We start from the raw sequence: 144179 nt of genomic DNA on the forward strand, positions 1-144179 counted from the left end.
ATCTATTTCCTGGGCTTGGTCCTCTCAGGAGCCTCACAATTTGGCTGTATTTCAACAAACCACTGACTGTCTCCAGCTTGCTGCCCATGAGCAAAGCCATTCAGCTTCTGAGGTCAAAAATAGATGAGAGCTGCCAATAGGTCAAGGCATGGAGAGGAAATGGGGTTCAGACAACAAGGCTGGGGCACCATGGGCTCAGGCAAACTGAGTCTTGTGGGTCATTCTGGGAAAAGTAACTCGGTAGGACACAAATGACTGAAAGAAAAAATAACCAAGCACCAAAATCTTGCAATGAGTTGCGTCACTTGTACTGACCCAGGCTGAGGCTTGAATTTTTGCCATTCCCCCCCAGCAAGAGCCTTCTCAACACGCACATGGTGTGCACCGACTTGCAGGAATGTTTGCCAAGTAATAAGCAGCGTGAAGGCAGCCAAACTGCATTCAGGAACAGGCAGACAGTCTGGAACAGTATTCACTCCATCTTCTTTGTGGCCAGAGGGAAAAACTGCCACAGGCAGCATTTTATTAAAAACATACTGCCAAAAAAAAAAAAAAAAAAAAAAAAAAAAGCGCAAAAAAAACCCCCAAAGCAAGCAGGAGAGAGAGAGAAAGAACTAAGGATTGGGAAATAAATTAATCAATGTTCCTGTGGAAGCAAAGGAAGCCCTTGGGCCCCAGTACAGCTGGCTTGACAAGAGGACAGTATTGCCTGTGCTTTACATGTAGCCTCGTTTGTTTCCAGGTGCATTTGGAATAATGATGTCTTAATACCTCTATATTTCTTTTTTTTCTCCTCAGGAGCTGGGTCATGATTTTTCCATCTTTTATCATTCTTGTCTATTTCAGGAGCAGTTGGGAATATCCTAGAAGGGGATGAAATCCCCACTGTGCTGGAAATGACATGAACTGGTGACACAGAGGCAGGCTGCGCTGGGAAACTTCCCTAACCAGTACAGACCACTGCATGGTTCAGCAGTAAACCCAAGGGCTGCCTTCTGCACTGCACAGCTGGAGCCTCCTTGCTGTGTACCCTGGTGATAAAATCCTGACTGACACACTAATGAAGAGCTGCTCACAGTAGGATGTAGAATACGATATTTAGGATGAGAAAGGTGGGCAAAAGCCTTAACTGAAAAAAAGTTATTAAAAGTATACAGGGTACTTTATTTCAAGGTTATAGTGTACTTCAAGACTGAAAGATCTGTGGAATTTGCCTGCTACATTTTAAAAATGCATTTGCAATGCTTGCTGTGTTACGCCAAAAGGACTCAGATTTGAGCCAGCATAAACAGGATGTCGGGGCCTGAAGATCTTTGCCAATACGTGGCCAGTGGTGGGGACTGCTGAGGGGTGGCCACTGCCACCAGTGCACTGGCACATGCTGGGGCCGGCCACAAGGATGCTTGGCTTGCCAAGGCTCAGCAGGGCTGGAAACCAGAGAGGTGTGGGCAGTGAGCCTTTGCATGCCTGTTGGGAAGCTGAGAGCTGTTCTATACTTGGCAGAGGGTAGCTGGCTTGAAGGAAGAGCTGGTCACCTGTGGCTGTCTGCTTGAGGGGCACCTAGGTAGGGCCTCCTTCCCAAAGCCCTCATTTTGCTGATTGTAGACTAGATGTGGCCACTATGCTTTGCACACCTGACATTGGCTGTGTGTGTTGCTCTGTTCAGAGCACTGGGTGCCAGAGAGACTGAAATCTCTGACATGCTGTGAAATCCTTGACATGCTCAAAATTCCACGAGGCCTTGAGCAACCTGATTTAAGGTGCCTCTTTTGAACTTGACCCTGGACCAGACGATGAGCAAGCACAGCAATGGACCCGGATGCCCCTGCCATTGACTTATGAATGAGGACATGTGGGTGCTTCTTTGAGGTATCCACACTTGAAGGTTCAAAAGGAGATATTCAGTGCAGCCAAGTATGAGGGCCAGTGGAGGTTCTGGCACGAAAATTCAATCATTGAAAAAATGGTGATGTCTGGAGCATCTCAGATGCCAATATCAGGCACTGGTGGACTGCACCCTGTGCAAAGGCTTAGATTCAACCCAAGTGACATTCAAGGCAACTCAAAGAGGGCAGAGGGAAGTATCTTGCTCTTTGTTTATTTGGTGCCTCTGTTCTGCTTGTCTTCCACGGGAGGGGTATCAGCTTAAAAAGGTAGAGAGCAGTAACTGTAAGGCACAAGCACATTAATCATGCACTTCTCAGTGACACAGATCTAGTGGGTTGCCTTCTGGTTCACTTAAATAACAGCACCAAAATGACTGGGGTCTAACTACGGCCTTATCATAGAACCATAGAATCCATTAGGTTGGAAAGAAGTTTAAGATCATGGAGTCCAACAGCTAACCCAAAACTGCCAAGTCCGTGACTAAACCATTTCCGTAAGAGTCACATCCACATTGAGACCTGAGCAAACCAGAAGCAGGAAAGCATCAGCTGTAAACCCTTTCTCCATCCCTTCCTTTGAGACTAGTGAAGGTGTAACAGTGCAGGAGCTAAGGGGCCAGCAAGTTTGGCTATCTGCTAGTGCTGCTCTGCTGAAGGGCAGGGCAGAGACTGGGGGAAGGAGTCATTAGCAAAGCAGGACACATGCACATTGGACACACTGAGCATGACATTCAGGACCCTGGTGGGAAGGAACGGGCTTGAATCATTTTAGGATAGGGTTCATTTTAGGAAGAGCCCTCTCCCTATCCTGGATGCTCCAGAGACGAGAGACTAAATTGAGTTGGTGTTATTTTATTTGCTCCAATAAACATTTGATTTATACAAAACAAGACAAAAACCCCCTCAAAACAGTTTACAAAGCAAGTTAAGTGTTTGAAACTTTTGATATACAAGAGTATATATTGCTCACATTCCTATTTCATACATGATGTACAGGTGAAGTATTCCTTAAAAGAATAAAAATTTTCCTTTACATGTAGTGTTAAAAAACCCCATAAAAACGTCAGTACTGTCAGGAACTATTCATCACCATTCCCTGACCTTCTGTGTGGATGGAGGAAGAGAAATGGGCCGTGACCTTCCACCTGCCTGGATGCACTCCCCACCCACATCTCCTACCTCTGCCTATGGCCCTACGAGTTTACAACATTGCATCCCTACAAAATTGCCATAGTATCCTCTGACCTCCACTGAAGTTGTGGAGATTTTGCCCAACTCTGTTTAAATATTTCTGAGCAGTTTGGTTAAAATGCGAAAAAAAAAAAAAAAAAAAAAAAGCACTTACAAACCCATTTCAAATAAAGTATTTGCCATCATAAATCATCATAAATCTTAACTCCTATTTGAATAAGCATGATTCCTATTGACTTGCATGGCAACATCTTTGAGAGGAATATTGATATTTATCTGTCAAAGGTGTTTAATAAATCACACCAGATATATCTGTCCAGGATTGGTTTCTGCTGGTTGAATTTCTAACTTGCAAGGCCTGCTGACATGCTATGAGGAAGAGACAAGTGAATAAATCACTGTAAAACACCTGAAGACAAAATTTTTAGCACTTATTAAACACATTGCTGTCATGTATATAGGCCCAATGTGATGTCAACTGTCTTAAGCATTTTGGGGAACTGAAAGAATGTAAGCAATGAGGGATCCTGTTGAAAAACTCTTTGTTTTTGTTTTTTTTTTTATTCTGTGAATTGCTGACTTGCTGAGGCAGCCCTAAATGCAGGCAATGCTGAGGGCAGGATATGCCATTAACCTATTGCTATGAAGCTTTCCGTCACCTCCAAGGTCTTTTTGCAAAAATAAAGGCACCAGCTGTTGTCTCTTACTTTGGAAAGCACAGAACAGAGTCAGACTGTGGTTTGTCCAGCAATCAGACACACATACAGGGGAAAAAAAAAGTTTGTTCTTACAGCAACACAATCAAGGTAAAATAAAGGGAAAAAAAATAGTATTGCCTGCACTCAGAATGCACAGCAAATATAAAACATCTGCTTGGATTGTTGCTGGCCCTGTCCTGTTCTGTATGGTTTGGGGGTGGGAATGGGAGGAAGGGAAAACTCATCCTGCTGGTATTTTGCAACCTGCTTACAAGCAGCACGAATTCAAAGCAATAAACATACAACATTAATGAACTCTATAACAAAACACACATGTGAGAAGGACCAAAACTCCTCACATGCCTGCTCTGGGACACTTTGAGGACTTGAGTTAAGATGAGAGGGAAAAGACATTCCTGAACCTTCCACAATGTGCTGCAGACAGGACCATGTAAGTACAACTGCAAAGTCAAATTGGCCTGTCTGCTGTGAGCCTGCTCCTGCAACTATGAACAGCAGGACCACAGCCAGGTGGTCACAGCATGTGCTTTGAAAGTCATCTTCTTATTGCATTTTATTTCTATTTTTTGGCAGAATGCTTAGTGCACAATTGCTGGTGTGGTGCTATACCAGTCTCCCCAGGCTCCTTCCCTAAGGAGTGGAATTTCTAACGCACTGGTCATTTCCTGGAAGCACTTTTTTTAACAACTTTTTTCCCCCCAGGACATAGCTGTTTATAGATATATAGATAGATATATATATATACATACACACACATTTTATAGCTATATATGTATATATATATATATATATATATAAAAATAGCAATTTCATAGTTATATACAGGCATTAATAAAGTGCATAATGTTATTGGCTATTTTCAAATCTCATTTCCTGAGGAAGTGCTACCATACATAGCTCCTCCTACGACATGGTGCCGGCTGCCAGTGCTAGGGTATGACGGCTACTCCCCCAGCTTTTATTTCCCCGGATACATCTCCCTGTCCAGAGCTGGAACCTAAAGGGAGTAGTGACAGCCTCAGTCCTCCAGGAAGCAAGTCAAGGCACTGATCAAGACTTCTTCCTTTGCCAAGGTGAACACGTCTAGGAGCGACTTCCCTCCGTTCCGGAGCTCTCGGGCACACGCTACTTCGCAGTGGTCACGGAACCGTCCTCGGGAATCTTCTCCTCCGAGCAGCTCCTTCCTGAGAGCCTGTCGTGGTGCTTGAGCTCGCTGAAGCGCTCGGCCACGCACTGCGCCGTCAGCCGGGCCTCGGGGTCGTGGTCCCAGCACTCGATAAGGGTTTCACACACCATCTGGATGCCCTGCAGGGAGCACAGCGAGAGCAGCCGTGAGTGGCCCAGCCACCGACAGAGCTGCTCTCTGAGAGCTGCTTTAGTGTCCTCAGAAGTTTGGGGGTTATTTCACTTGTGTCCCGAAGGTTCTTTATGGGATCTGCTGCTTCTGCCATGGGGGCATTGATACCTTTTTGGTTTTTTTTAAAGAAACCCTACTACAATATTTTCATCACTTTAGTTGGTACCGTCATTTCTGGGCATGTGTTCTGATACCTTATAACAAGAACAACGGTGCTTTGGACTAGTGCTATAGAATCAGGCAGGGTTTTTTTGTTTATTAAATATGATAAGAATTCTAGGACAACATGACTTCTTGCTCAACCCATGCCTTTGCGTGCCTGAATTCTGTTTGAGTTTTTCAAACAAAATTCTGATTGCCAGCAACATTGGGCTGTACATCAGCTCTTTATGAATTCCTTGTGGACTACCTAAATCTATGTGCAAATATGGGCCACAATCCCACAAACACTTAAACACATCACTCACAGTTGGAACTGTTTAACCTTCATTTCAATTCTGATGCAAATGTTTACAGGAGCAAAAACCCAGTTGCATCTCTGTAATGCATTTTATAAACATGAGGTATTTTCCAGGAAACTGTGTTTTGCTTTATGACACTAAAAGCCCATTAAGTAGGATTTATCTTAAACTTATTTGAAAAATAACATTTCACAACACTGCATTAATTGTATAATTTACCTAATTGGTGATGTTGACTGATGTCAGTGCTAATAGCAGAGTGTTACTGTCTGTATAAAAATAACATTATTTTTCTGCTGGCATTGAAATTACAAGCAGTAAATTAAATTAAATATTAAACATTAACTTGAAATCAATAGTGCAACAAATTTCATTAAGGGGGGGTGTGGGGGTAATTGTAATATGTAAATCCATTCCAGAATTTTATCACGATGAATAATGAGTTCATTACAAAAACACGACTGCAGAGGAAGGAAATGAATATGGAAGAGCCATTACAGTAAGAACAACTTTTATGGAGTTCAAAGCAGATCCTCAGCTGCTGCAAACTGTCACAGCCCTGCGGAAACTGATGCATCACTGCATTTTAGATAGCACAATGTGAAACACTGAAGGGATTCAGGTGAAGGGAATTAAATCCACCTTCATTAAATGTTATCTGAGTGTGTTATCAAGCATCCATTTCCTTCCTTAGACTCCTAGCTGAACCCTGTTGGAGCCAGCTGTGCCCATTCTGGTGACACACAAGCACAAGTGCATGGCCCTCCTGGTTGGTGGGGTGCCCTGTGAGGGGGGCAGATTGAGATGTGGGTTTTACATATGGAAGAAATCTCTGAAATCAAATGCAGGACACCTAGGTCCAAATCCATGATAATTTTACTTGCCAGATCATTACCAGAGGTGATGAAATCCACAGTGTATCCCACAGCTCTTACCCCAGTACCTCAAGCTGCAGCTCTCCACACACTCAGCCTTGCTGTCAAGGGCTTTTAGTGCTGCTAGTATCAGATACCCAGGTGTCCCTCAAAATTCAGCATTCTTCCCTTGTTAAAAGCCCCTTCTCAATAACCCTACTCTTCACAGCTGAGTACATAAGGAGCAAGTCCCTGCAGTCCAGGAAGGAGCTGCACTCTGCCATAGTCATCAGGTGGCAGGTGTTCTCGGTTGGAAAGATGATTGATTTTGGCCAGTCACTTGGTCTTTTTTAAGTAGATGTCAGACTGATTTTAACTTCCCAAATGGAATGAAAAAGGGAGTGTTACATTGCTCCTGATGGAAACAGTAGATGATATTCTTGGTTGTGTGGGCTTTTATAAATGGTTGTGATAGTTTCCTTTTGTCGGTAAAGACCACTTAGCATATTTCATTGAGAAGTGGAATGACCAAACCTCACTTCTCTGAGTCACATTTTATCTCTACTGATAAAACTAGTGAGAGCAAAGGTGAAGAGATGCATGCCTTTGGCTTGTTTTCATTCAGTTTCATGTACTAAAAAAATCTACTATTGCCTAGGAAGTGCAACTGTAGTGCTCGTGAATGGAGGAAGCTGACAAAGTGCTTTGTGATATGCAGGGGAAATGGACTGCTAATGCACAACCTGAATAAAACCAGACTGGCTTGCTGAAGACTAATTTCATATTTCCTTAAACCTGTCAACAGCTAGGATACAACTATGACTGGTCTCCATGACAAAGTATGAGATTTGCTTTCTCTGCTTAAGAACCTCTGTAGCAGGATGGTCTGGAAATGGGGTAAAACAAGTTGAACAGTGCCCGATTTGCAAAGCTACCAATGGTGAATGGAGAAGGGGGTCATGCTGCTTTAGGTGTTAAATAATGCTGAAATCAGACTGACTCAAACATCTTGATGGTGAGGTGAAGATGTGGTAGACCTGGTAAACTGCCTTACAATAGAACGAGTGATACTACTAATAACTTATCTAAAGCTGCTGAGCTAACAGAGCTGGCCTGGAGACATCTGACTGACAGCTCCTATACCGTGTAGTACATAATTCTGATTAAGATATTTTTGTCTAGTCATTATCATAGTAAATAATTTATATTTATATTTATATAAATATATCTGGTTTGCCATCCTTAATCGTTTGAGACAAAGTTGTATAATGGTTCAATTGCGCCTATATAATCGTTAAAACGTAAACTGTTGACAAAATCTGGGGCTAAGACCGGATCCAGCCACACCTAGACTCCTCTCTGAGAAGGTGTTTAGAAAGCAAGGAGATCCTTTCTGTACCTCATGACTCAACAGGAGGGCTTCTCTAATAAATTTTGTCTGAAGCTCCCATTCTGGCTGCAACAGAGGCCCACATGAGAAGTTGTTGTCTTTGCCCCTTCAGAACCTACACAAAGTGTGCTTTAAGGGCCTAATTATTCTGTGGCTCTCTGGATGATTGTTGGATCTCAGGTTTCCAGTGTTTCTGTTTTAATTGCTTTTAGATTACACTGGTGTGCAGCAGGAAACGCAGGGCTTTGGGGCAGGCACGGTACAGAGAACTGTGGTATCTGAACCACATCAGCACCAGTGTCACTGTGCAAAGAGAGGTCCAGCCTGTTGGGCAGGGCACTGAGTTAAGGCTCAGGCTTCAGGCAGCAGCTAAATCTACAGCGCAGCTCCCACCGCTCACAGCTGGTGCTCTTACCTGATGGTTAAGCCAGGAGCTGGGGATCTCGGGTCGCCCTCTGTCTCTTAGGACATTGTCCTTCATGCTTTCCACACAAGGGTGTTCTCGCACTTTGGAGCCAAATGGGGGCTCGTACTCTTTCACTTCTGACAAGAGAAGAAGCAAACACAGGGTATTTAGCTGGGCTGTGCTGGCTCCAAGAGTGAAGGGAGCTGGCTGTTCTCTGAGGAGCAAGAGCTACTGATTAGCTGCTCACTGCCACTGTTCTGCTTGACCAGCTCCAAACAAAGCAAAGTCAGTTGGCATTTTCAAAAATGTTTCAAATGTGTTTCTCCCACACACTCCCTCCCTCCCCTTTTGTTTCCTAGCCAACAAAAAAATTCTCATTTAAACCCTTCAGTACATAATAATATTTGCAACAGTCCAAGAAGCAGAGTAATCTATAATGGTTTGTGAGCCTTTCAATCTCTGCTGAGGTAAAGAACACAGGAGCTTTAAGGTGAGTTTTGCCTGAGCCAAGCTTTTGAAGAGCTAGTCACCCTTAGCTCTCCTGGAGCCCACACACACTTGCTAGGTGAAATATAAACTGAAATCTATCTAGGTCATGAGATGTGAATGTACAGATTGCTAGGATGAAACAGTTGCTTGAAAAGGACAAAGGTACAGTTAAGGAGCAATGCTGGAAGCTGCCATACTGCCCTTGTTTACTCACTCCTAAGCTGCATTCTTTTCTAGAAAGTAGTAGTCTGCTCTTATTTTAGACTTCCTTCCCAAAATGGATCAGTTTTGGCCTATTATACAGGGGCACAGCTTTCTGAAGGGACCGCTGCCACTCTAGTTTTTGTTCGCATGCTGCATATTTTATTTGCTTTTCTTTAGAGAGAGAAAGGAAGAGGCAGACATATGGGACCTTTGGAGAAAACTCAAGAAATCTCTGAGAGCGGAAATATTATAGTAGATGCTGACACAGTGTAGAAAATGCTGTGGTTTCTTTGGGAACAGATGGAGCCTTTACTCACAGGCCTAATGACTTGCTGGTATCAGATAAAGATTTATGAAGTTGGCCTGTTCTTCTGCCTCTTATTTCTTTCTAGGAATTAATTGAGGGCAAGAAAAACTGAAGTGTAATCTACAAAGCAGTCTGGAGAATGCATGCGAGTGCCCAGACGATGTGTGAAGAGAGACAAAGGAGTGGAGAGACAAACCACTGTTGCCTAACGTTACAACCAAAGTTCAGCTGCACTCAGTTGCTCACTCCTCTCAAGGTGTAAAAAGCTCCAAGAAAGGTGGTAAGGATTAAAGGCCCAGAAGAAATGGGAAGAACCTCTAAAACTTGGCTTTGTTTACTTTGGAGAGCAAGGTAAGGATGGAGTCATATGACATGCTACTGAAAATAACTAATGATCAAGATAACACGTCAGATCCGTCATGTCTCACAATAAAAACAAGGCAGTACTGAAGACAACTAACTTTGGACTTTTCTCCTTGAAGTCAAGCTGTAGATCTCACCTGTATGTGATGGCCATGAGACAAAGACTTTAAAAGGCTAATGCTTAAAAAGAATGGCCAAGTTACAATAACAAACATTTTGGAAGGGATATTAAACCTTGTGCTTCAAATGTTCAGCGTTTAGACATTCAGCTGCAAACAACTGTGTGCAGTGCAGTGGATCACCCCATAGACGCCTCCTACAGAGCTCTCCTTCCTTCTCCCTAGCCATCTGGTGCTGGCCACTGTCCACACAATGCTCTGGAGAATGGCTATAGTCCAGAAACAGAACTCCTATATTTTAAAACCCAAGTGCCAAAGACTGCTTCGCCTTCTTTCCTGTACAAGAAGGCATACCAGTTTCACCCACATTAATCTGAGTTGGAGATTACTCAGCCAAAGTAAATTTACAAGACTTCAGCCCTAGAAATGAATTGGGAAGTTGCCATCTTGCTAGTCAGACCTGCGTTACCATGCAGCGGATGCACAGTGATTACATTGCACATACCTGTATGTTCAAAGCTAACAAAAATATTAAAGTTCGCTGGGAAAATTTAAATCGCGTGACCTAGATGGCCATTTCCTGCACCATCTCCACCAGTCATGGTTTAGTTGTGGTAGTGGTCATGGACACCAGCCAAGGCTCTGAGATCTTGCAGTGTGAGGAGTCGGAGGAGTCTGAATGACCAACAGAGGAAAGTTGGTGCTGTGGTACCGACTTGTTCCCTCTCACTGATTTAATCTGAAGGTTGCTCAGGTTCATGAGGTGGTTCAAGCAGGAGAAAGGAAAGCCTTTCCTGGGACCTGATAGATTCATAATACATTTTCCCTGTTTGAGAAATTGTTTATAAGTTATGAGCATTCCTCTTCCAAAGATAAAGATTGGATAGGTTTTTCACATTTGGATTTTTTGTTGCTGCTTTGTTTTTGTTTATGGTAAAGAAAGAGAAATTGAGGCCAGGTGCCAAGTCACTGTAATGACTTTCTACTAATACAGTCATGCCTTCCCTCAGTTTGAAAAGCATGCGGCATCTTCTTGCTATTTATTATCATGTTTCTCTTTCCCTTGGAAAGAAAAAAAAAAGCCCACTAAATCCTCATGCAGTAAGTTATCCTAATGCTGTGGAATCTCAACTGTCAGACACATTTTGCAGTAAGAGCTGGTGTTATTCATGGATCATGTTTACCTGCTATAGTAGATGTAATAGATGTCAATTTGAGGTAGGTTAAGATGTTTGTGCCTAGCTGCCTGTACATGGCTGTATCCAGATGCTGATTCTATTTCTCATGTCTTATATGTTTCTTTTGATCGATTTTAGGCCGGTTGGGCACTAAATATGACAACTGGATGAAGTACCATAAATACGTCAGGAACCATGAACTACAGAACCTTTAGCATTCAATAATGGCAGACTTCCTTCAACTTTAACCTCCAGCATTTAATCTTCATGGTTGAGAGCTGACTTGCACTACTAACTGCTGTACCTCTAGTTTCTTTTGACATTGGCCTAGCCATAACTCTCAGAAAGGCTGGGATTGGATTTTTAGCCCCAAACAGAGACATTACTGAAAATCTATTTGTTGCATGTGATGAAAGCTTGGAAAATTTGGCTCACTTGTGGTCTTTTTCTACTCTAAGCTTTTTGCAGTGAAATTTTCTTTGGGTCAGAAGAGCATACACACAAACCCTGTTGACACTCCCTCGTGATCTGTCTTACTGATTTCTGTGGGACAGCTTCTCATGCTGGATGATGAAGACCTATTTGCAGAATCAAAGCAGGAGTGAGGTGAAAGGCCAGCAGAAATCAACTGTGAGGCACAGTCCACAGCAGTGAGCTTGTGTTTGGGAACTTCTAGGTCCCTTTGAAATGCCCCTTTATTTAGAGCTTATGAGGGGGCAGAAGGGATAAATCAGTTGATAGCGGAGCTACTGTGACAACTCATGCAAACACAGTAGTGTCCTTCAGATAGTGTCTTTCTTCATGCTAGGGGAACTTGGGGAGTGAATCTGCCAGCTTGCGCTGTTGCACAAAGGGAAAATAAGGCCCAAAGCAGAGGCTCAAAAGCTATTTCACGGCCAAGTTTAAGGAGCTGTCAAATGCTTACTTCATAAATTTCCCTAGGTTTCCCTGCTAAGGGGAAGGGTGCACTGGGATGGGTGAACTCACTGAGCACAGATATCTCTTAAGTGACTTCACATCTGATGATCAAAGACACAGTCACTCTTCCATAGGTTTGGGAGTGCACGAGCCCTGCCATCAGTGTAGGCTTAGGGGATGCTCAGTCAATGCACACTGAATCCTGAGGTAGGAAAGTAGCAAACACAGAGCACATCAGTGCTTGACATGGGGCGTGGTGCAGTGACCTTATCCACTGCCACATGGCTTGTTGAAGGACATGCTACCTTACATCTAGCACTGTGGTGACACTTGGAGAATTTCTAGGACATGGATGCCTGTCATGGGGTGATGCTGCACTGTGTGGATCTACCAGCCAGGGCTGTATGCCACTACAAGCCAGCTGCAGACATGCCCTAACTGGTCTCTGCTCCACAAAAGGAGAAATTTAAATCAGGCCCCAGCTGGAGCCACCTCAGGGCCCAGTGCACAGGCACAGCCCCGCTCTACAGGCCATCTAATTGCTCCCTACTGCCAGAAATGTCACCGCTCCACGTCAGTGTGATGAAAGCTGAGCATTTCATGAGGTACCGGATGCACAAATGTTTATCTGCCAAACTGTGGCTCTTGGCTGAGTCTTTCCAAGTAAGCATAAGATTAATCCTGATTTTATTCACATGAAACACAGCTCCAGTAAAGCAAGGCTGCCATTTTAAACAAAGCCCTGTTACTACTATACCAAAGCCAGTCACCACACCACTGCTTGAGCAACATCGCCATTTTCTGAGGGGTTTCTCTTCTCCCTCTTCACCAAACCCATGTATCCAGAAGTTCGCTTTCCTCTCCTTCTCCTCTGCCACCCCCAACAGTCCCTCACCCACACCAGTTGCAATACAAACCAGATGGTTTTCTTTTCTTTCTAGGAGGCTGTCAGAGAAATTACACTTGTCTCAGTCACCAAAGCTGTGTCACTCTGAAAGCAAGTGGTTGAGATGAAAATTGTATTTCTTGCAACGTGCAGCATCTGGTGCACAGCTGTTGTGCTGAATGAAATACCAAGTTAACAGCAGTGTGGTACAGTTGAAGTTCTCCCCAAAGTAGTATTGCTGAGTTTCTAAATATGCCTCTTAAATTATACTCTGGTGAAAAATCAGTCAACCTCGATCTTTGCCTCTGTCTCCCTTTCCCTCGTGCCCCATTTCTGCTGCTCCATATTTAGCACAACAAAGTAACAACGAACAGCATGGCCTTTCTCAAAAGCCGATCCCCACCTGCTTATTTACTACAGCAGCTTCACAGTACGGATTGTGCTGCTGGGTATTTTTGTTTAAATGTCTGCTGACTGAAGAGGCCTGGCATAGCGTGGAGGCTGTGTTTCACAAAGCTGCTGTAGTGAAAGGACCTGCCTGCATCACCTCCCACACTCACTGAACACCTGCATGCTGACAAATGAATCCCGAGAGCTCCCTTTGAAAAAGAAATCAGTCCCTGTACCTCCATGTGGCTGAATGGCAATTAGCCCCCCTTCCTCACATGCTTCCCTCCCTAAATAAAGTTGTTAATGCTGTTGCCTCGGCTTAGACTCCCATTCTTGCCCTCAAAACTGCCCCGAGCTGACACCTCAGCCAAGCCTGCCCTGCAAAGACACAGCCTAGATCTTCCAGGCTCCTTTGAAAAGGCTGTCTGCAATCAGGTCAGCCTACTCCGCCTTACATGCAAAGACATTTCTCTCACTGCCAAACAGTCTAGGAGTAAAAGAGGGGTTTGCGTGAGCAGAGGCAGCTCCTCAGGAAGGCTGTGAGGAGAGAAGGGAGTCTCACAAGTGACAGATGGAGAAAGAAAGCAGAGAGGGAGCTGTAGTCATGAATCACTGTAAGGGTATTTCACCAGCTGGCTGCAAAGATAACCAGACTGCATGAACCAGGGAAAAGTCTAAGAAGGAAATTAGAGTAATGGTGCAATGCTCTTGTAGTGCAGTACCAGTGACAAGTTAAGGGATCTGCATCCTGGGAGTTGTGTTTAACTGCTTTAGACAGAGATGCTAAGTTCCAACCCCTATGGATCTGCCTGAGTGCTCCTGGGGTTCTTCTGGGGACCTCACCTCAGGAAAGATGACTGAAGTAGGGAAACAAAATTCAAGAAATGTGTTTCTGGAGATGAGAATGACTGAGGGATGAAATGAATAGGGAAAATCAGGATGTAGGTGGGGGTTAAGCATCACTTGAAAGGGGATGCTGGGCCAGAGAAATATTTCCCTTTACTGAAATGACTTCAGCTCTTCTTCTCAAGGTTATAATGGTTCAACCTCTTCCAGCTAAACATGCTGGTGATTTTCCTTCCTTATGAAACTCCCTTTATATCCTCTTTTAGCAGTTGCCTTCTGAGAACAGCAGCAATAAGATTTGCTTTTGCTACAATCTTCATTTTGCCCTACTCAGCAAATATGAACAGGAAGGGACTCAGGCATCATCAAAGACTCCACAGAAAACAGCTCATATTTATATGAATCAGGTGAGTTCCTAAATGCAAGAAACAGAGAGAGATCAAGAGACAGGGCAAAGTTCTCTTTTCTCAGGTTTTAAATCTCTTCTGCCACATTCAAAAAGTGCTAATGAAAGGCTGGGGTTGTGCCAATGCACTTAGAAACAGGCATGACCACAAGCCTTTAAATATGGATAGGTTTGCCTTGGAATATGTCAGACTGAAGTTCAGTTCCTGAAGCACCAAATGTTTTACCCTTAAATGTTTGACTAGAAAAGACTTAGGTGGTTTCTTCATGCTTTTAAGCTAGCACTTTTGGCACACATACTCGCTTTGTAGCTTTCCTGGCAGGGTGCACACAGGGGTGAATTTGTTGCCCATGATACAGCCCACCCAGCAAGACCAAATGCTGGTCAGACAGAGCAGGAGACTGGGATGGAGGCAATTCCTCCCTCCTGCACATGCACATCATGGTGCAGCCACACAGTCACTGTGCAGAGTGGCTTCAGAGACCTCGCTTGTGGTATCCCACAGATGCTGGTAGAGAAACAAGGAGCAGCTATGCACATCTTCCCCTGGGACATTGGTTTCCCTCCTGTACACTATGTTCCTCACAGCACAGTGCTCTAGCCTGCAAGACTGTCCTGTCTCTGCATCTATGGCAGCCTTCAAGGTGGAACCGTGCCAAGTCTGATGAAAAGGGAGCCTTTGTGGTTTTGGAAGAAGGATAACAAATCAAATCACAGTTGCATATCTACTGTAATATGCACATTAGTGTTACCTTTTACAGCCCCTCTCCTTTGACTGCCCGTGGGAGCCCTGAACTATGCAGCAATATTTTTTAGAATGACTGTTAGACGATTCCAGGAGGCTGAAGAATTTTATACGCAATTTTGTCTTTAGTTCCTGAAGTAAGGTGAAAAACTTCAAACATGGCAATATGTATTGCAGATATCCCAACAGCAGCTTTTCTGTTTCTAGCACATACCAGTGTTGCACACTGGGAACTCTGGGTCAGCTTTAGGCAAAGCAGAAATGGAGAGTTTTGTTTCAGAAGAAACTCTGAATATGAACAAGCATAGCAGCTTTTCCTGGAGCTGTTCTGATAGTCAGTTCCAATCATTTTTATTTTGTTGCTACACTTTATACAGCAAACATCCCTTGATTTCTCCTATGGGTGATCTCTAGCAAAATCACAAAGCATGATGTGCAGCAGCTGGTGATTTTGGGCAAACAGGAAACTTTCCATATGACTATGATGCCTCTTACTAAAATTATCAGTTAGTAAATGGGACACTTAACTGGCCCTTATTAGCTCTGAGGAATAACATTCCATGAAAGAAAATGGGAAGCAGTTATCACTTCTTGGGTTTCCCATTTACTTATGTTTCCAATTATTTTGTATGAGGTCAACCAGACTGAGTCAATCCATGGCTACACAAGATGTCATAGGAAAACCAGACTTTAATAATCTTTAAAACTGATCTACCTAACAGTAAATTTATCCTTACACCAGTTGAGGATCAATTTATTCATGCATTCAGTTGCTTGGCTTTCAAGCCTGCTCATGTACATGTGCATCTCATACTACTGAAGGACTGTTAATTTACAGCATCCAGATACACTAGAAAACATAGAGATAGTTAAAAAGAATCACCCTCTCCCCAGACAACCACGAGAGCACGTCTGTCTCAATACTTTTAGAGAGAAGAAAACAGACGGCACTTACCTCCGACAGCGTTACAGCGAGATGTCATTTCCCAGAGGACCAAAGCCATGGAGTACACATCTGTTTGTTTGAAGGACTCCATGTTCTCCAAGTTCATCCTGGACTCCAAAACCTCAGGGGCCATATATCTTGCTGTGCCAACCTACAGGAGAAGAGATTGGGGAGAGCTCATGAGTTGAAATTGCAATTCATGTTTTGGATTCCGCTGTGATTTAACTTCAGCTTTCACAGAAACAGTGCCATTTGACATGTATCCAAAAATTCAGGCTATACTTGGCACAGGCCATATTTTCTGCTGCCAGGGGAATCTGGCATTGTCCTGACTACCAACTTACTTGCACCTCTCTTGGTGAGGAAAAAAAAAATAGCCCTTTTTAGTTCCTTAAGCAAATAATTTTGACACTGACAAGTTTTTTCCCTCTTTGGCTATTGGCAGATAAACTCTGACCTTTGGGCCTGAAGCAATTGCTGCTGACCAAGTGTCTTTCAGATGAGCAAGAACCACACTGTATTATTTTGCACAGTGTATTACAGTGTTAGCTGTTTCTTTTCATGATAGGCTTAAAAGGAGAGTAAATGCAGACCTGGGAGAAGAAAGCAAACACACAAATACTGAATGCAGAACCACACATTTGAATCAAAACCAAAAATCTGCCCCTTTGAAAGAACATTCTCATAAACTTTATTCATACTGAGCCATTTTCAGCAATGACTTTAGCAGCTTTGCTGAGATCTAGATTATGATTTTGCATTACAGAAGGTGAAGTTTAAAAGCCTGGTTTTATCACAAGAAAGGATTTAAGAAGAATTTTTGGATCACTCAACAGTTGCTCTCAAACAACAAACTCTTCACAGGGTAGGTAAAAAAATGTATCCCCCTTGAAAAACTGCAAACAGAAGTCTTTCATCAGGCAAAGACAGCTTCAAGTTGGAGACTAGTTAAGCACAGAGATGAACAAACGCAAGTGGGTGATGCAGTAGGACACATGACTTAAACGAGCTGTTTACGCTACAGCAATCACTCCAGAGCCCAGAGGCAAGCAGGGCTTCGAAGGAACATTTCAATTACTGGGTCTGTAATTGCAGACAGCCACATAGTAAAGGCACAGTCTTGAGAGAGCCCTACGACACCCATTTTATAAGTTTCTGTAAACATGTCTTATCACCTCAGGCTCAGGGCAAATGGCAAAAAGGGGAAAGTATAATAAGAAGGAGGAAAGATCAGGAACATAGCTTTGTCATAGGACCTTGCAACAGCAGAAAACCTGTGTCAAAAGTATCCGAACGGTTGTAGGATCAAAGCCTTTATAAAAAGCGGAAAAGGAAGAAGTTCAGAGTGAGCAGTCTCAAAGTTAAGTTCCCTGCTACACTGACACTGATGAATTTAAGGCCAAGCATGTAAATAGCAGCTATGCACTAAAGAGGTACTTGGGACAGTCATGTCTCAGCAGCACCGAGGTAAGCACCAACTCCCTTCCCAACACGAGACGTACATATGGAAACTCTGAAGCAGAGGTTGTTGCTACCATTAACTCCCTAGCACATGATTTCTTCCCCAAGCAGATCCCATCCAAAGCTTAAGAAGGTTACCAGTGCACATGGCCCACCCCCCACAAACCTTGCTGATTTTAACAAGAGTTAATGATGCCTAAATACAGTTCCTTCACACTGCCACAAAGTCCAATTCTGGTCTGGCATTTCACACTCCCTTCACAGCAATGAAAACGATTTTTCAGTTTTGCAGGACAATGAAGGATGATACCCTGTAACTAAAATGCACAGAAAAAAATTGATTTGAAGAATGCTATCAAATCCATCCTGCTTAGAATTTATCACAGATTCCAGTCTGCTTATGTCCTTTTATCTGCATTTATATTATTAGGTCGTTCGGTCAGAGACACTTTTTCTGTATCTTGAAAACACGTGACTCCTGAGTCTCAAAGGCATTTTTAGGTACCTAACCTCTGGAAATTTGGAGCTGGTTGCCTCTCTAGGGTCTGGATATGCTTCTTCTTTGCAAATACCTGTCTGCTTTCAGTTCTTGGTTTTCCAACTTCTAGTGAGGGATCATCTCTCTTCCTGCACTGCATTATCATTTTTTGTGACATTTGAATCTTTTTTTACTGAAGATCTTACATTTCTTTCAAGCTGTTGAGAGATGTTTCATGCCCTGAGGTGTATCAGTCAGAGAGGCAGTAGACATTTCTCTTTACCTGATATGGGAAACCATCTATTACAAGGATGCTGATGCTGCTGAAGTACAGAACTGCTGGCCTTGCAGGCACCTACCAGCCCTTTGAACACAGTGGGAAGAAGGTCCAGACTTACACGGTCACATTAAGTAATGTCTACAAATATTAACCACCATAGACGGCCAAACCCAAAAGCCTGCAAAGGTTCTAATGGGGAAAAAGGTGGTTTCCAGCCTAAGGCCTTTGCCTAAGGGCACTGGCATTGTAGTCAATAATGGCTGTATCTGCATGATATGGAAGGTAGTTGGGTAGATTGGAAAGAAGATGGCTTTGTAATGCCAACAATTTGCCTTCAATATTAGTGTCTAAGGATGACCAGAAAAACAGTTAAATACTTACACTCTTACTTATTTCATAGAAAGTTCCAGGTTTTCTTGAATTAAAAATTGGGTCAGCTCCATTATACATGTTATAAAATTGAATCTCCTGGTGGCAAGGGTTTGAGTCAAAGGGTAAATTTTCGAAATTATGCATAAGGCAAATCCTGGAGCAAGACCTCTTTAATAAAAGCTACAGCACTGAAGCTGGCATGTTGGGGAATTTAAGTGGGTTGCTCTTGTGCGCCCAAAAAGAGTAAGGCAGAGGTTGAAGTGGAGTCAAATCAATTGACTCATACTCCTTGTCACAGAGAAGAATGACCAGCTGGGTCACCCCCAAACAGATTCACTCAAGCTAAACAAAATAAAACAATGGGCTTCAACACCAGTGTCCAAGGACACCAACTCCAAAGCCATAACCCGTTCTGGGCAGCCCTGTACTTTGTCATCAGTGTTGGTGTGGACTGTGGAAGCGGCAGTATCAACACTATCCTCCTACTTCCACGTGTCTCTGAGCAATGCCAGAGAAATCAGCTTGCAACTTCAACCAAATATCTGTGGGTGATGACTTTCAGAGTCCTTGTCTTGCTTCAAATGGGATCAGTCTTCTGACTGACAATATGGTGTGACTTCACTGAACTCTAAAAAGATCTGGCATGCTGGAGAGAAATGATATGTAGCGGACTGGTATTTGTAGCATTTTAAATATGGCTCAACTGATTAGCAGTCACTCCTGGCTCTGGTTAATAGATCTTCTAAAAATGAGATCAGGACAGTTGCTTTTCAATAATGAGACTTTCAAAGGCAGATCTTCATTTGATAAACAACAGTAAAGCTCCTGTGAACTCAACAGAGCACCACAGACTGAAGATCTGTCCCTGAAAATGTTCTAAGCTAAAATATTAGTTCCATGTGAGGTAAAAGTCAGTTTAAATGTACAGGCATTGAGTGACCTATGTATAAAAATATAAATATAAAAATACACATATAAATGTATGTATAATTAAACTATTAGGAATTAATTAAATTAACAAATGGTCTGAATTTATACTATGGGAGTTTTCATTAGAAGAGACAATATTTAGAGATCTACGTAGTCTTAAAAGCATTCATATACATCCCCCTGGCATCCCTGTCAAGTAAATGCGTATTATCCACGCTCCTTAGTTGAAAAAAAACACAACAGGGCAATTATTTCTATTTGACATCCTTGTATTTGCTTGCATGTGGAGAATTTACCATAATGTTAAAGAGGATTCTTCTTTTGAATTTTAAAATTATTATCTATCAGCAGTTATGTGCTTACACCTTTTGAGGGCACAAGACTGACTTCACATATACTGGGATACACCAGGATGGGGTCTAGTCACACAAAAGGGTAACGGCATCAGGCATGAAAACTGTGTCAAAACCTCACAACATGAAGCAGATCCTTATTGTATTTGTGTGTGTGTGCATTGCAGCAGCACCACGAACAGCTGCTAACAAGCTCACACATGCTCAGTGTAAGCGAGAGGATGGCTGCATCATATACACATGCAGCTCTCCCATCATAACAAAACCTACATTGCACTTTTCCCATTGTTGCTTTAGTGTTTAGTGCCTCTTTGTTTATAAACACATTCACATTAATTTTTAATGATTTTAAGTCAAAGCTGCCACAGCAGCTTAATTTTTTTTTATCTTTTAAGGTTTTTTCATCTTTTCAGTTTTTTCATCTTTTCAGAACTGGCAGACCAACTGGTACATTACCCTCCCACCCCTTCAATCTTCTAACTTACCTGCCCACTGTTAGCCAAGTCATCCACAGACAGGGAAGGGTCCAGCCTCAGGGATAACCCAAAGTCACAGAGACAGCAGGTTAAATCATTTTTCACCAGGATGTTGGAACTCTTTAGGTCTCTGTGTACAATAGGTGTTTTGGGACGACCACAGGGTGTGTGATCACTGTGCAGATGGGCAATCCCTCGGGCCAAGGACCCACCCAGTTTCCAGAGGTCCTCCCAGCTGATAATGTGCCGTGTGAGATATTCCTGCAAGTTTCCTTTAGCGTGGAAGGCAGTGATCAACCAATACTGTTTACCAAGATCTGTCTTACGCTCCTCTGCTGTCAAGAACTGGAGGATGTTCTCGTGCTTGAGGTTTACGTCTGAAAAAATGTCTTTCTCAGTTTTCCAGGAAGCATATTCTTCATAGGGGAAAATCTTGACTGCCACAGTTTCATACTGTTCTGACGTGTTTTGCTTCAATTTGGCTTTATACACTTCAGCAAATCTTCCTTTGCCAACAACTATGTCCAACTCAATGGGCAGCAGCTCTGTGTTGTGGTTGATGTTGTTGGCACAGGTGGAGCTGATGTCTGAGCGGTCATCGTCTAACATAATAGCACAGACATCACTGCAGTCCTTATGCTTCTTGGGCTTAACATTCTTCTCCCATGCCTTGTTGAGTTTCCTCTTCTTGTGAGTGCGGTAGGCATAAAAGATAACAATCACAGCAACAGAAATCACCAGTAATGGGACAAGACTTATGATTGTGACCTTGGAAATTTCATCTTTCTCCTCTGGCTTATGAGGGTCATCTGTAAAGAACAGAAGGAAGGCATGCGTGAAGTCATATCATAGTTTCATATGTACAGAGTTATAATTTTTATGCAGAATGCAATACATTATCTTCACCACAAACAGCAAATAATAAAAATTGTTACTGCTTTCTTGCCTCAAAATGTTGTTTTGTATGTAGGCCTCTGCTTACCAGGACTTCCCTGTCTGCTTATTTTATAAAAAGCCAGAACTGAACGAGCAAAAACCTAATGTAATTTAGTAGCTTTGTTCTTTTCTCAGGCTTTTAATACATAATGGATGAAACCTTCACTTTCCTGAATACAATAGCCAAAGTCTCCTGTACTTATTCTGTCAATGTATTCTTGGCAGAACTGCTCCTTTAACCACTAATTACTAGAACACATTAATTTTTCTATAAATAAATAGACAACGAATCCTGTAAACTCCCACTCGCCCAGTTATTACTCCAGATCCAGTATATTTTAGTAGGACCCCTGCAAAGCCATCTTCAGGAAGCCTGTTCACACACTGTATGAAAATATTCAGGCACAATATGTATGCTTGCATACAGACCTGAAAAACAAAACTCATTCTCATGCTTTGATGTAAGTGAAAGAGTGTTGCTAAAACAAATTCAAACACCTGCTCAGAATTGTCACCAGCACCACCCTCCAGGTACTTTTGCATGGATTTATGTATTGGAAAACTTCCTCTGTGTGTTTCTTGCTGGCTGTACACTGGTTTTCTGCTGTAAAGAAGATGTTCACTCCAAACTCCATACCTGGTGCAGAGCACACACCAACATATTCTTAGGTGGAACATGTAGGGAATAGAAGAACAACAGGGACCTATTCTAGAATAGGGATGTGTTCTGGGAAGAGTACAGATTATTATCCTAGAGGTGAGAGCTGCCCTGTCACCTCTAAAAACTACCTCCTAGTTCAGTATTTCTTAGGGAAGATAACCAGTTTAAAAGGGAACAGTTTTGTTCCGAGATTACCAGAGGGCCAGAGTTTATCTGAACCTGATTTGATTGAACACATGGAAATTTACTCTCTCAGTCTCCTTCTTCCTGTGAGTCAGATAAAACGTACTGTATCATCCTTGCATGAGGGAGGGGATTGTTTGGAAGAAATCCTGGGAGCCTAACCTGAATGGACTAAAACAACTGAAGCTGCAATCACAGTTAAGCAAGTTGCTTGTCTTGGCAGCACGATGCTCTGGTGGATGCTTCCAGCCATGTCATTGACTCAGGCTCTGTGCCTCAGGCCAAATAAGTCAATATGAAAAGGAAAAGTTTAATAAGCTCTGAAGGGAAGCTGTCACAAATTACATTAGCCCCAAGCCTCTGTTTTCCCTACTCTGTGTCTCTCAAAACAAAGGTGAGCAATGCTAAAAGGAATAAGGGTAAAAAGTTTACAATTAGAACAAAGCAGTACCTCTGACCCTCCAATTTCACTTGTAATCACTTTTCCTTTGTAAACCCAGGTGGCAAGCAGCAGGAGCCATCAGCTATTCAAAGGCAGGTGATAGGACATCTGAAAAGTATATTCTTTTTATTTGGAAAAAGGCTTGAATCCTGAACCAGGACGTGCTTCCTCTGCTTGGAAGGTCCATCAACCAGATGTAAGCAAGTAATTAAATCCTAGCCTCTCTCATAGGGTTTCAAGGAAGATGAAGTGCCTTTCTAGCACTGTCATTCCCAGCCAAGCACATGTCAATGACATGGACTAGCACTACCTACAAAGAATGTATTTCCTTCATTTATGCAAAAGAACATTCATGCAAAAGGAGGCAATCCCTCCTTCCAGACCTATGCAAACCACAAATCCTTATTCTCCAGTGATTTCTCTTGACAACAAAATGTTAGTAAATTTCAAACTTATTAAATTTTAAATCAAAACAATACCTAAAAGTTCATCACAGATTAAAGGCAACTCTTTTGCTTTCCGACATACTGAAGAGGGAAAAAAGCCTGCTGTGTTTGTATGGCCGTTACGGAAGGAATATATTTAGAAAGTCAAATGTCACTGCCAGTAAATAGATTTGCATTGCTTATTCCCATGTGCATTCTTTGCTTTTAGAATATCTGCTCTATTAAGAACTCGGGAAACACCCTGGTAGACGAGAACTGACTGCATTGTGGGATGGCTGTTTTGGAGTTTTGGCTGCAAGCAGGTCACAACTATGTGACACAACTGTGACCTGTAACAATCAGAGAAAATAATTTTATTGCACATTTGGGGTTCTGTTTTGCTGGTTTTGGTTTGTTTTTGTTTTTTCTTGACCACAGAAAAACAGGCTTGAAGTTTGGACTTTGCTCTAGGAAATGAGAAACATGACATCTGTATCATAGGATACACTTGCTCACAAAGATGAAAACTTTCTTTAGGGCCTTTAAAGTCCTTTTTCTTTGCCACAGAGCTGCAATATGTAGACCAGATATTTGAAATAACAGACGTATTTCAAAATGAGCAACAAAAGCCCCAAGATGTCTGTCTATTAGTTGTCTTTCAAACAGCTCCCCGAGTCCAAGCAGTTGGAGGTAGCTGGGTGCATGTTCAGCTCTGGGAAGAAACTCACCCAAAGTCCCTGCTCCTTTACCGTTATGGCTACCTGTGTGAGGATCTCCAATCACTCCTACAGTGTCCTAGACCAGGCTGTATTATTTTGCCCTACAGCTGAGAACTCTCCAGCAGAGTTCACAGCTCCTTCAGCTCTTCCTCTTTTTGCACAAGAGAAAACTCTGCTTGTGGTGCAGGGGAATTTCTGGGTAGAAGGGAAAAACTGTCGATGTTGCAAATGTTACTTGAAAAAGAATGCAAAAAAAAATTAATCAAAGCAGAAGCTGAGCAGTTTGGCCACTTCCCCCTGAGCACTGTATCACCCTGCAGCCCTGCTGCAAAGTGACACATCCGCTTTGGCACGGTCGCTTGGAGAAAGCAGAGAAGCAGGGGTGAAAAGCACACAGCTGCACAACCCCACCTAAAGCAGCAGGGACAAAGGCTGTGCTAATTCTCAGTATTTAAAATACTAGACAAATCCCACTCAACGTTTGGGAAGTGCAAGAACGAGCACACATCTGGGAAAACTAGTGTCAGGACTGATAAGGCTGAACTCTTAAGCTTAGGAGGGGACCAAGCTGCCAGACAGGAGAGTTAAAGGGGATAGCAAGAGCAAAGAGCTGGTGGCACTGACATGTGTCCTGAGCAAGACACTTCTGGAACTGCCTTTAATTTTGACTGATGGTATGAGCAGAATCAAATCAGCCATTCCAGCACAAACTAAGAATGGGGTACTTCTCTGCAAAATCTGTGTACAAAATCAGGACAGGATCAAAATTCAGAGCACAGCTGTATGTTTGCATAGTGGCTAGCCAACATTTTATGGCTTGACTACAGGAATCTAAGAATAAATATGTTCACTTATAAATAAATACCTATGACTGAAGCCTCATAATTTAAAAAACGGGAGTGCAGCTTCCTCTTTCTGAGCAGTGGAATGAGCAAAACCTGGCTGCACAGGCAGGCAAGGAAATGGTTAAATGAAACAGCCTTTTATGTTTTGCAAACGTGCTTCTAAATAACTTTACCCACCCAGAACTATTATTTGGGTGGATCAGCCCTTTCTTAAGCTTCAAAAGAGCCTATTAATATAGCATAACAATAGAGAAGTTGAGCTAAAAGAAAGCTTCCTGTATGCGGTTTAAACTAAGCACAAACCATCTGCATAACCCTTAACACTACCTAAGCCTTGAGGGAATAAGGCTCAGGTGCCAAGGAAAATGGAAACACTGGTTTTTTTTCTGTGTTGACCCTGCAAATTTTTTAGGTTGGTCTGCATGCCTTTGATACAACTTTAGGGTCACTGAACTTTGGAAAGAGCAAGTAAAACAATGGCAATGAAATGAGGACACACACTTGAATGGCAGGGCAGCAGAATGCCCAGCCAGTACTGACAGAACTACTTCCTTGCTGTCTGCTGCTCCTGTGAGCTCTAAAGCTGCTGCCTATTCAACTGCTAGTCAAAGCCACACAGCAGGGAAAGAATACATCTGATATTAGCAGAACTCAAGTTAAATATATCGACACTGATGTATTGCAAACTTGTGCAGTGTCTTAAAAATTCCCAGAAACACGAAGTCACAAACCATGGTCCCAGCCACAGAACTGTGATCTAGTTATTTTGCAAGATCCCAAGACACAAAGCAGCCCTTTGAGCTGACTGGAGGAAAACTCCATTTTGTAGAAATTCTGAGGTTTCAAAGTTTGATTTGAATTCCACACTGGAATGAAAACCAACACTTTTTGAATGCTTTTGCTTGAACAGAATTTCTGTTCAAATGTTGCAATTTGGCAGGAGATGTATATGAGTGCTGAATCCCAGCAGTGAGCGGACTAGTATGGGTGGGGTACGGGAGCTTCAAGTTCAAGACCTGCTCTGTTTGAATCAAGAGAGAGCTTTTCACAAAATGGGAGTTTGAACCTTGCACGTGTAGTGATTTCTGAGCAAGACACTAGGAAACAAAATATGGAAAAGCCTGCCCATCTCTTTAGTACTTTCTGGATGAAAACTAGCTCCATAAAATGCTTAACTTCCAGTGAAATGAAATTTACTCTGAGCAGCTGTTTGGGGTAATTTAGTTTATCTCTACTGAAGAATCCTCAAGTGGAAATGAAATTCTGTAGCTCAATGTCTCATATACCTTCCTGATTTTGGCCTTTTTAGAATTAAAATGGCTTGGAAATCTCCAGCAGAACATTGTTTGGTGGGAAATGTTGATTTTCAAAACAGAAACTCTGCTTCTGACACTCCTATACTTTTCCCTGAAACAACCTTGAGGACAAAACTGGTCTGAAAGTGTATCCAACTTTTTAAAACTCCTGCTAGTTTTACAGGCATTGTTTTGGGGGCTTTACAGATGTGAGGTGGGAAGCTTTTTTACTGGGGGTGGAGGGTGTTTCCTTAGGAAAACAGTTGATCCTGACACAAAATACTTGGTACTGAACAAATTCAAATGCCGCACCTCAAACTAACCTGCATTTTTTTATCATGATAGTTTCTTGGAAACATTTTAATTTTTCATACTTGCTGGAGATGATTTTTTTTTTTTCCATTTAATAGCTTTGTTGTACAGGAGATCAGTTCCACCTCTCCCTGAGCTCTATGCTGAACCAACTCATAGCAGAAGAGAGAGATTACTAGATTTTAAAACCAGAGTGGGCTCTATCTTACTATCCAGTGGAAAATAAACCTGGAATTTCTTGCAGACTTTCCTGAAGGTTGAATTCCTTCAACAAGTTCCTGTATTTGACAAGAGCTTTTTTGGACTAGGTAAACCAAAGCTGTCAAGGCCAGTAAGTTGTGCTTGAGCTGTATGTTTTCATCTTTTAGTCTGAAAAGGAGATACCAGAGTATCTCTCTCCTGGAGAGGCACTACCTCCAGTAGCTGGCAGGTCTGCCAGACCTGCTGTAGAATCATGGAATTGTTTAGGTTGGAGAAGACCTCTAAGATCATCAAGTCCAACTGTAAACCCAGCACTGCCAAGTCCATCATTAAACCATGTCTCTAAGTGCCACATCTACAGGTCTTTTAAATACCTCCAGGGATGGTCATTCATCCACTTTCTTGGGCAGTCTGTTCCAATGCTTAACAACCCTTTTGGTGAAGAAATTTTCCCAGCTATCCAATCTAAACTTCCCTTGTACAACTTGAGGCCATTTCCTCTTGTTTCATTGCCTCTTACTTGGGGGAAGAGGCTGACCCCCACCTTGCTACGACCTCCTTTCAGGCAGTTGTAGAAAGCAAAAAAGGGTCCCCCTTAACCTCCTTTTCTCCTGGCTAGACAACCCCAACTCCCTCAGACACTCTTCATAGGACTTGTGCTCCAGACCCCTCCCCAGCTTTGCTGCCCTTCTCTGGACACAATCTAGCACCTCAAGGTCCTTCTTGTAGCGAGAGGCCCACAGGATTGGATGTGCTCTCACCAGTGCCAAGTTCAGGGGGATGATCACTGCACTGGTCATACTGGCTCCACTCTTTCTGAAACAGGTCAGGATGCCATGGGCCTTCTTGGCCATATGCTCTCACTACTGGCTTATGTTGAGCTGCTGTTGACCATCACTCCTAGGTCCTTTTCCTCCAGGCAGTTTCTGGCCACTCTTCCTTCAGCCTGCAGCATTGCATGGGGTTGCTGTGACCCAGGTGCAGGTTCCAGCACTTTGTGCCCTAAGGGTTCACTTAAAGGTGTGGGAACTCATTCACTTGCTCTTTTGAGTATTTGGCTGCCTAAATGTAGCTCTCCAGTCAACAAATGGCTGACAAACCAGACCCAGCCCACAGAGCACTTAATGAATGTCATTGTCCAGTGCCACCACTTATCTCTTCTCCTGAAAGGTAGTAAGGCAAAAGTATGAGCAATTTTGAAGACCTGTGGCTGCTCTCCCCTGTAGACCAGCAGCTTTGCCCTTGGCAAATGACCGCCCAGGGGATCAGGACTCAAGACTTCTCTGTAAGGCCCAGGGAAAATCCCCAGTTACATGACCCAGTTACATGTGTTACATGCTGGAAGAGTCATGCATGTGCATCTGTCACCTGATGGGAATGGCTACATCTTAGTCACAGGGGTGGGAGGCAGGCAACTTGATTGCCTCTGGGTGGCTTCCTTCAGCAAAAAGGCTGGGCAGCAATGACCTAATGGATATTTCATCTATTATAAGCAGAATTTCATTTTTAAACTGATTGCCAAGTATGCAATTCAGCACCCAGGAGGTTTAAGAAACTCTTAAGCTCTAAGACAGAACAAATAGTTTGTTGCTGTTTTTATTCCCTCACTGCTGGCTAGAAGTGTAATTCCTTGGTTTGCTGGCACAGCACCCATTTGCTTAAAATCTTCCACCCCCTAATGCACTCCCTTCCTATCTCTCCCATTCTAATAGGTCCCTTCACTGTGTGTACATGGCATCTCTCACACACTTTGACTTTTGTAGCTGAGCTTTCCTACTCAGCAATACGAAAGCCAACATATTTTAACTTTACATGATGTGACTAAGTTTCTGTGATACATGGCTCAGTTACAGAGCTTGGGTGTCTGCTGCTGTTTGCTGGTGGTTTTCTGGAACAAATCAATCTCTCCAGTTTCAATATGTTCCAACAGATGCCACACATTAACCATTATTTTTATTCTCAGCCTGAGTTTCACCCCTCCAACCTTTCCCAAAATATTATGTTGCCAGTGTTAGTTACAGTTTGTTTCTGTCTGTAATTATTAAAGTCTCTTCCATGACAACCTGATAAAAGGTTGGACAAATTCCCATACTTATTAAGCTCTCAAGTGATGCAAATTGTAACAAATATGCCAACCAGACTGGAAGAGCACTGCCTAGTTTGTTTTTACACAAATCTGTAACTGAGCATGGTTATTTTCCTAAGAAGAAAACAATATCAATAATACAGAGCAAAACAAAATTTTGGCTTCTTTAGCTTCTTTTCATCCTATTTCCTTTCTATCCCATTAAGTGAATCAGATGTTCAGCATTAGACAGCCTCTCCTTTGGTTACACACAGCTGCAGGCACTGGGTGGGACTCTAGTGCCTGCAAATACCTAGGAGGAAACATAGAGAACAAAGCCAATATACAAGCAGTGAGAGGCTCTGTGCAATGTTATGTAATGTTACTGACCTCTTTTATGGGGCAGCTGGAAGACAGTTACGTTCTGAACATGTTAGTTGGATAACAGAAAAAGGGATTAATGAAAGCCTTTGTTTAAATTCACTTGGAAGCAGTCCAGCTGTAATCATCTCCCTTCTGGTGTTCCTTGAGCACCGGACAACTCACCACATAAGTATTTATGGACTGGTGACTGTTTGTGCACAGATTTTAAGTCTGCTCTTAAGTCTGAGATCCTCCTATGCAGTCAAGTAAAATCATTAATGCTTTGACTCTAGTAAGAAGAGGAAGAGGAGAGAAAGAAAGGAAAAGACAGGGACAACGTGTTAGAGACAAATGAGAGACATGAAGTTAAGGACACTCTGAAACATTATCCATATCTCCTGCAGTCTGGGCACGGGACAAGGCATCACACAGGCATGCTTGTGGTGGTTCAGGCAGCAGAGCAACAGCTGCTCTCCCAGTTAACCGTACACAGCGAGCAAACACGGCCCTTGATGCACTGCAAATCCATAGGGTGTAATTCGTTCAGGCAAATGACTCAGTCACAATTGATTAATCAAATAGGTATGTCTCTTACACTCTCAATTAGCCAACTCTGTAAAACCATGATCAATGTGAAGTTTCTTAGGCAGCACAACACCATCCCTCCCTTGACACACTTCCCCCCCCGGTTAGCTTCATTATTCTCATAAACTTTTGTTGACCTTGTCTTGCTGACCTCTTGTTGTCAGTCATCTCTATCACTGAGATTTTGGTATTCCAAGGCAACTGTGTGGATGATTCAGAGTTGCTGCTAAAGATTTCCCCCATATTTGGGTGTGGTGAGAGTGCCCAAAAGAATGACTTCATCTTGCAGTAGGTGAGCAATAAACAGTCTACCTGAACAATCCCACAGACACCTCGGTTGCAAGCTGCATGGAGATCTGCATAGCAGGGCAAGAGACAGGTGAGGATAAAAAAACTATCGTCATGTAAGTTATTAGAATGAAACAACTATAAACCAAACAGAGCTGCGTTAAAATCCTGGCTCCAATTTTTGAGTTCTCTGCAATGTTGCTTGGGTTTGAATTTGATGCCCAGGATAACAACTGAATATATACTGACAACAGTACTTAAATGATTTGTTTTCTTCTTTGCAGTTTCCACTGCTCATTTGCACATTGCTGAATGACTGTGTCTGAATGAGCTGCATAAGAGAAAGGGGTTGCATGGCACAGCAGGTAGGTAGGTCATGCACTAAGTAACATGCAGGAATCCCATTTTCTTGTCTACAATGAGTACCTGGTCATCTTGGTCCACAGAGAACGGGTCAGATGTGGGGCTGGAAAGGGCACAGTCCTGCTTGGTCCCTTAGGGTAAATAAGGCTTGACTTCAGTCAAAGAATTGTTTACAGGGATTGTTAATAAAACCCAGCTTTGTTAAGCAGTTGTCATGCTTGCACTGGCTAATGGCTGAGAGATGTTGTGGTGAAGGGAATGCTGAGGAACAAAGCTGCACAAGCATCAAGGGAGAACTGGGACTGTGCAAACAACTACAGACAGACCTAGTTCATCACAGCAGATCAAAGCAGAAGAAGGTAAAGATGCAGAAGATCCAGCAGACACAACCAGACATCAGGGAGCAAAAAACCCTGGTAGTCTAATCCTGCGCTCATTTTTTCCGTGACAGAAGGACCAGGCCTCTGTCTGCCACCTAGGCAACTTCTAGCCACCCAAGGCCTTTTACCTCTGATTCTGGCTAATCTTTTCCAGTGGTTTTGCTCCCTGGCTTTGCCTTCTGGTAACACCGACATTAGACTTTCGAATAAATAATAATTACAACACACTGGCATTGAGTTTTGCTGTGAGAAGCATTTTTCCACCACAGGGGTGTAAGCCGCTTGCCAGTCACCCACAATTTTGTCTGGCACAAAAAGAGAGGGATTAAAAAATAAACACAGAGTAGTCGGATTTACAATGGTTACCTGTATCCTGCATATTATTCCTCCAAGAACTACAGAACATTGTTTGGAGCAATTCTGCACTCAGTATTTTCCACCAGGTGCCTGTGGCCTGAAATGCCAGAGATCTGAATCAGGGTCAGCCCCCTGACACAGCAGAACTACAGGCATGTTCAGGCACATGTTTCTGACTGTGTCCTGCAGATTGGCAATTTAAATGAAAATCCATACAATAAACAGGCATTTGATTTTGATGTAAGTACTTCAAACACTTCTGAAGTCACCCTTGGGTGAGTCACAACACCTCCAATATGCAAAACCTTTAGATGCTTGTGTCTAAAAATGGAGTCAGGAGGTTTGCCCTTCACAGTCAAGAACTATGCAAGCCAACAGTGCTATAAACCAATTCTTCCATAAGCAATAACAGCTCAGCTGTGAATCACTGGAATTTGGTGACTAACCTTTGGTGGAAATTAGAACTTGTTGCCTTACCCATTTTCTTTCTTACCCCAGAAACACTAGAAACGAACTAAATCTGGTCTGTCTTAAGTGTGCATACAGGAAGAAGAGGTATAACAGTAGTCGTTTATAGCAGCAGCTTGAAAGGAAATTCTGCAATTCACGGGTGAAAAATTGCAATCTTTTTTATCTCAGTTTCTGCTAGTAAATGACTAAAATCACTGTTTGATCAGGCTTTTTTAGAGTAGCTCTTGTCTTGCTCTCTAAAACTACAGAATGTGCAAAACCACTGCAAAAATTCTTGCTCTGGTGTACAAGAAACGTAGCGAAAAAAACCCTGCAAGAACAATGTACAGAATAGATCTGGATGACAGTCATTCCAAAGGCAAAATTATTACAGGCTATTATCTAGTTGTCTGGAGGAGCCATGGACCAGCTGGCTGTGATGTTCTGCTCAAAGTTAAACACAGACAGGAAACCGCATGTCTGATACTGTAAAAATCGTTTGTCTTCCTGCCATGGCTAACCAGGCAAGCAACCCAAAGGGGCTGTTTTCATTTAAAAGAAACACTAATCCACAACAATATAAAAGGAATGACAAAGCCTCAATTCTCCCTGCTCCCGACTGGAGTTAATGCCTGTGTTTGTGAATGAACTGGAAATGTTATAAAGTGAAGTTTTACATTACTTTAATTTTTATCTGTAGTTATTCACTTAATACATATAAAAGTAGCACATGGTTTTCATGAGTCACCTAGAGTGCTTACAGCACATGACATAGAAGGAAAAGTTCCACTTGGAAGAGTGAAAGGAATTAGGGTAAAAAGACTGGGTTTAAATTTCTACTACTCCTTTTAGGTTGATCTGGAAGTGTGAGTGGGCTGCAGAGTTGATAGGAATGAAGGCACTTGTGTTGAATTTCTAGAACGGTTTTCCTAACCATACGCACCAAAGACACATTTATCAGTGACTGCGTTCAGCTACACAGCTCCAGGAAAAACAGCTATAACGTAGCTAACTCACAACAAAGTAGCCAAAATCCACAAGGGTGTGGTTCATGTTGTACAAAATCACTAGACAGCTGACACAGAGTAAGATCTCTTCTCTGGGAACACATTCTCTTCAATAAAATCAAGGCAATCAGTTAGAATTAGGTCCTGGGTCTACCATCTGTGCTCATATCAATACCAGTATATACTCAAAATCCTTTAAAGAACACCCAAGTAAGGGTTGGTCACACAACCATGGATCAGCAGTCAGGTTGTCGGGCTTCGAATCAACCTTGGGGAGGGGATGAGGAAGATGGGGATGAGGGGTGGCACCAGATATGGATAGCCTGGGCTCAGGGAAGCAAAGACTTGCTAGCTTGCTCTTGGCTAATTTGGTGTGGTTTTGTGACCTAAACTAGTTAGCCTTCGTGGAAGCTAGGAAGTGACAGCTACAAGTCACTCACATAGCTGTCCCCCTCAGCGCAGTCACACACCATGTTTCCCAGGAGTGGAAACAACAGCCCAACCTGTCGTTATCTCAGGTAACAAGGACTTAATTATATCTGAGGAACTTAGGGGTGATGAGGATGGGTGTGGTGGGCCACACTCCTTCAGACGTGTGTGTACACAGAGTTCTGCATAGGAGGCCTCACACTTGCCTCAGAGACCTGACTTGGTCGCAGTGAAAGAATCACAGCTGGTAGGAGAAAATAAAGCATGAGGGGTGCCTGCACCATGCACATCTGTGTGTGCAGCATGAGGTCCACCAGCACTGCACACATCCGTACTGCCTTCACTGTGTCTGCAGTGGCCTATATTAGCGTTCATGAAGTAGAATGGGGATGGGTTATGCACTTGTGGTTTGGTCTGTACTCACATTTCCCTGGTTTGTGAACTCACATACGCTTCCTTGTGCCGTAGTAGGTGTGAGGGAACAAATGTCCCAGAGAACGAACCTAGCTACTTCACACCCGCCACAAGAGAGGTACAGATGGTCACTTACACCAGGGAAGCTGACTTAAAATTTACATCCTATCACATTACCAGTAACATCTGTATATGTAGATAACATGCTGTGGCAATACAGCCTTTTAGAGGAGGTAGGACCTTAAATATGGCATTTGCCTTTAGTTTAGATTTTGTAATGTAATTAACATGTGTTGCATTTTGGTGTATCAACAGAACAACTGTGAGCATCTTGCTTTCATCTTCCATCAGCTTTTAAGTGCAGTGTCTTGAGCTGAATATTAGACTTACTTCAAAATGAGGACAGCCTGGCAGGAAGAAGTACCCTCAGACACAGAAAAGAAAGGTTGAGACTTTGCAAGATTCATAAAAGACCAAAAGAGCACCTGCCACTAGTTCTCCCCCACAAAATGCAGTTCCAAAGTACATTGGTATAATACAGTTAATATTATATGCAAGGAATGTAGGAATTCAAGGTAAATTATTAAACCTACCTGATGTAAAAATGAGCATATCATTGCATTCTTCACCTGTGCAGGAACACATGAACATCAATCCCCCATCATCCTTCTTTTCTCTCATCAAACACTGCTCCGATTTATAGTCATCCAAAATGTGACCATATAGTGTTTTCTGGGGATCATGGCATATTGTTTCTAATGTCATATTTTCATCATTCTGTCTCCTAAAAATGAAAAGGAGAAAATTGAAATCAAAAAGGGAATATTTTACAAAGGGAGCAGACAGGACTGCGCCTGCCCAAAATCTGCCTCTTTTGAGAATATAAATGGTATTTAAAGAGCATCGTATTTTCTTCTCTGTCTTTCCTGAATGGGGTAAATTTGGCAGTATCTGGGCTCCTCACATCTGTACAATGGCACAGCTATTCCTATATCACATTACTGCTAAGCTCAGAAGAGTGCCTCTGAAATCTCACTTAGAATTATTAAAGCTAATGCTCAATGAACTGCTGTGAACTTCAGAACATACTTTTGGTTTTTGCGGTCACTGAGCAGACAGTAAAAATCTGTGGGAAATTATGACAAAAACGGAATTGTTTCCTCAAAATCTGAGGAATTTCTAGTGAGTTGGCCTTTTCATTTTGCTTTTGAAGCCTACAATCAGCACAGTTTGTGCACTGAAGGAGTTATATATATAAAAAACCTCAACCAACCAAAAAATCCTCCACCAAAACACCAATCATAAAAACTGATGCAAGCTAGAGATGCCTCACAGTCAGGGAAATATTTACAGCGGATAATCTGGACCATATTCCTGTGTTTTGTCCTGGTCCACAGATTTAATTTCATTGACAAAAGTCTTGAAGGCAAAAAGCACTTTACAGTTTTCTTGCCTTTTAGATAAACGGTCATGAAAAATCCAAAATGTATCTTAAGTTGTACAACAGCCCCTTTTTATGGCGATAATAGACACTGATGACTTACTAAAGAAGCGCAGGACAAATATGGAACAGCACACTGGACTGATCCTGAATTAAAGTGCCTACTTCCAACTACACTGAACGTCCCAAGTCAATGGACACAATTAATCCCTTAGCACACAAATAAGTTATGTCCCTCTGTAAATCAGCAGCAATGCTGCAAGGACTCAGTTCTGTTCCTTTAGTCCAGTTATTAACTCATTAACAGTGTTTCTGGCTTTCTTTGGTAGGATTGGATTCCCATTTATGAAAGCGCAAACCCTCAGTTTTTAGACTGGAACACAAGCTTAAAGCCAATAAATCCTAAAGAAGCATTACAACTAATTTTCATAACCTCTTGATTTCTTTGAACCTAGACATAGGCTATACAAAAGGCATCGTTCCTATATCAAAGTCTCTACCTACACAGAAGTTTTTTCCCCTTAAGAGGAAGTATTTCTACCTATACATGGCAATAAGCCTCTTGTGATAAATCCACATAATCTAGTTCACTTGAAACCTGAGAGAGAATTGTCTTTGTTCAGCAACTGTCACCACAATCCTCTCGAGCCTCAAATCTGTTTCTACTCTTGAGTGCTGTGGGTGGATACAGTTTAATGGTTTGCCCAAGACCATGCCTCTTTTCCAATAACAGCTTAAGCTGGAACAGAACTGTTTTAGAAGAAAAAAAAAAGTCCCCAGAACATTTCATATCAGAATTGTTAACCTCAAGCAACTCTTGGTATGCTGTGCACAGATATGAGTTGGGAGTGAGAGAGCAAAGTGTGGTGAGGTAGCAGGGACATTCTGAGTATCAGAGCAATCAAGGAAAGTACTAAGCCATGATGAATGAGGGTGTGCTCCTGTCCCCAGCTGCAAGAAGAAATAACTTACCATATGGCAACACAGACTTCACTACTCTTCTCGCAGATAGAAGTGATGTTGCAGTTGCTCTTGCACTGATGTTGGTTTGAGCAGGTTGTTACTTTAATATCACAAAATTTGCATAGGTTTGGCATTTTCAATCCACTTTCCTTATTTCTCTCTACAGGTGATGTAAATTCAGCTTAAGGAAAAAAAAAGAAAAGGAAATTCAGTAATGGTAGATTATCAGATTGTAGTACTGCTTATTATGAAGATAAGGTTTTCATCAGAAGCAAACATTTCCTCCTACCTTAAATTAGAAAATCTTTGATCTTTCACAGCTACCAATTTTCTTTACAACAAGGTAAGTGCCACGGTGTCAAGACCACGTTAATCAAAGTGAATTTGAAAAGCAAAATGAACTTCTATTGACTTCAGAGGGAGCAAGTTGCTTTGTAGTTTGCAGAATCAAACATTTTCCAAAACCAGTTTGCACTGAAATAACTCCTCTGCACTCACCCGTTGGCATTACTCACAGGCAGCGTATCTGTCCCCCATGCATAACAATTGCATCATGGTCTGTGTGCCAAAGTAGCTGTGGGTTCCATAGTGAGAATGCACAATTAGCTGTGTGACATTATTATGACAGGGATCAGGACGAATTTTGCAATTTTGTCTTTACTAACCTGAGGCCTAACCTAGGTGTCATCCCTAATCTGATTACTGTTCACACATAACACAGAGCTGGAACAGACTTTCAGCTTAAGGTAGATGGTCTGCCAGAGGTTGTGGGTGAAACTTGAGCTAGAAATGCAACAGGGCATCTGTGCAGCTCATGTGATCTACTACAGGAGTGTTACTGGGTTAATTCCAGGGGACTTGAACTAAAACTAACTTGCAATGACAGCCTGTCTTGTAGATGTCTGCTTTGACCCAACAGCTACTTTTCTGCACCCAGAAATTGAATCATTACATGCTTACTGGTTCAGAGTCTTAGTACTCACCGTCTGCTTCAGTGTGGCAGTAGTAAGGAAAAAGATATTTTTTGTGCTAGTGTTTGAACTTCAGGAAACATACTTTTAGCTCAAATACTTTTGAAAAGCCAGTGCAACTACAAGGAACAGAAAACGCTGACACAAACTTCTTTCTAAAGCTGAAACGAACATGCAACTATCTGAAGTGGAGCAGACAATCAACAATGGTTTCAGTCTGACTCACTTTGCAATGTAATTGGAAAAGTAGGTCGAACCGCTTTGAGGAGATACTGGGCTTACATGTGTCTTGGTTTTTGATACAAAACTTTAGGAGGAAACACTCTGGAATGAGTGTTCCTCCCCTTTTCCTCCATCAATGAGACAAATGGGTCACAAGGAGTGAAAGTGGGAAAAAGAAACCAAACTGTTTATTAACACACGAACAAAACAGGGCAGAACAGGATAGAAAACCCCCCTCAAAATACAACAAATTCCCAGAGAGGGGCTAGCTGGGGCCACCCTGCGGGCCCACTGGGGCCGCCCCTGCAGGCTCCCTGGACCGGCGAGGAGGGAAGGGAGGCAGTGAGGCAAGGGGAAGGAAGGGGAAAAAAGAACAAGAAAAGAAACCAACTGAACTTTTTCCAGCTAGCCAGAACACAAAGGAAACCAAAAAGCAGCACAGCGCTCCCGGCGCGCTCCCTCCCGAGCTCCACCGAGCCCCTGGAGCTGTTGGGCTGAACCGTTCAACTGCCCCCTCCAGCCCCTGGCTCCAGCCCCGGCCCCGGGTCCGTCTTAGAGGCACAGCGTCCTTGGGCACTGAGCGGATGGTTAAGGAATAAAGCGGCTTCATAACGTCACCCCAGGACAACATGCAGCACAGCCCTTCTCTTGTAGCCACCTGTGTGTTAAAACTGTGTTCATATTGCTTTCTGTGGCCAAATGTTGCTAGTCAACCCGTAACAGGCAACCAGGGATTTGTAATTTCCCCCTCTCTACTCAATTAGCTGAGAAATCAATTTTTTCCTTCTAGAACTTCACTCTTTACTACCATTAGCTTATTTTATTATGGGAAATAAATATACATGATTTTTCCAGGAGGAAATAAAAGGGCCTCTTGCTAACATTTTCAATGGATTTCTGAACCATTGTGAGGGACTGAGAGAAAAGTCTTCCCTCTTCATCCAAACCACACATCCTTCTCACCACTAGCATGCTCTGGTACTGACCACTGTAATCAGTGGCAAAACTTCCAGCAGTTTTACGGTATAGAAGAAGATGCTACACAGAGGGGCTAGTTAGGATGAGCTCACTGGGTGTGGCAGTGTGCTCCCCCCTGCTTTTGGCTTAAACAAGAGCCAACAGTGCTGGTTGTGAGGGCTGCACCTGGCTTAAAACTGGACTCTGGGAAGACAGATAACAACACAATAGCTGAGGACCATAAAACTTACTCAACAGCTGAGGGTTAGTTGAGCATGCGCCAACCAAAATACAGCTGGCATGCAAATATTACTGCAAGTCAATCATCTTACTCCATGAACAGAGAACAGCCCAGGGTCTGCTAAGCTCTCCTGCACGGTAGTGGGCTGCATGCCAGGATCTCCCCTTGAACAGGAATGCCTCTTGAGGTTGCTCCTCAAGGCTGAGAGAATCCTTATTGCATCAAATACTCAGTAAGTGAACTGGGAAGAAGCATGCTGAAACTTTGAAATCTTAGCTAAGTGAGATAAAGGAATGATTGTGCACATATAATCCTTTAGACCTAAGTTCCTAGCCTGGAACTAGGTGTGGATCCAGACACAGCTGGAAACCCCCTGAAAAAGGGGTTTAGAATGCGAGGGGGTCCTTTCTGAACCCCATGACTCAACATGAGGGTGTCTCTGACTTTTATCCCACCTTGTCCTCTATGCAGTAAATAATCAAGTGTACCTTGCCATCAAAGCTTGTTAAAGCACTGTCGCTTTTACTGTCAAACTTTGTTAAAATAAACATTGCCCTTCTCTCTTCCAAGGGAAGTGTGTCACTCCATTTACAACACTGGGAGCACTTAAATGGGTGGAGAATGCTGGCAGAATTTTAAGTCCCAGGTAAACATTTCTTGTTCTTAATTATATGTGTTGCAACAACTCGCAGCAGCCATGCAGAGGAACAGTCTCATTGAGGCAGGTGTAGTAGGAACTCAAAAGGTCTTGAATGTAGTGTTCTATGAAATATGTGTTAACATAATCTTCATTATAGTAAACTGTACATCTCTTCTGGAAAAGAAACTAATAGCTATAACAACTTATCTAGGTTGCAGTAATGAACAAAACCTGATAGTGAGGGACTGTCCCTCTACCCAGAAAGAAACAATCTATGGTCCTAAAAGCCTGGAAGAAAAACAGAGACAAATACTATGGGAGAGGTGAGTGACTCACCCAAATTTACACAGGAAACCTGAGGCAGGGTGCCAAACATCTCACAACTGAGCACAGAGGAAAGACATCTGCTGCTCAATCTGCAAAGACTTCAGCTGCATCTCTGCTGCTTTCAGCTCTGAGCTCACATGGCAGCTGTGGCACAACGGATGCCTCTGCCATAAACATGACGCAGTTCCCTCCAGTGCCTACAGCACTGGAGCCCAAAGCCACGTGAAGGTGGGTCCTTAGGTAAACTGTTTCAAGCACAATGTATTTGTTGAGAGAAAGGGTTTGGTTCCATCGCTGGCTGTGCCAGGTTCTGCCAAGGCTCACCCACTGGAACAAATGGATGACAATATGTTTGGACCTCTTCCAAGGAGGGATCATCAAACCAAACTACTTGGGGAAAAAAAAAAAAAAAAAAAAAAAAAAAAAAAAAAAAAAACAAACCCAACAACAAACCCATCTGGAAAGCAGCAATCCCCTGTAAGGTCACGAACCTTAAGTTTCTAAGGTAGGCATTAGTTTAATCACTAACAACACTACCAAAAGGTTGGGCAGCTAGGGTCAGGTAATTTCTTATCAGATTTAATTACTGTCAAAAGCTAATGGGGTTCTCGGACTTCCAGAACTGACTACACTTGTATTTTCCCCCCGAAATTCTTCTAACAGAGGCTCACAGATCAGTGGCCCTCTATTCATGCCTCTGGCAGTTCAAAGTACTGTATAAACTGCCCAGGTGGACAAATTTTATTCCATGCTTCAATATTTGATTTAAAGTGAGACTGCAGCTTACTTTCCCTAAGACTGTCATAATGTTCCAGCAGGTGTTGGTGTGTTGTTTGTTATTCCTCATTGGCCTTGACCACTGTGATAACCCATCTAGTTCCAAAATGAAGCCAGTGTGACTTTTTCTATCTGATGCTGAAACCACACTCTGCAAATGGCCTGAGAGGAAATCTGGAGTTAGAGATGACCTTCGACATCACCCTTTGATCACAGCCTGCTACTAAACTCTGAGGACTTAGAAATCCTGAAAAGATGGGTCTTCTTCCAGGTCACATGAACTCCCAACTAACTTTAATCAACAAAGTCCTACCTGGAGAATGACAAATTGGTAGGATTCTTCCCCAGGAATGTGTATTCACTCATTACCTGAGGGACCTACAACCCGCAAGTGGTTCTGGACCAGCAAGATTGCTACTCTTCTTGTAGTTACTTAAATGTTCATGTCTAGAAATATTTGACTATTCTGCTGCACAGTTCATACCACAGTAGCCAACTGCTCAAGATTTTCTCCTGTTAAGACAGCTAAAGTCACTTGAACATTGTGGACAGAAGCAACTTCTGATTTTGCATAAAAAAAAAAAAAGTGGATATAATGAAAAAGTAATGAAAAAGTCAACAGAGAAATCAAAGATTTGCACAGGTTAATGAAGCCATCCATAAATGTGTGCTTGTCTCCTAAAATTTGAATTTGCCATCCACTCTCTAATGTTAGTTTTCTTATTTTGACTTCTACAGGAAGCCTAATTCTAGCTTTCCTTGCTTCTTTGTCCATGGAGAGGGCTCCAAATAAAAGACTGCGGTTTCTTGGCTATAAAGCTGTCAGCCAACCAGTTCAGCAGAGATCAGCCACCGTGTTTAAAATGCATGGAACGTGCAAGCCAACACGTGGGCTGGACACTATGGAAGAGACACTAGAGCAGTCACATTAGAAATGTCCACTCCATGGATTCTGGTGGAACCAGGCTTACAGGACAATGCTTCTCTTCTATGGTTCACATCTTTATTTATGATTTCTTGGGACACCATAAACAGGTCACCTCACCCAAATTATATTGACTTGCCTTGAAGTTTGCTTTGCACCTGTTTTTTGTAGATATGTAACTTCTATTGAGGCCTAAGGTTGTAGTTTACTTTTCCCTTATTTTTTAATATCATTACAGAATTCTCACAAGCTAACAACATTAAATAAAGCCCAAATCAACATGCTGTCTTTTTTGGAAATATCTACACTGGAAAACTTTTTATGCCTTACGATGCATTTCAGAAACAGCAGCCAGTTTCTCTTACTCCTATCTTGTAAAATCCTGTCATGCACTTCTATTCTCTCATCCAGTGTCTCTGGCACATGTATACTTATAAAATAGCAGGCAGATCCACCCCCGAAAACAAAAATGCTGAGAGAGACATTGGGATGAGAACTCAACTACTACTCAGCTGATGTGAAATAATTCCACCTGATGAGAGAGACTTTAAGATTTCACTCCCCTGTATCACGAAAATCTGCCAGGAGGACAATGCCTTTATCAGAGAGCCTTGAAGCAGATTGTCCTTGTTCTCCCACAAAGCATAGCTCCACGACATCATATATCTGTGTTTGGAAAGCACAGTAGCAGCTATGAAGAACATCCAAACTGTATTACCTTCTCATCCAACAGAAAGAAAGCAAGTTTTGCCAGGAACAGTACTAAACACAGCATGATTTCTGTTTTGACTACCATCCCCAGTCCATGATCTGTAACCCCAGCAGAACTTTGACAGTCATGGAGACACTGCCAGCTTCATTAAAGCGGAGAGGTGATGGCTCAAAAGCACATTCAATGCCTTACAAATATTGATGAATTAATTGCAGGACTGAAGGAGTCAAGGAAAATGCATGATCTGAGCTTTTCTTTAAAGATCTGGATGAATATCCTGATGGCTATTCTTAATTATAACGATTACATTCAGTGTGGTAATACAAGGAAGTGAAGGAATACAAGGAAGTGAAGATGGAAACATAATCAATCCTAAAGATAAAAAAAAATCATGAGTTACAAAATCACAAGACTAGCCAGACAGATCATGGAAATAAAGGAAGGGAAAAAACACAACCAACAAAAAAGCCCCAAGCAACCAAAAAAACAACTTCTGGGTTCTCTGTTACTTGCCATTGCTGGCTGTACTCTTAAGACTGCTTTTTGAGACATGTTTTGAAACTTTGGCCATGAGCAGGAGGTTTGGAATTATTGTCTAACTAAAAAAAATGAGAAGATAAAAAGAAAATAAATCACTGGGATCCAGGAGGTGGATCTTCAAGAAAAATAGCTGTATTGTATTACTCATCTTTAAATCACAGGAGCTGGCAACACTGCAGATCACCTAGTTACTCCCATCATAACACCTTTGGGGTAACCCTATGAAACATGTATTTTCAATTTTTCAGTTGCAGCTGCCATTTCTAAGTTTAATGCCATCTGAGCTGAAATGGAGTGTCACTCTGGTACATGCACCTATATTTGCCATGTGAGTATGAGCTCACAATATTCACATTGTCTTGGACACTGCATTGGGTGCAGTGCTTTATCTGAACTATGAGTTGCCCCAGCAGGAATTCCGTGGGTACGGAACTTTTATGATTTTGTGACTGTTTCTATTAAGATTAACAACAATGATTATCCAGAGTGCTGAGACAGCCTCTGTAAAGCCAAACATGAGCTATCTTTTACGTACAACTAAAATATGTCAGAGGAAAACAGGTTCCTGTTTAAGTATCCCTCTGGCAGGACTCCAGGAAACCACATTCCTATGGATTGTTTTGCAGAATCTCTCAGCCATGATCTTTATCATACATAGTCACAGATCACTGACTACCATGGAGCACAACAGCTGCCTTAGTTAGTACTTAAGGTCATGCCTTTAAGTGTACTGATTGCACTTCTCCAAATTTCAGGGGCTCAGCAAAGGATAAAAGCCAAAATAACTTGTTTGAACACAGTACTTTATGAACCATTTGGAGGAGATGTATGTCATGGTTTCCTCCTGTCATGTAAAGGCTTTTGCCCATCATATGAAAAAAATGCAACTCACACCTACCACACCAAAGAACGATTTGGTGGGCCCCACAGGCTTTTTTCATGTTTGTGTGACCTACAACCTGCTCCTCAGCCATGACTGAGAAGTGTGCTAGAAAGAAGAGAGCAGACTAGGTAAGCCATGCTGACCAGCTAGACCTAGCCAGGAGTAGATTTGCCACCCCTAGATGAGGGAAGGCCAAAGTAGAACAAATGGTTCATAGCAGGAAAGCCACTGATGAACTGCACTGAATTTGGGAAACCACCATTTCCTACCTACCAGCAGGCAAGATATAGGGGAAGGTACATGCAGAGGGAGAAGACAAAAGGAAAAGGAGCAGGAGTTGGCAAACTTCGTTTAACTTGCCTCTGCAGTAGAAGTGCCTGGCTTTTAACAGCAAGTGGAACTGGCAAAACTTTGCTTTAGGGATTGCTGCAGGCACTGACACAGACACAGAATCAAATCTGGCAGGAGCGGGGGGAAGAGACACAACCAGAGAAAATAAGAGAGAGAACAGCACACTAAGCTGGAGATCCTGAAGAAGAAAATAATTTTTGTATTTAAAGAATTAAAATATCACTATTTTTATCCACTATTCCCAAAATGAGTGATCATTAGCAGTCTTAATCATGGGCTGGGCTCTTCTCTCTGGTATACAGGGCACAGCAGTGCCTCAAACATGCCTAATGACAGAGCTCACTGTTGTGACTGCTGACTGACAGCAGTGCAGGTGAGAGGAGACTCCAGCTCAGCACTTACAATAGAAGTGTGGAAGCATTCTGAAAACATTATTGTGATGCCTCAAATAATGAGATGGATTTTCACCTGCAGCTTTTTAACTTGCAGCTCTCTCCCACATTTTCTGGGCACTATTAAGCACTCCATGGTTGGAAGAACAAAAGAATACTGTCTCCAGGCAAGGAGGCCGAAAAAAATATAAATGATGGCTTCCCATAGGGCACTTAAATGGACATTTCATCTTCTCCTGACTTTAACCCACAGCCTCCCTAACACAGCCAGTAACAGCACACAGCACTGGAGAACCATATGTGATATAACACAAAGTTCAATTTATTCAATTATGACTACAGGGTCTAGGTCTTTTTCTGCATAATGCATTACATTTGGAATTTACTGGAAGTTGTCTTTGGTGGTTAACCCCTCCTGGGACTCCAGATATACAGTGGACATTAAGTACAACAATGCTCATCTGGTTCTCAAGATTAGCAAAAACAGCTTTCCTGCCTTGTTGGAATAAGCATGATTCATAGTTCAGAACTGACATTTGCATAACTAATTCTGACCTGTGCACTAAGAAGCATATCCTGCATTTAAATCTCCCTTTTTATTCTCGTCTGCTCAGTGAAAGCTGCCATTACTTCACTTGAAACAGAGATGAAACAGTATAAACACTTCAGCTTTGTACAAATGTTATTTTTCCAACTCATATGGTCTGAAAATAGACAGCAGTCATTCAAGAATAATACAGTTATTCTGTGATATTTTTTCATAACAGATGAGTCTCTGTGGAAGACCCCCTAACAATTTAGAATATACATAATTAGGAACAATTCTGACTCAGAAAAACACAAATGTAGCTCCACTCCGTGCTACAGAACCTCACCAGCACAAACCCATGAAACTGTATCTTCTACATAGCTGGAATGGAGTTTCATTCATATCTCTTCCTTCAGCCAGTTAATAAAACCTGTTTATAGTAACATGCTTCTCTCCACTCTTGTTCCCTCAACAGTCACACCACCACCACCAACCTACTTCAAAATATGAAAGGGCTCTTAATTCTTCATAATGGCAATGGGGAAGGTGAATCATTTGTACTGATGGGCACACATATTCCCTCCAAAAGCTTAATTTACATTTCTTCCCTTTATGTCTCTTACTACAAAAGTAATGAGGAACATCCACCTTAAAGAGTAATTTACCCTGTTTTCAAGGGTCTATTTATTAAACTCCCAGTTTCCAACAGGGAAATTCAGAAGTCCACCCAGTACAGGTGGAACAAAAACTTAAATTTGCTAAAAATGTTATATGGCTAAGCTATTTCTGTGAGCTGTGAAGTATTCCATAGAAACACATCCTGGCACCTCAGTTTATCTGCAAGGCTACTGAATGTGCTCAATGCCACATGCAAACTGAAAAGCCCATGGGATCACAAAAGAAATTGATCATATTCTTAAGGTACCAGAGCTGCTTATTGGGAGGCATCACTTTCTTACTTACAAGCAGTCCTAAATGTTTGTCTTGGGATACCTGCTTAATGCAAAGGCAATCTTGTCTGCCTTTTTAGGTGCATCCTCACTGGACAGGCTACAGGTGGGAGGAAAGCAGAGAAGTTTTTAACTTTATGTCTCAGGTCAAGGGAGTGCATCTTCTGCTAAACTTCTGGGCAACAGAACACATTAGGATCTGTGGTACAGGCAAAGAGGCAAATTTCAAAAGTGTTAGGAGCTTCCTGCTAAACTGTATTGCCAAACCCTGCCATCCTTCCCATGGGGAATTGCAGTTGTGGTACTTGTGATGGACAGAGTCGGTGGGCATATGGGTACAACAGTTCCTATTTTTCCCTTACAATGACAACTGTGGTGCTGGCTCTTTGCTGTGACACCAGAGCATGCTGTGCAGATGGAGCCCTGCCCTCAGCTCCCACAGACCACTGCACCACCAAAGACACACAGAAATCTAAAATAGTAACATATTTGCTTAGCCAAACACTCACAAATGACACTCCTACAGGGCTTTACTCTTATTTAGTATAGGGCCTCATCATGCCTAACTTTCTGAATGGCTTCAAGTAACCAAATGCTGGCCCGGCATACACACAGCATCACATGAACTTATTGCATTAAATTAAAAGGATGGAGGTTTTAAAATTTTCATGTGGATCATCAAATCCTGTTAAAGCTGATTTACTTCAATACAGGTTTTATTAGGAACAAGTCTAGTCAGACTCAAAATTGAGAATTACTGCACATATAAGTTGTTGTGGTTTATTCAATTACTTTTAAATCAACTGTAAGCTCAAGAGTTCTGAATTCTGTACATGGAAAAAGCTTTCGTGTTACTTGATTATCTACCTGCAGCATTTTCAGCAGTAATAAGGAAGGCTAGATAGACAGCAGAAAATCATCTCTTCCAAACGCAAGGTGGAAATTATTTAAAGACTGCTCTCTACACTGGCAGCATACAGAAACTCAGGTGGCAAAATGCCAAATCTTTCTCCTGAAACTACAGCTAACTCGCACTAAAGTTAACCCTTGCTACAGCTAAATTCTTGCCAAATGTGTATCCTCTACTGTATTCAAAAGAGCGCACTAAGAAAATTAAAACATAGAGGAAACTGTGTAAGTAACACTTAGAAGCTGCTGTGGCTTGCCAAGAGTTAATACAGGTAGGCAGATGTTTATTAATACTGTTTATTCACTCAGCAGACTGGCAGGCACTTGCAAACCCTCTCTGGTCTCAGAGACAAACCTCCAGGAAACGTTATGAAATATGTTACTTTGGGGGAAGACTTTTGCTTGCTTTTTAAAGTAGTGAAAATGAAGCATAGACATAAAGACTGTGACAAGTCACACAAAACAGGAAATTCAAAGTTACGTCTGACTCCCACAGGTTCCCTTTGATACAGCCAGGTTGCTTGGTGAATCAGAAAAAGTGTCACCCCTGTATTTGCCATTTTATGCTTTTAACTCTCATTTTTATTTGCTTTACTAGTATGCCCTAAAAACTGGCGATACACACTCTCCTGACAGGTTTAGAAGTCAGAAGGCCAAACCCATGTTCCCTTCTGAAAGGCTCCTGCCACATGCAGCTTTACAGAGCCCTCATCAGATCCCTCCTTTGGGGATGCCACTGCAAAGGCCCACTCACACACACACCTCTTCTGACATCTTATTTTTAATGTTCCTTTTTGATGCAAGGAAACAACATACTTTGTGAGCAGCAATTGTCTGCCACATGGAGAAATCCTCAGACCATTTTCAAAAAAATAACAAATTTGTTTCTAAAGCATTGTGAACACAAAAGATCTTCCCTTTTCCCCCTTCTCTCTAGTGAGGCCATAGAGAAATATCTGCACAAAGAATTTTGCAAAAAACATCAATCATTCTCCCCTGCTCATTATTTGTTCACATCCCTCACTGCACTTTCTCCTTCCTCCCACAGGAATCAGACCGCACCTCACCACACCTCCCTCCCCCTCCAAAGGCCAGCCTGACCCAGAAGAGTTCTCCAATCTATACATCTATCTGACAACACAAACACAATGAAGAATGTGGTATGAGGAGCAGCAACCCACAGCTGGGGTAAGGCAAAACTGCATACTTCAGCTGCAGTAGCACTGTCAGGGGCTGAGAAAAGTCTCTGTGGATATACGGCTGGAGTTACTTCTGGGAAAAGGTCAGGCTGCCCGACATGCCAGGGATGTGGGGGACCTGCTGTCTGCTGCTGTCTCCAACCCACATCCTGCTTTCAGATGTTAGGAGATGTCACAGCCCTTCCAGGAGAGGAAACAGGGGCTCTGCAGTTGGTCTTTTTGCCAGGCATCATCACTGCAAGGGCAGATGGGATTTGCTTAGGACTCATCTGCATGGGTTATGACACTTTGGGGAGAACTCCAAGGATTGATGTTTCTTCCCAGACATGTCAGCAGAAGCACATCAGGCCTCAGAGTTGTTTAAATCCACTGTAAAAGTAGGTTGGAGGTTATTTTGATTCTGAAGTATAGAAAAAGAACTTTTGGTGTCTCAAGTTAACATTTATGGGAGACATCTAAGAAGACAGGGACTACCCTCTGTGACTGTTTCTTCAGCAGTACAGAGACCTATCAGATGCCTCCTCTTCACAGGATGCTGAAAGAGTCAGAGCAGGCTTGTTTTTAGAATATAATTTTTTCAAGAGGAAGGATATAAAAGGGACAGAGAGTATGTGAAGCACATATATCTTCTGTCTGATGTGAAACATCTGATTTTGCTGCAGTTCTGTAATGTGAACACAAAAAACAAAATTCAACCAATCACCCTAATTCTGCTTTGTTTCAGGGAAAAAGTGTGATGAACATTTACCTGAAACTGCTTCTAGTCTGGGAAAATACTCTGTAAACCCAGACAAAAGTTCTACCTTTTGTTCTGAAACTTTTGCTGAACTGCAACTCATATCTCTGATTTCAAAGATCCTGATTCAGACTACAATTCCTTTCTCTGAACTGGAATCAAGACCCTGTGGACCAAAGAACAAAACTTTAGTCAAACAAAGCCAAACCTAAAATAATGGATTTGGGATTAAAAAAAAAAAGTAAATCAAAAGCAATCTTAAAATGTAACACGGTAACTGGAATGGGCTGCATCTGTTCAAATATCAGTTTAAGTGTCACAGTTACAAGCAGGAAATACTTCAGAATTATGAAGCACAAGGGGCAGAAATAGCATGAGTAAGACATAAAAAGATTTTATGTACAATAGCATAGTTTGGAGCACACACATTGCAGGCCTGCCATTCAGTGTTTTAATTTCACCTAGGCAGAGGTATTTGAACAGAAGTTCCCCACTCTTTTTCCATGCACTGGCACTTCACAAGTGCACCTTTTGTGTCAGCTGCTGGAGCGTGTTCGAGCCCTGAGTTAGGGGGTGCTTTGTGCCTCGAACCAGAACCCGCATTCTTTGAGCATGATCTCAGCAACCTACACAGCCAGGATTGGAGCTGACAGAGCAAATGGGCTTTGGCCACAGCTCCTAAGGCCATCTTAAACAAGAATGAGGTCTGCATGGCAAGAGTCTCTATCCTGTACAACAGAAAACTGCATGTGTGTACACCAGTTGCTGCTGAACCAAACCAGAATTTCCGTGGTATTTTATAACACTCCAGTAAGTGTGGGGAGAAGCTGCATGCACACAAAGACTCACAGCTGCCCAATCAAAATAAGCATTTAAATGGATTAACCAGACAACTGTGCTTTCAAACTTGCAATCGTTACACAGCTACATAAATCAGAGGGATTTATAAATATTTGTTTTTCCAGATAAAAGGAGGATATTAGCGGGATTTTTTAAAGTATGTTCACTGCCACTATCTGTCCCTCCCAGCCATAAACAAACAAACAAGGAAACAAAACAAAAACAAGGATGTTATGTGTGCAAAAACTGTAGTCACAATTTTAGACTGGAGGATTTTGGTTTAAGCTTAATATAAAAAGACAACTCACTAATGTAAGTAGCATGAAAGACCTCATTTTGTTTAGCTTTTTGAAGACCTCTGAACTTGAGGAATATTCGAGAGATGCGGAATTTTAGTTAAGGCACACCCTCTGACTAGAGGATGCTATTATGGTACTAGTTGACAATATAATCTACAGATTCTGGTAAGACAGAATTCTATGCAATTTCTTCCTCTAGACCTGAATATAATCCATCCTTCCTAGCCTATTTGAAAAACTGTTTCCAAATAAGAAGACTCATTTAACAAGTCCACATCCTTAACACACACAGAGGCTCCTCTGTCAGCTACTGATGGGCAAACATGTTTATGCGGAAGCTCTGTTCAGAGCTCCTTTTTACTGAGAGAAGCCATTTTCCTTCAGGAAAATGGTGTTTATGAACCATTCTGTCCCCACACAGCAAGTTTTGAATGACAGATCCAGGAAAACAGTATTAAAAATAAATTACTCTCTTTCATCATCCATCAGCTCAGCTAAAAGAGTAAATCAGAGGAAAGTCAGACACAAATGTAATCTCTTAGGAGTAGAATCACTTTGAATAGATTTGAAGAAAAATACATATCCTTCTCAAATTCAGTAGCTTGGGTGGTTATATTTGTCTCTGTCAAGTTACATGCAAAGAAGCAGAATAAGAGAATTCAATGCCCTGGGGTTATGCTATCTTGATAGATGCATCTAACTTCCACAACTATTAATGGGAATTATATACTGAATATTGAGGGAAGGGCATGTGCATAAAACTACACACTTCTAACGATATTCAACCTTAGGAAAACTTTCTTTTTCTGACTTCTGTTGCAAAGACCCTACTGCTGTGGCACACTGTTAGTGAGTGACCAGACTGAAGTATCTCTCTCAACAAAGCAGCATCTCCTTTGTCTCCCAAAGGTAAATTTGCTAGCATATCCCCTGGGTATTAGCTGTTCCTTTTAATGCATTTGCAAAGGACTCCTTCCAGTTACCTTTGAGACTGTGAATCACTAGCTGGCAATACCACCCTGCTGAAATAAGGGCAGGAATAATCAGCTCCTTCATTTCTATTTGAGGCTGAAATTTTACTGGGCTTAAAGGAAAATAAAAGCCATGAGTGCAACCAGTCCATTCTGAAATAAATAGGTGCTTCACCCTTAAATACCTCTCTTGAAACTCCACTGAAAGGTCGTTATCTTTACCATTATTTCTAAATCACGTGCAAAGAATTCATTCACTATGCTATAAAACTGAGTATTTTAAGGACACTTACATCTATGTGAGTGCATGGTCCACCCACATTAAAAAAAATTAACCGTGGACACAAAAAGCCTGCATGTAGGAATACAACACTTCTCATTCCCTACAACAATACATTACTCACTGCTTGCAGCAGCCAGCCCCGACCAGGGCTTGCATTACAATGTAAGTGGAGGACATTTCCACATTAGGTGCTGCTCAGCACGAAAAGACCTGCCAGTCTAAAATGTTTAGTCTACCTGCCTGAAGATGTGTGAGGGACTGCAGGCTCTTACACTTCATTTATGATGAGGTAGAATATAACTGTAAATTTGAAATGTACACATCCAGTTGGATTTCCAGGGTTCTCCCCTCTCAGTTGCTTTATGTAATAGTTGTCACTCTAATCCACTATTTCAGTCCTCCAGCTCTATCTTCAGTCATTCTTAAGACCATAATCTTTCACCAGGACTCCAATAGAGCATATACACTTGCAAGCGTGTTTAAAAGAAACATAGCAAAGGAATTTAAGTCTCTACGAAACAATTCCTTCTATTGAAGAGAAAGGCTGGGAAGAGATAAGACAGAAGCACAAGTGCAAGCGTATCAAGCAGCAGCTCAGAACCTACCACTGCCTCTCAATTTTCATCTGAATACCTCAAACTTCATCCAATTATTTCAACCATTTTTTTTTTCTAACAACTGAGAACTGTGAAAAGCAAAATATGATGACACTTCACAAATTTTCAAATGGTGCAGTTGATTTCTGGCACAGCATAATGTTCCTCTGCTACTACATAATGTTCCTGCTACTGCAGGACAGAATATGTTTACTGTCATATATATTAGTTAAATTTAATAGGATTAGGTCTTCAGCAGATGCTGTGATTTCTGAATGTTGCTATGTCAAATTATACTCATTGATGTTTAATATTTTAGAATCATCAAATGTTTCTGGATATTGGCCATCATCATCATCCTTCATCTGGAGGGCACTTATTAAACTGTAGAAATCAGTAAGAGTCTGCAATGCCTTGAACTTTTTAATCAAATGCCAAGTGAACTAGTAACTACATCATGAAAATACTATTTCAACAACTGTCATTGAGGAAGCTGTCCATAACATGGTCACAGCAGCCGAACCACTCAGCATTCCTTTAAACACCACGAGCCAGTTACATGCTTTGTTATGATGTCTGGTGGAACTGTTCAGTGACACGGGCAGCTCATTCTCTAAAGCTGTCACTTTGGCATTTCTCACAAATACTGCACTCATGTAGAACACAGCATGTTTTTAAGTGTTCTCATAAGGCAAAACAATTCCAAGCTTTCCAAACACAGTAATAACTTAGACTATACCAGAGGAAAGGGTTCCACAGCAATAGAGACATTTTTTAAATTCCTTGGACGTAAAATTTTATAACTCATGCATATTTGAAATATCCCTGTACAATAGTTAGCAGAGTAGTTTAACTGTTTTGTTACTTCTGGAGATGCTAGTCCTAATTCAGAGAGGGATGTGAGTGATACCAGCCTGGTGGTAACCTGCTGCATCACAGATTCAAAGGTTGCGACAGCTCTATGACTCTGGATGGTGTTCCCAGTCTGACCTTCTGAAAGTGACGCCACTCCACTCAGCTAGTCTTGCAAAGCCCTAACTTATCTGGGTATGCATTTAACAAGCCAAACCCTATCTTAATTTAGAGATTCACACTGGAAAGCCATCACATCCCTTGGCCGTACTCTAATAATAAAGTATCCTGTTTGTTAAAAATGCACACCTTGTGTCTGGGGTGGTTTCATTCACCTACAGCTTTGATTTGTCAGAACGGATGCTTTTTCACCTTTCATAATATCCTCCCCCACAGAGTCTAAAATATCAAGTTAGCACAGCTTAACACCGTATTTTCCACCAACTAACTGTGGCGAACTTCCACGTGAGCTCTCCTACCTACAGCTAAGCATTCTGGCAGAGCAGATTAAGCTAGGTTGCACTACCTTACCTTTGCCTTGAGGCAAATGATCCCAGTTAGTGGTGTTTATGTTATGTGTGGTATCTTAATAAGGCATGGCAAAGTGCCTGCATATCTGACCAAAACCATATCCAGCCAGAAAACAGCAGCTGTAGGTACAATTCCTAATTCTTTTGTTTTTCTTGTGCTCAAAACCACAACAGTCCATAATTTTGAAAAAGCAGGAAATCATTAACATTAAAACTCTTACCTGAAAATGCAAAAAAGATAGCATGGTTCCCAAAACAAACAAAACCTCCTCCTTCCTTACCCACTGCAGGCCTAAGGACAGAGTGGAAATTAATGCCCTGGTAAAAGCAAACTGTATCATGTTTTCAAAAGCACAAAATGGAAACTTAAAATCAAAATCCACTTTTTTAAGGGAAAAGTGATGATTGTATGGGTAGTCTAAGTACTCATGCTCAGCAACAGCTTGGAAAAGCAGGTGTCAGTGTTTTCTATTTCTAGGTATGTGGTTATGATAGTGGTAAACGTGCCTTGTCATTTGTTTTCATGGATAAGATACTTCAAATAATTAGTGGTTTGCTTCTAGCATTTGCTACCCACCTTCACCCATGAGGCCAGTAAGTTTCTGACTTCAAACCACCAGTAGGTACATGTCTGATAATCATACTATAAGTCACCAGAGCAAAAAAGCCTAGTTAGGCAATGTGCAAATTGGCTGAACCATGAATAATACACATGTGGACAACTGAGGGAAAAGTTAGGCCTTCAGTAGTCAAACGGAAGTAAGTTACCAATGCTTCCATGTGCCTCAGCAAGCTCCTGGCACACAGCCTCTTAACCTGACAAAAATAGAGGAGAAAAAGAGTGCTAATATCTTACTGAACTTGACTGGGTGTTTGAGACTGTTGAGAATTTCTGGATGCTCTTAAGGCTTTAATCCAGAATTTCTGTAGAGAAAGAACAGTGGTTATGACTCTCTTTGAACCTCAGTTTCCCAGTCACAATAGACAAGTGTTGAAACAATCTCTGTTCATTTCCCACAAGTTCTATAATTGTCTATAGACAAACTATAATTAACACAACATTGCATTATTTTTTGCCACATGTTAAGCAACACAAGTTGAAACTGTGGAAATACTAAAATAAATGACTGCACTGAAGTTTAATGGTGGCATCAAAAATACAGTGGATGAAATCGTGGGAAGCTGGAGATCTGTGCTTGGGTCTCCAAAGACTAAGAGGCTTCTCATTTCCTAGCTCACTGCTTTAACCATAGGCCAAGATGCTAAAGTTGTTCTTAGTTATAAGTCACCAACAAATCTTGTCTCCTCTCATGTAATAGAAGGAGCCTCTCATCACTTCCAGTCTGTATAGGAGGAGCTTTTGTGCCTAATACAGATATTTTGAAATCTTCTTTTTAGGGTCAAGTGCATATTTTTTTAAATAACTCAACAGGATATGGCCGAGTCTTCATTCTGAACCCCAGTTCCTGAATATTGGTGATTTAGCTGGATCACATTTCTGTTTTTCTTCATACACATTAAAATCATAAACATATACGTACAAGAATCCTGAGGCTGCTTCTTGCACTAATAAATATTCATCATACCATTGTGGCCTCAGGGAAAAGTGAGGACAGCGAAGCCCCCAGCCAGACAGAAACCTTAAGGTGAAAGCATAAAATGTGAGAAGTAAGTAGTGTGTGAGCAAGAAGCTGATGGAGAAAGAAAAACAAAAATAAAGAAACACGTTTTGGTTGTATTTTCTTTTCCAGAATAGTTTACCAATCTCTTCCTGTGGAATGTCTTCCTGTATCTATTATCCAGAGTAAAGAGAGAGCAGATATGGATTTAGTTACAACCAGACAGTGTGGTATTCCTGTTTACATGTAAACTTGGGTTAAGATAGCTCTGAAAGCCTCATGGCCTGGCACTGTACTTACCAGATGAGAATACTACAAAGGCAATAAAAGGATCAGCTTCCCAGATTTTTGACTTAAGGCATTCCCTTGTGGTAAAGTTGGGTGAGGAAATGGAAGAATAGACTGAGGGGAAGAAGGGAAATTCAATAGCCTAGAAGCATGTATTGCTGACCTAGTTGCTTTGTGAAGGATTAAATAAAGAAGCTTACGAAGTCATGACTATTACATGGTCCCCTCTGATCTTTTCATGAGGATGAGAAACGGTTGTTTTCAGTTTAGAAAGGAAAAAAGATTCTGTATGTAAAGTGTCTCTTTGTTGTGCTGTGAACTCCCTGGAGAGAGTATCAGTCACCCTGCAGGGGCTGGAATAATGAATGAATCCATCAGGGAACAGGCTTTCTTCTCCTGTGACATGCTTTGGAGGACCACCCACACACATGTCAACCCTTTCCCTGCAAAGTGCTGCCTCTAAAGCTTTCCCCTGTCTCAGCCAGCAAGGATCCTTCATCCCAGAGCCCTTCATTGATGGAGTTCAGATACTCTCAGACTGAGGAGTGACATGACCATGGGTCTCCCACTTTCAGGGCAAAAGCTCTAACCACTGCAGGAAAAGGAGGCAAGGCAACCGTGAAAATTGTTAACAGGAGCTGTGGGGAGGTAGAAGGTACACAGCAGGGCAGCTGGCCTACTGCCACAGCACAGTCACTGCAGAATCATAGATCTCCTTGTATGCCAGAGACAAATGAGAAGGGTAATGGCTGCATGCTGGCGGGCAGAACTGGTGAAAGGGAATAAAAGATCAACTACCACCTGCAAATGACAGCTCTTCTCTTAAAGTCTCCGTTGGTTCCTGACTGCAGATTGATGAATTTGTTCAAAATTTTGAAAAATCTCATTAAATGCTTCCCATTAGTGAAACACACAAAAACTTACTTCTTTACTTCCTGCACCGTTTCTTTAAGTTTCTCAAGAAGAATGGAACGCTCTGAAATCACTACCCAGTCATGTTAAAGGACAGCCTAAGATAGCTACAGGGCTGAGAATGGAGCATCCCAAGTGGAGCCTGAATTTGCACAGTGGATACTAACTGCATAATGAAAGAATATTTTAAGAGACTAGACAGTTGGAGGAAAAAACTGGGAAAGGAAAAAGACATAGTTACATCTATCATATTTCCGCAAGCCCACATTTCAGTGGCCAGAAGCTATTCACATATACTGCTGGCTGCAGTACTTGAAGGTAGTCTGAGTCCTGATGTAACTATGGCTCCACATTCGCTCCAGCCACAGAGCTCCCAAAGCATATGGGAGTTGGTCAGGACAGCCTGGTAACACTAAAATCAGGAGGGCAGCCAAAATGGTAAGACGTTTAATCTTCCTTTGAGCACTAAGACCTTTCCTAAATTTCTTGAAGCTGTGCTATCCAAACCACTGATGTACTGCAACTTTATACAACAAGTTTTCAGCAGTATCTAAGCTATTAATTAGGCTCAGGGATCAGACCAGATCAGTATCTCAAGACACACAAGAATCCTGGATAGGTGCTTCTGCTTTCTTCCCCAAAAATAACCAGAAGAGATAACCCATTACTAATCATCTGTGGTCTGCTTCAAAGTTTGGCCCCTTGTACAGCAACATTAAAGATGTGCTTATATTAGTTAGTGAGATGCAATCTACAAAATTGCCACATTATCATCCAAAAGCCCCAGGCACCATCAAACCATGCCAACAGGTGATGTATAGGCATGATGAACTTAATCCCATGCTGGGCTGCAGAATCCATAGCAGGATAAAAACTGGAGGGAGATGGCTCACCTGCATCTCACAACTAAAATATTTAGACCCAGGAGAATAACAGGTCAACACTTGATAAATCTAACTGAACCCCCTTTTCTTTGTAAGTCAATAAAATGACTACCAGCCCACTTATGATCCTTCTGAGTAAAATGTTAAACAAAATTAAAAACCACATCCACACTCTGAGGAGGCCTTTGTCCTTTAGTCCTCATTTCTCATTCTCTACTTTTCTTCCTTACTAACTACACCAGCACTAGAAGCTTATCAGCGATGAGGGAGCTTCAGTTTTCATACATCTTAGGAAATGTGCACAAATCTTTGCAAAAGAAAGGCCTGGTCTTGATGAGAAATCATCCTTCTTAGATATTTATCCTTTTTTGGGACTACTTATCCCAAGTCAATTCATCTGCATTTTCCCAAATTCCCCTACCACGACTCTTCCTGGGCAAAAATCCTTAATGATACCTTACAAGAAGTTTGGAAGTATTCTCTTTCCCCTGACTGCCTGAAATCTCCTGTTCCTAATGTTCTGAGGACTTCAAAAAACTGCAGTCAAATTACTCTTTAGCTCCAAGAAAGAGAACCAGATCACTCTGGCTCCTGTAAGACTGATACCACAAAAGCCCCCTCAAGGGAATTACAGCCTCATAACATACAGTTGCCTATTATTTATTCTGTGGCCAGATTCTGCCAGCTGGTATAAATCAGGGCAGGTTCCTTGCCTTCAACAGAGGAAGCTGATTTATGCCAGCTGACAGTCTGGCTGCACGTGTTCCACTTGCACAATGCTAGTTTTTAAAGAGACCTGTTAAAGTGCCCCAGGCACTTAAGAACCACGCTTGGGTCTTTACTTGGAAAATGCTGCTCTGAGGAATAGAACTGTGAGACCTTCCCACTGCTCTCTGGGTGTACTGTTCAAATTCACTTGCTTTTCCAACAGAAGGAAGTCTCAAAGCCCTGACAGAGCCACCACGACCTTGGGAATAAATACGGATTTTCTAATGTCCCCTGCACAGACCAGTTTTTTTAACTGAGCTTTAATGCTGCATTAAATGAAGCCCACGGGAATACCAATGCAATGTTTTGGAGGAACTAATCAGCTGCATAGAGGGCTGAGTTGATCTTTCAAAACTTGTGTTACTGGTAACTACAAACACACTATAAAAAATGTGGTGTGACTGGCAAATCACTGCCTGAACTTACAGCTTTGGCTGCTTGATAAATCTTTCTTTTTTTACCTTAAAACCTCAGGCATCTACTTACAGAACAAGGCAATAGCTCATTTGAGGGTGTGGTCTGAAGTGCTTGGATACAAACAGAAGATAGCAGGAAACAGAAGACAGCTTTCTAATACCTCTGGTTTCAGATTGCCATTTGAAAGGCACAGTGTTGATCCCAGGTGTCACTGTAGGGATGTAACCGCTGGGCTGTAAACTGAAGGAGTCTTTAAGTGTGAGGAAGCAGACTCTTCTATCTGTTCCTGAAATCTATTATTTTGGCAATTTTTTGCCAAAATACTACTCTGGGTGAGCAGAGAACTGGAATCCTGGAATCAGACTAACAGGACTGTTAATAATTAAAACTGTGGTTCCTTTGCATGACAGAAATTTCTGAATACGGCTTGTTAGTACGCTATGAAACAAGGACTAGAAGACACCAGCCATTCAGAGCACTACCACTCCCACCCAACAAGGAGCAAACAAACCCATGGCTACAGGTCAACCTTAAAAACGTTTTCAGGAGCGTGTTTTTCCTGGCCCACAAAGTGCTTCAACATTTCATACATTTTCACACTCACAACAGAGTGAAACTAAAATCATTTGAGGTGGCGGGTGTCGGGATGTCTGCACATTCATGCCCAGTGAGAGAGTGACAGCCCGCCAATATCCTGGGGAGAGCGCATAGGGGGAGCTCCAGTTTCAAACGTGCATTCTGTGGGTCAGGCCTGCCTTTCTTCCATTGACCAGTGATTATCTGAATTATTGATTAATGATTATTTCTCTATCTTTCTATATTAGAAATTCCACTGCGGACTATGGAAGAAAAAAAAAAAAAGAAGGAAATGTTTCCTGATGAAAGTTTAATGGAAACTGGTACATTTCCACAAATTGTTTCTGTTTTGACAAATCAGCATTTTCCCATGAAAAACAGTGTCAAAAACTCTCAACCAGCTCTACTTCTAACCAGACTAACTCAGGGATGGATGCCAGCAGGAAGTTCTTGCTAAATACCAGTTGTTTGAGTAAAGGAAAACTACTTCTTCCTGAGACAATCTTCCCAGAGGTGAAAAGGCTTTAAAATCCATATGAAAAAAAGGACAGGTAGTTCCAGCTGTAACAACTACAAGAGCATTCACAGCTAGAGAAAGAGCAAGGAAATGGCATATTTAAAAAAAATATGCACAAACATGGACAAATCAGCAACTGTATTTCCCCTGACACTGCTAATGTTACTGTTTCTTAAAATCTAGAACAGTTGCTAGAACTTTGCAGAAATGCAAACAAGTGGACATTAGTCCATATGAACTGCTGGGCAGAGCCCCGAATACCTGCTTCCATTTAGATTCTGCTTAAATCTCTAGAAACTAATGGACACATACAAATGATGAGCATGTTGTCACCAGGAAAAATAGAATTAAGCAATTCCTGGTGAGATTTGTTAGTTCTAACTACTCCTCTGGTTGAGATTCCATCAGCAGATGGTGTTTGAAGCAATTTTCTCTCTTTACATATCTTACCCTAAACATCTGTACACAACTAAAACTGTGTTGTTTCAGGCAGTAGGATATAAAATGTTGTACTCAACAAATGCCAGTGCTGCTGCTCTGTCGCTATGCCAGAGTGCAGACATAATATGAAAAACAACTGTTGAAGACTTAGCTGGGTCACTGAGAAGCCAATTCTGCAAATGTTTAGTATCAACTCATTGCTTACAGTGGCATTTGCCCTGTCTCAGTGTATGCACCCACTCCTTGCTGTAACAGCAATCTATCCCCTGTAGTAAGAAGATTCTCCACTGTTTCTTAATATACCTGCCAGTGAAGTCAAACTTCAAAAGGACTTTGTCTGTCAAACCCAAGACATATTCTTTCTGATTTATTTTAGTCTATTTTAACCTTCCAGAATAAGAGTTCATAGAAAAGCACAAGTATTTTTTCACTGCCTTTTATTTTATTCTTGAAACCATTTTATAAGGGTTTAAAAAACACTTCCCCATTATCCTGTAGGAAAAAAACCCCAAAAAACCACCAGAAACAAAAACCCCTCTAATACCAACAAAATTTAAGGCTAAAGACCTATTAAGTAACCCAAAATCTCAGCACTAACTCTTTTAGACTAGGATTCAGCCAACTTGCTTTTTTGTATCAGGACTGGCTCTCCACTATTTCATGCTGGGAATCCCTTGTACTCTTCAACATCTTCACAGACTGGTTGATATCTCAGACAATTTTACTGATTTTGTAATGCTCTGGCAATACAAACTATCTAATGATCTAATGTCCCCGGGATGTGCCTACCTGGGTGTTTCCCCTGATCCTATGTGGCAAAGGGGATGGTGCTGTAGTCTGCCTCTGCTTGTCAGGTGCACAAGGGCTGTGGGAGCCATGGACAAATCAGGACTGTAGCAGCCCACGTCCCTCCTGCTGATCCCAGGACCACAAAGGTGGCTGGAAGCCCTGCCTTTCACTGTGGCACCAACGCTCAGCTGTAGCCATGCCAGCCAGTGTGGAGACTGCATGGACCACTTTCAGATCAAAATCTGTGATCATGTTCCATACCTAGCCGATACAAATGCACCCTGCTATGCAAGATCCAAGAGTAACAGATTGGGCCCAACCAGTTGGTCTTGCCCATTTTGGCAATACTGAAAGTAGGGCACAGCTCTTCTGAGGTCAGAGAAGTGACAGTGAATGCTAGCAAAGTGCATATGGCACATACACACATTATTGAAACAAGAGTTCCTATGCCACAAATGCAAAAAATATCAAAGTATCACTTTAAAAATATCTTGCAGAGGAAATATAAGCATTGGAAACTCCAACAACTGGTGCTACAGCAATACTATGCTCTTTTTTTTATCCCCTCAAAAGAGCAAATGCTTTCTAAAAGCCTTTGAAAAAAACAAACTTGCAAAAACCCCCACAAACCAAACCATGAGAAATTTCCCTTCTGGTAAGAGCCTGACACCATATTTGCTCCTATGTTTGGAGGTAACCTTGTCACAATGACATCTTTTATCAGGCACCATTATAGGATGCTGCATCTTTGAAACTGCAACAATTCATCCCAGAAAGGAGTATTTCATTTTGAAGCAATGTTGTTTGACTAAATATAGGTCACATAATAGTAAGGCTTTACAAAATATAAGTGAAAAAATACTATGAATATGAAAAAATCTGAATTACTCCATTGCCCTTTTTTTGAAATTACTTTTGAAACTGCTTCAGGAAACCTCCTATAACTCTGTGTAACTCTACTAATGCTAATGGAATTATATTCATTTGCAGCAGTTTAAGATCTGGCTCCTAATTTTTTAATAGAAACCATTCCGATATGGAATTCACCACCTGAGTATTAGAGAAGCATGTTTATGCCAACGTACTAAAAACAGCAAGTAAACAAAAGTGTTTGTCAAAGTATTAGGTATAAAAGCCTTAGAATTCAAGGACACCCCATAAATAGAAGAAAATGTAATAATATCTCTGATGTATCCCTACTTCCCTCCTGAAATACCTGGAAAATTGCCACTGTTAATGGGGGGCAGGAATGTATTTTAGACTCAATCATGTTACAAATGTGTTCCATCATGTTACACGATGTTTGTTCTCTTACTTCCCTTTTGCAAATAGCTGAAGCTCTAAATTTGATTTTCATACTATAAAATTAGCTAGCTATGATATGGCTTTTAAAATAATAGAAAATAATGCAAGCAGAGTTTGGCTGAACGGAGAAATTAAGCTCCTGATGTTCAGAGGTGAGTAATTATTACACAGATGATCCCGAGGAACAAACTTCTGGTTATGATCACCCAAAGATAACCTACAAATTCATATTTACTTGAACACACTAGCATCAATTTCTTATGTGGGCAACTGCTGGTTTGCACTGACATTAATTGGTTAAATGCACAATCATTCAAAAAAAAAAATCACACCTTGCCCCTTTACTCTATGCAAAAACCCTTCAATTACTTCTGTGTCATACAAGACACACAAGCATCTTTTTCCACGAGATCATTCCTATTGAACCTGTTCATGAATTTGTGGGTTTGCCCAATATCTTTATGGGAATGTGTCATTCTTGTCTAGTATTTTGCTGTGAAGAATGTCGAAATGAAATGTTAGCTGGTGCTTTGTTAACCAGCCAGCTGATTAGTTAGTAGGCATACCTGGGAACTGAGCTCTTCTGACACTGATATATCACCTTTTTTCAGCCTCACTATGCTGCTGAGTTATTACAATATAAGTAGCTCTTTTTTTTTTTTCCTGTTTTGTTTTCCCCCAAGCATTTGGCAGCTCGAGTTTTCATTCTGATGCCAAATAACTACCAACATCCAAATCTCACACTTTCTGCTCCACAGAACTGTTGCTTTCTGATCAACTCTTCCTGCCATAATAGAATCCTATGGCACGATAGAATCCTATGGTGATTATCAAAACAGCTTTTGGAGCTATGGGATAGATTATCTGACAACAGGTCTACTCAGTTTTGGTTATTGTAGGGTGTAGATGAAGACGAGTATGAAAAATGCTGGAATTGTAACCAGTTTATGTCCTTTTTCCTCACTGGACCTATGACAAAAAAGAAGAACAAACTCTTGAGCCATGCCTGCTTTTAAAAATCTACCTGTAGTTTGAGACTGTCTATAACAGAGTGGAAAAAACTAATGTATAATAATAAATAATATGAGATTAACAGAAGTGGAGCTTCTCCATTTAAAGTTTTTTGTGATGGGAATCTGCTAAAATTTGGGGCTGGGGTCAAAATAAAAGCCATTACTAGTTGAGTATGATTTATATTAATGAAAAAGTATAAAAAAAGATATTAAAGATTAACAAGAAGTAGCACACCTCAAATTTAATATAATTTTGAGCTGTATCTTGTTCTTACACTGTTTTTTTCTTCTGCCCTAAGCTTTCATGAGTAACTTTACAGGTATGCAGAACCTGTTGACTTTGACAGGGCTGTTAATGAAGCATGAAGTTATTCATAACTGCACATAACTGGTGGCAGTAATTATTCAAGGGTTATCTACTTCATGTTATTATGTTTCAGCCAAAATTTGGGATCACTACTGAACATGAATGGACCAGACAGGAGAATCAGAGGGCCCAGATCAAAGTTTGTAGAAGCCCAGGTGTCTGCACACCTCACCTGAAGACTAAAACTAGATGTGCTATCACAAGACAGCTTCACAAGTGTTTCAGATGCAGTTTGCTGCAATCTGCTGTTGTCTGTTTAGGTTCACCACGTGTGCTACAACGTGATTTAGGGCCTAACCTTGATATTACAGATGTTAATCCACAGTTGTGTGTAACTACTTGTAGGACAGAGACAGAAAGCTCCTCAGGGCAGGAACCTTGTTTTTGCAGCAGAATTTTAAGCTCATAGTATATTATAAATTATGATATGAAGAATACTGCAAGCCACAGACCCCAAAAACCTATCTAAGGATGTCCTGGTAAAAGCAGAGTAAGGATTGTAAAGTGTCATTAAAAGTGAGTCAAACAACATGCGCACTCAGTGCTAGAGGAACGAGTGCTTTTCAGTCCAACTGCTCACAGTCGCGGCTACACTCTGCTCTTGGCAGGAACTCACACGAAGCCCAAGTTTTGGTAACCAAGTGCAGACCCACGCAGCAGCGGGCTCTGTGACCACGCACAGGCCCTCGCTCCGCGAGCCACCCGAGGCACCTTCCAGCCCTGTGGCCGTGGCTGTGCAGGACAGCCGGTCCCCGGCGGGAGCGGCGGTGCCGGCGGCCGGAGCGCGCTGCGCAGGGGCCGCGGCTTCCCCGGCCCGGCGCCCCCGGCCCGTCCCGTCCCCCTGCGCACGGGGCGGGCCGGCACCAGGTGCGGGAGCTGCCGCAGCAGCTGCGGCAGGGCCGGCAGCCGCTGCCCCGGCCACCGCAGGCAGCTCCCCACATGCCCTCTCCGGGCTCCTCCGGCGCGAGCTGCTGATTTCCTGCCAAATCCACTCCTTTCTCCCAGCTCTTCCCTCCACGGACGGACCTCAGCTTTGGCCGCGAAACCCCGAGATTCCCAGTCCTTTCTTCCCCGCTTACTCTCCCGCAGGGCCATCAACAAACACGCTCACCCCTCCCGAAATGTTTCCAGCCTCAGAACTTTCTTAGCAACCGTGTCCCTCGCCGCCTGCCCCCCTCCTGCCCCGCTCCGCCGCTGCCTCCGGCCCCAGCAGCTGTCAAGCGGCAGCGCGGGCCGGCGCGCACTTACCCCGGAGCAGAGCGGGGACCGAGCTGCCCATGAGCACCCAGAGGGAAAGGCGCAGCAGCAGCCGCCGCAGGCTCCTCGGCAGCCGGGGAGTCATCGCGGAGCCGGATCGGCGCGGCCGGCGAGCCGCGGGCGGGGCGCGGGGGCGGCGGAGAGGCCGCGGCGGCGGTGGCGGGGCTGGCGGGGAGCGGGGCTGCGCCGCTCCGCTGCTCGGGACCGCGAGTGACTCACTGAAACTTCACTTCGGCGCTGCAGGGGAAACAGGAAATCTTAAACTTCGCAAACAGCTGGGCAGGACTTTCTTACTCTTACAGTAGTTCCTTCTCCCCCTTCCCACAGTCACCCCCTCCCCTGCTCTCGCCCTTTTTCTTTCCTTTTTCTTTCTTTTAACATGAAACCTCACCCAGTTTGGTGTCAATCATCTGCCAGAGGCCAGCCCCTCTCAGGTCTGGCTCTCCCACCACAAGCGCGGCGGGGCCAGTCCCGACGTGCAGTCCGGATCCGTGCGCCTGCCTCCCTCCGAGGCGGGGACCGGGCACAGCCACCCGCCCGGAGCCACACCGGGACTTGCGAGGAGGCTCAAGGTCGACAGGAAACCGCCAGCTCAGAGGGCTCCTTTTCCTTGAGAGTTGGAAAGGACCCAGTCGTGTCATTTGGGACATGGGGACTTTGCAGAGCTCCTCCTCGCATCCGTATCCCTGACCTTAATGATGCTGCTGCAGCCTGTTTCCTCTTCTGCAGAACTGGTATCGGAAAGAAGGACGTAACCCCCCGATGAACTAAAGCAGGGAGCAGGGGAGGTTGAAGTCAGGGTAATAGCAGGAAATGTTCACACAGACTGGCTGGGCACTCAGCTTGCAGATGTTGAAGCTGACTAGAACAACTTGTCACCTGCTTCTTATTTTGCTCCCAAATAGGCTGGTTGTGCACTCCTCTGTCTCAAATGCTGTGTATGTGACACAAATGAAATTTGTTTCCATCCTTTGCAAAGGAACTTCTGCCAGAGATTTTGCCTTCTCTGCAAGGGGGAGATTGCACCTAGGATTCAGGGAGTAGGGTCACACCGGTGATGCCAGCTTTTCATGGCCCAGTCAGAGACTATAAGAACCATTCAGCTTTGAACGTGAACAAGGCTTGAGCTCTCTGCCAGTATAAATCCAGCCACTGCATAGCCAGCAGTTGTATTGAGACCCGTTTTCAGCTCAGTGTCTTCCTTCCTCTCTGAGTTAAATGGCTGGGCATTGATTGAAGGGTGATTGTTCAAATGTTGGTGATTTGCTTTTGTCTTGGTTACAACACTAATTAGAGATGCAGATCTGGGTATTTCAGAAAAAGGCCTAAGCCCTAGGGGGAATATATGTAATTATTCTCTGAGTGTCCCAGATCACCTCTGTTTGAATTTGGAAATGTTCGCATAAAGAATTTAATTGGCCTATAACAGACACTAAAAATAAAATCATTGTGATTTTATGTAAATTCAGTTTTAAACGCTCCCTAAATGCGTATTTTCACCATGAAGTCTCAGTTTATGGCACAAAGTCTCATAAACCTCTCCAAAAGCATTTTCCTCTCTCTTACCCCCTTTAAATATAGTCAAGATTCACACAAACAGGTGGCAGTCACCACCTTTCAGAGGTATGAAAAGTTGTGGGCCCCCTTTTGAGCACAGGCTGGAGTGTTCTTATCAGTTCCCGTGCACCAGCTCTGTGCTAGAAGGTGACTGTGTTTTCAGTATCCACTTAAACAAAAGCATTTCTCAACCCCCATAAGTATATACTGTGTGCTGTACACTGCTCTCTCCTTGTAGCTGTCAAGTTGCAAGTGCCAAAGAGTTGCTGTTTGCTTAGAAAGTTGGCTGTGTGTGCTGAACTCTCCTGTTAGTTTTTGGTGACTAAATTCCAACATGAGAAAGAAGTTTAAAAGCAAATAAATACAGATTTATGTTACTATTCAAACCTGTCACGATCAAGGTGTGACTTGGCAAGCTGGCCTCTGCCTCACTTACATCTCTCTCCCTCACATGAGTGCCATGGCTCTTCTCCCACATGAGCATATTCTGCCCAGTCTCTCTCATCCAGAGTCTGGCAGTAGGTGAGGGGCTTGCAGGAGGTGGAAGCTTTGGGAAGAGCTCTATTCAGGTTTCAGATAGACTCAAACCCTTGCGTGCAGCCTGGCCTCACCACCCCTTCTCTCACATGAGGTGATAAGGCACCCATTACCCAGCAAGTGAGGAGTCTACTACAAGTGGAATTTGATATTTCCATGTAAGCACTGCCTTTATTTTCACAGATACGTCATACAGTGAGGATTGTGCTACAGCTGGGCTTTGGGTGTTCAGAGAACCCTTGAGAGTGAGAGGTGTTACTGGAAAGCTTTTGTGTGGAAAGAAAATCTTACCTGGATATCTCCAGGGGAAGAGTAGTATCTTTGTCACCAATAGCCTGTGTGGAAGTTGAAGTAAAGCCAAATGTGGTTCACAGATTTATCCCAGACAGGCTTACTAGCAAAAGCTCATATTTTGCCTTTTTGAGTATTATAAACCTCCCTGTTAGGGCCCAAATGCAGCTTAATCAGGATTCCCTGGACAACCAAACTACACGAAACAAGACTAAGCTGGTAATTTCTTTCCATTTCCTTGTTCATAGTTCCCAGTTCCCTGTTTTCAGATAGCAGTTTGTTCTAGATTGAAACTGTGAATATTTAACCTCAGCCTGACTGAGGTAGAGAAAGAGCCCCCTTCAAAGAGCAGGAGATTAAAGGTGTAAATAATAAACTCCAGCCTGAGGGGAAAGGAAAACCAGCTATTTTCAGTTCCTCACTTAGAAAGGCAAAATATTAAGGTGCTGAATATTGTGTTTTCTTTCTGAGCCTTAGAAATATATGCCGAGCACACAAACAAGTTAGTACCTCTTGTATCTCAGGGCCTCCTAGTGAAGACACGGTAACTGCTTCTTGCTGCAGGTTTTAAGTACAGCTTTTAAAACAGTCCATAAAACTTCCTAGTCTAAATGATCTTTCTTTGTTATTTCAACTATTTTTTAGCTTTCAGTATCATATTTCTGTCAAAATCCCACGTGAACTACAGCATTATTCTCATAGAAGAACACTTTCAAGCTTCTACAAAACATGCATTATTACTAAGAACTGTCGTTTCACTGTACTTAACATACACTGAACTCAAAACCATTCTGCTCACAGCCACAAACTGCTGATGTGCACAATAGAGCAATTATTTTAATTAGTTTATTAACTCCAGTGTTGCTTTGTTTAAGAATCCCAGAACAAGATTATTCCCAGATCCACTGACTGAGATTTAAGTAAGGCCTATACAGTTGCACTAACACAACATCATATTCATGCTGGTGTAGAGCTGATATATGTGGTGTAGGGTGAGACATCTCACCTTACTTTAGCTGTCTAAAAGTTAGCCTTGGAATGAACTTCCAGGAGATGGCTGAGACAACCCACCACCTTTTGTGCCATCTGATGGAGCAGTCCTGTTTGTTTGACTGTGATGGGGTAGTCCTGGATCAGGTTTGAGAACTGAAGGATGGAGGACAAGTACTGGATGAACAGAACTGCCATTATGGTGGCAGCAGGGTATAAGATCACCTACATTCCCTTGGTCATCCAAGATATTTCAAAAACCTCCTAGACAGAATGAACTGATGATAGGGAGCATAATTAGCCCAGACATCTACTTTTTAGGTATCTGATGTCAGATGACATGAATCCTAATGAAAATGCTCTTTGAATTGTGTACATCACATAAAGTAAACTACAAGATGCTTTACCCACTGGCAGTCATTGGAGTTAATGCCTGCGATTTTTGTTTGGAGTGACACAAGGCAACCAGGTACATAGTATGCTGATATTGCCTTACTGAAACTATTCATGAAATAACTGGATTAAGTAGCTTGACCCAAATAAAAACATTGATGACTCTGAACAAGTTTCGTCATAACTAATTTCAAAATAAAAATAGGAAATCTGCTTGAAAAACTGACATGTCCCTTTGTAATGTTTTTGTTGTGATACAGATTGGGTTTTGTTTTGAACCAGACTATTAGTTTTGAAATTTTGTTTGTTCTCACCATGTTACATATAAAAAACCAGACATGGGAACAACATACAACACTTTGATTTCACTACAGTAAAGCAAGAGTTTTGTTTTTCAGAGAAATTTTGGTGTTTCAGTTCAAATCAAAGTCAAATTCTGTAAGCCTGTATTATTTGAAACTCAAAACCTCTGTTCCCTGCAGCACTCTGTTCACAAAACTGACATTTGCCTGCTAATTTTCAAGTTGAGGGTGCTTGGCATGGAGTATTGGCCTTTCATCATTCTTGATAAAAGCTCTGCCTGTCTTGTGTATCATTGGCTGAAGAACACATCGTCCTCTTTGGAGCAGTGTGAAACTGTTGTGCCCTGTATCACTGTTTGAATCGTATTTCTCTCTTAATTTAGGTTATCATAGAGCACAGAATTACAGCTACTGTTAAATGCAGTTTTCCTCTTTTGTATAATCACTGGTTTCAACTTGTTAATAATAATTTGCACCGTTCTGAGAACACACACAGTCTCAAGCAAGGACATTTACAAAAGGTTACATTCATTGTAAAATGTTTTGAAAAACTTATAAAATGTGTTTGGACTTAACACAGCATTATGCTTATCTCATAGGTATAATCAAATTAAAACATCTGTTGTGTGTAATCATCCGTCAGAAAAAGGAAATCAGCTTGTTATCAACTCCTGCATACATCAGAGGCAACAAGAATAATGTTATCCTCGAGATTTATCTTAGTAAAGCTTTCTTCACAGATCTCCTGAATGACACTTAGCAAAATAAGGTTTTGAAATATTATTCAGATTAGCACTAGATTCTCAGGGCACTGCTGTTCACATGATCTCTGACTTTTAGCTATGATGCAAATCAACCATTTCTAAGCCTCACTGAATTGGCTTGCTCTGTGTTTACAGTGAATGCATAAATACCCTGCAACAGTGAAAGCAGAACTACATTAGTGTCAGAAGAGATGCCTTTCTTCAATGCTTCTGGCAGGAAACACTATTAATCTCACCACGCAACCTTTAAAATGAAAACTTCCATCCTATTTTTCCAAAAGCAAAGGACATTTGGAGGCTTTATACTGTTTTCTTCAGCTTCTACAATGGGTATCTGAGCTGGAGGGAAACCTTGCACACTTCCCTAAGTGTGTTGTATCTTTTGTGTGGAATCTTTTGCATGTGCAAAGAACTAGTAAAATTAAGTCTAGATGATGTGGCATTTTAAAAAGACATGGAAACAAATTATTACAGATATACTCTGCATATAATTTAAGCTGCTCAAAAATATGGTTATCCATGGAACCTGTCTTCATTACTGCATAATTTGTAGTACTTGCTATCATCGAAGCTTGTTTTTATAGGCTCTTCATTAGAAAGAATTTGAACACTGGACGCCAAGCCTCAGAAAATATCTAAAACGATCAAAGAACCTCAGTAGTATAACACAGAGGCCCTTCTGTTTCATTTTTCCCACAGGAACCAAAGGGAGTTGTGAATCTATCGTAGAATATATCCCTAAATCTAATCTGAAAGAATCTCAGTACTTCAACCACAAAGCCCCAGAACTGAGGAAAACATCCTCCCACCCCACCAAGCAGAAGATCATGTCTGTGTTGTTCAGGAATGCAGCACACTGACGATGTTAAACTGGCTCATTTGACCGCGATCTTTAAACAAATTTATTTGCGATAGCACAGCTGTTCCTCTCAGGAAGGATATGCATGGTTCCATAATTTTTATCTTCAAGGCAACTTTATGATCTGTGGTCACAGGAGGTAGCTACTGTGCTTTAGAGGTCAAAAGTAAGCAGTTTAGGAGGATCCAGAATGCCTTGGGAGTTGGATATATTTCCAACAGAGCTGACCCCATAACAAATGACCTAATTGTGGCTTGCAAATAACTTAGCTAATAAAATTCACTTTTGCTGTTTTCTTCTTCTGTGATCAAGACCTTCATCAAACTAGCCTGTGAGCCCCATTTGCAGGCTGTGCACACAGTCTCCCACATCTTCTAGCTGGTGGAACATCTCCCCAGTTGGAAGATGCTCTCCATGCAATCCTACCAGCCCTGAATGTGGGGCAGGCACTTCCTGTCACATGTCAGGCCAGAGAAGCCAGGCTACCATCAATGGTTTCAATTCCTGGCTGTCTAATACTGTCTAATATTGAGCCATGAAAATTACATTGTGCTCACCTGAAACTCTCAGATGTGAAGGATACCTACTCTGTCTGGTAAATTGGGACAAACAGGGCATTAAAGACCTCTGCAAGGATGAGGGAAAGATCATTAATCCACAGCTTCAGTGATACTCAACACTCCCTGCATCACTAGAACAACACAGGGGCTATTAGAGAAGGCTTTAGTGCAATTTGCACCCATTTTGTTACCTTTTTCAATATTAAAGTGTTATAAATAGTCCTTGACTGAGAATTAAGTGTTTTGAAGTTAATAAAAGATTTGTGGTTGGCTCCACTGTCTATGGGGAAATAACACTGCATTTTCTGTCAATTTGGCAATTCTGGAATGTTAATTCCCCAACTTCTATGCCCAGATATTGACTTCAGTGAGGGAACAAATGCATATTGCTGGTTCAAAGTCAGTTTTCCCTTCCATAAAAATGTGTACAACATTTCTTGCTCAACTTTGCCCTGTCTGTAAGAATATTTTTGTCTCCAGAGAAAGTGATTTGGTAATTCTTCTGCCTACTACAAATGGAGGTGCTATTGACAATGATGAAGGGCGAGAGTGTGAGTGAATATTTGATGTCTCTTCACATGCTTTGAAGTATAGATAAGGAGACATGTTGTCCAGTGCTACCATAGTTTGATCTCTGAATCATGCACAGCAATTGGAGCCTTCCCATCCTGAGGGACCTCTGCCAATCTTATATTATAAAAATGCTCAGGAATTGAAGAATTTGTAGGCTTTATAGTGAGTTAAACAAGACAGCCAGGCAGCAGAGTGGGATGTTGTGCAGAGAAGTGTAGTGATGCTCCTTAGGGAGTGAGAATATGCTGTTGAAGCCAGACTGAATTTTCTGAAGAGCTATTAGATGCATGCATTTGCTTGCCATAAATACCAGCCTGGTTTTCATCTCTACCTTTCTTTGATGATATTTTAGTGTGATTCAGAAATAAGAAAAGATTGAAAAGTCAACTTCAGTAATCTCCATCATAAATGAAAAATAATTTACAGCCTGTCTGCATGACATTACTCTTGTATGATTTCAATGTTTTTCCTTTAAAGGGCATGCTGTTCTGAATTGGCGTGTCTTTCTTTTCTTCATTTTGTTGCCTTCTTTTTGACTCCATTCCTTGGGTTCCTTTCTCCCATTTCTCCTATTCTCTATTGCATCTTTCCTTTGTTTCTTTCAGTTAGTTTGTTATGAGTAAATAACCATTTACTCCTAATAATGGGGATAAACTGTCCCCATTGACACTTCCTTTGGGTGTCAATTGTAGACTACTATTAAAAAAATTAAATTTTTTAACATCTTTGCTATTACTACTGTGTCAAACTATGGTAATGTTAGACGTACAAACTGCTTTTTCAGAAGTGTCTTTGCTTGTGTGTGCACATTAACATTTAATCCAAAAAAATCATGACTATCAGTTTCGCTATTAGCAACTACCACACTCACTTAATTAAACAGTGGTAAAACTTCTGGGCCTTATATAGTGTTTTTCAGTCAAAGCCCTGAATAAAGGGCACAGTGAAATGAGAGTGGCATAACATAGTTCACAGCTCATTTATTTGCCCGGTTAACCACAACAAAGAGTCCCAGCCCAGGCTGGTCTCCATTTCATTACCGCCCTCAAAAATTTCTAGGTATTTTCAGATGTGCTGATAAGCTGATGTGTAAAGTCCTGGAAAAACACCATGGCACGATGTCCCACCTTTTCTAGCAGTGAAATCATATATGTGCGTGTGGTGCCGGCAGCTGAACTGGGGTTGGTGTAGCAGAATGAGCTTGGCCTCCTGTACAGAACCTGTTTCCACTCCTCTCTGATCTGCTTATGAAGCTTAGTGGCATGTTGGGGAGTACAGTTCCTATTTTCACTGTAAAAAGGTGCCTAATTTGCAATGATAACACAAACTGATCCTTGAGAGTGCTGACTGTCTGCTGGTGCTCTCCTGCAGTTTGCCTGTCTGTGAGCTCTTCCACCCTTTCCAGGGACCAGATCACTTGCACACGAGTGCTGCACTGTGATCCACTCCAGGACTTGTTTGACACTCACTCCTGAAAGAGCCAGTGGGGACAGAGGTAGAGTAGGCTAACTTACACACCCAGATTCATGTTACCAGAGTCTATGCTAACTGCAGTGAAGACCTATCTTCCATGTAACTGAATGGGAAGCTAAAACACCAGCAGACTTTTACCATAACCCAGAGCTGTAGCAGGATGTTTTTGTCTCAGAGCATCTCCTTTCTGTTCTGCCTTCCCCTTTGCCATCAGTGCGTTCTCTCACCTGCTCCTTCCAGTTCTTGAGTCCTCCCTCAAAGTCTCCCTGCAGCAATTTCTAGCCCTTCTGAGTTCCTGCCAGCTGCCACTGCCTGTTCAGCTCACTCTGTACACTGCATGGATTGCTAGGCAGCAGCCCCCAGGGCTGGCACGGTTTGACGTAGTTGCTTTGGGTTGTTGTGCCCTTCAAAGAAATGCTGGGGTACATGCCTTTGTCTATCTTGTGTGGGTCACAATCTATGGCTCTGGTGAAAGATTTTACATGGTATTTCCTGTAAAGTTTCTTAAAACCAATAAAGATTCAAGGAAAAATGCAATCTGAAACACCTACTAGGTCACTGTTTAATTTCTTTCCTTACTTAGCTGCAGTGGGCAAGAGAATTGAAAAGGCAAACAGGAGTTTTAGCACTTCAATGGTGTGATTAAAGTTTGCTGGTCTCACAGTCATACAGTCAATAATGATTGACAAGGGAGTTTTCATCTCTGACTTTCTACCCATAAAAATGTGAAGTGAGTGCTGTCTCGGACTCTTTAAGAACTTGGATATCTGGCTGTTGCTTATTGATTGGTTTTGACGTTATTCATCCTCTTGGGTGTTGGTGAGAGCAATAAGAATCTGTCAAGGAACAAATTTACACAGATAGTTCAAGTCTTGTTCTTTCCCTTGCCCACAGTAAGCCAGACATTGCTGTCAGCCCAATCATTTAGAACACAGGCTCCAAAAGTCTCCAGTCCCACAGGACATCCCCTGAAAGTCACAATTCCTTCCATGTTCCATGACAAGTGGTGCCAGCTGCAGTTGTACTGCAAGGTGCTTGGAGCATAGGGCCAAGCTCCCTTGCCTTCCTGTTTTCTGCTCATTGTTAATCCATGTCATGGCAAAGGAAGCCATGCTTTGGAAGGGGTTTTACTGGCAACCAGAAGGCAGGCAGGTCATGGAGGTGATGAAGGGAGCAATGTACCATTTTGCCTCTTCTACACAGACATGTAGACATGCCTTGAACTGCAAGTCAAGCAAACATAAATATAACTTAACCTTCCAGTGGTGGTAATCACTAGAGGAACCTGACTCATTTTTTTTTCACTGCTAATTTTTGCAAAAAGCCTTTTTTTTGTTTGTTTTGCATTGCACTCAAGGTGCAAATTATCATAGTTGCACCATTCGTGACCACAGCTTGTTCCTCTCTTCAGGGAGCCATAAAAGTTCTCTAAGAATCAGAGGAAACCCAATAATTCTTATGCATGAAGAGATACACTGCTCCCTATGAAGTTCTCAAAGATTCTCAGCTGGAATGCATGGTAGAGAAAGAGGCTCGTGGGAAGCACGAGTAAATTTCTTTTCTTATGAGTGAACATTATCACCTAAAAATAAAATTGCTTTGCCTACAGCACTGAACGGATTTTTAAACAAGGAAGTATATTTATTCTTATTTCTGTTGTTTACTTTTGTGTATGGCACATGAACAGAGAAATTGGGGGATAACTCATAACTCTATGGACATGTTTTCTTCTGTGTAACATGCAAGTAATAACTACTATCCCACCACGTGGATAGGATTTATCTATTAGGGTTTATAAGACAGACTTCACTTTACAGGTGTAAACACCATAAATGATATATGTACTTCATAACTTTAATGTTTTCTTCTACACGGTCCTTCAGGTGCAAACATCCCTCTCTTTCCAGTGTTCATGTTGATGACTCTTAACAAGACACCTGTTGTATCAAAAGGGATTTATCTAAGGCTTGCTGACATTACCACTTGCTCCTTGTAGCAGAGTAGCAATCATAGACCAGCAACGTGAGCTTCCAGGTGTGAAAGAAGTGGTGACAAGTGAGAACTGCAGGTGTTGATAGAGTGTGCAAGCCAATATGTGATAAGCAGGAACCAGTGTTTCAAAGCCTAACACATATTTTGCAAAGGCAGCATTTGCAGCCCTTGACAGGAATTAGGGGTTGTTTTGCAGCACCCACAGAATAACCTTCTGCTATTGCTCTACAAAAGGTGCACACCACTGTCAGTTTTTGCAAAGCAGTTTACCACTGCCCTTACATACAGGCAGCTCAGAGCATGCAGCTGCTGGGGGGCTTTTTGCCTCCTTCTGCAGCAGGCAGCCATTTCTGGCCTTCACCAGCACCATTAGGAGATGGGCCCGACTTGTAAAGCCTGAATCTGGATCCAAACACAATTTTCTTCAGCATTCATAGATCTTATCCTAGGTTTGGGCTTGCTCTTCTCAGATCAAAGACCAGCTGCAAAACTTGTCTTCCAACCAAAACTTCCTCAAAGCTTTGGGGGTCTTGGGTTGCAGCTCTGTTTTAGCTCAATTTCTAGCTACTTTTGAAAACTCTATATGTAGAAAATTTAAGGGCAGACATTTGTCCCATTGAAGTCAGTAGAGTCTTGCTTTCTTGACACTGATTAAAAAAGGGCACGTAGGTCATATAGGTAAGATCAATACTAACTAGAATATTCAGGAATTTTCCTACAGGTCTAACATTTGGTTGCAAATCAGCCACCTTAGGTCCATAGGATTCTCCATTTTGTGATCTCATTTTATTACATTAGATGCATAGACATCTCTATGTAATATTAACTCAAGAAACATGTCCAAAAGACAGTCCTTGTTTATTTTGACCTTATACATTCCAGTTGTTGCCTCTGAGGAGGTGGGTTGTTTTCTCTAAGAGATTTAGTGCAGAGATAGCATAACAGATTAGAGTAGACTATTGAGCCATTCCAAGGAACTAATTGTTACATTCCTGCCATTGTTTAAAACCCAGGTTGGAGCCAGGTAGGTGAGAACTGATACCCTGAGTGGCTCAGAACACCTTTTGCCCAAAGGAAAGGACAGTACTAAGCAGAGCACAGCACTCCCCGGGGTCATGCATGAGTTTTTAGTACAGTTTTTGCTCTTAGCGCTATGTTGCAAGGGTTTTGGCAAACATCTTGCTCTAGGAAAAAGAGTCTTTCTAAAGCGTGTGTTATTAGTTATCTTTGTTTGTTTGTAATGAAATTAAAATTGAATGGGTTGTGCTCACTGAGCAGCACAGAAACAGCAGTTGGCTTGAAATGAAATGAGCTTGAGTTGAAAACCCTCATCTTCTGATATGCTGGGCAATTTCCTCATAAAAGTGTGAGAAAAGTTATTTGTATAAACATTTGATTCTCCAGCAGTGTACAAAGAAACACTATCAGTAGCAGGAGGTGGCTGTGGTCACAGCTAAGCAGTCTCAGTGACCTTAGATTACTAACCTAGCACTGCATTGCTCCTGGGCTCTTGTCAGCCTGTGAAACACACCAGCGGGTTCTGTTCAGTCTCTGTGTGAAACTTCATTGTGTTGGATGAAGGAAATCTTCATCTCTCTGAATTTCATTTCAGCTGATAATGACAGCTGTTTTTTAAGGGCTTAGAAAACCAGCAAGAGCAAAAAGACTCTATCAGACGTTAGAGGTCAGAACAGAGCCCTGGGAAAATCTGCAACTGCAGCAGCACCTGTCATGTGTAAGGAAGGAAAGAGGAATAAATTCCTGTGGTTACTTATGGTCCCATCTCAGTTCTGTTACTGCTCTTGCCAAATGAGTATAGGCAAGAGATTTAAGATTTCCAGTGAAGTAATTTCAGGCAAAATAATCCACAATGGAATTATTTTAAATAATTGTTGAAGAGACTACCAAGGGAAATGAGAGAAAAAGTGCCACCCCTTTTTAACTGGGTGGAAGGATGTTTTTGGAGAGTTATGTGGTAAGAACCCATCTGTAGCATAGTATCTTGGCATTTTACAATATTTTGTGCAATTGCTGTGACAGCAAACTTACCTACAATAGTTTAGCAGAGAGATTAAAGCAAGGAAAGCAACTTTTACAGGGGAGAATTATAAAACAGTGCCTCACAAGTGACAAGAAGCAGCTCTTCAAGGAATACCAATTTACACACAGATTGACAGAGTTAGCAAGAGTTTTTGCAACAGTGCCACCTGGCCTTCCTTTGGAGGAGGAGAGTGCAGCACACACATGCCTTGTTCAGGTGGAGCACCGCAGAAATGCATTGTTTAAAACTGACTGATATTTGTAATGGGGTTAATGTTCAAGTTCAAATGCTTTTGCAAAATAGTTAGCACAGGTTACCTCTGAGCTGTGGCCAAGAATAAAATACAGGCACTCAGATTCAAAGGTATCCAACCTTCTCCCTTGAACAAACTATGACATTCTCAGAAGTTCTTGATTTGTAATCAGAACCAATTAGATTAAACCAGTGAGAGAGATGTCTGTGGATTTATTTACATTCGTTAATGTCAAACTACATTGGACAATCAGGATCCAGTGTGAATCATTGGGAAAGGATGAAGGTGTTAGTACTCCTTTAGCTCACCTAACAAGGTCCTGCTTTTAATATTAAAGCAAAATTCTAAGCCCTTCCCCAGGGCCTGTAATTATTTTACTGCTATTTACTCCGAGTGCTTTTCTAATTTCTAATGTAACTGTCCCTAAACTACTGAAGTCTTACTGGATAGTAAGAACTCTTCTCATGCTGGAAGCTTAAACAATTCATATTGCTCAGCTGATCAGGAATGTTGTTTTTCTTCAGTGTGAGCTATAGTCATTAGATCCATGTATTCATTTTTTGTGACACCCCTGAGAAATGACTCCACTGTGTTACTGCTCCACAAAGGAAGGAAAAGAGGGAAGCAGCAAATATAGCAGCTTTCCCTGATCTGAGGAAGTTGCACAAGAAATGTTCTTTATGATATCCCTAAGAGGATCTGTTGGGCAAACCAGCTTAGTTCCATGTTCCCCAGGAGTTCTCCTTATTCATGACATTAGAAAGGACTAAGATTTGGTGAAGACTTCTTAGAAAATCTAAAGAAATATATATTTTCTAAGCTTTGAAAGGGAATGGCATTTCCTTCCCTAACCACATTCTATTAAAATACTTCCAAAATATTTAGAATTTTCACAAGTGTTTATTTTGGTGGTTTTACTGCCTCTCCCCCCTGTACACCCCAGTTTGCCACTAAAATGGTCAAATGAAGGAATAATTAGAAAAACAATAAAGTATGATTTCCGACTCTCCTGATGAATCTTCTCCAGATTTGAACAATAATAATAAAAATATAATCTTCAAAATAATGCAAATTTATCATTAAAGAAAATATGCAATTAATTTTTTTATTGACTTTTTGGGTTTTGAGGAGCACTGGCAACAATTATGGTGGCTGCCTTAGGTCCCTAAAGAAGGGTGGTGTTGGTAGAGAGTCTTTTGTGCTAAGCAAAATGCAACACTAAAATGAATTGTTTGAGTTAAACCAACGTTGTTTCTCCATGGACACTCTTAGACATCTTTACTCCTGGTTTATGTTGCCAGAGATTAATTCAGGTGGGAAGAATAAGACTGAGATGTCTCCATTAGTTATGCTCATCTAGAGAAAATACCGGGAAACAAATCATTTGTGGTAAATGACCAGAAGCTTAAGGGAGATGCTTGTGAAATGACTTACTTTCTTTTAAAAATTGGAAGGATGACTGATCATTGGAAAACAAGCCCTGGTCCAGATGGTGGTAGATTCTGCATTTCTTGATGTCTTCAGATTGAGGAATTGTGTTGCAACTGAAGACAAGTTACTGGACCAAGTCAGAATTAAAGTGAGTCAGACCAAGTTGCTTAATAATCTTTTCTGACCATAAATTACAGGAATCTCCAAAAAATTACGAAAATAGTAGGAAAAGTGTGGGCAGCAGCTCCCTCTGTCTAGCTCCAGCTGCTCCTTCTCACTGGTTGTAGGCTCAGGACAGAACACTTCTCTTATCTATGGCAACTAAGAAAGTGAGATCCTTTAGCTTTTTTGTTTTGAACTAATCTCTCTTTCTCTCTGAGCTTCTTTGCCATTTCTATTAGGCCCTTTTTACATGGATAAATTTGGATTCCTTGTAGAAATTCCTCCATGTATGGCAGAAAAGAAGACCCATGGTTTCAGCTTCATGGGATCTGCTTGGGACAATTTCCACAGCAACAGTCACTATGAGTGGGAAAATGGCTCTTCCCATAAGTGGCTCCCACCAGTAACAGGTGTTGGATGTTTCTGCCTGCCTGCCTGCCTACCCAGTTTTGCTACAAGAACGGCAGTTTGGAATGATTATTTCTCCCCTTTTTTTGCAGTTGTTACATACAGGAGATTGGGTGAACCATTCATTTCGTTGTAGAATCACAGAACATCCCGGGCTAGAAGGGACCTTGAAAGATTGTCTAGCCCAACTCGCTGAATGCACAGAGCTAAAAGGCAGGCTCTACTCTCAAAACTTTGACAGTCATACATAAATACATGTTTTCTACCAGCCTTTATTTCTTCTACTCTGTGAACTAGTTGCTTTCATCAGGTGTCTGAGATTGTCCCAAAGCACAGCAAGGATTTGTTTGTGCCAATGTATGTCTCTTAGCCAGCAATGAATGCAGCCAGAATGGTGGTGGAAAAGGAAATCAGGGAGGACACACAACTGCCACGTGAACAACCAAGACAAAAACCACCGATTCGTGCAAATTAACTTTTAATCTTCTTCTCCGTAGAAATGTGTGTTAGCCATAGATTTACAGCTGGCTTTCTGTCATGAATTCCGGTCAGGTCTGCTGCTCAGTTTAATTCAAAGCAGCAGCCCGTTTCCCAGCAGCTGCTCCACAGCTTAGGATCAAGCACATCTCTGAGACCTGAGACTCCGGTCCATACAGCTAGGTGAAACATATGTCCATTGCCCTCTTAGCTCTGTAAGATATTCTAAAATGAAAAAGATTGTTGGCAAGCCAGTTTGCCCATGAATTCTCCTTGTGACAGGAATACTGACTCAAGGGTGATTTATATTTGAAGACCAAAAGCATTTTTCCTATGCAATTTACTTACTCTTGCAAGCCTTTTGGCCTCAGTGCAGTAAGTCTGCGTATCCTCACTTTCACCTAAGCTTTCTGTGTCAACCCTTACTATCCAACTTTTCCGAAGGAAAACATGCATTTTGATGGAGTATTCCTTTCAGTTTAATTTACTTTTATTCACATTCTTTACTATCATATAGAAACCAACCTCTCTACAGTGGTTTAATCTGTACTCCCTTGTATTTAGTCACTTGTCAAAATAAACATAAATATTAAACTATTTCACTGTTTTAAGAGCAGTATCTAAATACAGCCTCCCTCCACCCTCCTGTGTTTTCACTCCAAATGAAACAGTTGCTTTACTTGACCAGCTCCAACATTTTTGTTATCACCTAAGAAGTACACTGTCTTAACAACCTCAAACTGAGTATGAAGCAGCAGAGAACTTCTCAGTATTCAAGCAGAAACAAATTCTGTTCCACGTGAATAAATCACATGAACTGACTTTTGCACTCAGAAGGTCTCACTCATGGAACTCTAGAATTCAAATTGTTTTAAACCGCAGAGTACTTGCAAGCCTTTATGGCCTCCCTTGAAACAAATGTAACTGAAGCTGGAAAGAGCCTGAAGGTAAAAAAATGAGGTACTAAGCCTTAAATCCTAAACAGAACAAGGCACTATCTGAATTTCTTCCACAGAACATCTAAAGCAATAATAAAGTCCTTGGTTGCCTCTGCCTATGGTCTGTGGGATCAAGATTCACTAAGTTGTGGGGTGCTTTTGGGAGGCTGGTTTTGTTTTGTTTTGTTTATTGGGGGTGAAAGGAAGCGGGGATTATGGAATAGAAACAGCTGTTGAATTGTGTCATATGTGGTAATAAGCTCCTTTCCTCCCCACCCAATCACATAGGGAAAACACCACTATTTCATCAAGATGATCAGAATACAGAAGAGCATTCCACAGCAGCATTACCTTGGCAAGAGGTACAGACATCGCAAAGCAAAATGAAATTGTTTTTGCGAGTAGTTCTCCCACATTTTTTCCTGAACCCCGTGATCTAAAGCACATCAGAGGTATCCACCTTACTCTGACATTTCTTCAGTTCCTTTGAAAATTATGGCCAAGGCTGTAAACAGGTACTGAGAGAAAGTAGAAGCGTGCTGAGGGACTTGAGTTCAGACTCAAAGCACCTTACACTATGGAAAAAGTCAGCAGTTACCTTCTGGATCTATTTGCAGGTTTCAGATTCTACTTCTGTTACAAGAGTTCAGGATGGAGGTGACAACTGCATGAATCACTGGGACGACATGTCCATCTACAAGGAAATGACGGAGTTTCCTAGTGAGCTGAAAGTGAGAGAAAGTATTTCTGGGAATTGCTGCAAATTTGATCATCCATGTCTAACGAGGAGTCAGCCATAACTGATGAATAAGGGCTATATATCTTTGAGGAAAGATGGTGACAGTGTTTTGGCCAACTCTTCAAAGTGTTTCTCCTTTCAGCCAGACACACTTCAGTCTTGCCTGTGTTCAGCCTGAGCTGACTGTGCTTCATCTACACAGTTTGCCGTAGGCATTTTGACATGGTACAAGTGATGGTTGCATTGCTCAACAGGGGGTGTACAGGAGGACAAAGAAGACAAGGTAAGTTTGAGTGGACATGGTAACTGTGAGATAACTTATATTAAGGCAGAATTCCCTTCTAGGTATTTCACCAACACCTTTGCAACACCAACAGCCTCATCATGCACTCTGAACACTTCGTGAAAGGTGCCAACCCGTGTCTCCTGGTAGGAGCTCACCTGCCCAGACTGAACTGAGTTGTGCTAATGGGGATCAGCTGGCAGAGCCTCCTACTGGAGCCCTTCTGGATAAGGCTTTGTGACACAAGGTACATCAGAAGACTCTCTTAACTTTGGCATAGCTATGCCTACCCTGTGTTGTCAGTAGGTCATAAATATAAACAGGCTGTGCTGGCCAAGAGAGATTCCCCCCACACACTTCTGTCCTCTGAACATGCATGCAAATCACTGCAGTACAAACTTGCCATTCAGGAGGTCTGAACATCTCAAATAAATGACCAGATTTCAAAAGCCCCCAGCACTCACACAGGAGCCAGAAAGAAGTTTTCCAACCGGAATAAACCAAAACCCACTTTGATGCCAATGAGAGCAATAGGAATCTTGGACAGTCAGTGCCTGAGATAGCCCAAAGGACCTGAGCTCCAAGAACAGGAGCTCTGCACAGGGCTGCTAAATCCTTCAGAGTACATCCTTCATTGCTGCAGCCTCAGACTTTGGTACAGCAAAATCACCAATAGATGCCTTCAGCTATTTTTATATGATATTAATGAAACCAGTGGATTCTCAGCTAGCAAATCTGAAACTGCCATCTGCTCAGTGTTCCTGCTTTCTGAGTGCTTGTGTGCTCTTTTTTTATTCTGCCTAACACACATTCTTGATGCCATTGAAGTCAAGAGGAATTTATTGTTAAAGATGGCCATGGAGAACTACCTGCAGAATTTGGTAAATTGAGTACCTGCAGTGCAAAGATGCTTCATAATGAATCAAAGAAGAAAATCAAAGTTTAAGAACAACAAAACATATGCTGTTCAGTATTGCTCTGCATTATACTGTTGCTGAGAGGATGAAATACAGGTGAAATATGAATGCTGTTATGTGAAATACATATAACAACATTTAAGAGTGCTAAATAAATTGTTCTTTTGCTTTAGTTGAAGAATTGTAAACTGAAAATAATATCCCTTTTGTGTGAGGAAAAATGCTCTAAATTAGAATTGTTCAAGAAAATCTGTGCAAATTCAAACTATTCCCAAAGACAGAGAGCAAGCACTAAAAAATTTTCTCCTAAAAATCACTATGCTGGTTGCACTTGCCTACTATGTAATTTTCTCTTCCTGCAATTCATCCATAGTCTTCAAACTTGCAATCTCAGGATAATAATTTTCACAGTGCATGCAAGCAGTATGGTATGTGAGACTTGGGTATATGCAGAAAAAAGCAAGCTGTCCATTCAGTTGTTTGGTGGGCTGAAAGGTAGTCAATGGCTGCTCTGCGCTTCTAGTTTTGGAGGTTTCCTTTCAAAAGTTTTTGTTTCACAGCACAGCCTTGAATTACTGGATTCAAATGGATGTCCATAGTTTATGCATTCTTAAGGCACAATTTAATACTTAAAGCTGAGACATCCAACCTCTAAGACAAATAAAATACTTCTACTTTTTTTTTTTTTTATACGGATAGATTTTCTTTCAAATATCAGATAATATAAATTGGCAACAAGAACTATACTGTATCAGTAATTTCTCTTACTTGTTGTTTAATACATATATAGGCAAGAACGGGAAAGAGATGGCCAGGAGCGGGGAGGGGGCAGACTGGACAGATGATGAGGACTTTTAAACATCTGTTACATTTCCAGAATTCCATTCCCGGTAAGACTTTAAAATGTCACAGCTGCTGCCCTTTTGCTTGTATGATTATTTCTCCAGCTGTGTGGAAATGCTGCAAAACCATTTTGTGACCTGTCACAGAAAATATTTTGACTCAACAACCAATAACATAGAAATTCCTACTAAATAGTATTACATAATTCTGGTGTTAGCGTGGATTAAAAAAATTTGTTGATTCTTAATCATTGTATTTAGAGGTGAGGTGTGTATAATGTATTTTCCCAGCAAAGTTGCATTCCTTATTCTCTTAAGAGTTTACAACTTGGTTCTTTGGATCTCCTCTATACACTTAAGCCCAAGTTAAGGGAAGGGTTAAAAGGCAATTAAGGGATAGACTTTATCCTTCACTGGAGACTGATTTCTGGCTCTGTACTATGTGCAGGGATAAACCCCCTGCAAATCAGAAAGAATTTTTTTTAGCAATAGGCTTTAGAAGTGGCTACCCAAGTACCCGAGAAAATGAAAATGGATAAGAGGGAAAAGTTATCTAAGAGAGATGTGAGGCTGGAAAAGTCTGGGAAAGCACTACAGGGAAGTTATTCCAATTGCTTTAAAAATACTTCCCCTGATGGTTCTGGGTCCTTTTGCAAAATGTCTCAGTTATCAAACCCTGCAGAGACACAATTCTGCCATTTCTCAGACAGGGCTGACTGACTGCTGGCCACCTGACAAACTGGGGAGATGCTCCACAATAGTAAGTGGTCACTGAGCTGCCAAGTAAAGCCAGTGGCCTGCAGAAGGGTGAGGGATAGAGAGAGGCTCACTTCAACTCCCCGTGTTGTCATGAGAGATTGCTCAGAGCCACATCCAACCAGGCCTTGAACACTTCCAGGATTGGGGCATCCATAACTTCTCAGGGCAAACTGTTACAGTGCCTCACCACCCTCACAGTAAAGAATTTCTTCCTAATATCTAATCTAAACTTACTGTGTTTCAGTTCGAAGTCATTCCCCCTTGTCTTATCATTACATGCCCTTGTAAATACTCTCTCTCCAGCCTTTCTTGTAAGCTCTCTTCAGGTACTGAAAGATCTCAGGTCCTCCTGAAACTTTCTCTTCTCCAGGCTGAACAAACACAGTTCTCTCAGCCTTTCCTCACAGGAGAGGTGTTCCATCTGTCTGATCATCTTGCTGGTCCTCCTCTGGAAACACTCCCTTGCCCTGCTGCCCACTCTGCTCTGGATGCAGCCCAGAAGACCTTTGGCTTCCTGGGCTGTGAGTGCACATTGTTGGGTCATGTCCAACCAGTCCATCTCCTCCACCAGCAACCCCAAGTCCTTCTCCCCAGGGCTGCTCTCACTCTGGTCATCCCCAGCCTGTACAGATATTGGGGGTGGTTGTCCCAGCCCAGGTGCAGCACCTTGCACTTGGTCTCGTTAAACCTCATGAGATTCCCATGGGCCAACATCTCAAGCTTGTCCAGGTCCCTATCAGTGGGATTTTATGTTAAAGCAAAGTAATTTCTGTTTTCTCATGTTTGCCCTGTGCTAGCACAAGTTAAAAGAGCCAAGCTCCCAGACTCTCTGGCACAAATGTGTATCATAGACCTTGACAATGCTTCACAAAATAGTAATTACTTCTTCCAAATTACATGAAAAAATGGAGAGAAAAAGAGACAGAAACCTAGAAGGAAGCATGACTGCTTGTCTCCACAGCCAAGTGTTTGCTACCATCTTGTGATGCTGCCCCACAAGATTAGAATATGACCTCTAAATGTTACTTCTCTTCAGTCAGTCTTCAGGGGAGAAGCTAATGGCTAGCTAGAGATCAAGAGGGAATCCTGTCACACACACAAGTACAAGAACAATGTTATGCACCTGGCTAAGTGTACATACCTGGCTAAAAACATTAAATACCCATCGGTGTTCATTATCTTAACTTACATCAAGTTATTGACTGTGTCTGAAAGCAGGAAAGTAGGCTAAAATGGACAGGTTTTTTTTGTTGTTGTTGTTGTTTTTTGTTTTGTTTTTGGTTTTTCGAGGAAATTAGGCAAAACTACTACTGGTAACAACAGCCCACAGATTTCCCAGCCTGTCACTACAAAGATATTGAGGAGGAGATTCAAAATTTGGCAAAAGAACTGATTTTCAGATAGATGCTTTCCCACCTCACTGAAAAATGTCTTTAAGAAAAATCATTCAACCCTCTCAGAAAACTCATGTTTTTTGGCTTTTTTTTCCCCCTAAAAACGGGTTCCCAAGGGTCAGTTCTTTAGACTCCTTCCAGTAATACTTGCACATGTAAGAAAATCCCAGGATGACAGATTCTAGACTGACCAGAATTCTATGGTTACATTGGATTAACTTCTTAGAAAAACATTGCATTTTCTGTAATTTGTTTCATAATCACATAAGGTCAAATATTTAGACAAATTCGTGGAAGAATTATGTTGAGTTTATTGGGGTTTTGCAAGATGTTAGTGGGTGCAAAATGAAACTGTTGCTACCATTTTCAAAGCCCTATTTGTTTGAAGTACTGCTGAGCTTCACAGTTATTCTTTAGGCTCTGTATGGAGCAATGCTTTGGGAAAATAAACAAGTATCAGACTCTGACCCCATGTTGCACTTGTTCAGTCTTTCAGATTTGCAAGCAAAACTCCTGACTGAGCTGCATTTTCACAGGAACTCACGTGAGAAACATGAAAAGAAGGGTTATCAGAGACTAGCAAGGGAAGATCACAATCTGAGAAACAAGGATTTAGTGCTACAAGTGGTATATAATCCTGAATGCATTTCCTTCTGTCAAGCCTCCTATGATAACATACAGTGAGATAAATCAGGATGTAGATTCAAGTATGGGTGATAATTTGTCTGTCTTTCTTCAATATCCTGCTGTTAAATGTGGTTTATCAAGGGATAAACCTTGATGTGACTGAGTGACTTACTTGTTTTTCTAGAACACTTACCGTATTGGAAGTTGATACTGTGCAAAAAATTTTCAAGGGGAACAAGAGCTGGAGCTTCCCAGGAAATAAATATGCCAGAGAGGAGACATTTGACAGTCTGTCTTGTACCTATAGGCTGTGCATTTGTCACAGAGAACAAGTTGCTTTGCCAGAGAAAGAGTTTAAGAGAAAACAACTGGGTTACCTAAACGTAGTCATGGCAGCCTCAATTGACACAGGCCCTATGAAGGATTTCAAGACAGAAAACTGAAGGCCTTAGGGAATACCCCAAGCATGGGAAGGTCTCTGGACACCTGTGTTTATGTGAGTGAATCCCACCCTGGCAAGCAAATGAAGCAGCAGAAGGGTTCTGGTGAGCAAAGGGATATCTGAGGTGGAAGGAGGCCTTGAGAAGACAGTCAGAGCATACCCACAGCATTTTCTTCTAGAAACCCTATGGGATTAAACACCTTATCATAGGAGAAGAAAGTAAAGATAAGAGTGGAGAAGATGAAATGAGGAAAAAAGAGAAGAACTTTGTTCAGAATACGGACAATCTAACACAGGGCAAAGAGAAACATGGCACTAGAGAAACATGTTCTGGAAAGGGGATATGAAGGGTGAGGAGCAAAGAGGGAGGTAGATCTACTTTGGAGAAACATGTACAATCCCCCAAGCTCAAAATACATGAGGTAATACACCCTGCTTCACAAAAGTAGCGTCAAGTACTTTTTAAACAGTTTTCCTTGAAAAAGATAGATCACTAGTTTCTGCAGCAATGGGGAGGATGAACTCTTAAAACTTTGCCCAGCTCTTCCAGAAGCTTTCAGAAACATTCAGTTTCTCCTTGTCTCTTCCATACCACAGCTAACATGTTTCCAGACAATGAAATTAAAAGGACATGAACCTGACATTTTTTACGATAAAGGAAGAAACCACACCAGAGAGAAAATGGACAAAAAATTTTCAGGGTTTTCATTTTTTCCTCTAAACAATCCAGTGGGCAAAATTCTCTCAGGAGTCCTCTCCCTGAAGTAAGGACAATTGCAATGCTGTGATTAAGACAGAAAGATTACTAGTTAACTCTAATTACATTTTGATTTCTACTATTTTTTATGGTTCATTTTTCTTTGAAAGCTATTACTCACTGGAATGAGCCTGAACAGCTGTGAGCCTTTCTTGGTGATATGGCTTAGGAAATACTATCATTTGAACTGATTAAGTGTGCACATTCCACTTGTCTTTATCTCATTAAATTGTAATACACAATACACTGTACACACTGGAAAATACACGGATCACATGCACAGGAGACAATCACTTGAGAACTAGAGACACTAGGCTTTCCTGGAGGCCACCTGGGATTAATTCCCGCATAGCACAATACGTATCAGTTTAATAGACCTCATAAAACTGGGATTAAGATTTCAGCCCTGTATTAAGGTATATGACATATTTTCAGCTGTTTTAAAAGTGAAAGAGAGAAAGAAGAAAATTTTCTTAGAAGAAAATGCGGGGCACATTTACATTATGAAACTCCCCTTATCTAGGTAATACAGTCTTTTGCCCAGTGCTCTATGTAGGAGGCAGCAGCCTATCTGAAAGGGTTGCATCAGGATGTAATTTTCTTCCCCTGAAAGAGAGATTAAAACCTGCCTAGTAAAAGATCACCAGAATCCAGGACATGTTGCACCGCCAAGATAGAATGTTTTACTGATGGTATTTCAATTCTTTATGAGACAATGGTTTCCAGTGCAGCTTAAATTTAAACAGAAGCAGGGAGGTGTTGCCTTTTACAGATCTCTCTTCTATGATGTTGCTCCTCCCTCTAGACCACATAGCACGAAAGAATACCAATGTGCCATCTTTGGTTTTCCTATCTTTCTTGCTGATCTCTGTTGTGGACTGTTGCAGCTCTTAGATCTATTCTTGGTAAATGCAGTGACTCAGAAAAATGTATGTTTCCTACACGAATAACAAAAAGACAAGCTGCTGTTACACTCCATACCCCTTTATGGCACTTGGTGCTTGGTTTGCTGAAGTTAAAGGGACAAGTCAAATATTAACAATCTTTAGAGCCTTTTCAAATGCCGAGGCTGTTTTGCCTAAGGTCACAAATTATGCAAAACCATTTTCTTAATGAAAAAATATTTCAAAATCCCGATTGAGTGCCACATATATGGATGTCAGGTTATTCTCCAGTGAACTGCACTGAAAATCTCAAAGCCTCATTTAGTAATGCCCTGCCTGCCTCTCTTAGCCTGGGTCAGTTGCCATGGCATCTGTACAGCTCTTTAAAAAGAACCCAAAGCCAATGTAAGCTACATCTGAGTCAGCTCAGTGCTTGACCTGACAAAAATACTGTTGCCTAAAACTGGGCACTCCTAGTAGATTTTACCTGAAGCAGACTAGTTTAGTCCAGACAATAACACTACCAAGGCAAGATAGTGCATGTAACAGTTATGAACAATAAAATAATTCTTTTTGCCACTGCACTTGTCAAAGAATTAGAAGGTACCTCTAGTGTCATAATACCAGGTGTCAGGGAAGCTGTTAACTAAAAGCAAAATAATACACCAATGCACAAACAAGCACCTAGTACCCAGAGTAAAGGACTTGACAGCTTTTTTTTTTTTTTTCTCATTTTTTTCCCCCTCCTGTATTGGGCAAGGATTAAAACTTCAGTTTTGTCTTCATTTAGATGTTTTCCAAAAATACATGGATAGGAAGCATAGGTTTGCTAGGAAGGAAGCAGGTGACAGAGAGCGTGGTCAGACAAGTAGTGCTGATATGGCACGTTTATCTCCAGGCAAGGAATGGAGAGATGCCTGTTCAGGAGAGGACCATGCTCACCTCCAAAGGGACATCTACGTTCATTTTTCAGCATGTGTGGAATCTCATTCAAAGTCTAGGCTTATTATAGATTTTGTGATGGAAGGAAAAACAGCATGAGAAACAGATGCCAACAATTTTGTTTCTCAAGTCTCTGATCACCCCTTGTCAAACTCCTTTTCCTGCCAATAAAAGCAAAAGAGTGTAGTGCTTAAGTGTGTAATAGTGGGAATCAGAATTCATAAGCACTTAGAGAAATTCCTCCCAAAATTTTAGTAGATACTAATGATTTTGAACACCATATTTCATGCAAAATACTGGACACCTTCTATTTTTAGCACAGCAAACTATCTCTTCCTAAAGCAGTCACTATTAAACTCTTTTTGCAGTATGTGAAAGAGAAGGGAAGTTTTGTCTGGTAAATTTTAATTTTTTTTATAGTATCATGAAGGGAGGGGTTTTTTTTGTTCTGTGTGAACAAATGCCTATTTCTTCAGTCATTCACAACTGACAAAATAATGAAAAGTGTACATGTTACAGGTTTAAATGGCAGTAGTAGGGAGGGTCTTGGGTCATTTTACCATGCCCCAGATTCCAGTTTTAAAAAGCAGGGACTGGGCATGTCCTGCTGCTAATTCTGCTTTTCTAACCATTTGAGTCTGGAGAGCTAGAGGTGAATGACTGCATCCGGTAAGGAACTTTCTTTTGCTCCCCAAACAGTCGAAACCTCAGAAAATTCTCCTAGCCTTACATCTAGGGCTCAAGTGGGAAAGGTCTCAGATACAATCTAACAGCATCCTAGTCTAGGAGAAAGCCACGCACGCTGTGTGAACCAAATGCTGCCCATTTGACTCTGCGATAGCCAAGCCTTCTGCACGCCTGTTAATTGAAAAAGCACACATGCAGACGCATGCAGGTTCCTTTGGAACATTCTGCCCACTGGAAGAGAAGAAATCTGCCTTTCACATGAAGTCATTTTGCCAGTGTTTTGAATAGTATTTTCCGCATGTTTTTTCTATGAGATCAGCAGTCATGCCCTACTGTTCCACATTATCAGCCTTTTTTTTTTTCCACCCTGTGTTTTATATTAGCAAATCAGCCAGCTCTGAGATCATATTACGTAAGTCTCTTGTCTTCTTTTTTTTTCAATTTCTGTGTTTCTCTAATTAATAGGAAGTGGCTCTCCATTAAGGTCTAGGGATGACAAATGGCTTCCTTTCCTCATTTGTGCACAGCTCAGCTGCGAGCCCATTGTTCCTTGAGCTGCTCTTTCCCAGTGCTGCCAGTCCCAGGGCTGTTGTGCTTCACAGAGCAAGAACCGCTCCAGGAGCAGGACAACCATGTCGTGAATACATTTGTCCCTCACCAGCCAGAGGCCCGTGTGACAAAATACAAACATGCACACAATAAACTTTCACCTGTAATTTTGGCCCTCCCCTAAGGAGGATTCACCTCAGTTGACATTAACCAACTGAAAGACAGCTGTCTGAGCTGTCAGACTGGTTACTGAGACTTCCTCTCTAATCAGTGGGGAGTATTCAACCCGTCTGAGGTGGATGAGGATTTTAAGGAGGTGCCTACTTGCCACTGGCTACAGAGCATACTGAGGCAGCTACTAAATTGAACATCTACTTTCCAGATGGCTGAAGTGTTATGATATGAATTCCACTGTAAATGGTTTCCTGCACCAACTGAAGCCTGCTCTGAAGGAGAAATGCCTTCTTTACCCTGCAGTCTGAGACAGTCAACATTACCTCCATTTTCTATTTTGAAGCTGTTGCATGACTTTCTTTTCTCTCTCTTTCTTTCATTAATGGAACTGGTAAATATTTTGCAACAAATCATGTACTTCCATGAAATGAAAATTTTGGAAGCAAATAGTGACCACCTTCCAATTTTCTTCAGTCCATATGCTTTTCAAAGTTCAGTGACTGCACCTTTTTCAGACAATTGGGTAAAGATATTGAATAATTAAAATTCTAAGGCTGTGGGTTAGTCTGGTTTGGATCCATTCACCACAGAATATTTTTACTGTTCTGTGGCGGAATAATAACTAGACGTTATTTGCAATAACTAATTTAACTCTACTCAGAACTGGTTTAAAAGCATGGCAGTGGTCTGTTATAATGACTCAGTTGCATGGCAATAATTTTGAGCTGAGATGAAATATTTAATATGCTGAAATATGACTGAGATTATCTTGTCTAAAAATTAAATTTTGTGAGTTGAAAATTTATTTTCTGCAGATGAACCTTAATATGCACTTAAAATTCATAGTTTCTAAGAATGCTATTAGTGCATTTATTTGCTGCAATAGTCCTGAAAAAAAAAAGTAGAGCAGAATGAATGATGTATTGGAAATACATTTGCTACTTCTGTTCAGCAAGTTAGAAGCTGAGCATTAACACAGAACTAACAACAGATTTAAAAAAAAAGGAAATATTGAATCGTTATTCCCATTACATTTCTTCTCAAACAAAATATTGACAATCATTTGGTTGTCTCAAGATGTTATGAGGGAACGGTCATTTCAAGTAAGGCCCTTCTCACTTGCATATTGAAGTCTGAAGATAATTTCTGATTTTTATTTGGGAAACAAATTCTTGAGTCCTGCGAGTTATTTTAAAACAGGGCTGGAATAGTTAGAACAAGGTGGTGTCACAGAACAGAACGCATACACAACAGCTGTTAAAATGAGATATCATACTGACAAAGCTCAGGTAACAACAGCCTGTAAGAAAACAGCCTATGTTACATCCATGGTCTTCTCTGAGAGTCTTCACTGAGAATCCTTCCCTGAGAGTCCGGGCCACAGCACCCTTCCAAAGAATCTGGAATCTCTTTTGCCTTCCTAGCCTTGTCCTCATGTCTTGATAGAAAGTGAGTTGCCTTCCAACGGGCAATTCTAATGTGCTACTTCTTTCTTGTTCTTCCTGTGTTTAAATTTTGTTATTCCATATTCCTGTCCTGCATGGGCTGGGATTTCCTAAACTGCCATCCATGCAATGAAACAAACTAATATTCTCTATCCCCTTTATTAATTGGTCACAAAATCCAAAGGGTAGAGCACTGGACATACTTCAATTATTGAGGTGAGTAAAGGAAACGGGATGTGTCAGAACTGATACTTTGGTCTCTGGCAGCTGAATGCTGTAGCAGCACATGCTGCTGAGAGTTACTAGATGGAGGATCTGTTCCATGGAGGTGTGCTGGTAAGCTGATTTAGCAGCTGTGCCTAGATACAGGTCCAAACAAACAAGGATCTGAAAGCTGGCTCCAAATCAACAGCCTGGTGACCATTCAGCTAGACTTAGAAAACATTTTGTTCCAAGACTTTTAGTGCTTTCTATTTTCTGCAGGAAAATCTCCACTGAATTACTGTTATGTACCTTTCACCCAACAGGAAAATATGTGATTTCTTTACATCCTGAAAAGCTGATTTAATACTGAATCCTAGTTGGTAATTTGGCAGCGGTACAGATAAATTCCCACAAATTTCAGAAGTGACTGTTCAAAGAGGGTGACAGGCACTAGTATGCTTGGCAAAAAAAAAAGAAAAACAACACACTGACAACTCAGCACATTCTTCTGTGTTTTCTTTGTCAGGTTCTCTGCTGGAAGCATTTTGCAACCACATTCTCAGAAATTCCATTTTGGTTGCAAGACCTTTGCCCACACTAGAGAAAGCTGTGCCAGTATGGGAGTAAAATTACATCCAGAAATGTAAGGGAAATAAAACATCCAGGAACATTCCTCTTTCAAAAGTTACTGGTGAGAATGACAGGCAATGTCCCCTGAGTTTTAGAAAAGCTCTGAAAATTTCTGTTTCCAAAGCTCCATTTCCAGGAACCTGTTTGGCTGATGCAGATCTCTGAGAATGAGAATATGTTTAAATATTTTCCTTAAAAAAGCGACACCAATACTGCACCTTCCCCAACAGGAGCACTTCCTAGCTACAAGTAATAATTATCAGCAAACCGCAGAAATTAAAGGCAAGTTGTTTGAAAATATATGCCCAGTCCCAATTGTTAGGGAACTAAAATTTCCTTATTCCCTTGAACAGGCATGTCTATCAGCCTGACAATCAGTTAGGTGAAACAGCTCCAATTTCTAGTTGAGGAATCCAGAGGTTTATAGGATTTATAAAGTAAATCTGAGGTTTTTAGGTCACTAGACTACATGTGGCCTACTTTGATAATGACTAAAAAGTGTTATCATCACTAGAAGTGATTGCGTTCACATTGATATTCACGGTGGTTTATGCAACTTGAATGGACTAAGTTTTTTTTTGTTAGAAAATGGTGATGGTCTCACTCCATTATCTGGAGAAGGTAGACAGCTTTAACATAAAGAACTCAAGTCAAAAAAGAAATATGATCATAGATCAGAATGGAAAAGCTCAATCATCAGGAACATACACAACCTTTGTCAGGACAAATGAACATTCTCTAGGCTTGTGAGTCTATTATCTTTCACAACATTAAAAAAAGTCAAAACAAAAAGGAAAAAGAGGCTGGGAAAATTTCTATCCTTACCATTGTTAGCCATGCACAACACCTGGAAATGCTTAGGATTCCAATAGCATCTCAGAATATAGCTGCTTCTTTTTTTTTTTTTTTTTTTTTTTTACAAGCCATACTAGTATTATTCACTCTATTTTTTATCTGAGCAACACAGACTGGAAAGAACTCTAAACATTTCTGGAGATAGTCACTCAAATTTTGCTTCACCTAGACTTAAAGCATTGCTATTTATTTTCTTGGATTAATCTCTTCCCTGGGGACAGAGCCAGCATCAGAGTAAATATCACCCTCTGAGAATACTAAATGATTGATAACTAGGTTTTGTCTAAAAAACAAGAGAAAAGGACACTTAGTTAATCTCGCTGTAATGCCCCAGTTATTACTCTAGTATCAATGTGTACCACTGAGAAGCAGTTTTGTAAGTCAGACACCAAAACTAGGCATAGAATAACTATTTTCCCTGGATCCATTACAAAATTTTCTTTGTTTCCTGTTTATTTCATTAATTAAATCAGTTGTTACACAAAGTAATGGAAAACAATTTATTAAGGATTTATTAGAAAGAAGATACTGCAGACTCTCCCTTACAATGTAGTATTTAACTATCTTGCTGGGCTGGGCTTCCTTGAAGTAATCACTTGTGCTTTGTTTTGGACAGTTTTTCTTAAAAATTCCGCTGAAAACTTCCATTTGCTCCAATGCTCATAATGTCACAGTGCAATAAGAGCAGGGCTGCTCAGATCTACCATGTGAGCATGCAGAGTTTAGTTGTGTCCTCGTGCTCTCCTGCTCATACACCCTGTACACCTGGACAACGAGATGTCTGATGCCAGGCTGTGTTTGCGTTGTGTTTGCACAGGGCCTAATCCCTCAGAGTCCCTGTCTACAAGCATATACCTAAGCTCTCTAACTTAAATATAATAAATAAAAAAAAAATTCGAAAGAGGAGAGCTCTGAAGTTAGTTTTGAAGACAGGAGGAGTCACAGCTCACTGGAGAAGCCAAGCCCCTGGAGAAGAGCCTGCCTCTAGCTCAGGCCAAGGTGAATTTTGGGTGGGAAACAGGACAGGCTCAGTGAAACTGGACGGTTGGCAGTTACAGAGGACAAAGGAGGGTCCTTGCCAGTCCACATATTTTGTAGCCAGGCTAGCTGGACTTGATGGCAGACTGCTCCAACAACCTGAAAATTCTGTGCCAGACAATTTCAATAGGGAAATGAAGACTTTTACAAAATGAAATGAAAAAAAGTTACCACCCACTCTGCTTGGGTTGCTGCAGAATTTACCACACAGTATTGTCATTTGCAGCTTACAGAGTACTACTTCTGTCCCTGTGCCAGCTTGCAGAAGTTACAAATGAGAGAGATGAAGGTGTTATTAGCTCACTGTACAGCCAGTGGGGCGGGTGAGTATGGGGAAGAGTAGGGCATGAGTACAGAGGCAGTATGGAGTAGTGTCACGCGCCCAGTAACAGCTCAAGTGAAATAACTGGCAGTATGGATGCTGACACAGCTGCCTCAATGATGAAAGGTTCTCAAGTGATTGGAACAGGTCACACCTGAAACTTTTTCATTATGCTGTTTACAAATCCAGGAAAATACAAGTGTATTTGACCCAGTTTTGTTTCTTTATAACCAAAACAAGAATTGGATTTTGGATTAAAGCCCTTACTTTGGAAAAGAAGTTTTTGTGCTATAGAGCAGATTCCATAGTCTGTGCCAAGGCTGCATGAGTGCAGGTCACCTGCAGCTGCAGCTCTGGTATTAGACTACTAAGAACTTGCTTAACCACAAACATGCTGTGGCCATGTCTTTGAACAGGGCTTATTTCACTTTAGCATTAAAGGTTAAATTCCAAACCAGCATATCCCTCAGTTAATGTTTCCTTTAGCCTTTGATGTCTGTTTACTGTTCCACATACCTGTTTCTATTTTAGGTCAGAGAGCATTCGTATGTAGGTAAGAGTATACATATCTGAGAGACTAGTTGTGCAGGGATATTATAGAGGGTAATTTTAGGTCCAGGACACATACTGAGGAACGGACAGACTGCCAGAAGGATTATAAAACCAGTTGTGTGTTTTCAAATCCAAAGGACAGGTTTCAATTAAGCAAAGCTAGGTTTGACTGGAAGAGAAATCAGTGCCAGGTAGACAAGGCTGCTCTGATCCCTCTCCTGCCCCATCCGCCCTTCCCATTTTGTACTTTTGGCCAGCTATGAAATGAAAATTTGCTCTGAATTTGCACAAACCCTTGCAGCATGACAGTCTATGGAAAGGAGTTCCAAGGTGAAAGGTTTCTATATAGCTGACAGACTAGATTGGTGCAAGGGCATGTCAGAGGCTGGCCCATTGCCAGGAAGATAACCTACCAGTCGGTATTCTGGAACTCACTTGCATTAAACAGGCAGGAAGATGCTGTGTATTTTGCCATTGTATAGGTTCTGACTCGGTGCCAAAATAAGCTCCCGAAATGGATGCACAGCGCAGCATCTAAAACACTGCACTGTCCCAACTGCGGTAAAAGGAAAACACTTCTTTCCCTGTTGCTATGTACTTTGGCAGATAGCCCATCCAAAGAATTGTGCTCAAAGTACTCTGGAAACACCTGCCAGGAGACTACTTGGGAATGTTGTTTAAACAAGCCTACCTGCCAACTTTCCAGCACTGTTGACTTTGCAGTACCAAAAACGCGTCCTATTTTAAAACAGGCTTGATGGATAACAGGAACTGGGCCCATAAGGATGAAGCACAGAATGTGCTTAAAATGTGCTTGCAGTTTCTGAGTCTGCTCAAAGTATATAACTGTCTAATGTGCAGACATTTCAATATGTAACAGTATACATGATTGGACTCCTGACAGGAACAGATACGTAATAATGGTATGTGTTGATGTTGTGTGAGGAGAGGAAGGATATGTTTTTCCTACAGTAATTTACTCTAAAAGGGGTTGCACATAATTGTTTTCTGATAAGATGTATTTTTAAGTGTGTGTACAATATTTTTAGTAGAGCTATGAAGATTTGCAGGGCAAAGCTTTCACGTACAGTGTTTGTTCTCAGGAGAGGTCACGCAGAAGCAGTGGTAAAGAAAGTAACCTCTTGACAGATTTGTCCAGTGAAGGGAAGAAAAGGTGCAGACAGATAGAAAAAATGTCCTTTTTGGACTTAGCATGCACACAAACACACGGAGATGGCCAGAGTTAATCTGATAGTGATGAAAATACAGTCTGCTTCATTAGCATTAGTCAGTGCAAAGACATATTGCCAGATCTTCTGAAGGGGACACTGAATTTCCTTCCATTCCCACCATGCACATATTTCTATTTCCCCATACAGTGTGTTTATTTTCAGATGTAGGTAGCTCAGTGTCCTTTTAGTTAAATTCCTTCTGGTCCCTTTGAGGATTTCAAAGATCTGTTGGTGTCTTTGTTCTTGGCCCACTCCTAACACGTTCGTCTGCTGGAGAACTTGAATCCCATAGCAATTTTCTGTGTGTGAAGGTCGTGAGGTTCTTCCACCCCCCTTTGGCTAGTTCTAGTAATAGCCTTAGTCCATAAATTTAATCTCTTCAGGGAACTTCAGCAAACATGGAAAATGGCTCTCTAAAGGGTCATCTTAGGCGCAAGGAAGAGGCTCAGCCTCTCTGACTCAATCACCCACACAATGCAAGTTTAGTCCTGCAATAACTCCAAGAAAGGCTGCATCAGAGTCTTTGCTGATCCATGAATGTGCCAAAATGCTTAAATCTAAAGCTGCAATTAACCCCAAGAACATGTAGCAAATCAATGAATGTCCATCAATGTGGCAAACAGCGAGTTCTTTCAAGCTCTCTCAAAACTTCCCCACTGTTGACCCAGAGCAGTGAGGAATCCATCTGCCACTTGTAATGCAGTATTTTGTAAACTTTAAAACTGTTCTAACCAGCTAAAATCAAGAAGCTGCCTGAAGTGCTCTTTATGACCAGATAAAAAGAAACTGTCTGCTGTGCCAGCACAAGTATATAACTCCATCCTGAAATATTTACAGCCTTATTGGGCTGCATTTTTCTCCATCTAAAGCCAAAGAAGTATTTCCCAAAGACTACTGACTTTGTAGGTCTATTTATATCCAGCTTCTCTTGAATGTCAATGGAAATATTCGTGTTGATTAGAGTAGGATCTGGATCAATGATGATATCACTGAAGTCATAATTCATGAGACAAAAGGCTCACAAAATTTAGCTGCACCTACTCTGTCACTAATCAGTGGGTGAAATTTTTTGCTGACCTTTCCACTGCAAAGGCATCTGTGCCATCAGAACAGTCTCAGCTGTTATTCAACAGTTTAAAAAACATTCACAAATATTAGACATTTTTTGTCATGTAAAGTCCTCTGGCTCTATCACCCCATCTTACCTGTGGAAAAGGCATAGGTATCCCTAATGACTAGAGCAGGCTGAATACTGTACACCCAGCTCCATGGAAAACACTGAAATGTAGAGCTCTAAGCTTGGCTTGAGGACACCTAGCATTTGTTTTTGCAAGCTTCCATCTTTCACGTGCAGTATGCTGTCAAGGAGAGAGTTTATGTCCTCAAGCCAGTAGCAGACACATGAAAATGTAAAAACCTCCCATATCCTTAATCAGCCACTGAAATCATAGAAGTATGTCAGGGACAAGTAAAGCCAACAGAATACATGTGCATGCTATGGTTATCTTTTTTATTCTCTGTAATGGGATTGACCTGGCTTTATATCTAATTTCCCTTTTCTAGTGTGGTGTCTGTGATTCCCTTCACTGCCATTACAATCTGATAGCTCAGTATATCCTTGCCTACAGTGGTTTTTGTTTGTTTATTTACTTTTCTACACGAATGCTATAGCATTTGCTTTGTTTTCTGGTTTCCACTACATCAGAATTTCTTTTCTTTTTAATGATATAGAAACCAAAACCAAAATTGTGTCTGTTAAAAATATTTTCAGGAGGACTAGTGCTCTAAGGTATTTATTTTTAAAAGCCTTTATGGTATTTAAAAATATTTAGTTTAGTGCACAGAAAATATATGCAACACTTTGATATTCCTGCGAGGTTCAGATCTCTGACTTAATGGGAGGAAATTTCATTTTAGTTATTATGAACTCTTTTATCCATTGTCTAATTCTTGTTTCCTGTATTTTTAAGTACAGGAGATTGAAAAATTAAGCTGATTAAAATCAGAAAAATGTTATTTTAAAAAGCTAAACATAATTTCTGAGTTGAACTGTCCTATACATAGCATTCTTCAACATGAGAATTTTTCAGCATTCTAACACTGAAATGCTTTCTATTATAAGGTGGTGTGCTTACAGACTCTGAAAGATGCTTGAGATACTTGGCTCAGGTTTATCTTCTCTGATTAATGAAGCCTCTAAAGCAACACGATAACAGATACTAAATTATGGCAGCAAATATGAGTGAGAGGTGGAGGTTGTATTCAGGGCTGTTGGTGATGTCGTATTGTGTTTATCAAGAACTCAGTTATTATATTTCCCATATTAAATTTTTCATTTAGAAATCTCTTTTCTATGTCTGAACCTACAGACCACCATTCATGTGCAAGCCCCTTCCCTAAAACTGAGGGTGTTTTTCCCCCCAAAGAAACAATAACTTGCAAGCAGTTGCTGAATGCAGCTGTAACCTTCTTGATAATTTAGTCAGGAAAACTTTAATCCTTCACGTAGCAGTATACTGACTTTTTGGAGTGGAGTCTTGAAGACACAGGAGCTTGGGAACTAAGGGCTTCTAATCAATAAGCCTCCCTAACCTTACCACAGGTTTGGGGAGATCAGATTAAGAATTATGAAAAGTTCCTACATTTTATTTTGAGGTTGACAGTTTTTCTTCATCAGAAATGCTCTAATTTTCCTTCCTTTTTATTTCTCTCTCTGATTTTAATAGCTGAGATGGAGCTACGAAGACCCAGTCATTCCATTCAAGCAGCAACTAGAGCCTAGTTGCTTTCAGAATTGATTGTGTTTGACTTCAGCCACAAAACCTAGGTCTTAAATTCTGGCTGTGCTTGGCAACATTTAAACCCTAATAATAGGAATAAAGATTCAGCTAGGAATTACAGAGCAAGTTGCTCTTCAACTTCACCAAAAAATAGTGTCAGATGTGTCTGTGCTGGGCAACTGTCACTGCAAGAGACTGTAGAGTTCTTTGTGGCAAATGGGTCAGAGAAGGGTTGCTAGTGAGAACTGATAACTTCACGACAACTTGCTCAGCCTGGCAGAAAGAAAAGAGTACGGAGAGTAGCATGAAGTGTTGCTGATACACAGGTATTCCTAATCCTAAAATGACAATCTGTTGGAGCTGCTCCAAGGTATACTATTGTTCAGTGCCTAATGTTGACCCTATGACATTTGACAGATCTTTGAAGGATGGGAAAAATCTGCATTGGACTTCATATCTCCATACCAAAGAAGTAAAGTGGTTGTAAGAACCATCTACCTTGGTCTTATGTAATCTGACGACTTCTGAATATTATATGCAATTTTGGCTGGACAGCTTGAGCCAATTCCAGCTCCCTCAGTAGTAAAAAAGAAAAAGAGCAGTGGAAAAGAACCAGCTAGTGTATTCCCTAGAAACAGCAATAATAAAAAAATGGTATGCAATGACGTGGTAGTATGCAAAAAGGAATGGTATGGCCATAGAAACACAGGGATAAACAGCAGGGAACAGTATGTACACAGCAAAGGTAACTCTCTCCTATGCTGTTTTCTGTTGAGGCCAAGGAGCAAGGGAACATCAAAGCAGACATGTAAGAAGCCTTCTGGGACAAGAGCAGTATCCCCAACCAGCCAAATCAGGTGAGAAGACCACACACTGCTCCATGTACCACGCTTCTCCCTATCACCTGCCTCTGCTACTGGTTGTGATGGTGGCAGGGTGGCTGTGGCACAGCTAAATGGCAGGAGAAAAGAGAGGAGGGGCAAGGAGAAGAGTAAACATGCACCAGTACTAGCAGCAGGGGCTCTGTGGGTCCAGGACTCCCCAGATGGCATCCAAATGGGGCAGCCCCATCTCTTTGATTGTGGCATGTAGCCCAGGTGACATTTTGGTGACTCTATATATGCCTGAGTGTTAAAGCTTTTTGCTGGAGTCACAGCATCTTGTTCTTCTACTGAAAAGTGCTAATCAGGTCATTTTCCAGCACTGACAATCACCTTTAATTTATGGCCACTAATCTGCTTTCTTAAAGTGAATTTTATTTATTAACCTGCTCTTTTGTAGTGGTGTCTGTTCCATTTTGATACAGGTGCAGATGCAAAATGTAACAGCTTTGTTAAATCATGGATTTTATATCTTTAACGGTTTTGCTATTCCCTACACTCTGACAGGCAATGTCATCACAGTTTACTGGGCACAAAATACCGGTCTTGAAACAATTCTGCCCTTTTTTTTTAATGAAGATATTAATGAATGTGGAAAATGTCTCAAGTTAATTGGTTCCTCTCAGAGGGACTGGAATGGGAAAAGGAAATGACAAGGGAAGTAGGTATAAAAATAAACTATTCTTGTGTTCTAAATTTCCTGATCCCCTGGAGTTTTTCATAAGCTGAAGTAAAGGAAAAACCTCACAGCTGGTGCATTTTTGCATTTTAGATGCATATGAATAGGAATACTTATGCTTTAAAATACCAACATAATTTTAACCACCATTTTCTAATTGGAGCTGATATATACTTCATGTATTTCTTGGCGGCTTCATTTGGAAAAGACACAGGGACCTCAAAAAGTGTAGGATTTCATTAGGAAAAAAAAAAGCAGCACAGGCTGCTGTCTATACTGAGGAGCTTGACAAGCCTATGTGAAATCAGAGGAACAGATAGGCCAGCGTCCTTCCTCCAAGCTCCATCTCCATGAACTAAACTCAGGAACATTTTCTGCCTGGGACAGAAGAAAAGTCTTATGTGCCTAGGTAAAAAAGAACAGTACGTGCTTAGGCTAAGCCAATCGCCCAAACTCGTTTTCCATAAACAAGGCTCTGCTGCAGAGACATAACTGTGTTTAATCCTGTCTGGATGACTTCATTTGCTAAGCACTCCAGAGCTTGCCATAGACCGTATGATTCACCCAGCTCCATTCACTCTGGAAAGTGGCTCTCTCTTTGACTCTGAAGCAGCAAAAAAAGGTCATTTATCAGACCAGTGGAATCAACAGTTGTCCCACTGGATCTTGAATCCCCTAAAAGGTATATCTTTCTTTCAGGAAAAGTCTTTCCAAACCATTGTATTTCATTGATTTTTATCCTTTCCCTTTGTTTTAAAATAATCTCAACATTTCAATTAATCTCCCACTTCCAACATGGATTCACAGCAATTCCAGCTACTGGATAGCATGGTGAAGAGTTGCATCCTGAATATAAAAGAAATCCATGTTTTGATTCCTTATCCATGTTATACTTTAGGTGGACATTATATAACTGCTTCATGCAACAAATAATTTTTAATTAACCTTTATGTATTTCTTTTTTTTCTCCCCCACTACATGGAAGAGCTTTCCCTACCCATGGAACCAGATGTTCTCTAAAGTCCTTTCCAACTCAATCAGAAAAAGCTGGATTTTGAGACCCCTTATGCCTTATGTGATAACTCTCTTTGAGCTAAATCAAGCATGCAGACAACCGAGAAGTAAGAACTGACTCAAAGACAGCGCAGGTTTTGGCCCTGAAGGTGAGGCTTTCAGATCTGCCAGTGAATGTGAGGTACCACACAGGTTTCTCAGGCTGAACTTTCCACCATACCCTTGAGCTAGAAAAGAAGGCCAGGGAGCAACAGTCTCTGGAGTCTAATTAAAAGATCCTGGCTTGTAGTGTGGGAAATGCCTCTACGATGAATAGCACTTTGCTGCGCTGAACAATCTGTTCTTAAAACATAAAATGGATGTGCTGATTGTAAATTTGGGATCTGCTTTATTTTTACTGAGCTAAGGAGCATTTGCCTACATGATTATGAATAGGGGCTGGGCGACTGCTAGAACTCTTAACGAGCTGGCTGCAGCAGTAATCAGTGGGCAGTGACAGTATAGACAGAAATCTGAGCTGGATCATAATAAACGTGGACCTTGGCAAAATCTACAAAGCCTGAACTTGTCATATGTTTGCTGCATAAGAGAGTGAAGTGCAGGGGGCCCAGATCTGGAACAGAATAAGGTATCTGTCGTGGTTTGACACTGGCCCAGTGCCAGGCACCCACAAGAGTTGCTCACTCACCCTCCCCTGCCACAGCTGGGCAGAGGAGAGAGGGAAAAAAGAATTTGACAGAGGCTTCATGAGTTGAGATAAGGACCGGGAGAAAACACTTCAGGGGCAAAACAGGCTTAACTTAAAGTTACAAAGTGAATTTATTACTAACAGAGTCAGAGGAGGGTAATGAGAAGTAAAATAAGCCCTTAAAACACCTTTTCCCCCCAGCTCCTCCCTCCTTCCTACCAGCAGCACAGGGAGACAGGGCATGGGGGCTTGGTCAGTTCATCACCAAGACTGGCAAAAGCAATAGAGTAGCTCAGAAATATCCACCATGGTGCTGCACCAAATACTGCTTTAGATGACAACTGCATTTTGTTAATATATAATTCATTCACGTTCACAGTTCACACAAAGAGGCCTGAAGTATGCTCCGTGTTATTCCTGTGACATTGTCAGATTCTTTTAACAGATCAGGACACCAAAACTGATGCCATGACTTAAATGTGGAAAACCAGTGATCTCTTTCAAATGGGAGATCCTGAAACCTAGCCTGAAACAATGCCATTCTCACACCTGGACCACAAATTCCTGGAACTGAAAAATATTTTCCAGTTAAAATTTCGTCATAAATGACACATTATCCTAAGAAATTTTAGTTTGACCAGAAAGAAAATTTAAAAATTATAAAAATACCAGTGGAAGATTCCAAACCACCTTGCAAGAGCAGACCTGAGTGTGTGGATGTGGAGGACAAGGTTCTCAGGGAGGGATGAGGATGGGAAGCATATACAGGCATTGGCTACTAGAAATAATCCAACAAAAACAAGACCCAGCATGTAAAGTGCTATGCAAAATACCAAGATATGGTCAGCTAGTGCTAAGGAAATCTCATAATGTATATTCATGTAGGATCTTCGGGGGTGTGAGAGGCAATTTTCTTACGGGGTGTGCTGTAGCTTACTCAAAAGTTTTCCTGTTCCTCCTGTTGGCTAAGCATTGGTATGATTTTCAGAATGGTTTTAAATTTTTTATGATCTCAAATATTGTAAGCTCTGTTGGCTTTTGTTTATTTGTTTATTGCTGCTCAGTTGAACTGACCTAAATTCTGGGACAGTGTCTCTTGCAGAGAGATCAGTATCTCATTTCTCCTTTTGTGGACTTGGCTTTTATTCCTTTTGCTAATCTCACTGAGATTTCCTGTAAATCATTCCCATCAGGGCTGCTTTTCTCATTTTCTTCTTTTGTTTCTAGAGTATTTTACTGGCTGTCTTCCTCTAAGGAACAATTCCTGCAGCCAGGCCAAAGAGCTTCTTCACAAGGCACTTATTTAAGTGCCTCTAAAAATTGAAAGGAAGACGACAAAATATCCAAACTTGAAACTGATGTACTCAACAGAGAAATAAGTAAAGGGAATGAGAGATGGAGATACCTCAGGAACTAAGCACCACCCCCACAGGGTCCTACCCAGTCTCACAGCACACCAGCCCTGCTGCCCCTGTACAGATTGGCAGGCAAGAAAACACTTAGTTATTCAGCTGCCTAACTAAGTATCTTAACTTCTTTTTTGGTTTTTACAATGCAGGCATCAGTACCTTTAGACAATATAAAGCACCACGCTCCCTAACACATTAGAATTATATACATACCTGCATGCATGCAATGCACACACTTCTTTGGATGACAAATGCTGTCACCAAAATTATAAGAAGCAGCTACAGTTTGGAAAGAAAAATATATTCCATACTGAAATGTGAATTATGTACTAAATCTACTTCCTGTCACATCATGATTCAGACGAGTTCCACACCCACAGTGTCAAAGACTGAGTATATGCTGTGCAGAATGATGTTTTTTAATCAGGTTTTGCAGGAGAAAAAAGCCAATAAAATCTGTTTGCCTTTTTCACACCTCAAAAAATGAAATCCCTTAAAAGAAATTAATAACAGATGGAAAAATAAAAGACCAGATTTTTGAAGCTAATAAAAATAGTTATGATTCCCAGTTAAGCCTGCACTGCAGTAGCAAGAAGTATCAGACTGGCCTAGGCGGTTTGAAACTCCCAAGTAAAAATGCTACAAGCAAAATTTGGGCTACAATCAGGTCATCATCACAAAAAGGATATTAGGAAAAGAGCAAAGGGAAATATTTTTTTTTTGTTACTCAGATGAAGTGTTTAAACAATGTGCATGAGCCAATCCCACTCCTCACTGGATACTGAGACTCTCTGGTTATGAGGAACTGTTGTTCAGAACTGCCTAATTGGAGCTGCTGGATTGGACCTTAAAGGACTTGCAAGAAAAAACTCCAGCAGTTTGTCCCCCAATTTGCACTCCCAAACATGTTGTCCAAAATCTAAATTTTAAGAACTTAGCCTATTCTACAGATTAGATTTTTTTTCTCCTATCCAGCTTCTCTTACTGCTTGAATAAGAAAAGGAGAGTGAAAGTCACTCTTTTGGTTAATGGTATGTCTTAAGGATAAGGAAAGAAAGAGAAAGACCTACATCTTGATTAAAATTTATCTGTCACTGGGGTTGTTTCTGTGCAACTCTTGTGAGTCTACCATAAATCAGCTCAGTTAAAATATCATGCTACATATACATATCATTCCTTTCTACTGCCATGACATTTTGACTTTAGAAAGAATAATGTCAGCCCCTGTCATCTAGGTTTGCTTGGTAATATCTCTTTTCCTTTCTGGCCTGTGTGTCTCTCACTTTCCCAGTGAGTGTCTTGCTGATGGAAATTCTTGTACTTTTGTCTTTTCCCCTAGTATTTCCTGTAAATCTCTTTGTTAAATGACAGATGATGCTGGAAAATACATGAGAAAAGGATATACCGTAAATATTGCATTTCAGTTAAAATCATGTTTCTGAGAAGAGATAGGACCATTGCAACTGAAAAGCAAAACTGTCCCAGTCCCACAGCTGGACTGAGTATTGATGAGACACAGAGTTTTTAGCAATTGCTGGGGTAAGATGAGATGTGAGTCCTAGGCATTTTCCTAGAAAACTAGAATGGACAGCACTGTAAGCCAGATGACACACACACCCCCACACCCCCTAAACCTTTCCAGTTTGCTTCATCTAAAACTGATCTGTATTGCCCACAGCATGGGGTTTTTATCAGAAGGACTGAGCAGAGACTGGGTGGGGATCCTGTTATGGCAGGGTGTGTTTCTCTGTAGTTGTAAAGACTCATCCCTCCATTGTATTTACAGGAAGAGAAAATCAATCTTATGAGCATGTCCTCATCTTAACCCACTTTCTGTACACACAGATAAGAATGAAATTCAGACTCCCCACATCCCCTGGGCTTCATCTGATTGACTGTAAACCTCTAGATCTGCCACCTACTCTAATGCTGAGATATTACTTGTAAATTCGTAACAGAATTCTCAAGGAAGTAAAATATTTTTAAAATCATGGATAAATCTGGATCAAAGTATTATCTCAGATTTTAAAACAGTCAACTGAATTAGGTAGTAGTAGAATTTTTTTTAGCTCCTAGACACTACTGAAGGACAATAAGTTAAAAAACAAATCAAATCCCTACAGTAAGTTTTAGTCTAAATCTGAATAATCCTTATTAGGCACATGGAAAGCCATATCATCTTCAAAGCTGCTCCACTTGCTCAGCATTGACGCTGGGCTCACGCCCAGCCATTTTTTTCCAGAGTTTTTCTGGCTTCCTGCTATAGATGCTGTGGAAGAGTCTTGAGAGCTTCACTGCAGAGAGGAGGGAGTAAGGAGCATACCCTGGGACTGAGCTGAAAGCGTGTATTAAAATTGCAGTCCAGGTTCATCTTCTGATTAAGGGAGATGCCTAAGGAATAAACTGGATGTATAAGAGCTCTGGGGCAGTGAAGCACTTCCCCAGTCCAATCTCCCTAAGAAAATGTTTCCATTTTTTACTGCTAAAAAAATAAAAATTGACATGCTGATCCCAGTTTGTCCATGGGCTACACCTCCAAAGTGCCTTACTCCAGCTCCAGCAGACTTCTTCCTCCTCAAGTGTCACCCCAGACGACCCACTGAGAGGAGTCACATTCTCTGTGTCAGTCAGGGCAAGGAGGACCAGAGCACCCCTCCACAGGTGACAGGGTTTTCTGCTGTGCCCCCACAGCATGAGCTTGGCTGAATGGTTGGCACACACCAAGAGACCCGTGTGGCTCAGCAGCCACACTGCCGGGCTGTGTCCCTGCAGAGTGCTACTTAGATTTGAAAAGGCAGCTTGATTTCTGGACTTCATGTGTCTTGCCCCACTGGAAACCTGTCATGGGGGTCCAAATTGCACAGACTTACAAAGAAACAGAGGCCAGATAAATATGGAAAGACCAGTATAATTCTTAGTAAGACTACAGCTCTCCTGGATTGTCATACAGCCATTGAGGCACAGGATTAACAGAACGCCCTGCTTATAAATTTTCCTACCTCTAGGCTTGTTATTTTAGGGTGCTAAAATAGTTTTAATACCAAAAAAGAGTTTTAAAGTGTTCTTAGCTTATCCTTAATACTTAAAAATTTATTGGAGAATTATTTTTTTAACAGACAGGGAAACCAAAGAGAGTGACACAGAGTGATTTTTCTTAAAATGGTAGAAGAATTAGGGGGAAATATCTGTTATAAAATACATCATGGTAGGTGTATCATCAGGGCTATGGAATAACACAGATGCGTATGACCATTTTGGACAGGATATTTTGGGGGAAAAAAAAGTTGTATAGTAGTTTTCCTACTAAATTTTTTAAAATTAAATTTATGCCTTTTTCATATGATCCCTCCTTTCCTTTTCCAAAATGAATGATTTTTATCAAAATATGCTTTTCCAGTGCTTTTGTTGAAAAAGAGTTTCTCAAACACCCACAGAACAGCTCCAGTCAAGAACAGGGTTTCATTCTTACAGTTGATACTATGGTGTTATTTCCCCTCACACATAGTGAGTACAACCATTAACAGAGCGGTTGTGGTGTATGACAGACATGGTTTCATACTATCTCATAAAAGCAGCATTCCTTACCAGAACTTTACTACCCAGAATATTAGAGATTAAGGCAAGACAAGGAAGAAGCAATCAGGTAACTGCTATAGAGACAGAGAACAAAGCTGGGAGGACTTTTTCTCCCGATGCACAGAGCAGTTGGAGGACAGGCAACGTGCTTGGCAGAAGTGAAGTGGCTGCATTTTTCAAAGTGTGGGGGGAAGCTTATGTGAAGGTACACAGCCAAAAGGGGGTTGAGAAGGTGCAGGGAGTTGTCCTGGGTAACAAATATGCCTGAAAGCTTTTAGCAGCACTGCCTGACTTGCAAACTCAGCAGCCCACTGTTTAGTCCATTTATAGTGCATCTAATAGCACTGGTGTATACATTAGTGGCAGCCTGTGGAACTCAACCCCTTTTCTGCTCTGCCCTCATGTTAGGTTACCAGATGGACATGTTTGCATAAAAAGATTAAAATGCTGAAAACGTTGAAACCATGCAGTATTTACTAGTTACTGTCAGCTTTCTATCTCCTACAGCCATTTTGCTTCCTCATGTACAGATGTATTTACATAATTTTCCAAATGCCTATTATTAAGCTGACGGTTATGGTACCTCTGGAGTGCTTACTGTCTATTATGTAAACATAACACTGCTACAATTCATAACAGTCCTGCTATTTACCCAATAGAATGTGTAACTGTTCCAAGTGAGCCATTACCGTCTGCCGCGTAAAGTAAATTCATCTTCAGCTGCTCTTGCAAGCATGAGTTGTAACAACGCTTAACATTTCAATAGGGCCATGCACATTGGAAGATCTCAGTGCACCTTATAAACATTAATGAACGAATTTAGAATTAAAAGCAGTCCTGTGTGGCAAGAATTAGAACTAACCTAATAATTCATGACCAGGTCCCAGTTCAGGAAGAAGTTTAATTGTGGGCACTGACTTCAATGTGGCTGCTTATGTGTCAGAAGCTTCACATGCGCCCAAGTTCCCAGGTGACTGCAAACTTGCAGGGTCCATGACATTCATTTTTCATCTCTTTCTGTTGGCAGAACATGCTCAGCTTACAATCTTAACACAGGAGGTCTCTCTGCAAACCAGTCTTAATTCTGTAAGACATTTGGTTTGAATTTCATGCACACACATTCCCCCCAACCACACAGTGAGTTCATTCTTTTCAGGTTCCTTGTATTTTGTGCTAACTCTTCCCAGAAGAGCGCTTCACCCCACTGCACGGTGTTCCTAGAAGTGCTGGAGGGAGGCAGATGGTAAAGTCAAGCAGTGCTTTTCCCAGCTGGGCAGCAAGGACACAGCTCTTCAGCCAGACATTTCTGCTTGCTGACAGTTTGGAGTCTTGAAAGTTTTTAACAGAGAAAATAGCTGCAGGTGTCCAGACTAGAATGTTAAAAACCCACATGTGTCCAGTGCAGAACAGTGATATACTGGGGAATAGTAAAATAAGTCACCTCCAGTTACTATTTCTTGCTTAAAATCTAAGCTTTTGAATTACTAAGATATGCCATGACCAAATGGTACTGCTCTGAATGTATTTTCATATTGCAGCTTATTTGGGAATAAGGGAAATGGAAATGAAATTTTATATTAACTTCATTTTGAACTTATATTAAAAAAAAGTCCAATTATCTTCTAAATTGCACTGGCTCCTGAAACACTAAAAACAATGGAGCTACAGCAGCACAAACAAGAAGAAAATTCTATCTTCTTATTTTAAGAAGTCAAAAATGCTCAATAAAATGCTCTAATAATTACAGTCCCTATAATAAATAGTAATAAATTAATTTGAAAGAGCTCTTAAGAGACATCATCATCTATGCATGATAGCATTTCTTCATGAGAGAAGGCATAGTGGAGTGAGTCAAGCCTTTTCACTTTTAGAAATGTAATAAGTATTTCAGCTCTAAAAATTAACCAGGTTGCTACTGCTGAGTTATACTGGATTGTATTTTGTTCTGCCAATATGTTTCCTAACTACACCAAAAACATGCAAATGTTCTCTGGAGCATCTACAGTGCACAAGTGCTCTAAGTAGCAGACACTGTACAACCTACTTCTGATCAGGGATAAATTTTAAAACTGAAACTCTAGTACTAAAAGTGTTCTCAGAAGCAAATTCCTACACAAGTGGTGCATAGATATCAGATGATTTACTGTGTTTCCAAAGGTGCCAGGCCACTGAAAGTCTCTATGAACATCATCTCAGGTTCATATGCAGTGGTGCCTTCTCAGATGGTACGTGGGAGCCAAGTTGCACATATACAGTGCATCAGGCAAACACCGGTTGGACAATTGAGATGTGCTGAAACAGCCTTGCAGCAGCTTGACATTCTGTGGGCTGGCAAACCAATAGTAAAGCAATGCACGGCAGGAAAACAACTCACAGGAAGGTTACCTTTAGCCTTCCCTCTATCATATTCTCTTCTACTGTTTACTGCTGCTCATATTTTTTCATTCACCCTGCAATGATATGGGAGAATGCAACATGTGGAAAATTGGTAGAAGTGACTCTCTTAAGACTTAATGAACCTGGTTCTTGTCTGGCAGCTGGTCGACCTTGCTGCACCTCCATTTAAATCCATGGAGTTAAGTCATCCATTAAATCAAAATAATTTTGATCAACGTTTGTGTAACTAATGAAAGCATAATTTCTGTAACCTCTCACATGTGATACTTAATTTTCTGTGGTGACTGAGCAGAGACTTCCATATAAGTAGTAGAACTACTCTTTTTAAATGCTGAGTTCTGGGTTCCACGAAGTTGATGACAAAATGCTCACTGCTTCTGATCTTTTTTTCTGGCTTTTCAAGGATATGAAAGTAATTTAGAATGGACAGGACAAGTACAAAGTCTCACAGTGCAGAGCAACATTGACGTGACAGATGAAGATGAATGATACACTCAAAAAATAGAGAACTTTGAATATCCCTTCTTCTGTAGATTTAATTTAAGTCAGATCCTTCAATATTGTATGGATGTGGATTATATTAAAGAGTTTGAGAACAATCCCTAAGTAGTGAATTGAACACTATTATTCAAAAATGTAATACAAAAGTGAGTTAGAAATCACAAGATATGAAAGACTTGAGAAAAAATTAATGGTCGTGCTCTCATAGCTCCTAATGATAAATGATGTCTCACATGCAGATTGAAAATCTCTTGCCTTTTGCTTATGATGAGTTTTTCCATTTCATATTACTGATATAGAAATAGAGGACTTAAAATATTCCTAATTATGGGGAAATTCTGATCTGGAACATATATCTCATTTCTTTATGTTCCTCTTATTGCTTTTCTGAGTGATACACGAAGTGCCAATTTGAAATTCAGCAGAAGTGGATGTATTCCAACTTTCCCCAAACAGCAGAGGCATGTATGCAGCTGGGCCCTGCGTATTAGCAAACACAGTTATTTGAAACCTAAATGTACGGGTCCTTTGTACTCTCTCATGGAGTACAGCAAAAGATGTAAAAAAGGTTTACATTTTATCTTTCAGCATGAAAGGTACTGAGGGACCAAGCAAAGGATCCTCCCCCATCAGCACAGGTTGTGGGAATGACCCTTCTCTCAGCTCCCTCTGAAATGGCAGTCCTCTAAAATGGGAACAAAAGACATGGGCAGAGTAGGGAGTGCTAAATCTGGATTTTCTTTTTCATGGCCCATTAACAAAACACACTTTAGAGAGGTCTCAATTTACAGTGGAAGCCAGTCAGACCTAAGACCACAAAAATACAGGAAAATCAAAGAACTTTTTAAAAAATCTTTTTCTTCAGTTTCTGCACTAACCACAGTGACCAAAAGCAAAGAACACAGTTTATAGTACTGCCAGCAAAGATTTTGAAGTTAGAAATTCTGAAAATTTTTGTTAGCCTTTTATGAGCAATAGTTTAATCGGAGTATTTCCAAGGGTCTCTTCCCCATTTGATTTTTTTCTCTGTTCCTGGACTGATTTTATAACAATAAATCTACCAGTGAAAAGAACAAAGTGACATGAGATTTTCAGAGCTTTTTTCCCCATCTTCTATTTTGGAAACTAGCTTCATTCACTTCAGGAAGCAAGGGGGAAGTAAAGTTCAAATGAGAAGATGCAGATCAAGAATGAGTTTCAAATGACCATCTTCCAGAAAATTGACCTCCTCTTACATGTGTTTCCATCATAGTGGAGAGATTTACAGAGTCTATTTTCCTTTCTCTTGCAATTGTAAAACTTCACACTTAGCACTCAGGCATCCCCATCTCATTCTTTCCCAAATGCCTTTCAGTCAACACTGCAGCTTAACTGCTTCTTTTAGCCATGTGGTTTTGCAGCCTTGCTGTCCAGTACCATTCCCCTCTTCAGAAACAGATCGTGTTCCTGGATGAGAAGCTTCAGGGGCATGTCACATACACTGGTGATCTGTCACTGTGCTTTCCACACCTGCTTTGGACACCATGAGATTTGCCTCTTGACTACATGTAGTTGGCTTTTGATATCCTCCTGAAAAGGCTATAGTCAGCTTTATTTCCATCCCAATCCAGGCATTTAAGTGAGGACACAGAAGCATATTCATGACCTGTACGGGGTGATTAGCCTTCTGGAAGACCTTAAGCACCTCTGCAGACTGGCCCGTAAGCAGGTGCAATGTGTCAGCCAGTAAAGAAGTTGCAAGTTTAGGTTTCAATATCCATTTGAAGGAAATGTAACGGAGCTAATAAATTCCACATGACTACTCGCAGATGTGCAACTAAGTTTATTTGTCTATTTTGTGGGATCAGAATGCTTGAAATTTAGCAGGACTAGTGCTGAACCTCTCAGGGGATAGAATTTTTTTTCCTTTTCTGTTGCTGTATAATTACTGAGTATAACAAAATTGTTGTGCCTGTTTACCAGAATTTGGATTTCTGATTCCTGCAAGTCATGCTTTGCCAGTGCAAGGTGCAATTGTTTGCAATGAACCATGCACACCTGAGCCTGTTAGTTTTGCTCATTTAAGCACACTACTTATTTTTGGTACCAAGACATTTGCTTTACCAGTATACATTAAATCAATGTGCTTTGGGTTCATTGCTGGCAGTCTTGGCTTGAAAGCACAGGTTGAGCTTCTATCAATTCCATTTCTTTTCACATCAAATTCATTAGAGAAAATAGAGGGACATGAAGTAACCACTGAGTATGAGATTTGGCCCAAAACTCATAAATGGTCCATGCACTCCATGCAGCTGCAGAACAAGTCTGTGTGACAGTTCTGGGTTTGCCTGCATGAAGATGACTGTAAGAAGTGGCTTCCTGGCAACATCTGAAGAAAAGGCCACAGTCTAATTCCTATTTGTAGAAGTGGCTTTAGCTAAATTTATTCTTAAAAGCCCCACTTGAATTATTGAAGTTACAGACTTTTCTAAGGAAAAGAGAAATGTAAAGGTAGAGTGGAATAACTTTTTTTTTTTTTTTTTTTTTTTTTTTTTTTTTTTTTTTTGGAAAAACCCATTTGCCTCAAAACATCTAGAGTAAGGTTTACCCAGAAATCACTTTTGTGGGTTTTGAGGCTCCTGGAAAGTGGTTAGGTGCCTGTGAGATGCACAGTAGGCTCCACTTAAGTACTGAAATGAGTCAGTCTCCTGTTCTGATAAAGGCTGAAGGAAAGAGTCTTCAGATGGAATCTGCAAAACTGTATCTCTCTCCAATAAAGGTTGTTACTGTGTATTGACTCAAAACATTTTTGCAGAGTCCCATGGATAGGGGGCAGTGAGATCCACTTCAGAGGGATCTCACAGGAGCTCTACATAGGGGATCGCTGCACAGTTTGAGGAGCCACTGCTCCTCAGCTCACTTTGTGGTCAGGCCACACCGTGGTAAGTACTCTTGGGAACTTAAAGACCCCACTCAAAGTGGACTGTTCTGGTCGTATTTCACTGGTCTTGAAAATTAATTTTATCTCATAACATTTTCTTTATGAAGTCGAATAGTAAGTAAGGGATTGATTCTGCAAAATACAAGCCTCCTTGTGTCCCACTAGTTCCTTCAGCATGCAGAATGCTCTCTAGGCTTTAATACAACTATGAATTTCTCCAACCATATTGCAGTTACCACTGGGATTCCCAGGATTAAGTTATCCAAACCTCCTTGTGAAACAGCAATCTCTACTTTTCCTTCTTTATCAAAGTCACCACAGACATGGGCTTGCATAGCCACGGAGTCTGGCTCTGCTTTACAGCACATCTCCTACAACACCACTTTAGCTGTTAAAAGTGTTGACTGCTGCAGCTCTAGGGCCCTTTTCAATATAGGGATAAATGTTTTACGTTTTATTTCTGCCAAATGTAGGGAGCTCTTTATAGATTGTACAATATAACTAGATCTTTATATTTTTTTAATATATATATGATTAGAAGAGAAGCATCATCCTGCAGGGATCCTGCCAACTGACTCAATATCTGCCCTTTTTTGCTTTAGTACTTCTGAGAAAAACATATCAATTAATAGGATGAGGGGATGGAGAAAAATCTAGGGTTTCATTTTGGGAAATAGGGCTCATCTCATCTTAGCTAGCTTTAGCTATCTTGAAGACAGGCAATACAAGCCAGTCACACAGGACTACTCATTTTCTCTTAAAAGAGTTGGGTTGAATGGGTCTCAGGAGCTGCCTGTCTCTGTTCCTTCATCTCCAGAGAGAACATAGATAATTCATGTAGATTAAAGGGTGATATTTATGATAGATATTTTTAAGATGTAGTTAGTATGATCCTTGTGCTGAAGCTCACTCCTTACATGAGGGGGAAAAAAAAAAAAGTGAATTCCAGTGAGTAAATGACAGGGTCTATTTTCCCTTTAATGCAGGATACAGTTTCAAGCAGTTTTTGTACCCACTGTTTCTAATCCATTATTTAAATGACGAATTCTTGCTTCCTTGCGTACCTAATAGATTTTGCTCTTATTTACAAACTGAAAAGTCTCATGCTTGGTCCTGATATTTTGTAGACTTAAGACATTATTATGCATGTGAATAAACACCTGAGAACCATCCTTCAGGCTGGGAGGAAAATGAAGCACTGCAGGGCTGAGGGAGTATGGCCCGATGACTGAAACAAGGCAAAAGAGAGAAAGAAGATCTTAAAGATGCCAGCTGGTAAATATTTGTGTGACTCTGTTAAGCAATCATATTGACTCTCAAGTCAGCTTTGTGCAAGTACAAATCTAGGAAAAATGCCAACAAAATTATTTCAATTTGGGGAATTGCTTCTCATGCAGAACACAAAAAATTTAAAGTACCCCTCCCGAGCTTTCTATTTTCTGTTTCTCTGGCATCTTTACAAAAAGCATTACGATATGATAATAGTGGTGTTATTGTAGCCACAAGCAATACTAGTTAATTTGAGTCTGCCTGACGCTTTTCCCTCAGGCCAGAGGAAACGTTTGCATGCAGGAAGACTTGTCTCTGTTCTCCAAGTGTTTCAGCTGGTCTAATGCAAACCATGGCCTCTCCCCTCAAGTTTGTGGTTGCTTTCAAAAAGAGCATGCAGACACCTCTAGTGTCAGAAGTTACTGGAAAAGACCTGGATCAATGCTTCCCTGCAACAGAGGCCTAGCAAGGAACAGAATGCATGTTTCAGTCAAAAAAGCAAAGCAGGAAGGGCAGTGATGGGAAACACAACAGCAAGCATGGAATGTGAAGAGAACTTTGGGAATAACACCCAACACCTGCAGCCTCACTAGCAGACAAATATTCAATGCTCTCAGAAATGACTCATACTAATTTGGAAGTGTAGAGGACAAGCTTTGACAGCACAGTGAAAGAGGCAGCTCTTCTTCCATGGAGCCAAAAGGCTGTTCTTTAGCCAACAGCATATTCAACGTCATTTTAATCTCACCAAGATCATTTTCCAAGCTTGAGAAAGGAAAGAATCTGTGTGTGATTGGCTAATCAACATCCCCCTGCTAATAAATGCTGTTGAAGGGCTATAGTGTCACTCACTGATAAACAGATTTGTTAAAAAGCTCTAATTATTCCAAGCCATTTATGGAAGGAAAAGGTGACAATGGGATGTTGGGGAGGGGGTGGCAGGCATTACTTTCTGCAATTTCTGAGAGCAATGCTATTTCTTAATAGTACAGTAAGAGTAGAAAAATCCCGATGAGAGAACACAACATGTGGGTAAGGTTTGACAGCACAGATGACTGCATCCAAAACTCATGCCTCTTATGATTTGCAGGCAGGCCTTTATCCCTACACTCATTAGAGCTAGAGCTTATTGTGATTTTGGCTGTCAAAGCATTAGCACTCTGCTCTTCCTGGATATAAATAAAATGACATCACAGAAAACGGACACTTCAGATTGCCTCCAGCTCTTTTACCCAGCTTCTATTGCTCCTAAAGCTGCAATGCTGTGGCCTCTAGCAAAGATATTTCGGAGAAGAACACATTAAGACCTGGCATTTCTTCTCTGTAGGAAATTTTAGACTTTATTCCCTCTTTGGAACAAAAATACAGACATTTCAAGACTTTCCTATGGAAGTGAGAAATTCCCAAATATTTTCTTTCAAAATAACTAAAATGACACTGAAACTGGAGACTGTGACAGACTGTTGCTTAATACCCAGCTCCTAGTGGAGTCAAAACCCCAAGAGTCCACAAGTGAGGCAGCAGAGAAGGAATATGAGAATCAGCATTCCACCTCATTGGCAGGGGTGTCCAGAGCAGGGTTTTCACACAGAGCAGGCTTTTAAGTTGTCTTATTTAAGTCCTGCTTTCTACATGAACCACCATCAAAAACTAGAAAACAATGTCTCAGCCTCTCTATGTTCCAAATATGAAAGCAACATTGTTCTGGGCAGAATGAAATGCTGTAGTTTAAGGATTTGTGGTTGGTTTTTGTATTTTTAAAATTTAAATTTAAGTCATTTTAAGAAAGAAATGTGTTGACGATCTTTTTCACTCAAAGTATCTGTAAGTTGCTTGTATGGATATAAACAGCTATTTTTTCATTAAAAAAAAAAAAAAGGCAGTGTATTTCTGGAAAATTTCAACAGTGTCTGCATGAAAGCCCTGAGAGAAGTTCCCAGCATGATCTCTCAGCTGCTGCACAACTGTGGGCCAAACTCCAAGTGGACCAAAGGCTCCTTGGACTTCTGTCCTCCAAATGCCTGTGAGAGATCCTGACAGCCATAAAACCCCAGAGAGATCCTGTGGTGCTGAAGAAATGGCTATTGCTGGGCTCTAAAACCTCCTGCCAGACAAACAGTGTGCAATGATGAAAACCTCCTCAGAGTTCTCTGTCAGTTTGCTGAACTGACAGAGTTCCACAAATCATTCCAGATGTGATGGGTCAACATTTTCTGACCAAAAAAAAAAAAAAGAAAAAAAGAGAAAAGAAATGGTTTGACTGGAGAATATCCAACCCACTCTATTCTTGGGATGGCTAGATATTCTGTCGTACTAGACTTCCTCCTGTCCTTTGACTTAGAAGAAAACACAGCCATTCCTAAGGAGCCCAGAGCAGCATGCTCCAGTCAGTTCAGCCTCCAAGTACATTTCCCATGAGTCTCTCATTTCAAGGAGTACCACTGGTTTCAAGCTAAAAGCACCTTCAGCTCTGCCACGCAAGTGTGCTATCCCTTTCACTGTGACTGCCAAAAATCTTTTCTCTCAGAAATGGTGCTGAAGAACAGAGATAACAGAAAGACCAATTTATATTGAGAATTCTTCCAAATGCAGTTTATTTTTCAGAATGACTGCTTTTTATTTTTGTTTTAAATATCCCCAAATTTGTTCCACAACTGAATTTTAGTGGGTGGAGAGACATGTAGAGTCTTACTGCAAACTGGAAGAAAGTTAGCAATCCCCTGACAATCAGGAATGTCCCAAAATGTGAGTTTGACTAGCCTAGCTACAAGCAACACAGTTTTCTACACTTGTTAGTAAGGTACCTACCCTCCTGTGACTTGTTAAGTGTTGTGCTTATCTGTCCATTCAGTTCCCAATAATATGCTCGAGCAAGCGTGGCAGAACGACGGCAGTTTCAGGGACATTAAGTTCCTACCAGGTCCATGAAGGCTGGGTAGAGCCAGGCTATCAATGCCTCCCATGAGGGAAAGAAGTACAGTGTTTATAGGATACCAGGAAGTCTGCAATATCAAAAGCCCCTCCTAATGACTCCACTGTTGGTAAGGCTTAAGCAAAAGGCTGTGAAGTCAAGGACCAAAGAAACTCATAGAAAAGTAAGTTTTCTTCCTTTTGATGCTTACAGCTAAGCTGATTTTTTCTAATGGAGGAAAGCAAGACAATGCTATTAGGAGATGTAGTTTCTTTCCTAACTTTTAGCAAGCCGGTCTTGGTCATTTACTGCTTTTTCTTCAGTACAAGGATTAATGCAATTAGGAGTTTGCCAGTTTTGGATTGTTACAGACTTGGAGTCAGACTGTCTGTGATTGTCTGAGACTATGTGAAAACAGCTTGCACAGGCAAGAACTTGGCTATCTTTTAACAATTCTATCAGTCAGTTTAACAAGATATCTAACACCTCCGTACAGGGAATGCTTAGTTAGTCATTACCTTGGCATAGCTTCCAGTGAATTTGAAGGCAGCTTTGTAAAAACAATGGATGGCAGAAAAATTGTAGGATTTTGTGGGAACGGCAAAATTGTCAACCATGTTGACTCTGGTTTTGGTGAACACAAAAATTATAAGAAAAATGAACATTTCTTCATTTGATGAAAGATCATTGTCATAAAGTCCCCTCCATATGAGTTGATGGACATACTCATACCTTGTACGAAGGAGAAATAGGGAAATGTGGAACTTCTTGCAGCAAGCAAAAAGAGACCCAGATCAGATATTGAAAATACTATTATTATTTAAAGAATTTTATGTAATTTGGAGAGCAGAATGTTTGAATTGCTGAATGTTAAGAAAGAATACAAACCATGTCAAGATCCTTATGTGAATCATTGACACACAGTGTAAAATCTGCAAGGACTCAGCAGCAGTGTAAATTTGCATTTCCATAGTCATCCCTGCTGAGATGATCTCAGATGAAACAGTGGGATCCACATATATAATTTAGTACAGGAACTATTCAAGCCTGTTCTACTGAAATGTATAGTGTATTCAATTAGTTTTATTGCATCCTTATTTGCCAAATACTGTTGCTCCTTAAAAAAAAAGTTCTAACTAATTTAGCTTCATTCCTGTCAGGAAATTAGTATGAAATGACAACCAGCTTTTTCAGAAGTGTTGTCTTGACTATTTTGATGAATTTAGCAGGATGACGCAGTGCAGCAGATGCTGTTAGGTCTAAAGCAAAGAGAAAAAAGTACCAAAACGGGGACTCTGACCTTGTGCTGTTATTAAAATCTTTCCTGGTTTAGCAGAATGTATAAATGTTGTTGACTTAAGGGCCAATAGTTATTCACTGCATACCTAGTTCTCGCTTACACAACTCTCATTAATAATGTCCAAGTGTCTCTGAAATTCTCATTTCGCAACAAACATGAAATATTCATTCTGGCACTGGGGAACTGAAGGCTCTAAGTTTCTCATTTTTGCAGTTTCCACCCATGGGTGGGTGCTTTGCCTTAGCCAAGGTGTCCAGAGTAGCCCATATTGGCACTGCTTTGCCTGTCCACACCCAGCATCAGCCAGTCAATTCCATAATACACACCCCTTGCTGCAAATCCTGGCTCCACAGCTGCTCCCCACACTTCCATTTTTCCCCTGTCAAAGCCATTTCTAGCCCATGGTTCACTGCATACAAAACATGTGCCTGTCCTATGCTCAGTATGGCTGTTTCCTGCCTTGAACCTCAGTATAGATCACATTTCGTTTCAATGCTGTTTTAAAAACCCTCCAGATGAAGCCACTCTGCATTCCCATAGGTGACCAATATCATAGTTGTGAACTCTCCTATCTCATGGAACATAGTTTTGAGGATATTGGTATAAACACCTCATCTCTCCTTCAGGTCCCTCATGGTCCCTCTTTTGGGCTGAGACATCTTAAATATATTTTAAAGCTTCTCCAATCATGAGTCTGTGCATGAGGTCCTGTGCCCATCTGATACTTTCTGGAGTGGCAGTGGGTGACTGACCAGACTGGTTGGAGGACCAATACCAGAAGACCCTCCTGCTCAGTGGAATGATCATTTTCCTAACCCTGTGTAGCAGCTAATTTTATCCAGACAGAGACCTAGTTATCCCATTCCAGCTAAAATCTCAGGATTGGTCTAGCAAGCAGACAGCACTGCATACAGTCAGGAACATGCGATGCTGAAACAAAGTCAGGAGTCAGTCCCACTAATAAGCACAGTAGAATGATAAAAGATGAAGCAGGTGGTGCAAAGGATCCTGTCCAAGTCATTTTATGTGTTTTACTTCATACTTGAGTTGGCCTTGTTTCCCAGACTGAGTATTGCCACATTTCAATGTGTCTCTCTCTCAGTAAGGTGTCCCACCAACCCAACTAGGCCTGGTAAATCTGCACAAGCCAGGCACTACCAGAAAATAGCAAAACTTGCACCATTTACTGCCTTTTATTTGCATATGACAATAAGGGATTTGTGGCAGGTGACCAGATACAGGTTCATGGCAAAGCTGCTCATCGAATTCAAATTTCAGTGTAACCACTAGGTTATGGTTTCACCCAGAGAAGGGGACTTAAAGCTTTATCAGTGTGTAGGCGGCAAATGGAACAAGTGCTTACCAACACACACAGAGCAAAGGTAGAAAATATGAGCAGCACTGACATTTTAAGCCTTTCTGTGAAACGATGCATTACTAAATATATCTTTTCTTTTACATACCATATCAGAAAGGAGGATTATGATCAAAATGTCATTCTTAATTGTATTCGCTATCCTTGACTTGGTAACATTTAGAGAAAACTCTGACTTCTTTCCCCTAAAAAGGAGAGTGTACTCTTCCCAGGCATATTACATAAAATGAATTATTTACAGCTCCATGAGAGAGATTTCTTTTTAATTAGAGGTATAATTAGTGAATCCTTAGTGTCTGGTCTTACAAATGGTTAGTATTCTGTAAATTCTTAGAAAATTGATTTTTACATGGTGATTTTAATGGTAGCCATGTAAACCTGAGCAAAAATGAGCTGTTTTATAACAGAGACAGAACGGCAGGAGGAAAGCGTATACAAACTTTGCCATTACTTCATTTACAATTTGGTACATATGGTCCCACATGGAGTTCAGTACACAAATTAAAAGCTGTTTAAGATACTACTTTTACCAATGCTCATATAAACCACAGAAAGCATGAACAGGAAGAGATGTATATGCTGTGTGTCAGACTGTGTGAACAGAAGGTGAATTCCAGAAAAACCTTTTAAAGGAAAATGTGTCACTTTCTGCCATTCAAGTATGTTTATTTTGACTCTAGAAAAGTTATAGTTGATGCAACGTTATCAGATTTTTTTTTTATCTTAAGTAATCTGAAAACCAGAATCCCTAATTTCAGCACCAATTTTGCTGTAACTGAACAGAATTAGACGTTCAGAGTAGAATATTTTTATCTTCTGACGTAAGGACAAACTGCAGCTGTTTCAAAGGTACTGAAGCTTTCACATCTCCAATCAAGTGCATTGGTGTAAAAGATTAGGAACTCAAAAATTGAAGCAACCATCAACTGCATTTGGACTGCTTGTATGAGCAAGGGATTCTGCTATGTTCATCTGCATTTTGGACTTCTTGATTAAGAAAATTTTTAGGGCAGATTCTGGACCTCCTTGAAGTTACAGCACAGCTGCTTGTACCCCTACAGTAACAGAACTGCTGGCTCCATACAGTCTGGTAGCACCAGATCATATTTTAGGGGATGAATGTAGGGAAGAGAGCTATGGTCATTATTGGTACTCCTAAATACATCAGAATTTAGGAACTTTGCAAATATCCTTCACAATAATTTATAATGTGCAAAGCAATCAAATAGTTTACTTTAGCACTGGGGCTGTGAGGGAATTGGCAGTCTTGTAAAGCTTTTTATGTTGAGACCTATGTGATTTTGTTTGGATTTGCTCAAAAGTCTGACTGAAAACATCATCAAGCTTACCGACAGAGTGTTCCCTCCTTTGACAGCAGCATAAAGTCTGGGGCAAGGAAGCATTTTAAATTTCAATTTTTAGCTTTTTCATGAAGAAGGAATATGCCAAGAGATCAGGGAGAAAGCAATTCATAAAATAGCAAAAGCAATCTTTGAAGCAGAGCAGTGACTATTATTCCATTCCTGGAGGTGTTCAAGGTCAGGCTGGATGGAGATTTGAGCAACCCAGTCTAGTGGGAGATGCACCTGCCTATGGCAGGGAGCTTGGAGCTAGATGATCTTTAAGGTCCTTTCCAACCCAAATCATTCTCTGATTCTATGATTCCATATATCTGACGCCAACAATTTCAAGGCACACAACTATCTACTCCAAGTAAAGAGCAACTGTCTCTGTTTACACCACCCTGAATATCTAAAAGTACAGCAAAGCAAGCATGGCCTGTGATGAAGAACCAGAAGGATAAAGGTTTGCAGAACAGACAGGAAGCAGCAAATGGACAAGGATGTGATAGTTTAGACCCCTAAAGCTTGAGGATGTGATGAACTATGATTTTTTTTCTAATTTACCAGGCATGGATAGACATTTGAAGCACCCTCAAGTCAGCAGTACTTCTGACATCAACTTTGAGAAGATGAGGAACTCAGAACCTCATCACATTAATTCTGATTTGTATGCAAAATTTTGTTTTGATATCTTTGCATTGCATTTCTTTTCAAATCCAGACACCATTGTCAAGGTAGTGAAAATATAGCTATACTGAGGTTATATATTTTTAAAATTTCCATATAGAGCTAACAGCCTAAACATGACACAAAATAAACCAGCTTTTATTTGTATAATCATTTTTAACAGTGGCTTTGGAATCTGATGAGATGGGCAACTATTTACAATTTTACGTGGTGTCAAATTCTATTAAGGAAATACTAATGCTTACTGCTTTGCACCTGCAAAAGACTCTTTTGAAAAAAACCCCTCTTTTTTAATCTGTCTTTTTACCAGACAAAATGTTCTTTGGTAAAATTACCATTTATGTGACTATAAAACCAGAGTCAGGATCCAATCCATAAATTCCTTTGAGGTAGGTAAATATTTCTTCAATTACACAGAAAAAGTAATGAGCTGTGTAAGCTGAGTGATTTTCCCTTAAAGGCATGTATTTAGAACTAGAGAATTCTTGTATTTAGTTTTGTTCATTTCTCTACCACATTGTACTTCAAACCAGTATTCATTGAGGATTTGCACCAGGTCACATGTAGGCAATATGAAAATTTGAGGGAGATGTTTTTAATTTTCTTTCTTGTTTCTTTTCTGTCTCAACTCAAACTTGGGTGTCTTTTATAGCTCTTTAATAATGAAGACCAAGCAATTGCTTGATGGCCATAAAAAAATGCAAATCAAGATTTTGACATCAAATGAGATTGAATTTTCTCAAATTATCTTGTCTGCAATGTCTCAATTTTCTTTAAAATACAAGTGCCATTGCATTCTTCCTTCCCCTTCCCATTTCAGTCTGTTCCTGGACTTTCAGACATTTTTGATTTTATGTGACAGGTAGGGAAAATCATCTTCATACTTTTGTACTTTGACTACATCTTCTACTTTCTCCTTGTCTGCTCTACAGAACTGACCAAGAACAACTTGCTTGGTTATGACCGACATGAACAGAGCCATATCACATTCAGCATTGTAATAATTGGAGAGGGGTCTTTCCTCTAAGGTGTCTTTGTATTCTCCCTTTGCCTTGGACACAAGAACACAGCTTTGGGTGCCTCACCATTAACTTGTCTCTTCCATCTGAAAAACTTATTTGTTCCAACATCCCTTTTAAAGATATTTCTGTCCATTGTGACTATCTCATTCCATTTGGAAACAGAGGGATGTGGCAAACACTTATCTCAGTAAGTTGTGCTTTGGATACTTTATAGCTGAATTAGAGTTTCAATTTTTCAATGCTTACAAAGCCTTATCTCTTGCAGCTAGAGCCTATTTGAACATGTTAAGCACTTGGTTATATCCACTGACAAGATCTATTTGGTACCAAATTAGAAACCATCTAACCTTCAGCAGTTTGAACAAAATGAGTGTAAAAGAGATAGAGCTCGTATTTGTTGAACTCAAAGTGAAAAAATTCTAAACTCTGAGTAACATTCCTGAGCTCATTCATACTCAAAATACCATCAAACATTATGGGTCAGATTTTGAACTTGTTCAACAATGTGAGAGAAGCTTACTAGCCTGAGAGAATTTTCCATACTGCAAGATTGATGATAAACTTGAATATGAAACCTCAAGCCACTCCCTTAGAAGACTAGCACAGCAATGAGTCCAAAGAAGCTGCAAAACTTCAAACATTCTGGGTGTCAGAGTTGTGTCTAAACACTGACTGAAAAATAGCAGAAATTATTGTCCCAAGGGAGCTGCTCTAACTTCCAGTGTTGGCATTATTATTAGTATGGTAGACAAAGAACTTGGTTCCAAGTCAGGACATTAAAAAAGCAAAAGAAAATCAAAAATTAAATTTTTAATTAACCAGAAATATTTGCAAATGGGGGACAGAGGAGAGGAACAGAAAAAAATCTGCATTTTGTGGAGCATGGTTCTTTCTTTAAAAGTTTTCTTGAAACATTTTTTATTCTAGGCAATGAACCCTCCCTTTCTTCTTTCAGGAATATTCTGGACAAAGAAGCTCCAATATTTTTGTGCTGAAGTCAATATTTACAAAAAAGGGAATTTTCACCATATGTACATACAAGTATATCTTTGTTCCCAAGAGGTCAAGTGTGATAAGCGTCTTACAGTGATTTTTTAGCCAGTGCACATCCTGTATCTTTGAGCGCAATCAAACAAGTACAACTCATTTTTTATTGATATGATTTGCCTGAACATTTCTGGAGCAATGCTGTAAGAATGCGCCCACACCCTCAACAGCCTGAGCTTTAACAAATATATGTAAGTGTGGCTATGACTGATGCAAAGTGCACCACTGTTCTTGCTGAGGGATTTCTGCAAAATACTTTTTCTCATGCATTCTGACTTCATCCTGAAATATTTTTTAGGAAGGGGCCTCTTTCAGAGGTGCTGATAATCCTCAGTTCCTCTGAAAGTAAGTTAGTGAGCTTTTTGCACACTGCTACAGCAGTCTAACATTTTGAATGCTGCTTCAAACCATACCTATCTCAGCTGACTGTTTTCTGCTCTAATTTGGCCAGAGCACAACATTCACATCAGTCCTATCTTGACATCAACAGTTACTTACGTTTCTTCATTATTCCACTTTTACCAGCTGGCCTATTATATTATATTATAGCATGTCACGAGGGACTGTCTCAATTACATGAGGTTATGCTACATCTGTGAGCATAATGTAAAACTGGGGTTGGGAGAATGGTGTTTTCTCACAGTTCTGGCTAAGCAAAATGGCAGTTTTACAAGAAAGGGTGCTGAACAGTAAATTAGAAACCTAGAGATCTCCTGATTTATAAATTACTGTTACATGAATGAGTTATGTTACCACAAATATATACCAAGAAAATATGCAGTTAAACCGCCTGAGCAAGTCAAGGACTCTCTTCTCTTATCTGTCTTGGGGTGCTCTGGAAGCTTAGGCTTAATGTTTGAAGCTGAAAAAAAAAAATCCTTAAAAGCACTTCAAATATTCTATTGTGCAAACTGCAATGAAAAAAAGTCTACTTCTAAAGGAAAGCATTCTGATGGGGTGGGCAAAAAAGTGCTCAACTTCTGTATTGACTTCATATCACTGGAAAGGCTGTCAAATTCTCTAGGCAGACAAATCCCAAGCCAGGATAAAATGACTGTGCCAAAATATTTCCCTTAAACTATATAGGGGCATTTGAAAAAAGAAATACTTCAACAAATCTGATTTAATTGATACCAGCTGGGACTTGCTCCAAAAATCACTGTTTTCATTCTATTTTACAAATCATGAAGCTGCGTTCACATTTTGTGAAGGTGTGCTTCATGCAGTAAATACTTCTATGTCCACAGACATTATGAAACAATATAAATATTTGGTGAAAGAAGCCAACACCTGCATCTTCTATGATCGTGGGTACAGAAGAAAGTGGTATAACACATAGGAGCGTACTGTGGCATTTAGTCTGCTGCTATTCAACTACTGCTGTGAAGGGAGCTTTTGAGAAACTAAAACAATAATGTTATTATTGTCGCAAAACAATACTGCTCAAAGAGTCAGTGCTATATATAAACTCCTAAGAATGTTTTCATCAAGCTGGGAAGCCAAGTCTTTGTGAGGCTAAAAAGACATTTTAGTAAACGAACAAGTGTCCATTCTGCACTGCATTCCCCAAGGGTTAGAAAAATAGCAGAAGGCTACATAGTTTATAGCATATCAGCATTTTTTCTTCATATACAGAACTAGAAAAATGAAAATATATCTTTGTTTTATATGGATTTTCTTTAGCCTTCAGACTACTGAGCTATTCTTCAAATGCCTCTTCCTAACAAAGACTTAACATTTACCAGAGGATCAGGAGCATTCCTCAGGCATTAGAAGCATGGTTGATTAAAAAAGCCTGTATTTAGTAATTAAAACAGTGCAGCTAATCCACAGCTTGAAATATTTTGGAAGCATATAATAGAGTGAACAATGCAGCTGTCAAGTAAAGAAGAACTTTCCTCATAAAGGATCACTTCACAATACAAGCATCTCCAGATCCCTTCAAGCTATAGTGCACTTCTGCATAGTTGAAGACTTTTAATATTTCTTAATGGCTGATATAAATCACAAAATTTCATAACAGTGCAAGATTTCCTAGGGTTAGTTCAACTCTTACAGAGAGCAGTGATTTGCTGTGTTATCCAGTTAATGCTTACATGCAAGTGATTTTGATTCAAACAATGTAATTTAGATGGGTTTAATATATTGCTGGTCATCCTTTTGTAAGAGATTTGCCATTCCATATCCTAAGTGGCTTAAAACTTTAAATTATATGATTAGTCATGACAGACGCATTAGGAGTGGAACTCCCAGACTGATATGAAACAAGCCTCAAGGAACCAAATACAGTGAACTTAATAGTGGGAAGGCCCCTCTCTTTTGTCTTTCTGGTGGACATGGTCTGCTTTCCTCACATCTATACTGTGTTTTCAGAACAAGCAAGTTTCACAAAACGTTTGTCACAGCCTCAGTAAGAGCATCTGCTATTTTATAAGCCTTAACAAAGTCAAGGTATATTTCTCACATCAATTTTCAGTCAAGAAAGTAATAACTGACTGTTATTCACAACATTTCCCAACCAAATTTCTGCTATTTCAGCCAATAAATATGCTAATCTCTCTCAATTATATTCCTCTCTATCAAGCATGGAGGAAAAATGTCTTGTTTGCTGCAGAGGAAAGTAACCAGAATACTTAATTTGTGCCAGGCATTTCAGAACCCATGGCTGGGATCACCATCACCAGGGAAACCACTTCACCTGCGGCTGCCACCAACCACAGCTGTCTGTCTTCACACTCATTCGCAACAGCAGGCAAAATGTGCCACACTGGAGGTGCTGAATCCTGAGGAGCAGCCATTACCTCCAACATTCCCCCAACAAGAGGAGAATCACAAGTGAAGGGACCTCCTGGGTGTGACACTGATGTCTGAGAGGTGCTCGGCAGCACCCTACAAAGCTACCCGCAGGTACTGCTTTGTCAGCTCTCTTCTTAAATTGCATCAGCCTTCACAGACCCTCAGTCACAAGAGGAAAATGACAAGAGGGTCTTAAGGCTCACATGGAGTTCAGTTCAAGGGATAACTAACACCTAACTAGGGAGCTTGTCTAGGCCTGGCTGGAAGGGGAGCAAATTATTCAGCTGTGAATTGGAAAAAAGGTTACAGCACAATTTTTTATGGATTTTACTTTCAATGTCTTTAGGCATAAAGACTAAAGAAAGAAAAATATGGGAGATTTCTATTATCTCTGTCCTATGAATATTTATGTAACAAACTACAACTGACATGTAGTGTCTGTTAGGACCTCCCTGTTTAAACTAATCCACGTAAATTACATGGGCTCTTCACAGAGGGCATACTGCTGCTTACCTTTACCTCCTACAGAAGCACCTCTACAGATATTCTCAAAGCACACAAGAATACAAATGCACATAGTTAAATTGGATCATACTAAGAAGATTATGTCTGCATTGATTGAAAGGTACTGCTAAATCTGTACAACGTTCCTGAAACTGTCCAAAAGACGTGAACACAGTTTCGCTGAGAAATTTTCCCTGTATTCCCAGTTACTTTCTTGGTAAGCAAGGTTACAAAAAAAAAGGAAATGTAAAATATAGAGGTGATGAAATAGGGAAATATAATACAATGTATATTTCTAAAGGAATAATACATACAGAACACCAAGCTCTTAATTGCCATTAAATTTAACCTGGTGCTTTTAGAAAAAAAAGAAACCTAATAAATTTTTCCTCAAGATTACTTTTAATCAATCCAAAGCCTTAATTCTGTTACAGTATCACAAGGTAAACACAAATTGCATTGCAATATGTCAGTAGAGAGATAAGCCTGGGAGATTTTAGTATCAGACAGTGGAGAACACCCTAATTGGTGTTTATAACTCTAGTAGAAGACAATAGTTAATCTTGGATGTTACAGAACACACACTGAACATTTCCTTCCTCAGCATATTTGTGTGTATGTGTGTTTCTGCACATGTTATTTTGATGACATTAAATAAGAAATCCTTGTTTCAGAAAAAATGAAGTATGAACATAACGACACATCTGTGAGAAAATCACAAAAGGCTGGTGGTTGTGGGACATCATAGTTCGTACAGGTCCTCTCACAGCCAAACAAACTGCATCATAATGTACCTGCTTTCACCTCATTATGAAGGCTGGAGAGCCAAACACTGGCATTCATATTTCCTTTTCCTCAAAAGGGGTGGAAACCCGTTGGCCTTAACCCACTTAAGAAAGGCTGGCTGGCCAGGGTCAGAGGTGGACTGACTGTTCTTGAGTACTTGTTTCAGTACTCAGCTGCTACACAGCCCTTTTATTCTCTGCCTTGTCTTTTCATGGTATTTGTTTCAAAAGCTGGGACTGAATCCTTGAACTGTATGAAGTCACAGCAAGCTTTGCTTTTGGCTGCAGTGGGAGCAGTATCCCGTGTGATTATTCTGTGAGCTCCATCTCCCTTTAACTTACAACATGTCAACACATTTTTGCAGCTCTATATAAAGTCCTGTAATCTTAAAACAGATGCTTGTTGTAGATAAGCAGGGAATGGCATACACTGTGCTGATTCTAAACCAAAACAGTGCTATCTCTGTGAGCTACTGGTCTTCTTCACCAGCCAAGAGCAGTGCAAGGGATTCTCTGCTGCTAGCCTGAAAAACTGTCAGCCATTTGTTTCATAGAGCCAATATTACCTGCGGTTCTATTGTAACAGTGTTTGCAATACACAGGGAGGAGGAATGGAAAAACTGAGACTTCTTCAAACATCTCCACTGTTTGCTCATTTTAATCCCCCAGAGCCATCAAATAAAGAGGGTTTTATTTTTCACTCTGGTTCCCAACTTGCTTTGTTTTTAAATCAAAAAAGTGTCACTACTTCTTCACTGTTCAAATCCAGTGACAGCTTTCAATGCATTATTTTAATTAGGCTCCCAAATTTGTTCATAAGCTGTCCAGGTCACAAGGAGAATTAAAAACAAACACTGGTAATGTATTTCTGCATTACTTCTACACACAGCTATATTTGACTTGTGTTCAGAAGCAAAGCTAGCAGGATGCACATGACTGGAAAGGGCATCAGTGAAGTCTGACATTGGTTAAGCTTCTGGAAGCTCTGCTCTGAACTCTGCAGTGCCTCTGTTTCTTTGGGTTTTGTACAAAAGATACAGACTTAGTAATTCTCAAACAACACACAGATATTGGAACGGAAAAGCTCACCACTAAACTGCATGAAATATTTATGCAGTGATAACAGTTGTGTTTGCAACACACATAATAGATTGCTCATTCCGATATACTCCTCAAGACCATACACTAATGATGCCTCATCTACAGATTTTGTAGTTATCAGTAACTTTATCCTAATTCTAAAATTTGTCCCCCAATTCCCTCACATTCACAAGTCAAGTTTCAAAGCAAGGACTAAGATATAATTTCCCCTCAGCTTGCTGTTTTTTAGAAAAGAGAATGTAATAATCATTACAATATTCTTAACCTTCCAGGAATTCAAAGGTTTTTTAGATATTTTTGCAGATTTTTCATCATTTATGAGACAAAATGAAGACCCCACAGTACTTCCTCAGTTTTTGCCCTCTCATGGCAGAAACATGACAAAAAAGCAAGACACATCATGATTCAGTGGATATATTAGTCACAGTTAAGCTCACACATGCAGAGTTTATTAGTGATTTCCTAGCAATCCATCCTGATGTTCTAATATTAGCTCATAAGCAACTCAGGGATGGAGAAGGGACAACCAAAACCACACACACACTATGATCCCTTCCTGAATTTTCTGTGCAAGTAAAGTACAAGGTTTTCAAATTTGCTGATTTCTTGAAGTATTTTAAAAATGCTTGACAAAAAGAATACTATTTACCACAACAGAGATAAAAGAGAATTTGGGAAGACAGCTATCATCCATGGGAGCAAGCCAAGTAACTTTGTGGACCCTAACTATGAATTTTCAAACTTTCAGGTGTTTGATGGCTTGTGAATTTAATCTTAACTCTGAATTCCCTAGGCTTTAAAAAATCCATGTATAAATACCTTTCTGCTAACTATAACATTCTTGCAGGGTGTTGTGCTGTAATTTACTACTGTTCACACTGAAGCCAAATTGCTTTCACTTAAAAAGCACCTTTGCTAAGGCATATATCATTTCTGGTACCTTTGCTTCAACACTTTGCTTTCCTTTTATGCACACAGAAGGCTTTTACACACAGGTGACTGTCAATACCTTTAATCCCAGCGGTGGTACAGGCAGAGAAATGAGATTCTTCCTCCTACTCCCCCAGGCAGTTCTGCAGGTTGATGGTTCTGAAGTGCAGAGACCTCGTATCAGCTGCTGCACTTTTTCTGTGGATCAATTAACAGAAGAGTTTGCTGTACAGAACTGTCAGTCGGGATCTTTCACAGAATCATAGAACCATTACAGTTGGAAAACACCTCTAAAGTAGACGAGTCCAAGCATTACTTTACACGACTGTTAAACCCCTGAAAACTACAATCCAAACTAAGCTACCATAGTGCCAAATACTGCAAGAAGTCCTGAAAATGCTACTAGAGCAGCAGACTATGTTTCAGACATGGACTAGGGGTTCTGAGGTAAGACTGAAGTGCAATTACCTGCCTTTTCTTCTCTCCCCTTTTCTCAGATGCTATTGACCTAAATAGAGAAGAGACTGAACACACAATTTTACTTCACTGGAAAGTGCATCCATAAATTTTTTTTTTTTTTTAATTTACAGTGAGTCTGAACCAGCAAAGAGGTTGTATTACATTTGTTAATCACCTTTAAATTAATTTTGTTATTCAAGTTACCATGATAACTTTGTAAAAGCTTTGTAAAGCCTATTTCTTTAGAAGACACCAGAATTTCTTTTTCATGTTTTTGAGCCTGAAAAGTAAGTTGTGAATGTTTGCATTTTCAAATTATATACAGATATATCCTGTACAGTCATTTCTGTGGTATTGACTAGGAAGCAGTAACCACAACATTCAATTGAATAAAAAAAGGTAATATTTCAAAATGTATTCAGCCTCATAATTCCATTATAGCAAGAGATTCCTGCACTGACTTTATCATTTGTCTGCATGGTTTCTCATTTCCTACAGTGGTATTTCCTTTCGTGATGAAATAATATTGCTATTATTTTCTCACTGTAACCTAGAGATACATTTTACATATAGCCCGTTGAAACAATCCTGGTCCTTATGTTCCCATGTTAGTGAACATTCAGGATCACCAAGTTCACACAAATAACTCTCTACATTTCTCTAGTATTAAATACAAAGAAGACTTTGTAAAGAACTAAGAAACATCTTTTTTATCATAGAATCATAGAATATCCTGAGTTGGAAGGGACCTACAAGGATCATCAAAGTCCAGCTGTGCCCTGCACAGGACAGCCCCAAACATGACATAATTTTTGTTTCTTGTGAATAATTAATTTAACAAAGAAAAATAGCAATTACACTACTGAAAGTATTCTACTAGTCACAAAGTTTGACAAAAACTTTTGATTAAATCCTTGCAGAAGCATCAGAAATATTTAAAAGTTCCATTTAAAATACTTAGTTTAAAAATTAGACAACAAAGGAAGGTAGAAGGGCTAAAAAGGGATTAAGAAACATTAAAACCACTTACCTACCTACCCTATAAGCATGGGAAATACTAATATAAGAATACATCCTGAGGAAAAGTCCATAAAAGGAGGTAGTAGTCTGTGTTACTCAAAAACGAGTGTTAAGTATAAAATAAATACCATTGTTAATGGTCGTATTTCTTAAAAATAAATTGTATTTTTTGTAAAAATTTATATCTTACAATTCACAGCTCTAAGAAATATATAATGCAATTTGATTTGTCATAACAGAGAGGTATTTAGTTATTCATCTTGTAAAAATGGTTTCTATTTTTTAATCTGAGAAAAGACTAAGCATCACTATAGATGAAGGAGTTACAGGACTTTCATACTTTATTAAACAAAGATTCATAAGAAATAACACAGATTTGGAAACCCAGAGAAGGGAATTGGAATACCAGGTTAATAATATCAGGAAGAAATAAAAGTCTAATTTTCATAATGCTACAAGTTGTCTTTCAATTTTGAGATCGCATTCATCTTTTAATCTTCCCAATCTTGAAAAAAAAGAAAAAGAAGTATAGTAGCAGGAATAGAACAGAACATTTTAAGCAGCAGGGGGTCTGAGAGTCATACGTTTTCATTAGATTCAGTTGCAATCAAAGTACCTTAAATGAAGATTAGCCCTTAGCAGTCAATACACCATCTGTTCCTGGGGTACCCAGGTCTGATCATGTATTTTAGCGTGTATTAACTTACAAGGGCCACTAAGAGTTTCACATCTGCACTAAGAAATGCCTTTAAAAAAATCACTTTTGTCCTTCCTACTTTCATGTTAGGTGGCATAACAATGAAAAGAATGAAATGGAAAAGATACTTTTTAGGGCAGAAATCTATTGGAGATAATTGCATGTATTATGCCTCTCAGCAGGCAGCTGAATCAGTAAGTCTTCACAGAGCTCTCTGCTACTGGAAAGAAACTGGTGCAGAGAAATCTGTTTGCATTTCAGCTTACTTCCTAATATAAGTGAAAGTAGCCAGAAGATGTGCCTGTGCCCTTGTTTCCCTCCAAGACAGCAAGTCCTTCTGGGGTGACAGGATGAAAGCGCTGCAGATTGGCTTCGACAGGGGCTGTCCTTCAGTCAAGACAGGTCTCAGTGTTAGAACAGAACAGGGCAAGGCAGCCTAAAATACCAGCAGACTGGGGTAAACTTGGCCTTTTGATGCTCCATGTTGTTGAGCAAACACGCTCAACAACAGGAAGAAGGAAACAGTATCTAGAAATACAGGGAAACAGAATTACCTCACCACCTGTAAACAGCCATCAAAGCTATCACTCCGCCAGGACAGCAAGGTCGTTAAGCACAGCGCCTACAGCTGCCCCTGGAAAGTGCAGAGGAAGGCAGAGCAGAGCTTCTCTTTGTAGCAGCTGCACACAAGGGTTAGCAAAGTTTAATGTCAAGAACTCCAACCAACTTTCCCACGGTGTCATTGTCTGCAGTCCAGTTTGGAGGTGTAGCTTGATGGAATGCACTGAAGGAAGAACCTCTAACATGAGGAAAGTTTGGCTGCAGACAAGCTAGGCTCTAGGCTAGAGGTCTTCTACCCTTTTCCCCAATAGTGGCAGAAAATAGCAGCAGGCATAATTTTTGCTAAAGAATCTGAATTATTTTAAGTTCACTAAATTTCACTTCCTTGCACTCACTGGGGTGACAAATGTCAGCAGCAATATTTTAAGAGATGGCAGATACAGCAAGAGTGTCAGATTACATAAGAGCAGTTAATGTTTCCTTGGAAGCAGAAAGTTTCCTTCCTTCACACCAAATTAAGTCAATAAGATTGAAAATGAATGTCAATTAATTTTCCTTATTTTAAACAAACAAATAAATCCTCACTGACCTGTGAAATACAAACCACAACAGGCAAACAGTCTGATTTAAGCACTACTAGGCAATTAAAAATGAATGCATAAGTTTTCTATGGGCAACCACAGGAAACCTGCTATACTGTCTTTACAGTGCCTGGCTACATGAACGGGGATGTAATTGTTAGCAACTATTTTCACATGCTGCTAATTAGCTCCAGTTTTTATTAAAGGCAAAGGATGCATTGTGTGAATAGCTGAGTTCAGAAGTTTTTTTGAGGAGAAAGCACTATCTGTGATATCCGAACTGTGCAGATAGTGTGTTTTCTATAGGTGCTTCTCATAGGAATCAATAGGTGAACAATGAAAGTAGCTAGCTAATCCTAAGGCTCAAGTATTTGGGTCAAGAAGCAAATTCTGTTTCCAAACTTTACTCATAAATGTTTGAGCTGCAACAGCTCATATAGAGCTGTTGGTAACTCCCAATCCACTTCTTCAGAATGACTGGCTCTGTGCAATATCAAAGCAGAGGTTCTAAGAGCCTCAAGAATAAATAAGCTAGCACTTTCACTTCTGTGAAAATTTGAGTGCTTTTTGCTGGTTTTCAGAATTCCATGCTGTACAGTAAGCGTGGTTGATATGACCCTTCCTGATTTCTGACCATGTCATGTAGCAGAGAAGCATTATCTTAACAAAGAAAAATTAAAAAAAAAAAAAAAAAAAAGAAAGAAAAAGGTAGGTATTCTCTGAACTATCCTTTTTAATTTTGATCACTATTATGATTTTTTTCTCTACCAGAACCTAGAATCTGTACAAGCAGCCACAAAAATCCTACTTTGAAAAATCACGTTTCCTTTAACTTCCCCTCACATCCTGAAGAGTGACTTGAGGGTATTTTCTGTGTAAATTCAGAAATGCTAACACATGTGAGGGTTTTGTCTCCTTGTTTCCAGAAAAGATTCTAACACGTCCCTCCTCAACTAAGCAATTCAGCTGAGGAAAAATATAGTGCAGACCCATAGATCCCAAGGTTGTAGAAAACCTCACATGGCTTTGCAGCTGACTTTGGAGTTGATTTATAGGCTGTCACCAAATCAGTGGTCAGAAGCTGACACAAAATGTCTTCTGCAAGCTTTGATTCCTTATTCAGTATAAAGTCTTCTTCATTTATATTCTATTGAACCAAACAACCCAGGATTTCCTCTCCCTTTGTTGGATGGCTTCCTGTCCCTGCAGCTGCCTTCTGTGATGTCAAAACATGAGAGTTAAGTGTTGCCTGAGGATTATGTTGCCCAAGTTCAACAAAATAAATCAGATTTGAGCATTTAATCCTTTTAACATCTCTGAATATGTGGGTTTAAACAGCAAAACCTTCTGTGAGGCAACTCCTCCCCTTCACCAGACAACTTCATGACAAGCAAAGATTCAGTATGACTTGCCTTGAATCTTACACATTGCAATATACTGAAAGTATCCTGTTCTCTTTTCTCCTTTACTGTAGCAGAAAAACACTTTTACTGCATCAAAGTCTTATATGAGCAGGTCTCACTGTATGTATAATTACATATTATTCTTCCCTTCCCATCTGACCTAAATCAATTCTTCTGGTGGCAGAGTCTGTACTCTGTATTTGAATAAAGCATCAGTTGTATTGAATGTGCTGGAATTGGCAGATGGTTGGTCAGTCATTCAGTTTGATATTAATTGCTTCTTTGAGATCTCTTCGAGAAAGCTGAGGACAAAATGCATAGTGTCTTATTACATTAAGAAAAAAAAATCACATCTGAAATTCTTTGATGAAAGATTCCTCTGCCTGGCAGACAATGTACTTTCTCCTTAAGAGTCAAAAAATGACTAAAAAATTCCATTATTTAAAGATTATCTCATTTCCTTCCAGTGAGTAAAAAAAAAAAAATCAGACATTTTGTTTGGAAGAAAAATAATATTTTTCTTACTATTTGAACAACACTTTTAACTGACTAAAAGAGGGGGGTTCTTTTGCAGGAAGAAGGTAATGTAATTGTTTCATTATTATTAATTTTTAAATTCCTCGCCACTCATTTATGCTCAGCTGTGTTTATGTGTCTTTTTAGTGGCTCATATTGAAGACTATAGTAGCAAGCAGGGGCAGGATCAGTAAAACAAGAATATTTAGCACTTGATTTTAAAGACTGGAGCTTTGGAAGATGATCTAAGCAGCTGGGGTGAGGTCTGTGGGTCTGCTCTTCATGTGTTATGGTGGGTCTACTGCTAGAGCCAAATAATTTTCTACAGGTATAGAAAGAACTCCCACAAACTCTCCAACATACTTGTAATTATATTCATGCTTCACATCAAATAAATTTTTCCCTCAGTATATTAAATGTATCTGGCACCTAAAAATCATTATGTATGATTTAATCTCAGATTCATTACTCCACAGATATGTAAAATGTATGTTGCATCATTTATTCATTGGCCATTAGAAATACATAAAATAGCTGTAAGCTGTTAAAAAATGTGGTGCCCATTCTTCTCATAGTTATGTACTGCTATTTCCATCATAGCAATTACAGCAGGTGCCAAATGGCACCTATTTCTTTTTGATAAATGGTATCTTATGCAGCATTTAAGGAAGTACTGTGTCTGCTCACCCTAAACATTTTTAAAGAGCTGATGATCAGTTAAAACTGGAGGCTGCTTCTGCCACTGCAACATTGTACTTGCTAGGTGAGCTAAATGCCTTGTTTCAAAGTCTCTCTCACACCAGAGGTCGCAAAATTCCTATGCCATTTCTATGTTTCTCTTTTGCACTTTTCCCTGAATCCTTTCCTGCGTAACATTTTCTTTTTCAATAAACACACTGGATGCCCCAGTTTTGTCCTCCTCCTATCCTGCTTTTGACACCATGGTGGGCATCTGGACCTTGAGCTCAGACACTGCAAATCATGACTGTTTTAACATCTGCCACCTGTTTACAAGCAACTTGGCGATACATCAGTAACACACCTGGTGTTTCCAATTTTAGTAAAATCCTCCACTGAGTCTCCAGGCTTGTTCCTGAGCTAGCAAGCATCACATTAGCTCCACTAATTTAAATGAACAGCATAAATCTACACCAGCCATGTCTTTGTCTTCAAAAAATCTCAAGACTTCTTGGCATCTTACATGCTTTATATGGAAAGATGGATAAACTCGGGACCGAGATTTTGTCTCAAAGCTGAGCCTTCTTAGGTAAACAATAAAAATGGCTTAGTTGTATATGGCTACATTTTGCTCTACAACTGGAAAAATATGCCTTAACCAGAAGTTATTGACATTAGCTAAGGCTGTTCAATTAATATTTTATGACAGCAAAATACACAGGTTTTTTTCCACATGGAAGAACCACCGGAACAGGATTGACAGCAGCTTGGATACTGTGGGCTCACATAGCTGGTTTGGGAGACAGACCAGTTGTGTTCAGAGCAAGGGAGGCCTCTTGGACCCTGTCTCGTGCTGTGGCCTGGAGGTGCCTCTGCCGGGTGGATATCAAAAATTCAATGACAGTCTTCAAAACATCAGAACAAAGGCAGCAATCTGAGCCATCTTTGCAGGTGGGTTTTAAAAGTTCTCTGGGCTCAACCATCATTATTATGCTTGTAGACAGAGTGTACAAGTTGACAAACTTGTGCTGATAGCATCTTCAAAGGTGGTTTTGCCACACTGTGTAGTACCTCTCTCTAAGAGGTGTTGTACTTTTCCCATTCAGGTCTACAGATAACAGAGCCGTTCTTGTTTTGCTTTTGAAAACTGCTTCAGTGTATCTCTATCCTGCTGCCTAAGTACACTGGCTCATTTGAGCCAAAAGGAAAGGGGCTTTAGAAATGGGAAACTTTATTACAATGGTCATGAAGATATTCCCAGTTCCATACAGTTAGTGGGCACACAGTGGAGTGGTGCTCAGGAGTGCTGCTCAGACAGCAAGCAGCCATACCATGTATTCAAGAGGAAGGTGTTTTTCCTTGATGATGGCCTAAGATGCTGTAAAGATTTAGGTAATGTGGTGAGCTTCGCAGGGAGGTTAATTAGCCTGGGTTTAATGCTGGTCTGATGCAGCTCTGCTGCTTCCATTCCTGAAGCTAGTGTCTGCTGGAATTTGAGCCGTGTTATGTGTACCAACCAAGTCACTCAGGGCAGCCAGGTATCTCTAACATAGCTCTTTATCCCATGGAGTACAAACCCAGAGCACTGCACTGAAGATTGCAGATACTCAAGTGGGAATAGTTGGACAAAATCAGAAAATTCTCACTGGAGCTCTTAAAAAAAGAAAAACTATCGTATCAGCTAACCTGTTCATCATGCATGCAAGATGGCAAACGCAAAACTATGGAAGAGTTAAGAGAAAGAATTCCTAACTTTCTCAAGCCTAACTGTCCCATCCTTTTAGCAAAATCAAGCCAACAAATGAAGAACGTATTACCAGGGAGAGGATCTGCAAGAAATATTCTAAACCAGAAGAAAATACATTTGGCCACAGCAGCAAAGAGGCAGTTGACACACTCAGCAGAATTTTTGAGCTTATGAATAAAGATGACAACAGAGAACTGAGCCAAAACTCAGAGTAAAAACTACATAGCAATATTCACACCTCTAACGAAGCCAGGGAATTTCTGGCTCTGCATCTTTTGTGCTTTAAATACAACATTTTTGGCATTTGGCCTCTTTTTGTGTGTGTGTTTTAGTCGTGTAAAGAGATCCTAACTTTAAAGAACATCTTATTCTGCTTTTTTCCAATAAAATACCCTGCTAACGATCTCTGAAGTCAGGACCACATGAGCATCAGAGAGTTGGGCTCAAAGATAAACAAAACTACAATTAGACCACAGTGATTTTTTTTCTCCCCAAACAGTGTCCTGCCACTCACACATTATCCTTTTTGTTATATAGATCTTCAGTTCAGTTTTGGGCATGTTGACACTCTTCCATATTTGTTTCTGGAGGTACTTTAGAGCTAAGCCATACATGAAGTCTAAGTCACTTCTCACCAGCCCCATAAATTTGTCAGATAGGAAAATGCCAAAATAACATGAAAAATCACTCCATCAATTCCTGCTGCCTTACAAAATATCTTGGCAGCCTAATTTTATTTTCTTTTGACCATCTTGCAACAAATTTGCTGGAAACATCATGTTTGGACAGGTTTACTGTCCAAGGCTTTTTTGTGCAATAATTGCAACAATTTTAGCTTGTAATTAAGAATAGATGGAAAAAAGTTACACGCAAGTGTTTGTAAATGGTTACAAGGGGGCCTTGCTCTGGGTGGTGCTCAGGCCTGGGTGTGGAGAAGGAGACAGAATTATCCTTATCAAGTTTGCAACGACCTGTAGGGGAGGGGCATGTGGGGGGATGCAGCTGATATGCTCAAGGGCAGGGCTGCCATTCAGAAGGAACTAGATGAACTGACAGTAGACTTCATAAAATTCAGTCAGGACACTTCCCCTGCCCTGTGTCTGGGACAGACTGACACCCAACAGGAAACAGGCTGGGATTGCCTGGCTGGGGAGCAGCTCTGTGCAGCAGGGACTGAGGTCCTGGGGCACACCTGGTTGAACCTGAGCCAGCAGGATCCTGGCAGGGATGAAGGCTGAGTGCCCTGGGCTGTGTCAGCAGGAACATAGCCAGCAAATGGGGGAAACAGTTATTCCTCTTCACTAGGCATTTGTTTGGCTATCTCTGGAATACTGGGTTTGTCTCTGGGCCACTGAGTACATGAAAGTTGTCAATAAACTGTAGTTCAGCAGAGAGTTCCTGAGATAGCCGAGGCTAAAGCACTTGTCTTGTGAGGAGAGGCTGAGGGAGTGGAGTGGTTCAGCCAGGAGATGGGATGGCTTCAGGCACCTGCTGCCCCCAGGACCTACAGAGACTACTGAGAGGCAGGCTCTTTGCTGAGGTGAATAGTAGCAGAATAAGAGACAGCAACCATAAATCAGAATGAGGTGATTTTTCTTGACTATAAAAAAAGTAAATTTCCACGAGCTCATTAAGCAGTTAAGAAAGAGCATATCTGGTAGGCCAAAGCCCTGAGCAACTCATCAATACAGTCCTCTTGTTGGCTGAAATGTATTCTCTTCGTTGAGCCCAACTGCTCATCCTATTGCCTCAGCTGCTCCAGCTGCACATTAATTCCTTTGGAGGGGAGGTACCTGATGAAATACATTAGTTTAAAACAATTTGCAAGTAGCAAGGAAAAGAGAAGGAAGCTGGAGAAGGATGCATGAAAACTATGCCACAGTGCTGAGGCAGCAGAAAGTAATCACATATGTGTCAATAGAGTTAACAACTGAAATACTTTGTGCTCTGTGATTAGATTAATTGATATCAACTTTGATAAGTGCTGGACATTTCATCTTTAAAAATAAATTTTCATGAGAGAATGTGCTTGCGTGCTCTATATTCACAACTGTGGATGATTTTGCTCATTTCTGTTAAAGGGCTTTCTTCTTTATAGACAATCTTCACACTGACAAGTGAAGAAAAATTTGACCCACATCTTTTTGTTCCATACTGACATCTAGACCATTGGTGTGGAGTGGTTCATAGTAATTTCTGCTTTAAGAAGAGATTAAAAAGATATACATACCTCCCTACTGCCACAGGTCACTAGAGACTATTACCCAGACGCGTTTTGGATCACCTAAGGAGTGATAAAAGTAAAGAGGGCACAGAAAGCATTTAAAAGCTCATGAAATTACACAGTGGTGACAATGGAAACATAGAGATGTGTCAATGAAGAAGCTTTCATATCATCAGTTTAATATTCTTTTTCTTCTGCAGTCCACATCTGAAAAATGCCAGAATAAATGCGTGATATTCTGAAAAATATTGGTGTGCCATACTTTTGCAAAACAGTCCATTTCATCCACTGATTTTACAGAGACTTTCCCTGTGGAAGTTTAAGGCTGAACTGCTGAATAGCCTCTGCCAGCTTGTGAGGATTTTCTCTACGAGCTGAGGACAGCTTTGGGATTTCTCTACCTTGCAGTACAGTGGATGTAGGCTCCAGGCTTGCAAGTGGGATATATGGTGTGCATAGTGTACGTGCCAGATGTGGAACTAACATTGCAGCACACACTGATTTCCTGACTGAGTCAGCCAGAACTCTCCCCGGGGCTTTTCCTGTGCTGCAACTCCTCAGCAAACTCAGACCTCGGAGTCACAGATGGGTCCTATCAGATGCTAATCTTATCACTTGTGTAGGCTAGGAGATATGGCAGCAACATGCAAATGGAAAATCCTGTTGTAGCTACCAATGCTTTCCAGACTATAGTTTGAACCGCTAACATTCAAAACATAAAGGACCAATTTCAGTGTGTGAGTAGCTCAGTTAACTTCTAGGAAATTATTTTGACCAACCCAGAGATAAATTTTCCTCTAACCATGAATGCAGTTAACATAAACAGCCATAGAGAAACTGTGTAGGTCATTGATTTTGTAGATTATTTTACACGTAAACTAACTTCACCTTCTGGATTTAATGAGTGTTGATTCAATTTTATGGACTGCTGTTTCTACAGTGGCCCTGAATCACATAAAAATCTCATAAGGAAAGAGTTCCATGATTCCAGGTGGTAAAAATTAGTTCTATCTTCATTTTCCACCTGCTTTTCCCTTTGTTAGGATCATGTACTTTATTGTGGTTTTACCAAAAAAGTGAAATACAATTTGATAGTGATGATTTAAATAACAAAGAGCTTGTGTGTTTGGATGTAGTTACCAGGACTGTCTGTAAAAGCAGAGGTTTGTGGAAACTGATTTGGTATATTCACTAAGGCTGAACATTCTAGCTCTTACAGTTATTCAGACTAACTTGGAAAATTTGAGCCTTGTTTTTCTAATTGGAGTTTCACTTTTTTTTAGGTCTAAAACATACATACTAAGTGGTCTGGGCTATTGACAACTCTTAGCTACCAGTCTATGCAATCTCCAAACTCTCAGATATCAAAATATTTTTTTCTCAATTATGTTGAAGTTAAACAACATTCTGAAACACTTGTACTTTTCCAAGTGTTGACAGTAAGGTAGAGAACAAGTGAAAGCTAAGAAGAAGGATGTAAGTATTCTCCCTCAGACAAGAACATAGCCTCTCTAGTTACTCTTCCCACTGAAAAAGACCTCTAGAAGATAAGGCAGGGATGCTCAACTATGAAGTTTGTAAGACTAAGTAAGAGGCAGGGATATGAAGTGGAAGGTAGGCACTGAACATGGTATTCTTTAAGTAAGCAAACACTTCTTAAATAAACTAAACCACCTATGTGTGGTATAAAATTTGTAACATGGCTAGAATGCTTATGTTAAATGGAAATCCATAAAATATCAACTCCAGCACAGAACTACTGAAATGAGCCCTGCCTCCGCTTAGCAGAAGCAATGCTGATGTTTGAGAAACTAAAAACTCTTTTCTTCTCAGAGAGTTCTAATGTTCAATTGTTTGCTGCGAAGAAGGTAGAGCAATATAGCTCTAAAGAATTCTGCTTGCAAACTGAAGAACTCACAAAAATTTTGTCATTTTTTTTTTGTTTCTAAAAGTATTCCCAGAGATGAAGCACTTGATCCTGTCTCTATGCTGCACTACTCATGAGATATACTTTGCAAAAAAACTTAACAGAGAAGTTTAGTGTCAATTGTGGCTGAGTAATTAAGGAAAAAATTCCTCTCTTGCACAGAAAAGAAAACAAAATAACAAAGCAGCGCATTCCTGAAGTTATTTTAGAATGCATTTGTTCCTGTCTGTCACTGCCTGTGGTAAGGCAACAGAACCTGTGATTTTTGACTGACTTGGTTCTGCAGCTACTTGTGCCAGTCACTTTGCTAAAGAGTGGAGGTGGCTTTTCAGGTGTGGTGGTGATCAGCACGCAGCACAGAACCAGCTTATCCACAACCATGTCCTCCTAATATCTATGCCTGAGAACTGGTAGAATTAACAAAGTATTACATAAAGGTAACAGCAAGAAAGTCTATAAGCACCATTCAAAATAAGTCATGGCCAGAGGTCTGACACTTTAGAAAAAGAAGCTGTTTCAGTAAACTGTTCCTTTTCTCTGGAGTTAGGTTATACCATTCTTGCCTTTGTTGGAGCTAAAGAAAGAATATAAATATATAGCATTTTCTCACTGGCTGCAAAGTATTTGCAATAAATAACAGTTTGGGTGAAAGAGAATAAATAACAATTTTAAGCTTTCTCCAAACACAAAAATTCAAAAAGTTCTGGCTGTCCTTTGTTTCCAGAAGCACTCTGCAGTGCACGAATTTTACATCTACATTATATTGCCAATGGAAATTATGCCTTCCTTTTCTGTGATCCATCCATTTCCTTCCTCTGTGGGCTGGTGCATGTGCACAATCCATAAACATAAATAGATAAATATAACTATATATATGCTTTTATATATATCTATATATAAACATATATATAGATATATAAATAGACCTATCCTCAGTCAGGGACATGAGTAGCATAAAAGTGATCTATGTAGCCTATTTGTTTCCTTGTTAGGGTTTTCTAAGGAATGAGGTAGGTTATAAAAAAATGCTAGATTAAGTAGGTTTGAGTTTTCCTTTAAATACAAATGAAAGTTATTATTAGCATAGCATTGGTTCTTAAATTCTGTTAAAAAACAGAGTCATCCAATTAAGGGCAAAATTATTGTGAGGAAGATTAATTGCTTTCCAATGAACCCCCCCATACTTAGTGGGAGCTGTGTTTATTGCAGATGGAAGGAGTTCTTGACTGTACAATTATTACCACTGACATCAGTGAAAGTACATATAATTCATGAGCTGAAGACTGACTAAAGAATTGGACTGCTATTTATTCCCATCCTGAGGAAGGGTCTGATTCTGGTTTACAGGAGACTTCTCTGATTGACCTGAGGAAGAGTGGGCTCAAGCTCCAAATTGACAGTGTGATTAATAACAATATCACAGTGATGTTCCAGTCTGTTTCATTAAAATGGATCCTGAAAATTTTGCCATAGAGATATTGCCCATTGCTTCATCTGTGTCCCCTTACAGGTCTCCTGATGATTTAGCAGCTGAAGATAAAAGCAGAAGCTAAAGGCCACCAGGTCTTCTGCTGGTATACACCACTGCATCTCTACTGAAGGGCAATGGAGTTTCAGCAACCCACACCAGCTGAAGTTCTTCTGCTGAAGCATTTATTGCAAACTGGAAGGGAAGGCAGAGCCCATATGCCACAGAGCAGGTTCAGAATCTTTGAGCTACTTTTTCTTTGTACCCAGGGAATGTGCAGGTACTCAGGGGAAAGTGTGAAAAGAGAACAGAAGCCAATAGCCAAATGGATGATTGTGCTGAAGGAAGAGCGAGCTGTGAAAAACTGAGTTATAATGAAATAACATATGGGGCAGTTGGGGTGGGAGGAAGCCCATCATGTTTGGTCCCTCAGTAAAGTTAATTAATAGTTGAAAAATGTGAAACTGGATGCAAAAAACAACACGTGGCAAATACCAATGAGGTAAATAAGGCCATTTAGAACATTTCCTATTAAAATTCAAACACATGCGAAAATAGAGCTGCAGCAACTCATTTAAGAGCACATGGTTGTTCTTCATAAATTTTGGTTTACACCCACTGGAAATTACCAAAGTGCTTTTTTGTCACAAAAGAAACTTGAAAGCTCTCTGACTGTGAACATTTTACTCAGCTTGAAAACACTCTGAAACCTGTTAGCTGAAGGGAAGGTGCAAGTTTCACATTGCTCCAAACCTCACTCACTGAGCTCTACAGCTGTAAGCTATTTTCTCACAGAGGCCAGTGCCACTTCTGTGGAGGGACCCAGAGAATTTCACTGCTGCCCACTCTTTGTCAGGATCTGCATAACATCATCTGTTGGGGTTGCCCAGGATTATTGCCCCTGCTTCCCTAGCTATCTTTCATATTTGCATGCAGCTATACTGCTTGGGAACTCTCCACAAATGTATTGGTGTGAGTGTGTACTTGTGTGTGTTTGTGTGTTTGCCAATATATTTGGCACAGACAGAATGCATCTGTCTCAAAGAAACTACAGGATATCTACTCTGACAGCATTCCAGTAATGACATTCAGCTGAGGCAGACATATCTATGGAACAATCATGCATTTGTCTGGTCTTTTGAATCCGAAATGCTAACTTGAGTTGGAAAGGGCAAGGCTCTTTCAGAGCACTCATGAAGCAGTTGGGAGTAGGAGATCTAGAAGACTTAAGTTTTTTTCTATCTTGTTCTTTGGAGCCCAAATATGCAAGAACAGAGCATAGCCCGAGGGAGGCTTTGCTCATGCCTAAGCCCCTGACCTCAAAATGGAAAACTTGGAGTCAGCTAAGTCTCCCTGACAACAAAGAGGGGGGAAAATGGAATTGGCTC

The 144179-nt window shown here is 40.8% G+C and overlaps 1 protein-coding gene across 2 annotated transcripts; it reads right to left on the reverse strand.

Moving 5' to 3' along the window:
• Positions 1–2722: 2722 nt before the first annotated feature.
• On the reverse strand, positions 2723–63851 carry TGFBR2 (transforming growth factor beta receptor 2). 2 transcript variants are annotated; one of them, XM_032107581.1, is made up of 8 exons: positions 63712–63851; positions 63312–63557; positions 35545–35716; positions 33725–33915; positions 20421–21220; positions 16071–16212; positions 8274–8401; positions 4605–5101 (listed from the first exon to the last, which is right to left on the reverse strand). In XM_032107581.1, exons 2-8 carry the CDS (start codon positions 63403–63405, stop codon positions 4922–4924), a joined length of 1707 nt encoding a protein of 568 aa, XP_031963472.1. In that variant the 5' UTR covers positions 63406–63557; positions 63712–63851; the 3' UTR covers positions 4605–4921. The 2 variants fall into 2 exon arrangements, with proteins under 2 accessions (XP_031963465.1, XP_031963472.1); XM_032107574.1 differs by lacking the exon at positions 63712–63851 and having other exon boundaries at positions 2723–5101; positions 63312–63452.
• Between the last annotated feature and the right edge of the window lie 80328 nt (positions 63852–144179).

This window comes from Corvus moneduloides, chromosome 1 (genome assembly GCF_009650955.1).
Source record: "Corvus moneduloides isolate bCorMon1 chromosome 1, bCorMon1.pri, whole genome shotgun sequence".
NCBI lineage: Eukaryota > Metazoa > Chordata > Aves > Passeriformes > Corvidae > Corvus > Corvus moneduloides.

What these genes read in the sequence shown, in the direction of transcription:
- TGFBR2 (XM_032107574.1), bottom strand. Translation starts at nt 63,405, where the DNA reads ATGACTCCCCGGCTGCCGAGGAGCCTGCGGCGGCTGCTGCTGCGCCTT. An exon ending in TCGCTGTAACGCTGTCGGAG is followed by an intron (nt 8,402 to 16,070) that starts GTAAGTGCCGTC and finishes TTCTCTTGTCAG; the next exon opens with AAGTGAAAGAGTACGAGCCC. An exon ending in GCTCCTGGCTTAACCATCAG is followed by an intron (nt 5,102 to 8,273) that starts GTAAGAGCACCA and finishes TGCTCCCTGCAG; the next exon opens with GGCATCCAGATGGTGTGTGA.